We start from the raw sequence: 144,179 nt of genomic DNA on the forward strand, positions 1-144,179 counted from the left end.
CCAAAAATACCAAAAGCTAAGACAAAGATCAGGAACAGATTCTCCCCTATAACTTCATAGAGAACACAGTCCTCTTGATACCTTGATTTTTTTTTTTTACTTGTATCTCTCATATCTGTAAGAGGGAAGATTTTTGTTTCAAGTTAACCAATTTGTGATATTCTGTTATGATAGTCATAGTAAACCAATACATTTCACCCTTAGCACCAAATAATTTCTCAAAATCCTAATTGGCTTCTCTCTTGTCATTCTATTCTTACAGACCTTTCATAGATATTAAAAAATTACTTGCCAGCTACTGGTAACATTTGTGATGATTTTCTTTTACTTTCTGTTACCTTCCTTTTCTGGGCTGTCTTCAATGTTAACATACTTCATCCATTATTTTTTTTCAATAAAGATGTATTTCTTCTTTTGTGCATGATAGGAACTATTATCTTTACTATGGTTCAAAGTACATTTATGTTTCTTTCTAAAATGATAGAGGAAAACTTTTGATTTTTCATAGAGAAATATTTGATAAACTGACATATAGTTTTTAGGAAAAGACTCTTTCACAATCGTATTTATATTTTCAACAAATAGAAAATGGTGAATTTGGTAGCTAATAGCAACTGGACATTTGAGATGTAATTGAGTACATTTTCATTTTTATTCTTTTTGAAAAAAATTTGACTGCTGACAGTAAGAGATATGTTTTTAGATCATGACCAAATTCACATAGACATATGTATGCAGGTATAATTTTTTAAGTTTCACATAAATACATTTAGCTTACTAAGACAACAGTCTTCTGTTATTTTCAATTCTATTCTGTGCTTTTATAGTTCACAAGATGGTATTCATGTCTAATTAAAAATGAATTCACAATAAGAAGTGATGACACAGAGTTTAAAGATCACATTCCAGCTGACTCGTTTTATGCAGGAAGGTACTTTGTGATAGTCATCATATGGGATTCCATGTTTTTTGAGTAATAGAAAGATCAGGAAGTGTCTACCACTCTCATTAAATCTTTCTTCTGACCCCCCTCAGATATCTCTCTGAACTCTATTTGTTTGGTTCAGATTTTAGATACACAGGAAGTCATCTTTCAAGGGTTTATTGAAGGGATTTTCAAATTATATTCTACCAGGGGAATGTATTATTTCAATATCTACTTTTTTTTTAATAAATTAAGTCTTTTCCCATTTGCTCTCCCTTTGTTGAGGTAGAACTAAATTCCATGAAGGGATACATTTTATTTCAACAAGGTGCTCTTTTTTTTCTTCTCTGTTTGATAAAAAGCCATTTGCAAACATACATCTGGTTTAAGCATTGAATCAAATATATGGGCAATTCTCATTCAAATATAAGCTATATTCTCACAGAACCGCTGGACATCAAGCGTGAAACCCAACAATTGCACGTTCTGCTAAGAGGGCAGGGTGCTTGCTGCACTGTTGTGTCCCTGAATGGCAGGTATCTGGAGGTCTGTTCACGTTGTGCTTCCTTCCACCATCAGGGGCATGGTAGGGGAAGATCAGAGAAATATTGTTGGAAAGAGTTAATGACAGGTGCTACACATGCTTATTGCATCCTGCAGCCTTCAGCAGTTGATGTGTTTGTCATTAAATATTTTCATGTGTAGTTTCTATTTGCCTTGAATTACTGAAATAGACTAAGCATATCTCTCAAAGGACCCAGAGCCACGGTGCAATAGACTCCAGCTAATAGCTTAAAACTGTACAGCAATCTAACTTTAAAATACAACACAAATCTTTATCTAAAAGCACTAACACCTCACTCTTGTGTTCTCAGCGTATGTTTTCACATTTCCTCTTGCAGTGCATAGGAAGGGGGGAAAGCTACAAGAGAAATGATGCATTCCGGGCAAGGAGCCAATTTAAAAAGTCTGTTCTTTCCAGTTTGCTGTCACTTGTCGTGGTTAAACAAAACACGGAGGAGAAAAAGAGAAATTGGCTTCAGTGTAAATGTCAACATTCTGATTAAAGCAAACACAAAGCATTCAGAACTCTTGACAAAAAAAAATTAAATTGAATTATGAAGGGTATGCAAATGGAGCCCTTCCTCTGTATGATTACCAGGACTTATGCATTTTGTATTTTCTGTCTGTGCTGGAGAAATCTGTGCTACAGGACAAGGTGTTCAGGAACAGGAAAGGGAAGGTGAACAACACATTGCCCTGCTGATGACAGTCGGAACCTACCAAAATATTGGTTCAGAAATTGCCCAACACTTTACAAACACTAGGAAAGATTAGAAATCTGACAGTAAAACCTGGTGCTTTTAGTCTATTGTCTCTCTAACTAAACAGGACCCTCCTCTAGGACACTAACCCCAAAGTATTTATGTAATGGATTCAAACAATGTGATTTGTTAGAGGGGGGGCCTTCAGAAAACTCACATTAAAATGCAGATCTGCAAATGATACAGTGTCAGTTCCTCCCTATTTCCTTTAACACAGACCTTAGAAATTGAATTGTTTGAAATGCAGTTTCAAAGGGCTCTCAGCATGCGTACATGATATGCAATTTTAAAGGTAGCGTAATACATTCCATATCTGTAATTAAAATTAATGGGAAAATGAAAACTAAATGGTGTGCATTGGTTCTCTTTCCCCGGGGGAGTCTATATTTGTCTTCTTGGGTGAATATGTACAATGTGGTGTTAAGAGACTGTTGAGTGTGGGGTGTGTGTGAGTGTAAGTGTGTGTGTGTGTGGGGGGTTATATATCAAATGTGTGTGTGCGGTTATATATCAAATGTGTGTGTGAGGTTGTATTTCAAATGTGTGAGTGTGTGTGTGTGTGCACGCACGCGGTTATATATCAAACGTGAGAAAAACTTTCATCCATATTCACTCTTTACTCTCCATCATCTCTAGTACTATCTTGTTTCTGAACGTTACCTTTGCCCTTAATTTTACAACTGCTTTCTGATGTATTCCTGCTACTCAATCTCCCCTCTCTGGCTATTGGGAAACTGCTTCCGAAGAAGTTATCCTGTGCCCTCAACATGTCATTTCTGACTCAAAAATCTGAAATGGAGGGAGGAGGGAGTAGGATCAAAACAAGGGGGGGGGTGGAAACCAAGATGAAAATGCATATATTGTGCAAAAATGAAAAATGATGTTAAAAATGTATAAAATTAAAAAAACTAATAATAAAAAATAAAAAAAAAATCTGAAATGGTTACCCAGGGCCTGCCAGAAAAGTCCCAACCCTGGCTTGACATTCAAGGCTTTCTCAAGTGGCTTGAAACTAACTTTGTATTCATTTCATAAATATTTACTGGGTTTCTCCTGAATGTCAGTCCTTTTACTTTTTATTCACCTTGTTGCCCATACATTTCCTACTTTTGGCTTATTTATTCCTCTCCCATCATACTCTGTGCTTTTCCATTACTGCAACTTTACTCTGGCTTTGCCTTTTCCTCTAAAGGACCTTTCTATGTCTCTGTCTTCCAGACCCACATAGCTTTCAAAGTTAAATTGAAAGTTGCCTTTTTTCTTAAAGGCTCGTATTACTACCCTTGAAAATGATCTCTTCTTCCCTAGAACTTTCATGACATTCTATGTGTGACCCTCGGCACCTATTAATATTACTTTGTATTAATTATAGGTATATCTGGCCTCAAATAATATTAAAAATCAAAGCCTTTGTTTTTTACATCATCATGTCTTGGCCCAAAACTAACATATTATAGGGGGTGAGATGTACTTTCAGATAACACTGGAAAAGTCATGCAACAACCAATACTTCAGTTCCCTGGTCCATAAAATGAGGATGCTAATATTCCTCTCCTCTGGGGCATTATGAAATAAGAGGAGATAATGGTTTAAATTATGTGGAGCTCTAAGACTTACCTATCATGAAATTTACTTTAATTTTTTAATATTGTGAATATATCCAGAAAAATAAATATATAAATCAAGATAGTAGCACATGTAAGTAAACACGAAAGCAAGGGCGTCAATTATTTGCCAGGCACTTTTCATCAATTATTTAATAGAAATCTGACTATAACCTTCTAAGGTCAATATTAGTCTATTGACTGTTTAGATGAGACAATGCAGGCTACATACAAGTAACTGGTCTGATGTCTAAGCCTGCAATTTTCCTCATGCAGTCAGGAATTTATTCCCTGGAGTGTTCTAAATAGCAAGAGAACCTTGTATACCAGATATAGACATAATACACCCAGAATGCCAAGGCCCACCCACTCATCTCTTTAGTGAATGTAAGTAAATGGACCATAACTCAAAGGACCAGAAACATGTATTTTTTAAACGATTTTATTTATTTATGCATACAAGAGCTGGGGTACATGCCGGAGATGTAGGGAATAAGAGAATTCACCAGAGACAGAGCAGGGAAAAGAACAGGCAGACTGACTGAAATACACTGCTAAGGGGAGCAGTGGGCGAGACAGGAGAGGTCCGCCATGCCATGTGTGTAGCTCTCTGGCCGGGAATCGAACTCTTGCCGCAGTGGCCGCAGATAGCTTCGTAGGTTGTGTCCCATCCTCTTGCGCCACCAGGGAGGCCCCAGAAACATGAATTTTTAACCCAATACCTCCCTTCTTATGTAGCCATTCTTCCCTCAGATCCAGTATGATCTAGGATGTTCCTGAATTTCTGTCCCAACACAATAATTATCTTTTTTCCTTAATAGCCTCTACATTGCCTTCTATAATGCAGATCCCTGTCCTCACTGTAACATTTGCTGCAGGATGAAAGCTGCCCTCAGATCACACTTTGAGAAACAATGCTACAGACCCTCCAATGCACTGTCTTGAGGGTATGCTCCACTCCAGTCATATGGGATCACAGATACACAGAGTAAGACTCATAACATCCTAAAGCATGAGGAAACCAGAGTTCATCAAATACCACTCCCCATTTTATTCAGGGAAATGAGACCTGGATAGAGTGTTATTTCAATTAACATAAAAAATTAGGGCCAGTACCAATCTTTGGGGTGGTTTTTAGTGAAATTCTCCTTTATTCATTCAACACTAACTTCTTGAACTCCCATACCATAATGTCAATCAACAGAATTCATAATTGCTTAGCCTACTTTCTCCAGAAACTTACAATTAGCATGTGGACTACATTATGTCATAAACAAAAGCTATAAAACATGAACAGGATAGCATTATTTTGAATAGATGTATCAAAATCACAGACAAAAACGTTTTGAGCTTATATATGTTCAACAAGGGAAATGGAGTGAGACAAGGCCAGCGTTTGCAGAGAAAGTGAGGGATTGTCTGCTTCCCCACAGGCACAATCCTCCTGTGGGTCCTGGAACATGGTCCAGGCCTTTCCTGCCTCGTTCTCGCATTTCCTCATTGCGGCTCTCAGATATGGGAATGATGGCTTTTTTTGTTGTTGTTTTCCTGTGGAGAAAAATACATGCTCTTTCCTTCAAAGTAAACATTCTGGAAGCTGTTGTGATTGTTCAGATTTCTTTAAAGACCTTGACGCCACTTACCATTGCTTTTTAGACTGCGGGGAACATAATGAAACTGAAGTCTCTCATAGAGCTTTTATTCCTCTTCTTTCAGACTTAATAGAAAGCAGTAGGGGACACTTGGGCCACCAATGTCAGTGCCATTTCAGGGTCTGTCTTGGGTTTTATCCTCAAGAAAAATGGCATTGGATTATTTTTTTTTTTTCGTAAACAGATGTTTTACTTAGAAGCAGTGCTGACATTTGCCATTCATCTCCTGCCCCCACCTTCCACCACACTCACCCTTCCATTTTCTCCTCGACTTTTCTTTCCTGCCTTTTTTTCCTCTGAGCAGGACAAAGGCCTGGATTGAAAAGGGTCTTCCTCTGGTAACACTTTTGGCAATGACTTTAGAACTTTGTTTGGTCTTGAGCCATAGTATGAAATATATTATACATCAAGACCCAGAATGTAAACACACACACATACACTCATCTTTTGACAAAAGTTTGTATGCTTACTGGACAATTTTGACACTTTTTCCTTTAGACTTCTCCCACTTATAAAAAACTGACTTCTAAATGATCTCCTGATATTTGACCCTTAGCCGTCAAACCTAATTTTTGGCATGGGGTCACACTGCACATATATTTCATTAGATAAGGATTCCCTTTTCCTGATTCTTCAACTCCTTATATTAAGTGCAGACCACACCATTTTCACCTTGCGTTCTCAAACACTTTTAACATCTGCCACCTCAACTACAGTAACAATAAACAAAACCAAAACCAAGCACACCTTGGCCTTATGATTGTCAACACTTTTGATGAAATTCTAGATTAAGTTCCATCATTAATGGCTCATTACAGGCAAACTGAACACCCTGGTCCTTGGTAAGGAAGTAGAGGTTGCTCCTAGCTGCATATAGTAAGTTCCAAGGATTCAAATGTTGATTTCAGGCTCCACTGAAAATCATGCATGCTGTTGGTTTCTCAGGTCAGCCAAAAGAGTAGCTCTGAACTTTCTAGAAGGAATGACTTCTTTCGTCTTCAGATAGTTTTGAAGTTCTCTGGAAACTCAGCATTTTACCTAAACTTGAATCGCTCAGGACTACATGATGACTTTCTGAGACCCTAGGTGTTTTCCCTTCACAGGCACCTCCCTCAATAAAAAGTAGTAATAATGGGGCCTCACTCATGGCACAAGGGGTTAAGCAATGTCCTATGAAGCAATCTGCAGCCTCTGCAGCACAAGTTAGATCCCTGGACAGCCAGGAAGATACCCACATGGTGAAGCAGTCCTCTGCTGTCTTGCCCACTGCTCCCCTCAGCAGTGTATTTCAGTCAGTCTGCCTGTTCTGTTCCCCACTCTGTCTCTGGTGAGTCCTCTCACCCCTAACATCTCTGGCCTGTACCCCAGCTCTTGTATGCATAAATAAATAAATCTTTAAAAATAGTAATAACGATAATAATCACTATAAAATTTTACTTTATTACCATGCTGTCTAAAGGCAAATATTATCCAGGCTGGAATTTAATGGAAAATATTCATTATTATTACATTTGTTTTTCTTCTGATTTTAAAGGAAATTAATATTGAACTATTTTCATAAGCTGCTAAATATATAATATGTATAGGGTGTGGGCACTATGCATATTATTTGAATGGATACTTGATCTAGAATCTCTTAATTATACTGCAAAGTATACTTTGTGATTCAAAAATGAAATAACTGAATCCTTTCTCTTAGAAGTAGAAACAGTGTTCTAACTAATTTCTAGAATAATGAAGATGAATTATTTGGCTACATCCACTTCTTTTAGCGATAGCACACATTTTGTGGTAGGTTATCTTTAGAGATACCATAGTGACTGGACTAGCAAAACTGTTAGGGACTTGGGATGGAGACAGTTATATGCTGATGGTCAAAGTCTGAGACCTTATGAAGAATTAGCAAAGGAGGGGAGTAGTAGTTTAGAGAAGGGATTCAAAAAATTTGTTCAAAAAAAGTTCTTTGTGGGTCTCCCCTGGTGGCACAGGTGGTTTAGCGCCATGCTATGAAGCTGTCCGTAGCCCCTGCAGCGCCGGTTTGATCCTGGCAGGCCGGCTGGCGAGGGTCCCACAGGCGCTACAGACCTCTCCTGTCACGCCCGCTACTCCCCTCAGCAGTGTATTTCGTCAGTCTGCCTATTCTTTTCCCCCACTCTGTCTCTGGTGAATCCCCTCACCCTCCCGTGCATCTGGCCTGTACCCTGGTTATTGAATAAATAAATAAATAAATAAATCTTTATTAAAAAAAAGTTCTTTGTTTTCAATATTTTGTCCAGAACTATTTTTCTAAAGGAAAAAAAAAATATATATATATATATATATATATATATTTACACAAAAATATATCTTACACAGGTAATTTATGTTTTTAAAATATTGCTAGGTAAATAATGTAGATAAATTAAAAAGTAAGACCAACCATAATTCCAATAATTTCACATCTATATAGTTATATAGTTAATATTAACTCTAATCTTTAAGAAATATGTTTATGGGCCTCCCTGGTGGTGCAAGGGGTTAAGTACCGCACTATGAAGCAATCCACAGCTACTGCAGCACAAGTTCGATCCCCGGCCAGCCAGGGAGTAACCCACATGGCGCAGCGGGATTGTCCTGACTTGCCCACTGCTCCCCTCAGCAGTGTACTTCAGTCAGTCTGCCTGTTCTGTTCCCCACTCTGTCTCTGGTGAATCCTCTCACCCCCCACATCTCTGGCCTGTATCCCAGCTCTTATATGCATAAAAATAAATAAATCTTAAAAAATGTATATATATATATATATGAATATATAAAAGTTTAAAAACTATTCTGTTATACATTATTTTTACTCAAAAATATACAATAGACAACTTCCATATTATAATGTTTCATCTAAAATAAACTCTGAATCCTATAGGCTGACCCGTCATTACCTATAGACATTCAAATTTTCCTCAGTTGTTTGTTAACACAAATCATGCTGCCCTGTTACCACATAGATTATGGACACAACTTTATGCATCTGGAGTCCCTTAGGAAAAAAGTCATAGAAGTGGAAATTCTGATGTAAATTCTTACACACTTCAGATTGTTGATATTTTCATATCTTATTTAATGAATTTACCAATTTTTGTCCATGTCTCATTCTTTATTTCTTCTTCTTTTTATTAGAAATCAGGCTTAATATCATAGGGTTAATGCTAATGCTATGGTTGTTGTACATATTAAAATATGTGCACTAGCTTATGTCTATGGATATTTTAAATGTTTTATTTGGTAATATCAATATTTCCTATTTGATTTCCTTCATTGGTGTTAATAACCACAAAAAAACATTGCCCTGCCTCAAAAGTATATGACTATTCACTAGAGTTTATTCTAATAGTTTGAAATTTAAAAATGTATGTTTAATTATCTTTAATTAATACCAGTAGAATATGTGAACTATAACCACCTATTTTGTACTTATTTTTTCATATGCATTTATTTAAAAAATATAATTAGTCCTGCATTTTTGAGATGGATTCTATATACTGAATTCTAATATAAAGTGAGACTGATTTCCAGACTTTCTCTTATTTTCATTGAACTATTTGCCTATTTCTGTACCAACATCCCACAGTTTTAATTTTTGAAGCTACAAAAAACAGTAAGACAAGGAACTCTTGATTTTTTTTTTCAAAAAATGAATTTCTCTTAAGTTTATTTTTCTTACAAGAAATTTAGTATTTTTTTCCAAAGAAATATTTGGAAATAAATGAAACTGCACTGCGATTAAAATTTAATTTGCAAGAAGAAATATTTTCAAAGTACTATATCTTTTCATCTAGAATCTTTGAACATTGCTCAATGTACTCACTGATACACACACGTGCCCACACACATATATGTAGATGTGTGATCATATAGCTAGGTAAAATTTTATAGACTTCTTTGACTAACAGATTTTTCTTCTTGGATTTTTTATTTTGGTTACTATAGCAAATACAACCTTCTTTTGTTTTTTATATGTTTTAAGTGCTTATTGCTACTCTATAAGAAAGCTTTAGAGTTCTCTATTTATTTCATAACTAGAAACCTTACTATATTTCATTGCTAGTTCAAAGTAATTTTTTCTTTGATTCACTGAGTTTTTGGAGTAGGCAATCTTGTAATGTGTAAGTAATGGTATTGTGTCACTATCTTTACAATATTTATATGTCTATGTTTTTATTATCCTGTGTTATCAGTTAGAAATTCAGAAACTTGTTGAATAATAGCAGTGTTGGCAGGCATCTCAGTTTTGTTTCAGAATTTATTGGGAATGCCTCTGGAGTAGCAGAGTCAAATAAGGCATGCAGCGTCGGTTTGGAAACCAAGCTTTTATCCATATCCATAGATCATTCCAAAGTTTCTTTCACTTATATCTGTTTTTTTTTTTATTAACACAAATCATTTTGAACTTAATGAAATATACTTTGGCAGCTAATGAAAAGTATTTTTTTTCTCCTTTGACCTATTGATGGGATGTTATATTTAGTGCTTTCCTAATGTTAAAGTCTCCTTGCACACCTGAAATAAAGTTTATTTGGACATGGTATATCATTCTTAGATGATATATATGTATATATATATGCATATATATAATGTGTTAGTAATTTGTGTAGAATTTTTAATTATACTGATAGTTGTGATTAGTTTGTAACATGTATACATGTATATGGTGTGAATTTGTGCATGCTCTTTACCCAGTGTGGCATAAGTTTTATGCCATCTACATATAAATGAATTGAAAATCTGTCTTTTTCTATTATTTGGAACAATTTAGATTATACAGAAATGTATTTTTTCTTCAAGATTTGTTGGGTCAACTCGAAGTCCTCACACCAAGACTGCTTTGTATTTCCAATTAGTTTCTCTAACATAAAAACAGTTCTCTCCCAGTAATCCACTAAGTGCATATCAAGTTAGATACAGAGGGAGACACAGACAATGGTCACAGTAGGTCCACATTAAAAAAAAAAAAAAAAGATCAGCAATAAAAAGCAATTAATTTGAAGCCCCAATGGTGGGGAAGGACACATTTTTCATTGAAATAAAAATATTGAGCAAATAGTCTTGATCTCCTTGTCTTAGAAAGTTTCTTGTTGCTGCTTGTTTTGCTTCTCTCTGAATGAGGAGGGATTTGAGATGAGTCTCAGGATCACCTTGCTAAGATGTGCTAAGAGTACCTTAGCTGTAAGGAGGACCTACTGTTTGGAATATTGACTTGTGTGCAAGAGGCTCTAATGGCATTCTGGCAGAACTGAGAAGGCACATTAGCGATACAATGTTACAGGGGAAGATTAGAGTCAGATGCCCTGGGAAACTGCTATGTACAACCCTTCCATTCACAGCTTAAATATTTCCATTCATAGGCGCTTTAATGAAAACCTCCACTACATTGACATCTAATGCCAAAGTTTCTAATAGACAAGCCATAGATCCCTTCTAGTTTGGGGGCTCTATGAACTTTTGAATTTCTAAAACCCTGTAGTGTCTATTGGCCTATGGAATTGGACTTGATTTGACCCAGGGTCTGGGTAAAGAAATAATTTTTAATTTAGTCTATCTAGTCCATTTCTTCCCATAATCATAAATTTCCAATTCTTTGTGAACCAACAGCAGTAACAATAGTGGTTTGTATAAGTCACATAAGAAAAAAGCACATCTGTATCTTATGAGTCTATTTACAGAGGGAATTATATAGAAGATGTCTGCTTACTAGAAAAAAAATCACCTAACTTTAGACAGTGAAAGTGCCATTTAGTCATTTTTCCATCCCTCAGAACCTGGCAGGGAATTGTTCCCCACGGTGCATTTTCCTGCTTCTCTTGCAGCCAGGTTTTAAACATCTTAAGCTATAGTACTACCCTCCACTCCCCTGAGCAGTGACGATACTGCCTCATAAATCTCTTTGGTCAGAGTTCTTTCCAGCATAACTCCAGGTCCCTTGTGATGGATTCTTTCTGCCCCTGGGAGGTCCCATAGTTTTGTCATGTGCTAAAGGGAAGAAAGCAGGAGTTGGATTTGTGTAAACATCAGAAAGTGAGTCTTTGCTATCCTATGTTTATTTTCTTATGTATAAATTGGAAACATTTGATCTTACAGATGCAACACTGTAATTATCTGTCAGGAAATCTCGTATGTCGATTAGTTGGGCATTTTTGTTAACTTCCATGAGAATGTGAAACTTGCACATTTTATACAACCCTGGACACCCAGAATTTAAAAGTGTCTAGCGAATAGCAGGTACCTGATAAACACGTAATAAACGTCTAGACAAATGAATGTATGGCCACCTGTCAGGCAGTGATATACCTAAGGGAGATAATGAGGAAAGAGACATATGATCCATGCCCCACAGAAAACTATGACTGATGGGGATGGGGGTATATTTATACTAGAAATTAAGTAGTCTGTAGGTGATCAGGGATTAAGAATTATACCACAAACTCCAAGACTATGGAGATGAGGTGTGATGTTAATGGAGATGTTACTAAGAAGACCAGGAGTTGATGGGCAGGTTGTAAATCACCAGAAGAGGAGAGGAGCACTCCATGGAAAAGACCACTTCTCTGAACCTCCCTCCATTGTGTGTTTATATTTCTCAATTATAATTCTACAATTCCTGAGAACCTGGACTTACAACTTGATGGTATCACTTATATGTGGAATATAGAGAAACAAGGTAAAAGTATTACATACAACCAAACCAGTAACACAATGTAGAAATATGACCAGAGATATGAGACAACTAGAGAAGGAAGATGAGGAGGGAGAATAAAGTAGGGAGGGAGCACATAGGAGCACATGATTTATTGTGCTCCCTCCCCACTGTGGTAAAGGACTACAGATGTCTTGGAGGTGGGTGGGGAGTGGTAACAACACCTGAAGGGAGTGATCCTATACCTCTAAATCATATACAGTGTTGTAAACCAATGTTACTGCAATAAAAAAAAGACAGAATACAATTTAAGAGAGTTGTCCTAATCACCAATAGGTAAATTCAAGTTCTACAATAATCCAAAGAAATTCAATCTCCTGCTTTGCACCAATAAGTTATACTCAATGTACTTTTCATTGCTTCCATTTAGAACCACTCAGTCAGATGTATAACTTAACTTGAGACCTGCTTTCTTCCACACTTGTTTTGCTTAACTTCACTTGGAGAATAAAGTCTAATCTTCTCAGCAACCCATTGCTTTAGCGTGGCGGTCTGAATGTAACAATTATGACTGGGACTTCATAGCTCAACCCAGTTCCACTGCATATAATATTTTACCATAATAGAATTTCTTGAAATTCTCCAAACATACAATAGATCTTCATGTCTCTGGGTTTCATTTTGTTCCAGCTGTTTCTGCTGCCTGAAATGCCTGCCCTCACCCAGAGCATGTCATTCATTCTCAGCATCCAACCCATATTCCATCCCCATTCATTCTTCACTTCTTTATCAGGAAAATAAACAAACTTCTCTTCCTTACGACCATTACACTGCACATAGCTTTTTGTCTTTTATTTTATTCAATGAAGTGATGACATTTTTATGGAGACTCCACCCTCTTCATCAGCTCTGCAATCCCCTCTCTCAAAGAGATCTGTGCTGGATTTCTTTTCTAACTACCACATGATGTTTTCTATCCTTGTAAAAGAAAGTCTAACCCAGTCTTTTTTCACCTATGTATATTGGATATAAATGTTAAGATAGTTTTAACAATGCCTAAATGTGTTCTATCATAACATTTAGAAATATTTAAAAGACTGTTAAATTTGAGATGTAAAGATCTCCTGTTGACAATGTGGAAAAAAGATAAACTCTCAGATAATTTCAAGAGAAACAATAAAGCAAATCATTAAAGAGAATTTTCATTAAGTAAAAACAAACTTTTAAAAAAATTTTCATGGGGAGCTGCACTACCTTACATTTTCAGAAATGAGATTTATACTGTGACTCTTCAATTTAAAGTTTCTAAAATCTTAATAATAGGAAATTTGTGCTTAAGGAAACTTTGTACAAAATACCAACTTATACAATTGAGAAGAGCATGTGTGAGCAAGAGACAGAATTCAAGGATGTAAAATATGTATATACACACATTCATATGCATATAAACATATACATCTACATATATTTTTTTTTCCTCTGAAACCCCTGAGGAAAGCAGTCTGTGGAAAACACTCTTTCACATAAAGATCAACATTTGCCTAGTCTTGTAGAGCAAGGGTTTCCAAAGACAGGCCTTAAAGAGTAAGAATCTAGGAACTATAGTGACTGAAAGAAAACATACAATGAAAATTACTCTTCACAGACTCTTAGGAGTTCTTCATAAAAGAAATTCATTTGACTTTGTTTAACCAGCATTTCACAAACTTATTTAAGCATGGAAAATTTTTATTTTTCTGCAATATATCCTATAAAACTGAGTTTAGCAAATTCTGCCCGCCATGGCTCTCCTGATGCTTGACCAGATTGCGTACATGTATGTGTGTGTGTTTGTGTGTGTGTGTGTTGGTATGTACAACAGGATAGGTGCCTGCATTGTGGAAGATTTCTGAATGCCTTAAGAATTTCCTTCCTGGGGAAGTTTGATAAAGAATAAGGAGTTTGAGATCTTCTTACTCAAACCCCACTCTTTCCAGTTGAGTGAGACTAGCTTCACTTTCCATTAACTCTTAACTGTGCCAAAAATTGAAGGCAAGGAAAAAAGATAAAGAAAATTCAACAACAGAGAAAAGAGAGAAAGAAGAATGGAGTATAAAGATGAAGAAATGTCCTAAAAACTGAATTCTAACAGCAAAGCATGAAAAAAAATCCCTGCCAGATGTAGCCAGCTAAAGTCTAACTGAAGTTGCAGCAGCAGGCATTTCATCTGTCATATCAAAACATTTTCAATACCATCTACCAATACAGCACTAAATTCTGGACTGCCATTAATGTCAACCCATTTATAATTTTGGCCCGCAGCACTACAAAAAGGCAGATGACAGCCTACTATTTCACACCTGCTGTTGAAATGAATAAAAATGACTGAAAACCTTAAAAGCAGGGGAAAAAAAGAGGAAGGGGAAAAATAAAGCCAACAACACTGCACAATAAGGCTGGAGAGAATTCCCTGCCTGCCTTATGTTTTGAATATCAGGCTTTGGCTGATGTGTCCTTTATAGATCTAATAGCAGTAAATGCAGTGAGACCCAGATATGGAAGTTGATCTGCTTGAGGTAATTTCCTCTCTTTGATTGGTGCTATTTTATCCACCTACTAGACTTTCATGACTTATACCTGTCTGCACTCTCTCTTCTTTGCCAAAGTGAGTATAATACACATATTCTGTAACAGTCCTTTGTGAGATTTATCACATATGCTGTTGGAAATGTTTGGATGGATGTAAGCCCTCCAAAAGTTTGGAACTATTTCTTGTACACCTTTTGGGCTCTCTTTACTATTCTCTTCCTAAGAGCATGAAGTACAACACTCAGACTAGGTTGTTAGACATTGTTGTGACATCTGGTCTTACTTTCTTTAATCGACCCTATCATAAGTGGAATGTTACCTTAAAAGAATTAGAATATCTACCTGTAAATCTTAGTATTTGCCTGAACTGACTGAATGCATATATGTAACATCAACCTACAGTAGTCCTCAAAGTGTGGCTGGAAGATACCTACTTTTACTTTAATATTATGATATAATTTGTCCTTTTTATGTGTTGCATTGCATGGCATTACAAAAGCATTGTTGATTAAAACTGCTGGTGCCTAAGATGGTAATGGCTTTATCTTGATATCATCTAATAATTTCAGTTTAAATTTAAAATTATTTATGAATCTGTGATGTGTCCATTTCAAGAACAAAGATAAATTTTTCAGTACATTCATGTTCTCTTGTTACAGCACAAATACAGAATATGTAGGGTGATATTGAATGGAATCTTCAACTTACATTAGATCAAGAACTAAATTCACAGCTCAAAACAAGTCCCTTGCACACACCCTTCTGAAGTAAGCCTCATTCAGTGCCTGTTATAGAATCCAGCTACTTTTTCAGACTGTTAGTCTATCTAAAGATGGGATGAAGAGGTCAAGAAAATTGACTTAGTTGTGAGATGCCAATCCTGGAAGAGAATGTTACTTTTTCTTTTCTTTTTCAGTTGGAAGGGATTGCCTCAATATCCAATTCTTTGTAGAGGTGCTGATGTTTACCAGAAAACTGCACCTCATTCTCTGGCTAAAGTCTGCTGAGGCATCATTTCAGCTGATTTTACCTTAAATCTATTTGATCAGAAGAATGGAATTAAAGAGAATCTGTGGACAAAGAGAAGGTGGTGTTCATGCAATCATTTCATTGAAGTACCAGTGTCATATAAAGTGAGTTTCCCATGGGCTGACTGTATGTAACAAGCACAGGCAGCCTTGAAATGACATGTGTATATCCCAACCTTCAAGAGATGCCTCTGATACTGAAGGATCAGTATAGTGATATAATGTCTCATATATTATCAAGTTGTATAATTATCTAGTGGTATAATGACTTATATATTATCAAGAATTGGAATGGGGGGCCTCCCTGGTGGTGCAAGGGGTTAAGTCACAGCATTATGAAGCTATCCACAGCCACTGAAGCACAAGTTCAATCCCCAGCCAGGGAGCTGACCCACATGACACAGCAGACCTCTCCTGTCTTGCCCACTGCTCAGCAGTGCATTTCAGTAGATCTGCCTATTCTGCTCCCCACTCTATCTCTGGTGGATCCTCTCATCCCCCACTTCTCTGGCCTGCACTCTAGCTCTTGTGTGCATAAATAAATAAATAAAAAGAATTAGAATGGGAGGATATACAATGTTCCCCTTTAAGCCACAACTTGGATGCCTACCACATAGAGATTCTCTATAGGTTTGCAGGTTCACAATTAAGCAAGAAATTTTTGATCTTTTCACATAAGATTTCCAGGAATTGACACACCAGAGGAGAAAGGGAGGAGGAAGAAGAATAGGACAACTGAAGAGCAGGTCCTACTCAGCATCATAGAGATCGCTAATGGAGAGTACTGAGTTTTTTCTACCAAATTCTGCTAATTATAAGAGCTTTCTCTATGTCTTTAAGAGATGGGAAGAGAAATTTGTCAGAGCACAGCTGGAGGTAATGATCAGAGAAAAGTAACAAAACTATTTCATATTTGTCACCCCAGTGAGTTCAGACTCCTATCTATCTTTAGAAAGATGGATTGAGCTCTTAATATAACAATAGTTAAAATGTGTCTTGAAATTCAAATTCACAAATTTTTGTCAACTATTTTTATACCAAACTTTCAAAGCATTCTAAGTAAATGAAAATGTCTCCTTGTATATCATGCTAAGTGAGAAATGCCCATAAGGCAGCATTTTGATATTTATTGTTTTCACAAAGTTAATTGTATCTTCCTCTGAATCTCACTAATTCCACTAGTATTGAGTTGTTGTTTTTTATGTCAATGAGGTTACAATGAATGTTTATACCTGCAAATAACCAATATGCTGTATTTGACTATGTGCTGTCAGAATCCTCTAATTAAAAAGAATTGGTTTTTGAAACACTCATCCTTGGCACAAATAGGAAAATCTGTCAACAAAGCATATGATTTGTTGACTAAAGTGGGGGGAAACAGTAACTGTATCATCATCCTTCATTGAAGAACAACTAGAGGCTGTCTGGAAACATTTGTTCCAAGAGTGAACAGTGACTTTCCTGAATCATCCACCTACTGTAGGAGAGTCTTTCTATAAAATAAGTTGTCTTGCCAATTTCTCTTAGGGAGCAGTGAAGTCTGGTGAGAACTATGGAATTGTAAGGCATTGTAGAGGAATCTTCAAAGCTATTGAGTGTAACCATCCAAGTTTATCAGTAAATAAATCCTAGCACAGACTAGTTATTTTTCTCAAGCCAGAAAGGAACTTAAGTCTCATTTCTCTAAATGACTTGCCCAACGTACAGGGGATGGATTCAGATATTCCAGCTGCAGTGTAATATTTCCCTTCTAATATTTCTATTTCTAAAAGTCTGTTAACTTGCCTCAGAAATATTTCTTAGTCCGAGTTTAAGGAACTTAGGTGATAATGAGGGGAGAAGAGTGATTGGCACCAAAGGCAGGATACTTGGGGAGGGCTAGGAAGATTTTCTTTTATTGCACAGAAGAACAAAGGCTTTAAGCATATTGGTAGTCTTTCTTTCTGGGAAGAATCTGGAAGATTGTAGAGTACAAAATATAAATTTAATCAAATAAATGAGCATCTAGTACACTATTAAAATGTCATTCTACTATTTTCTTATTTCCACATAATGGTGCTTTTTGGGAACAATGGAACCATGGTCTCTTCCCAAAGAGAACTTAAGGATTCTGGCCCACAGGTATGGAATTTAATTTCAATATGAGAGAGTAAAGGTGACCAGTAGCAACAGATTATTCTTTCCTCTGGGAATTCTTAGCATCAAAACACAGGATAATTACAGATTCATTTATAATACCTTATATACCTTTTTATTGTGTCACAGTTGTTAAAGGAAAGGGGACCACTAGGGGCTGATGATCAAAGGGCTATTGGAAAGTGAATTGGTTGTTATTGTCAAAAGGACTTGCCTGGCAACCTTAAAAAAAAAAAAATGAGTGTTGCTGAAAGAGTAAACACAGCAGTGAATTGTGAGTGAAAATTGGGACATACCAGTCACAAATGATACTCAGGTAAATAAAGAAGTGGAACTAAAATGAATAAATGTACAAAGGCAGCCATATTGTTGGGTAACGGTGGGTTTATCAAATATTGACAAACATGAAATGATTGTAATCAGTCACTGTCAAAGGAGAACAGGTCCCCTCCTCTCTTTTACAAATGATCCAATTAAAGGAAACATGTTGGCTATAAAAGTCAAAATCAACAATGCACTCTACACTGACAACCCATCCAACATATAAAATCAATAGTGCACTCTGCTGCCATCCAGCACAAAGCGACAGTAGCAACTTCCCCACCTCTTTAGTCAAATATGACACTGTATCAATCGATCAAAACTCAGTACTCATTGAGCAAGGTTTCTGAAGAATGCAAACTGCATTGTACTTCTATCCCCTCTCCCCACCCCCGCTCATTTTATTTTGATAAATTTTAACTTAAAGGCATAATACCGAAGAATGCTCTGTTGGCACATGGAGTGTTTTTTTTGTTTGTTTGTTTTGTGTGCTTTTTTTTAATAATCACCACACAACTTGACATTGACTATATTTACAACAAGATTATCAAAACACTGTAGGGCTATAAATGCAAATGCGATTGAATTGGGAACTGTAATTTTAGCTCTTTCTCGATACCATAGCTTCATCCAATTCCTCCAATCAGTGTGACAAAAAAGACATAGATGGCTCCAATTAGTCATCAGGCTTGCACTAGAAAGAAAACTAATCTGAAAGGGAACTGAACAAGGACTGGAGGTGGAACAAATTGTGAGTTTGACAGAAGAAAAAAAAAGCAATTCACAACTTAATATTTGGTGTAGTGTGAAAAAGGCAATGGAGTAGAATCAGTCTCTGACTCTGTGTCCTGAAAACTTGAGTAAATCATTTTTCTTCTCCACAATATTAACAACGAAATATCGACACATTCATTCCTATCAAATTAAGGAGTCGGTTCAATGGACTAAAGCACTAAGCAAAAACTAAAGTTTTAGTAGTATAACATAATGTGTTTTGTACCTTTCTCCCAGGATCCAGTCAAAAATACATTTTTTATCATGACACAATATATAGTATAACTGAAAAAAATATTTAAGCAAACTTTGCCAGTATTAAATGCAATATTTTCTAATATGTTCTACTCCATTCATTTCCAATTTTTTTTATAAATGTCATTCACGATTGTTGATCACAACCAGTAGCTTGAAAAACACTGTTGCTTTTTTCTCTTGTCCCATTTTCCTCTCTTCCTCTCCTTTGTCTCTCTCCTCCTTCCTTTGCTCCATTCCTTCAAGCATTTCTACTCTAAATCCCTATGTCTAATTCTTTGTATTTAACTGAATTTGCATTTTCTCCAAATAGTCTATATATCTCCAACCCATAAGGCTAGTACAATGAAGGGACCCTCACCAGGTGCTCAATAAGTCCTTATTTAGTGAAACTCACAACACCTTAACCTCTCTAAGAACAAGAATCATGTGAAAAGGGACATCTATTTCTTGGATTTTTGAAAGTTTGGGATAATATGAGGACAATTGCAGTTTTTTAATGTTCTTTATAATTTTTACAAAATCAGAATATGGTCATATTAGGATTTAAATAAAATTAAGTTTATACCATTTTATAGAGTGTATAAATTAAACTAATGAAACTATAAAAAAGACTAGAAAGAAATGTGTTAGTATAAAGCAGCATCCTACTTCTCAATAGGAAATTTCTACATAATTTTTAGTCTCATGTTTATATTGTATTTTGCTCTCCTTATCATGTACTACTTTAATAATTAGGAAAACATTTTTTAAACTCCTGAGGACAAAAGGCAAAATATGCAAGAATATATTATAAATTGACTTAAAGTAGTGTGTCAAATGTACATAGTAAAACACAGTGATAGGTTTTACTGAAGATGTTTATGATGATTTATCATTAAAAGGAGCTATTGTGGAGGGAGCAAAGAAGAGTTATCTTCCCTCCCAACTTCCACAGAATATGTCCCTCAGCAAACTCCTTGTGAGATAATGTCCTGTATGGGGAAGCCCATTATTAAAGATTCTCAGCTTACTTTATCATTGGGGTCATCAATGGAACCTACAAAAATTGGGAGACCTTCAGAAATAAGCCATGCATCCAGCTATTTCATTTTGAGTATAGGAAACTGAAGTCTAACAGTTTAGAATATAGTATACAAGGAAATCATCATTAAAAAAATTCTAAGAAAATCTATTAATGATGTCAGCAGTGCTTTTAAACTGCATCCCTCAAAGTCTTCTGGTTACCGTGAATAATCACTTTGATCTGCCTCTCACAATTATAGAAAGACTAGTGGGTCAGGTTTTAGATACCTCTCCTATCAACATGTGCAGAAATAGATTTGTTCTAAACATGGAGGTCCTAGATTAGAATCCCTAGGAAAAAAGAACAAAGACTTCTAATTAAAACCATTGATCCCAGAGTAAGTAATTAAAAATAATAATAATAATAACACAAAGAGATGGGACAGACGCCATATGTTATTCCTCCTTTCTATTTTTCTCCTTTCTGCTGGGGACTTGCTACAATTCAGAGATCCCACAATTTAGTTATAAAATATCTGTTGGAATGTGTAGAGTTAATGAGACACTGAGGATTAATGATTAAAATCTATGCCACAAGTACATGAACTTCAAAATGGTCCTTTCATTGTTCAAATAGTCAACTTAGAGGACGTACAAATATTTCTGTGATCTGAGTCATTTCTGAAACTGTCTTTTGAAATGACTTAAAATCCATAGTGTATAGCTTAAACAATTCTACATCATCTCAAAAGTATATCTTTTTATTTAAGATTTATTTATTTATACAAGAACCGGGGTACAGGCCAGATGCACAGGAGGGTGAGAGTATTCACCACAGAGTGGGGGGAACAGAACAGGCAGACTGATGAAATACACTGCTGAGGGGAGCAGCGGGCGTGACAGGGGAGGTCTGTTGCACCATGTGGGACCCTTGCCTGCTGGCTGGATCAAACTGATGCTGCAGAGGCTGCGGACAGCTTCACAGCACAGTGCTCAACCGCCTGCACCACCAGGGGGGGCCCAAAAGTATATCTTTTTAACATGGTTTTGGTTTTTCAAAATTAAAATGATAATTATAATCAAATCTGGTAAGTGTGAAATAAATAGAAAAACATTTGGGCGCTTGGACTTTAAAGAGGATGTGGTTAAAAAGGAGTGAGAATGGTTTCTTTATGTGCTTCTTTCAGCAAACTCTTAAGAGGAATACCAAGAAAGATTCAGATTTTGGCTACACAACTCACTAGGTGTTGTCTCTGAATTCTGTCAAATAGAAAGTACAATGCCAATTTGTATACAAATTGTTTTGCAGGGAACTCCAATTAGAATGTGAGAAACCTCCAATTGGGATTCCATTTCTACCATTTCAAACTTGTGGACCTGGAAATTTAACCTAGCCGGGACTCAGTTCCCAAACCCTAATCAAGTTCTTAAGGTATAAAATAAATACTTGGCAGGCAGCACTAGTTCATTTTGGTGATGATATGCATTCAAAAATGATATATAATATTCTTAATATTAAGGTGCCTTTGCTAAAGTATAGTTTGTAGTCACCTTATGGTCTCTATGGAAAAAATTTATTTTAGGCAAACTCTGTATGTTAATGGCCTGATCTTAGCAAAAATTTCAGGTCAATTTTGTAAGACGCCTCTACCTTTCTCTATTGTGTCCTTTACAGCTTTGCATGGCATGCATTGTTTTTATTATATACCTATAATTCTTTTGGAACAAACCCTTTCATTTTTCAGCTAGGTGACTGAGGCAGAAAGAGCCTCCCTGATCTTGCCAAGGTCACAGTCAAGTTAGTTGCTACATGTAACATTGAGGGCTTCTGACACCATGTCAAATGATCCTGCTACCCTACCATCTGCTTATTATCTTATCTGGACACTAGAAGGAAGGGATTTGCGCACAACTACACTCTTACAAACTTAATTAAACTTGTTTCATCTTCACACTCACAGACTTAATGTTAAGTATTAAAATAGTCTCACTTAATACACAAGAATATTTAAGTTTAAAAAGAGTAAGCAACTCGTTTAAACATGTGTGTAAGCAGCAAAATTGGGTTTCAACCCAGATCCTCCTGAAAGAAAATATGAATTGCAAGCTCATTCACCCAAGTGATAACAAAGCACAGGTGTTAAAACGCGCAGGATTTAAAATGCTCTAGCAATTCCACCTGGTGGAAATGCTCTGAACCTTATAAATTATATGAATCAAAATATGATGGTGGAATACCAGCTGGTCACACTCAACCCACTTCCTCTGCTCACTTCTCTGTTCCAGCATGCAGGAGATAGGTGTGCAATCGTGTTTCATCATAGTCTTGTCCTTCAAAACACTTCTTCCTGATCATCTCTGCTCTCTAGTCATGATCTGAAGATTCAGTGTGCTTTATAGGGACTTATTTTAATTTGCTCTACAGCTATGTCAATGTGTAAGTGAATAGTATATTTCATTTCATTTTTTCTTTCAGACTTGGCCATGGTTGTTCTACTCTGGATTTCCTGAGCTCTCTACCTGAATGCTCTCCGAGGAAACTTGTAAGACTCTCTCCTCCTTTGTATTCACGATACTTAACTCACAAACACATTGGACATAAATGTACGCTCTTGGTCAAGTTCACTGCTAAGTGGTAAGTCTGAATAGCTCAGAGCAGTACTTCCCTGATGTTCAAAAGTGAATTTCTATGTGAAGACTGGGAGATTGTCTTGCATTGCATTTGTAAAGATCATTGAATTGGGTAAAAAGGTGAATCCATCCCAACACATTAAATATTTTCTGTAAGTCATGCTCCGAGTATAGTATTATCCTCTCAGTTGCCAATTTGATACCACCCACACTCACTGGACTTCTGCCCATGATTTTTTGTTTTTCTTCTGCAACAAAAGTTATAGGCATGGAAGAGACAGGAAGAAGGTAAACCAAGGAAAGCATGGTAGGTTTTTAATGCAGAGCCTTGTAAAAGTAAGCAAGACTTAAATTTGCCCAACAACTGTGTTCAGCTGATCTCACACTCTCAAACCTATACTGGCATCCTATGGCCAGTAAGGATTTGAGGGTTTAGGGATCTGACCTACATCTTTCACCTCAGCAGAGATCACACTATTTAACATGTGTTGAAATGTCTTTAAAAAATAACATACGGCAGAGACACTTTTCCAAAATAAGCAATCCATAAGTGTCTCTTCATTTGACCAGTAGGCTTATAGAGTCAGGATTACAAGGCATCCACCGAAGTGCTGGAACGTCAAAACAGTTTTTCTGTCCAAGTACAATGTGAGATGCTCTGAAATGCAACAGAAACCTAGAAACAGTCCCAGCAACCAAGAGCTTACGATTAGCCAAAGGCAATGGTATTTGCTTTACTTTTCTACTGAAAAAAAAAAAAAAAAAGTCCAACTTCAACCATTAAATAAAAAGAGAGAATTCATTTCAGTTTCATTTTCTCTCAGCCTGTATATTAATATCTTGATTTGCCTGATAGTATCTAGGCATAAAAGTTATGTTTCCAATTTTTCATTTAGATGAAAGATATTCCACATTGCCTGCTACATCACTAAAGGCTAACTAAATGCTCGTCAGCTTTCCTTAAAAAAAATAATAACCCAGACTTATTTGGATGATTTTCTCTACTGTGGCTCGGGAGAAAACAGCACTGGGGCTGAGGCAACATTGTTAACCACACGAATGACCTTCTAATTGCAAAGACCTCCTGGCTCAACTGGGATATCACTTCTAAAATCACATCCTGGTAATTTATTCTCCTTTCCCTGAAGAGCTGGCTTGAGGTCAACGTTGTTGTGTGAAAGACAGCTTCTCTCTTGCTAAAGGGACAGTAAACTGTCATTTTGTTTCATTCTTTCATTGTTCCTCCTCCCTTACTAATCTGTTCTAAAATAAATTTCACATCAGATATGGACAAATGCTGATGATTTCACCTCCTCCAAATGGCCTCCCTGTAGATGACCAAAGCACTATAAGATGTGTTCCCACAAGGTGACAGAAGTGACCTCTTGGTTTTAACCTCTCCAAACCCAGACCATGGATCACCAGCAGTACAGGAGCAAGAAATAGCAAAAGAGAAATGATGGCAAATTAGCTTACCTTCCCCCTCTCTGTACTCTCGTCTTATCAACATTAAGATAATGGTTTGGACTAGATGTCACAAGTCCCACAGATTCTAGTCAGGAAGGAATAAGCCACCATGGATAGGCTGCCTAGGCAGCAGACAACCCAGAAACCCAGAGCAACAGTTGGAATTTTCCACCCGACTGTCTGGTTGGACATTCGGAAACTTAGGTAAGTTTCCTAGTTTCTAAGCATCGGTCTCCTCATATGAAAATAATGTGTGTGTGTGTGTGTGTGTGTATACACATTATAAGCAAGTTCCATAAAAAGCAATGCTTGGCTCATAGTAAATACTCAATGTGTGAACTAATACTCCTTAAAAAGAAGTGATAAGGGGGGTCAGGGATTGTCTCTTCTCTATGGCCTGAATAGTGTATTCCTTTTATTCAGTTTAGCAGCGTGTTCCCTCCTTCCTGACTTACTGTTCTCCAGAGCCATCCACAGTGCATGTATGTGATTCTGAGAGAGGCAGAAGAAACATACAACTTACTGCAAAAGACTTTCTAGCTCACAACTCTCACCACCCTGCAAGTCATCAGAGTGCCTGATAGCTCCAATTCCCTCTTTCCATTTCAGATTAACTCCCTTAAACACAACTTTGCTCATGTCGTTCATATGCCCTAAATCTTTCAACAGCTTTATACTTCTTGCCTGCATGTTGGATACTTATTCGCCTGACTCAGGGCTCTCTGTTTTCTGGCTTCAGCTTCTCTATCCATTTTCTAACTCTCTTACCATTAAAAACTTGCTCCTTTCTATCCAAAATTCACCCCTTCCTTATTTTTTCACTCCCTACTTATATTCACATTGCGTCTTTCTTTAGATATACTCTCGCTTCGTTTTACCTCTTCAAATGCTGCCAATCTTTAAATATCTATCTCAATTTTCACTTTTCTCTAAGGTTTTTTCAAACCTTTGCAGAAGTTATTCTCAAAATCAGAGATGGCAAACTTTTTCTGTAAAAAGTCAGTAACTATTTTACACATTAGGGGACATGTCACATCTGTGACAACTACTCTGCTTTGATAGAAGAGCCAAAGTAAACAGAAACCACATAAAAATGAAAAGGTATGACCGTGTTCTAAAAGCATATTTAAAAAAAGCAGATTCTAAGATATTTAACAACAATGATGTCATGTGATATTTATTACCAGTATCATGACACTCTGTTATATATCATACTAAATGGAGTATCAGTGACTCTCAAACTAAACTTTTAAGTTTTAAAAGGTGAGAGGCTATATGATAAATCTGTAATATCCCTTCTATTAATCTCCACAGCACAAAGTATCTAGATTATAGCTAATGAAGATTCCATTGGAAGAAGAGTTGGTTTATATTTTACTCACTTGCTTCAATAATCATTACAGTTTCTTCTAATTCTAGATTTAATAGAACCAAATTAGAAAGCCATAAGTTATTTTTAATGACTATTTTAATAATTTTCCTTCATTTAAAAATATTGTAGCCAAATATATGTAACATAACATTAGCGACCTTAACAATTTTTAAGTGTCTAAAACAGTGGTATTAAGGATGCTTTGTGAAACCCTCACCATCAGCATCTCTAGGATGCTGACTATTTTGTAAAGCTGAAACTCAATACCCATTACTCATTTCATGGTTTCTTTTTCCATTTTTCATTTAAAAATTATTTGTATCTTTGAATCTAAAATATTTCATATAGGCAACATAAAACTGAAACTTTTTAAAATATCTCTTCTGCCAATCTCTTACTTCTTTTAATCAAATGCTTTAATCTATTTGCACTTAAAATAATTACCGATGAGGGCCTCCCTGGTGGTGCAAGGGGTAGAGCACTGCACTATGAAGCAATCTGCAGCCTCTGCAGCATGAGTTCGATCCCAGGCCAGCCAGGGAGCAGCTCACATGGCCCCGTAGACCTCTTGTGACTGGCCTGCTGCTCCCCTCAGCAGCATACTTCCGTCAATCTGCCTGTTCCGTTTCCCACTCTGTCTCTGGTGAATCCTCTCATCCCCTGCGTCTCAGGCCTGTACCCCAGTTCTTGTATGGATAAATACATAAAATCTTTTAAAAAATTAAAAAAATAATTACTGATGAGTAAGTAATGTCTGTTCATTTACTATATGTTTTCCACATGCATTACATATAGTTCTTTTTTTGTCTCTCACTTTCCTCGTTACTATCTTCTTTTGTGTTTGGTTGATTTTCTTGGCATCATTTTTTAATCCCCTTCTTATTTTCTTTGCATGTATTCTATAACTAGTTTTTTCATGGTTAACATAAGGATTTCATCCTATCATCTTATAGACACAATACTCAAATTTTAATTTATAACAGTCTAGCTTTAATAGCATGCAAAGACTGTTTCTTTACAACTTCATCTCCAAATATTTCAGTTATTGACATCACAAAATCACATCTTTATGCATTGTATGTGCAAAAAAGATAAATGAACAATTGTTTTGGGCCTCCCTGGTGACGCAGGCGGTTGAGCACCGCACTGTGAAGCTGTCCGCAGCCTCTACAGTGCAGGTTCCATCCCGGCTGGCCTGCAAGAATCCCGCATGGCGCAGCAGACCTCTCCTGTTTTGCCCGCTGCTCCCCTCAGCAGTGTAATTCGTCAGGCTGCCTGTTCTGTTCCCCACTCTGTCTCTGGTGAATCCTCTCACCCTTCCACACATCTGGCCTGTCCCCCAGTTCTTGCATAAAAATAAATATATCTTAAAAAATACATATGAACAATTGTTTTTAATGTATTAGTTCTCTTAATTGTGTAGAAAAATCAGAATATGCAATTACAGACACATTACATTAATACTAGCTTTTATACTAATGTTTTTGTCAAGAACATATCAGCCTTGGGCCTCCCCGGTGGCGCAGCAGGTTGAGTACAGCGCTGTGAGGCTGTCTGCAGCCTCTGCAGCAGGGGTTGGATTCCTGGCTGGCCAGGGAGATTCCCATCTGGCGCAACAGACATCTCCTGTAGCACCCACTGCTCCTCTCAACAGAGTATTTCAGTCTGTCTGCCTGTTCTGCTCCCTGCTCTGTCTCTCATGAGTCCTTTCACCCTCCTGTGCCTTTGGCCTGTACCCCAGCTATTGTATAAATAAAAACTAAATCTTAAAAAAAAGAATATATCAGCCTTTTAGATCATATAAAAAAGTAGATTTACAAAGCATTGTTATACTATTATTAGTTTTTATAACTGCCCATCTATTTATCTTTTCTCAGTTTTTTATTTTTTTTATAGACTTCAAGTTACTTTCAAAGATCCTTTGATTTCAACCTGCAGGAATTTCTTTCACAAAAGGCAGATCTAGTTGGTAACAACTCCCTTAGCTTGTTGGTATCTGGGAATGTCTTGATTTCTCCCTTACTTGTCAAGGACAGCTTTGGCAAATATAGTATATTGTCAGTTTATTTATTTCAGCACTTCAAATATCAGAGCCCCCCAAAGTTTTTGATGAGAAATCTGTTGATAATCTTTCTAAGAATCCTCTGCATCTGATGAGTTATTTCTCTCTTGCTGCTTTAAAGATTTTCTCCTTGTTTTGGCTTTCTACTATTTGAATATATATCTCAGTGTGGATCTCTCTGTGTTCATCCTACTTGGAGTGTATTGAATTTTTTGGATGTTTATATTTAAGTCATCCATATAAATTAAAAAGTTTTCAGTATTATTTCTTCAAAGAATCTCTCTAACCCTTCCTCTCTCTATTTTTATACTGTAACTACCACAATGAGTATGTTGGTCCACTTGTTGGTGTCTCAAGGGTTACTTTGTTTCTGTTTACTTTTTCTTTACTCCTTATGCTTTCCATTCCTCAGACTCAAAAACTGCAAATGTTTTATCTTCAAATTTACTGATTCCTTCTCCTGAAAATTTTGAATCCCTTTCATGATTTTTTTCCATTTAAGTTACTATACTTTTTAGCATTAGATTGTTATTTAGTTTCTTTTCAGATTTTTATTAATATTTCTATATTTTCCACACTTTATTTTCTTTACTTTCTCACATCTTCCTTTAGTTATTTGAGCATCTTTAAAACAAAGTTTTAAAAGTCTTTGTTTGGTCTACCATTTAGTCTTTCTCAGGGACACTTAGCTTTTGGGAGAGAGAGAGAGAGAGATTGCATAGAGACATCATACATACATATATTGCATCATACAATATATATATATATATATTGCAATGAATGGCACATAATTTTCCTTCATTGTATGCCTTCAGTAAAAATTCAACATTTGATCCAATAACATGTTAACTCATACTCAGATTATCACCCTACTTTTAATTTCCTTGTTTTTAATCATTGTCAGCTATCACCATGCAGAGAATTGGTCTTAGATGTAAACCTAAGATTTTCTCCGGTCTTCTGTGAACCTGCACATTCCTCTGGCTATGTGTGTTGACTTCCTGATTTTTCTCATAGTTGGTTGTTTTTGAATGTACTACTATTTTCCCAAAAGGGGAAAAAAGAGAAAAACTAAGGAGAAAAAAAGTTGCCATCCTTTTAAATGTCTTTGAAATTGCTTTGACCTAAGGAGGGACTTGCAATAATAAGAGTGGAGTCCAAACCCAAGTCTGCGGCTTCTGTCTGTTCATCGTGTTCAGAAACAGTAACAAATAATCAGAATACAAACTGGTGATATTTAAAGGACAGTAGTTTTATTGCCTGCTCTGGCTACTGTTAGCTGTGCACAAGCTGCTCTAGGAACATATACACAGCTGCCTGCCATGGTGCTGAGATTGGGGAATCAGTAATTTCTTCTGAGATAAGAACTAAAATAACCACAAAATAACCACAATTTAGCACTGGAGGCTTCCTTCTTTTTTTTTAAGATTTATTTATTTATGCATACAAGAGCTGGGGTACAGACCAGAGATGCGGGAGGATGAGAGGATTCACCAGAGACAGAACAGGGAACAGAATAGGCAGACTGATGAAATACACTGCTGAGGGGAGCAGCGGGCTCCCCTCAACCAGATACTGCCACAGCTACTGGCTAACTGGTAAAAGAGAGTCTTACTGCTTAATACTGTGCTACATTCCCGAGGTCTTCATAAAGTCTTGAGTTTTTTCAAAGGAAATGTTAGACTTTAGACATTGGCATGAGTTAAATCAATTGAATATCTCATGAACTTCTGTCTTTGCTGGAAACCACAGCAAACTAAACACGATTGTCTTCCCATCCATAAACAATCAATACTGAGCTTAAGAAAATTATATAATTCAATTGGGGATGTAACCTCAAGAAATTCTAAGAGAATTCAGCGGAAACATTACAGCTTTATTATTTTATCAATAGTTTATCATTGTATTTCATAGATGGAGAATATTTGGTTTACATTCACATGAGCCATGAACTCATCCTTTTTTGAAATGAAAAATGTGATGACATATCTTTTTGGGTCTAACAGAAAAAAGAATGGAAATCTCTACGAGAAATTATTTTTTTTTTACATAATTCTAAACACATGACATTGAAACAGGCAAGTCAGTCAGTGTTTGTTGACACGATGGGCAGAGAAGGGGTTTTGAGAGAGGGACTTGATGGAGAGAGACAATGTCACTGAAAGAGGTGGTTGGAAAGCAGAGAAAATTAACTATGGTCTTTTTTAAAGTTAACAAAAAATGGGACTTAATACATATTGTACCCAATATCTAAAAGACAAAGATTCTCACCAGTAATCTTCCCCAGCATTCCGATTTCTCTGAGAACGCAACAGTATTTAGAATTACTCCAGTTGCAGAAATAACAAAAAAGTTTAGCAATCTGAAAAATATGTATATTTTCTAGATAAATGACAATGACCTCTTTAAAGTGCCCTGCTTCTTTTGAGAGAAGAGGAGAGAAAGACTACCTCCTCTATTGACTCTAAAAAATTACGCAAACATCACAGTTTAACTGTTGGTGATGTGTACTTAATCTTACAAGTGTGAGTTTCTATATAATAACAAAATGCTCTCAGGCTATATGACACAGCAAGGGGTTCCCTGTCTCCATATACTCCATGAGATGAGCAGTTATATTTTAGCATAGTTTGCTTCTGTAAAGGGCTCCTTTACAAGTATCAGACTGTTCATTATTACTTCAAATCTCTCTTTTTTTCCTTCTTGCTAATAGTTTAAACCACCCTGTATCTCCCCAGTCTTCTGGATATGCACAGACTTCTAAAGGGCTTTGATAAACAGATGGGATACCCAACTTTTTACCTTGTTTGTCTAATAAAATTAAATAAGTATAAATGAAAGTTTGATTTTTGTTATGCAAATTTTATGAATATTGGTTTTCTTTATAAATATCTCATGTTTTTATGGTAAAACTTTACAATAAGTTATAGATAACTGAAGTGTTTTTTATAAAAGAAAGAGAGTATGAAAGAGACAAGATTGTGATTGACAACATTTCCACTGTTAATGCTCTATTGTCCCCTTGTTAGCCCTTTTCTGCCCGAGTTCCTTCATACCATGTATTATCCTTCACAAGCTGTCTGAGTCTTTCATGTTATTCAGTAAACACAAAAATGGATATTTGAACTGTATACATAATGATTTGTGGAACAAAATGAAGTACCTAATAAAGTAGTTAAAGGGGAATGACCAATGGGTAGACCTTGAATCTTGTATCTGATTAAAATAGCTTTGAGACTTCAAACACAAGACTTACTTCTCTGAGATTTCTTTTGTCTGTACCTAGAATGAGAGACTGAATCATTTCTAAGGTCCTTACCAGCACTTGCATTCTACTCTTGAGATATAATCTCTGCTTTTATGTGAAATCCTCCAAAACCATCAAAGAATAATTAAGATCATGAATGATGCACATTCCAGCTTCATCAATACAACCTGATAATTTTTGAGGTTCATCCTCCAGATCCTGCCAGCCTAGAGAGCTTTATGGATTATAAACAGTGTCAGAATGGGTTTGGCAAATTTCTTTTGCTGCACTAAAGCATTGTGCTTACTGAGAAACTGAGTCTTGTCAAAGCAAATATGGGTTACCAAACTGCAGATGCACATCCACAGAGAAGGTGAGCTGGTACAGATCAGATGAGCACCAGAGTGAAAACTTACCCAAGCCACAGACCTATAGAAATGCAAAAGTAATTCTACTGACCTCTTTTTCTTCCCTCTGTAACAATGTTGGCTTACTCCATTGTGATCTGTGTGTAACCTGGGGTCAGGAGAAAAAAATATAGAAGGAAAGTTCTTCTCTCTCCACAAGTCCAAGTCGATTAAAACTGAATCATATATATCCAGGGCTGTCCCTTCGACAGTCAAGCCCCCAGGGATCGCCCTATAGACAAGTGAGTATCAACAGGGCTGCAGTGGATGATTTTCTGCAGCTCCGAGTGTTTGCAGTCCAAGGTAAACTGAGAAGTGGAGTTTTATCCAAGGCACAGTGTAGAGAAAACCAAAGCCAAGGCTTCAAAATGCCTGGATTTCATGTTCTATATCCACAGAAACTGAGGCAGTCTTGAAGATTTGGAGACAGACAAAATGGGTTGAATTTAATTCTTGTGTTTGCAAACTGTTCTACTACAAATTATTGAATTAGGTGTGTCTTTTTCCTCATATGTAAAATACTGACTTTTTTTTTTTATTGCCATTGGAAGATAGGGCAGCTCAAGATAATGTCTGCAAAACTCTTGAAGATAGTGTTCAGGACATGGTTGTTCTGGATGCCAATGAATACAGACATTAATTTGTTGTGCCTCTATTTTCTAAAATCGAGATAATAATAGATAACACCTTATAAATTTTTGAGGAAGACAAGTAAGTTAACCCTTATATAGAGCTTGGAGCAATGCACATTACACAATTTCTACAATGTCAGCCATCATGATCAGTATTGATATCATTGTAATAATGGCAGAGCAGAGGAAGGATAAGGGGCTCTAATAGTCATAATTACTTTATCTTACTTTATCTTCTCCTCCATACAGAGAACTTTTTGATTGCTCATTCCTCAGGAAGACACCTATGTTCAAATTATTTCTGTTAGATTACTATCCATAGATCAGTGATTTTTGGGTTTTTTTCCCCCTCTTTTCAAACTACCTATTAAAATGAAAAATGAGAAAGACAAAACCATGGAAGTATCTATCACCTCCCCTTATGGAAAGTCTAAATTCCCAATGTTCCCCATTTTGTCCAGTACCATTACCATTATTACCACCACAGCCTAAAGTTACTTTCAAAAACATTGACAAATATCTTGTTATCTTGAACTTATAACAAAGAGAACTGTAAAAATTTAGTTATCCAAACAAAGACAGTGCTACTTTCATGGAAGAACTAAAGGAATAATGGTAATGTGAGTCTTAGAGTGTCATGATATATTGAACCAGCAATTTATTCTGAAAAGTCCTCTTTAGTTCAGATGGCTTATAAAAAAGTTCCCTTTCTTGTCTGAATTGTCATTAATGGACTCTGAAAAGAAACTGCTGTTGTAAAGCTTATTACAGTCCCATAATGAGTTGGAGGCACATTTTATGAAGAGTAGTATCCCACTACTGCATTCCCTAGTGGTTCAATCATCAGCAACAAAGAGGATGATTATAAGCGTAACTGTAGCTTCTCTACGAGGAAAATAATACTATCTATTTAATCATCCTGTTGGAGAGTTTGAAAAAAAAATGACAAGTATATAGAATACTAAAGAAATAAAAAGGAAAAAATGGCACCAGAAAAAAACAATTGTACACAAAGCAAAATAGATAGAATACTGGTTTGCTACTTGGTTCAACACTATTTAATAATGATAATGAATTAAGTAATAAAAAATAGACATATTTGTTTATATAACTCTATTGAAAAGGATAGGGGCTGAATAGGGACATTAAGTAAGAGGGCAAAGTACCTGATTTCTGTGGAGAAAATATAAATATATGATATGCAAAACTGGTAAATCTAAAAGCCACAAGGTGAGTGCTAAAAATTATTGAGATAATTACCCGGAGAAGTCATTGAAAATTGCATATAGATGTCCTCTGGGAGTGGAACTGGGTAGATATGGGAGAAGAAATGTTAGATTTAATTATGCTTTATAGTCCAATTTAAGTTTTATAAATCTTTGTTTGACTAGAAATAAAAATTAAATTTTTAAAAATAGAAGTAGGCCTGGGATTGATTTCTGGAATATTCCTGCCATTAGAGGTCAGACAATAAACCAGGAACCAACAAATGGGAGCTAACAGTGTTTGCCAGTGTATGTCCAGGGTCTATGACATCACCAAGTCAAGGAGAAAAAAAAAAGTTCCAATAATAAAATAGTGGGAGCCATATATAAGCCTGCTGAAATTGTAAATATGGCCAGAAATTTGCTCCTTGAACTTGTCATGATGGAATATGTTACTAATATTGACTAGTCAACTTTGGTTGCAACTGAGTTCAAAAGAAGTAGTTTATGCATGGTATTGGAACAAGAACAGACATACAGACCAATGGAATCGAATAGAAAATCCAGAAATAAACCCACAGATTTATGGTCAACTAATCTTTGACAAAGGAGCAAAGACTATGCATTGGAGCAAAGAAAGTTTGTTCAATAAATGGTGCTGGGAAAACTGGGTCGCTACATGCAAAAGAATGAAGCTTGACCACTACCTCACACCATACACAAAAATCAACTCAAAATGGATTAAAGAACTAGACATAAGACCTGAAACCATAAAATACATAGAAGGAAATATAGGCGAAACACTACGGGATTTGCACATCAAAGACATCTTTACAGACACATCACCCAAAGCAGTGATAGTGAAGACAAAGATAAACAGCTGGGACTACATCAAATTAAAGAGCTTCTGCACAGCAAAAGAGACAATAACAGGGCCTCCCCGGTGGCGCAGCGGTTGAGCGCTGGGTTGCGAAGCTGCGCGCGGCCTCTGTGGCGCCGGTTCGATCCCCAGCTGCTCCCCGGACACCGGAGGAGGGTCCCGCATGGCGCGCAGACCTCTCCTGCCGCCCGCTGCTCCCCTCAGCAGTGTACTTCGGTCCTTCTGCCTGCTCTGCTCCCCGCTCTGGCTCTGGTGAATTCTCTCACCCTCCCGCGCTTCTGACTGTACCCAGTGCATGTATAAACAAAACAAACAAACAAACCAGCAAACAAATAAATAAAAAGCATGCCTCTATTAAAAAAAAAAAAAAAGAGACAATAACAAAAACAAAGAGAAACCCCACCAACTGGGAGAACATTTTTGCACCCAACACTAATGATAAAGGACTGATCACAAAAATCTGCAAAGAGCTGATGAGACTCAGCAACAACAAAGAAAATAATCCAGTCAAAAAATGGGCAGAAGAGCTAAAAAGAAACTTCTCTGAAGAGGAAATGCAAATGGCCAACAGGCATATGAAAAAATGTTCAACATCACTTGTAATCAGGGAAATGCAAATCAAAACTACCATGAGATACCATCTCACACCAGTGAGAATGGCACATATTAAAAAAACTAGCAACAACAAATGTTGGCGAGGGTGTGGAGAAAAAGGAACTCTTCTGCACTGTTGGTGGGAGTGCAAACTGGTCCAACCACTATGGAGAGCTGTGTGGAGATTTCTGGACCTACTAAACATAGAGCTTCCATATGATCCAGCAATTCCACTCCTAGGTATTTACCCAAAGGACACAGAAACATCCATTCCAAAGAACACCTGCACCCCTATGTTTATAGCAGCACTGTTTACAATAGCTAAGCTTTGGAAACAACCCAAATGCCCAAAAATAGATGACTGGATCAAGAAGATGTGGTACATATATACCATGGAATATTACTCAGCATTCAAAAAAGATAAACACATGCAATTTGCAGCAGCATGGATGGAGCTGGAAGGGATCATGCTCAGTGAAATAAGCCAAAAAGAAAAAGAAAAATACCGGATGGTCTCACTCATAGCAGGAATCTAGAAAACTTAAATAAGGGACCAGGAAAATGAATATAAGAAAGTGAAAATCAAAATCAACAAAAAACTATGAACCAGAGACACTTTTTGGGGGGTGGGGGGTGGGAGGGGAAGGATTGGGGTCAGAATGGGGCATTTGCAATTGTATGGGGGAATATAAAAATAAAATTTATTATTAAAAAAAAATGAAGAAGTTTAAAGATAGATTGAGGAAATGGGTGTAATGATAGATTGAGGAAATGGGTGTAATGTAATGACCTTGAGCAGTCTGCCTCACCTTGCACAGGACATATGAATCTTGTGGTTGTAGGTATAAAAATGCTGCTATAACCAAGTACATAGCATAGTGTGGGTCCCTCACAACTTTCCTTAACACCAACCCCCTCTTTCCATAGCAGTTTAGGGTGTTATCTTAGTCAAGGTTGGGGTACCAAGAGAAGACCTCCAAGGATAAAACAGGAAGCTAAAATTGTGGACGTAAATTCTGATATCCCAGCATTCTGACTTTCTGTGATAAAGTAACCTCAGTTAACGATTCACAGTTACCCTAGAACTGTTTTTATAGGAAAAAGGCAACATGCTGCCTGTACATATTTTAGAAAATTGTAGATAAAATAATGGATTGACTCAGAGATGACAAACTAACATTCCTGAATAATTTCATATGGACACTCCGAAGAAGATGTTTAAATAGCAATTCAAATACTTATATGACCAGAATTGCTTTCCCAAAAGTTGAATTTTGCAAAATAATAATAATAATAATAACAACAACAACCTGTTGGGCTTGTTTGTAATTAGGTTTTTGAACTACACTTTTCTAGACTATATGCATATAGACATAATGAAGGTTTTCCAACACAGGATTATGACAGGGGCAATAGCCAGACTTTTCCATCTCCACAGAAAATAAATAATGGAGATGGTCCACCAAATAAGAGTCATTTTGTTTAAATGGAAATCTAGAGTGGGGTGTTGCTAGCTCTGGAGTGATGTAAGAATGGGGTAAGTATCCTAGCATGTCTTGCTTGGCTACAGAATGCTGAGACACCTGTAGAGATAGAGTGCTCTTGGTTAACAGAAATAAATTAGAGATGCTTTAGTAATGCTCAGGGAAGATTGGAAGAATGATGAAAAAGAAAAAAATAAACAGGGAAAAATGATCGATTGAATTAAGTGAAAATTTAAGTGACAAAGAGGAGTGGATGGAAGGAGAAGAAAGACATAAATACCTATTTTTGTCATCTGCTCATTTTCAGATGCTTCTTAATAATTGCCCAGCCTAAAATGTCCTCTTTGGGTTTTGCTGATAGTGTTCCTCTATTTTTAAATGTAAAAGTTCCCAATCATTTGAGGTTAATAGTCGGGGCATTAAATAGCATTAAATAAACACAAAGCTACATAGAAATTTCTGGTGAATGCTAAGGAACCTAAAATGTTATCAAAGAGGCTATATCTATTTATGAAATATCTCAAAAATAAAACTTTTTCATTGAATCAATGGTCTCACTGAAGATGTCAATATGAATACGCCAATACAATGCTAACAAACAGCTTAAAAGACTAGGTCACAATAAACTGATGAATCTAGAAGCTAGGAGCCAGGGCTGTGAGCTGAGACTGTGATTCCATCACTGATTGCTCTGGGCCTCCGGGTGGGTCATTTAACCTTGCCTGTCTTCAGATTTCCTATCACCAAAAAGGAAATTAAAACTGGAATTCATTCTCCTGGGTGGCGGCTTAAGAGCCAGAGAGCATCTTATCATCCTATTTATAATTGTAGACTCACAGAATTTTAGAGTTGGATGGGTCTTTAGCCACCACCAAATTAATCCCCTCATTTTACAGATGTTGGCACTGGGACTCAGCAAGGTGAAGCACATTGCTCAAGGTCAAGCCAGTGGGCACCTAACTCTTAGCCTTAGACCTACATCCCTGAATGCATCCTTTTCTCTTTTCTTCTTTATGCCCATCCAAATATCTGTGTTTATTTAAAATAATGTTTGAGAGCACAGGATCTTCTTGAGATATGTACCAATTACGTACTAATGATCATTTCACAAATACTATAGCTATTAGTGTCAGGTTTGATATTTGCCTAAAGATAGAAGATCCAAAGTTATAACCACGTTCTTAATATCTTGGTTTGAGGAGGAACAGGAACTGCCTTTTCATAGCAAATTATGTTTTAGGTTGTTTGCAACATGAAGATACATTGGTTTCTGATTGAGCACCCTCAGATTATTCTGCCTCTTCTGAAGACTGTCCCACTTAAGATGGTCAGAGAGGTTATGGGAGCCCAAGCTGAAAATGAAATAAAACAAATATATCCTGTGTCCTTTTCACAAGTGCACAGCATCACAATGCAAAAAAAAAAAAAAAAAAAAAAATTGAGGAAATTCTCGATGGCTTCCTTGCTCACACCCTGACTTCTGTTCAGGCCTTCCTTGATATCTTTTAAGGGCTTGAATGGGTGCAAATGTATGTTTCTACTGTTGGGATTTTATAGATTTTGAATAGCCAGCACCAGTCATTTCATCCCAAAGATCCCCCCCTTCCCATTTCTTGTAGAAGAAAGACATTACCAACTCCATTTCAGCGGCGCTTTGAGGAGATGGAATCAGACTTCCCTGCGAGCTCCCGGCTTTGTGCATGGCTTGCAAAGGTGCTTTCTGTAATGTATGGAGGGAACTGTTTCAAGTTTTTTTTTTTCCTTGCTGCTATAATTTTTATATCTCATTTTACCTCTGTAATTAAGACAGGTCTGGTAGGTATTTAAATTAGCCCAGCTTTCATCTCTATCACACATTCATTTCAAAACTTTTATGAATATTTAATAGAGGTTTTATAATTCATGGTGATATGATGAACAGCCTTTTGGCCGTTAAGTCAATTGACAGAAAAAAAAAAATCTCTCTCTTCAGGCAGAAATAATAACGATTCTATTTCTGTTCCTAGATTGGTGATTACACAGTCACCTGTTTTCACATTAAACTTTGATGATAAATTACTCAGCAACCATGATAATATCAGAAGTTTTACTGGCCAGAACAAATTGCCAGTAATTGCTTGCACGATAAAGAGAAAGCACTGCCTCTCTTTACCCCTGTGCTTCCCCCAGGGGGTTGTGGCTGCGACCCCATATCCAACCAGTGCCAATTTCCTTTATTTGTTCTTTACTTTTTTGTTTCCTTTCAAACCTCAATCTGTCTCCTCCTGGTAAGAATATATTAATATCCCCTTAGCATGGTGGCAGATTTGCCGGACTCACACATGCATACACACACACATGCGCACACACACACAGACAAAACATAGGCTGCATAAATACAGCTAACTTTCAGGTAAATTGCAGTTCAAACAGGTTCCTTTTCTATCCAACTCCTCACAGGACATATAGGCACCTTTTAAGAAATATTTGGGGAAATGCCTGCACATTAAAGTATGCATCAAATGATGCTGTTTCCAAAGCAACGGAGAGGTTCTGTTTCATTTAAATACATCAAAGGTTTAGGAAAAAAGTGTCTGATGATAATACCAAAATACATATCAGAGTACTATGAAATCTAAACTTAGTGCCAGCTGCAGGTAGCTGGGACATTCTGCCTTCAGTATTCATCTCAGCACCAACTTGCTACCATAAATGGTAAGAAATGGAGGAGTCACACTCCATCCTCCATCCCCCCTAAGTCTCCAAGGGGCTGGGAGGAGGCCCTCCCTATAGCATATTGGGGAACTGGACCGTCCCGCTAGGCTTTTATGTCCCTTGTAATGGGGTCACAGACTCCACTGTCTCCCTGGGGAGGTAATTCTGCTGCCTAATAGCTTCTACTCCAACAAACTTTTTCCCTGATATGCAGACAACTCCTCTCTGCTTATTTCCTTCTCAGTAATGCCCCTTTTACTAGCTTGCAAATTCCTCTTTGGGGGTTTACAGCCTGAAGACAGAGGCTGTGATACCATAGCTCTTAGCAGAAGCTTCACAGAGCTATACGCATTGCATTCTTTTTAATTTCACCTTCTGTCTTAGGGACCTTTATCTCTTCAGTCATTTTTCTGGCTCTTCTATGTACTATGTCCAATTTGTACAAATCTATTACTTGTTTGAATAATAAATTTGACTCTATAAGCTGAAATGCATCAATAACTATGATAATAAATACTCAGACACTCAGTCTGTCCACAGTGTGTACACACACAGTGTACTTACATTGGACTTTAAAATATTTACTACCCAAGGTTATGAACTATAAAAACATTCAAGTATCCTTGGTTTTGAGACAGGAGAGTCCTAGGACAAGTACAGGACAGGACTCAAGGGAAAATTTTTGTTGTTCCCATGGGCTGGTATATAAGAGGTTAAAAAAATCCTGATGACTCTGTGCCAAGATACCTGCTGCTTTAAATTTCCTTGGCCTATTGCTTTATTACTAAATTTTTCCAGCCTGGGCATTCTAGAATGATCACACTACAACTTCTAAAGTTGGCTGCTATGGCAAAAGGGGGAGGTACAGACCCAGAAAAGAAGATTCACAAACCTTGAGACCAGACCAGTCACATAGCTTGCATGAGGTGTTCATTGTGGAGATGGTGCTGAGCCCATGTGGTCTCAGAGCTGTAACTCATGGGTGCCCACAATAACTGGACTTTGGCCAAGTTCATTCCCCTTGCCTTATCAATGAATGAAGTTGAATCCCTTTGTTCTTAAGCCTCAGTCCTAAAACCTGTATAGGCTCCTAGCCCTAGAACTTCAGAGACTCTCATATCCAGAGAGGTCTCCCCAGAGATCACTTTCCTGGTTCTTTTACTCATCAATAAATATTCACTCCTGTCTGTCCTTTTCACTCTTCACCAAAGGGTCTCAAAAGTCCTTTCCCCCAGCTTGTGAACAGAGACCATTGGTCCAGCCTTCCAATTACCGGTAGGTGGAGCAGTGTACAGTGCTGGCTAGTGCTCGGCTTATGCACCTGTGTCATTGGAGGGTAGGATTGGATTGAGGGACCCGTAGATCCTCTCGCTTGTCCGGTGACAGTTTCATGTATGGAGAAAGCTGGATTGGCCATTCCCTGCTCCCACTCCTTCCAAACTTTCTTTGTGAGCTAGATTTTGGAAATCTGTCCCCCGGTGAGGGAGAGTTAACAACTACCTAACAGATCCAGATTCTGGTTATTGTCATGCAAATCTGCTTCTGTGAAAAGGCATTAAACATGAACACGTTCAGGTTGAATATTATTCAAAGTCCTATGTGGAAAAAAAAAGCAGGGGATTGTGAATACTTCCCTAGCTCTGGACAGAGGCCTCCCAGAGGGGCAGGAAGAGTCAAATGTTATCTAAATTTCAGATGAGGCCATTTTGGAAATGATGCCCTTTAGCTCTGCTGGGAGGGTGGCATTCACTATCAACATTTCCACACATTCCTTTCCCTCTCCTGTCAAAGGAAACCTCAGAGCTGAGCTACCAAAGTGGCATCATTCAAACAGGAACCCATAAACATCAACTGCCTCTGTTGCATAGCTTTTGATGTGTGAACAGTGTGTCATTGTGATGCTGGAAGGAGCCCAGCTCCCTCCTTCTTTATTGTGGGCTGCAGGGCCTAATAGGCATAAAATAACTGCCAACTGGGCCCATGTGCATTTTAGTGCTTTTAGATGCTGAATAATTTAAATAATTCTATTCCATTGAGGCGGGGTGGGCTTAAAAAAGCAAATGTTTACAGGGTGGTAGCTGTGAATAGGTAGCCAGTCCAGCACATGCTTGCACATGCACATAAAAATACACACATGCACTCACACACACACACACACACAGTCTTGCAGACAGAACAAAAGAAGTGAGAGAGCAGGACTTTCTATTATCATGTCTTCGCCTTAAATACACAGGCACTTTGCATTTGGTAATTCAGCTATTCCTTTTCCGTTGTGAACAACAAATACCCCAACACACACGCATGCATAACTGAAATGAACGTCTCATGATAGCTGTTATCTTTTTACTTAATTTTCAAGTTATGGAAAGGAAGTTAGTGTTGATAAAATTTTATCCTAAGCAGTTTTAAAGAATCTTCTGGCCTAAAATCATAGTCATCAGCTATTGCTTAGCATCATGATAACTGGTGGATCTTGTTCCTGAGGAAATGCATATATGATACTTCCAGTTTTGCTTTTGGGCCAAATTTTCTGGGAAGGGCTGTGTGTGTGTGTGTGTGTAGGTAGGTAGACACACAGAGATGTGATAAATCACAGTTCATCTCTCTACCAGAGATTGGTCAGAGCCTGCTAGATTGCTCAGAGTACTTGCTGCTCCAACTGGAACCAGAGACCCAGACCTTAGGGACCCCCAGCAGCCGCTGAAGCTTTGTAGAGACACAGATCCGAATACACTAGGAAACATTTCTGTAGGGTGTTCATAAATGCAGGTATCTAAATAAGTGTCCTTCAGGCAGCAGCCCAGGGATTATTACAATTGTATAAATTACAAATAACTAGAAAGGCTGTGGCATTCTGAATTCATCATAAATTGCAGCAACCCATAATAACTTAGGACCCTCCATTTTGAGTGCTCTGCCAGACATGGAACTTCACAGAGCGGCTCATTCAAAACTTACAGCAATCTATGGGGTAGGACTGAGCACCCACATTGCTGTGGAGGGTACCTAAGCTTGCAGGATTGCACCAAAGTCCCCAGCAATCAGCTGGCCAATATCCAGGTTCTGAGTCCAGACCTGACCGCACAGTCTCAGACACTGCATTCACATTATCTACCATGAAGGATGTAGCCTCAGAGTTTGCATTGGATTCTAAATTCAGACTCTGTGGGTCGCCAACATTAACAGCTGGAGGGAAGAACTGAGTCATTATTCAGATGTACAGTTGCTTTATATAGAGGCAGAATAGACTGGTTCTATGGCAGCATTTAAAGGTCTCTAGGGAGGACCCCTACTATTTCCCCAATGAGCTACGCCGCCTGCTTGTTAGTGCTGCATTCTTTCACAAGGACCAGCACCTTCCATCTCACAAGCACAGAGAAGGCTTAAAATAAAATCTCCCAGAGAGTTGTAGTACACCATCTGAAATACATACCTAAATTAGACGAGCTCCCTTCCTGGGACTAAGTTTGATCAGAGAATAGAAAAATATAGGGAAATGTGGGCTGATTGAAAGTCTCCCCTGAATTCTGGGACTCTAGAAATAAAAATATGAATTTACAATACTTTTTAGGCCAGACAAGCACTTGTAACTTGATGAATTAAATATGGGCTGTAAGTGCTGTATGGTGTGGGTAGGGCTAGGCCTTCCTTTTGCCCCAGGTTCCCACTGAGAGCACGGGAAACAATATCTCCATGTACCAAGGATATTTACCAGCTTCACTGGAAATGCCTTATGCTTACTTGGGGAACGTTTTATGGAACAAACTTTTGTATTTATTTCTCTGAGAGAAAATTCAAAATTAGAAGGAAACACAAAACCAGAAAGTTAATAAAGTTGTATCCCCGGCCTATATATAGCAACGACTGGCTGGGGCATATTTAAAAAAACATAGGCACATTTTAAGAAAATATGCTAGCTTGTTCTTCAAACAGAACTATGAAAACAAAGGAAAATAACCATAGCCCCACCACAGAAAGGACACCTGCGATCACACTGATATGATACACTCTGCAGAGGGAATGACTAATATTTGATAGACCAAAAAGAAATCTGAACAGATCTAGTTAAAAAAAAAAAAGCCTTAAATAAATTGGAGGGATCGTGGTAAGACATAAGAAAGAACTTATCGACTAATAAAGATCAAATATTGATTGAGCGAGGTGAGTAATCCATTGCCTAGAGATATTTTGAAACATAAATATGTCTGTTCAATTTCCTAATTGCACAACAGAATGATTCTTTTCTTCCTCAGAGACTTATAAAAAGGAAAGTCTTCAATTCATTAACCATTCTAACTATTTAACATCTACTTAGTGCTATTTTCCTAACATAGAATTAGTCATTTTAAAGCAATATTACTAGTATTTTCCATACACCAGTGGTCAAATCATGGAAAGTAGCTATTGTCAGGCACCTGGCTAATAAATGGAATTGCAGAAGATTCATGAATTTCAAAGTTCAGCTACTTCGACAACACTAAATCGCTTAACAATATCAAGGCTTAAATTGCCAACCTGTACTTTCTCAAACGGAGTATTTAGTTCTGGAGGATAAAGGCTACATGCTTCTGGCACGTGAACACCTTGCCTGTCTAATCAGCCACCCAATGATATTGATTCTTCCCCCTCAGTCACATGCTGAATCCAACACCTTCCTCCTCTCGGCATTACTTCCTCCTCTCGGCATTACTCTTTGGCCACATTGGCATCACTTTTCATGCAGAACACTAACAAAATGAATTGATTTTGTCTTTGTTCCTTTGGTTTTATCCTTTCCCAAGACAAAAGGTTTTCACTGATGCCAGATAGCATCCAAAGACAGACCAGACCAGACTCCCTCAAGCCCTCCAGCGGTATGAATCGTCCCAGAATGCCAACAAGCCTCAGCTGGTCTCGAGGAGAGGCCACCTCTCTGCCTTTCCTGCTGCCTATGTGGCTCTTCACATCATGTCATCTCCCCAGGTAGCTCCCACTGACACCTGGCAGTCCTTACAGGCTTATGTGCTATAGGTGGATCTGGTTTCAATGACTCCTTGGGAAGCTCTTCCATTCTCTCCCAATCCTCCACCTGTGGGGATACGCTTATCTTTTCTAGAGCACTCTAAACATGGTATCACAGGGTAACTGTTCTTCCTTTGCCTGAAAAGACTATGAACTTTTCAGATACAATGGCTTTGGGTTATTTCATAAATAAATCTTCACTGATTCCTCAAGGTCTCAATAAATGTGTGTGGAATAATGAATCCATGGTCAGGAATTGGGCTTAAATTGGAGCTTAATAAATTCTTACTAGTTAAATTTGTGTATTTATTACACTTTCCAGGATCTAATTCATATTAGGACTGCTTAGACAATAAGAGTTTCTTCCTTTTGAGGTACTCAATTTCATGTCAAACATCAAAACTGAAGCACTCGTTCAGTGAAGAGAATGAAAGCTGCTATTTTCTGTACAGGAGAAAGAATGTTCAGTGTCCACCAGTTAATTCTCCTCTGTTGTTTTTCTCAAGGGTGTATACATAAAGCTGCTTTACTTGTAACAATACAGATTTTTGGCCAAGAACCATTAACAAATGCGTTAAGTCCTTGTGACAACTGATTAATTTTAGTTTAAGGTTATGAATACAAAACGACGAGTGTTGGTATGTAGCATGCATTTTAATGATGTCACAGCAAAAGTAAAGGATGAGAAAGATAATTCAATTTGCTTTCTTGAAAAGGTCAGTTCTCCTGAGATAAAAATTGTCCCTTAGGGTACCAATGCCTTTCCCGGCATATTTCCCCTTCTGCTGCTTCTCTGGCTCCTCCTGTTCCTCAGGGATGTGAGCATTTAGATTTAAAGGCAATCAGACTGTGTTGTTTGGAATGAAAGTGGGTTGATAGAGGAGAACAGAGGACGTCCCAGACTCTTAAAATGAGAAAAGTGTTTTTGCCCTTGATTTCCTTATTATTCTAGTATACTTTAAGTTTCTTTAAAGTGTGCTTTTAAGAAGAGAAAAGAAAGATAAATGGCTATGGCCATTTAAATGCTACATTTACCTGTCTTCCTAACTACAAAGACTTCATGTGGGCATGGAAGTTTCTGGGAGAAACATTGTGTAACACTGGTCAAAGTTTACCCCAAGTAATTATAAGCGGGAACTTATCTATTGGAGGTATTGAATCTTTCATAACAGCAGGGTCCAGCACAGGGTCCTCACAAACTTGGACCTCAGTATGCACTTGTGGATTCAGCGTATTAATATCTGACTCCAGACAAGTAGAGAGCATCTAGTGTGGGACACCACGATCCATCCAGGGGGAATCAGTAGGTGTTACAAACAAAAATATATTCAGGATACAGTTGTTTATAGATTTGAGCACAAATTTCTTTAAAAATAAATATATAGGGCCTCCCCGGTGGCGCAGCAGTTGAGCATTGGGTTGCGAAGCTGCCAGCAGCCTCCGCAGTGCCGGTTCAATCCCCAGCCGCCGGGTGAGGGTCCCACATGGTGCGCAGACCTCTCCTGCTCTGCCCACTGCTCCCCTCAGCAGTGTACTTCGTCAGTCTGCTTGCTCTGTTCTCTGCTCTGACTCTGGTGAATTCTCTCACCCTCCTGAGCTTCTGACTGTACCCAGTGCTTGTATAAACAAACAAACAAACAAACAAATAAATAAGTAAAAATATACAGCTTAAGTTTCACAGAAAAACATAAATGGACTTTTCGTGAGTTATAATCAATCTAGTTATTAAACACTTGGTATAAGATATACTTGTGTATAGAGAGAGGAAAACATATAATCATTGGCAGAGGAGTGCACAAATCTGTGCATTAAATAAATAGCAAACAATGAATAACTAAAAGACAAATGGAAGTTCAAAGAAGGGGCAGGATACAATAAATTGAATTTCATTAGAGACAATTTCTCAGAGGAGGAGAGATTTTCATTAATGAGGTAAATGAGTGAGCAGACGCTAAGACTTCAGAAGATATATTTATAAGAGGAGAAAATATTTAAAGAAAGAAAGGATGTTCTAAAGAGAAAACTATCTTTGAAGAAGTTGGATAAGAACTAAGTATAGGAGAAAAACAGGAAGTGTGTGGAGAACTAGTATACATAGATCCATTGTGTGGAGACAAAAAGGCATAATCACTATGCAAAGGTGCCTAAGATTAAGGAGAAAGCACCTGGAAGCTGGTGTGATATGGTGGGAAGAACAGTGGTGTCTGTAGCCTTGATTTGGGTCCCTATGCATTGCAGAGGAACAGGTCCTTAAACTTCTGGAGACTTTTATTTTTCTCATTTGAATAGTGAGGAAGATAATAAACTAAGGGGGGCTCCCCGGTGGCACAGCAGTTGAGCGCTGGGTTGAGAAGATGCCCGCAGCCTCTGCAGCCCGGGTTCAATCTCCGGCAGCCAGACAAGGGTCCCACATGGCGCGCAGACCTCTCCTGCCACCCACTGCTCTCCTCAGGAGTTTTCGTTAGTCTGTCTGTTCTGTTCCCCTCTCTGGCTCTGATGAATTCTCTCACCTTCCAGCACTTCTGACTGTACCCGGTGCTTGTGTAAATAAATAAATCAATCTTTAAAAAAAAAGATAATAAACTAAGGTAACATGAGCATTTACTCTCCTAATGAGGACTTGTTGTCCCAATATCAACTATCTCCTCCTCTTTGAAAAATTATTTGGAAGGTTTGATCAGGGAAGGCTTATTAGTAGAGTTGAGATGTAAAACAGATCAAAACATTATGGTCCCAGCTTCATGTTGATAGACCTTTAAAATTTCATTATTCTGTCACTGTATAAACAAATGCTTTCAGAAAATCCTATTTATTGGGGAAAAAGTTTGAAAACATAGAAAAGCAAGTTGGTAACTTATGCCCTAAAAATTCAATCCAGATCTTAGCAAATAGCAGATATACTGATAACATAAATGGAGAAGGAAAAGATACTCACTTTCAAAAAGCAGAAAGCTGAACTCTAAATTACATACAGAAGAATTCCACTCATTTGGCCCATAGTCCTATCAAACTCACCTGTTTCAAATGCAGACATTAAGCAAGATGTCTGTGCTAATACATCTATCCTTGTTTGCTCATCCCCAGAGTGGCCACAGTGACATGATTTCTGAGTGGGTTGATCAGGAAAGGAGAAGAATCCCTGAAATTTATATAGAGGGAAATAACTGACATAGCTCTGTCTCACTGGTCCCCACTGGGGAATGCCAGCAGCCCCAGTGATGAGGAGGTTTCATAGGTCCCTGCATTAATATCTTCAATTAAGGCTGGTCAAACCTACACACCCAGTCTTAGACCAAGGATGTAGCTAAATAAAGTTAGATAGGGGGTTGAGGGGGTGGAGTGAGAAGGGAAGAGACATCAAGCAGAAAATTGAAAGTTTCTAGACAGAATTATTAATTCAGTAAAAATTATTTGTAAATTAAATGCCGTAAATCCTACCATATTGTCTCCCAGTTTCAAGTTGCTGATTCTATATCTTGTCTTATGTTTATTTGACCATCTCATCTATCAAGTTGTTAGTCACAGAAAAATGTACAAATCTGTTCAAAATGACATCTAATGGAAAGCAACATTTTTATAAACTGTTATTACCAATAATCAATCAAAGTTTCAAAAGATGAATTCAAGCTAGTTCTTTTCAGATCTGACATAATAAAGCTTGCAGTGAAGAAACTCAAGAACACTCTTTAAAATCCATGCCCTCTAGTAATTCCAGTTCTCAGTAGCCCACAGAGCAAGAAAATTGACCCTTACTGTTTTCCTAGAGTCTGCTCATTGTCCTACATGAACACCAAGGGGTTTCTCAAGTGATCTGAACTAAGGAATAGAGGAAATTGGAAAATAGGGAAGAAAATATTAACTCTAAATTCAAGCAAATGAACAAATAGAAGTCCTTAACAATGATTAAATTATACAAAACACACATACACATACACACTCATGCTAAATAAAATACTTGGTACTAAGCTTATTTATTAAAATATGTAATCAAGGCTTCATGAAGATATTAGTTTATTATATATCACAAATCCAACCCACTTTTTTTTTTTTTGCACACTGTGTGAGGAATGTAAATCTCTGGAAAAACAAAGACCACCAATATTGTTACCTTCCAATCTAGCTTAAAGAATGAGAGGACTGGGCCTCCCCGGTGGTGCAGCGGTTTAGCAATGGGTTGTGAAGCTGCCCGCAGCCTCTGCAGCGCCGGTTCGATCCCCGGCTGCTCCCCGGCCACTGGAGGAGGGTCCCACATGGCACGCAGACCTCTCCTGCCGCCTGCTGCTCCCCTCAGCAGTGTACTTCGGTCCTTCTGCCTGCTCTGCTCCCCGCTCTGGCTCTGGTGAATTCTCTCACTCTCCCGTGCTTCTGACTGTACCCAGTGCTTGCGTAAATAAATAAATAAATAAATAAATAAATAAATAAATAAATAAATATAAATAAATCTTTAAAAGAAAATGAGATAACAAAAGCTGTTTCCTACATTGAACAACAAAGACTCAGAGAAGTGAGACATAGGTTACAAGGTAGAAATCATTTGATGGTGTTCATCCACCCACTTCCCAACTGTGGAGGGTAGAGGTAAGGCAGAGGATGGAGGAAACCTTCATTCACAGAACTTTCTTATACAGGCACAGTCACGAATATCTACTGGCAGACAGAGACAAGAGGAAAGAGGCACTTTCATAGGTTTTCATTTGGGGAACAAACTAGGAATCCTTTATATGCCAAATGTTCATCATCAGCCTTCAATTTGGCATGATAAAAATATCAATGTTATTTTTAATGAGTCAGGGCATTAATGAAAACTGGAATAATATCATTCTCTTGAAATCATCTTTTCAGGAAGGAAATTTTTAGAAATAGTCTTTTTATAGCCCAGAGTAATTCTATGGGAAGGAGAATTAGGTGTTCAGGTAGTATGTAAATCACTCCCTCAAAGTATTCCCCTCACTTGTTTGCCACATACTTGAACTTCTATATATCAGAATCACTTTCTCCAATCCCATGTCAGAGAGACAGGTATAAAGACAAAGTGATTCCATGGGAGGATGAAAGTAGCTCTTCTCCAAACCAAAAAAAAAAAAAAAAAAAAAAATTTATCTCCTCCAAAGCAAAGAGATTTGTATCTATAAGCTACTCTTCACATGTAGTTGATGTAGGAAAAAAAATGGTGGAACCTAAAAGAAAGTAATTTTAATATAACTTGGGTTAGGTATAGGCCAAAAAATACTTCTAAACAAATATAGAATTTCAAAGAATGATGGTCTTTGCAATATACAGCTCTAGGAGATGCTATCTTTTGGGAATGTTGAGTAGAATTGTATACTGTACACCCTGTGCAACTGTACTTGGCAGTCTACACAGATCTCTCTGGATGCGAATGAGACTGACCCACAAACTTTAGCAGATTTGAGAGAGAATTCTTATTACAACTGCAGGTAGTTAGTTGAGTAAACTTGTTAAATAGCTAGGAAATATAGACATCTCATGAGGCTCTCTGCAACTTCAGCATTTTCACTTTATTTTTAACAAGTTTGGAAGTATTCAAAACATCCTTTTAAGAACAGAGTGGGCCCTGTAAGGGTGAGGTATGCTTCTTATCACTGACTCACCACCTTTACAATACTCTTGTTAAATATTTTTTCTTCAACTCTATTGACCTGCAAAGCAATGAATGGTAATTTCTTAAGCACGAAAGTCTCATTTGTACATATTTGTAAATTTTCAAATCAATTTAACACCTATTATTTCAGTTTCTTCTCCCCATAATATTGAGTGTTGCTTACAAGACAGATGTTGGGACTGAGAAACCAAAGGTTTTAGAAACCTGCCTGTATCATGAGGAGTACTACCATGCCTGTGATGAAAGCTCTCATTTTCTCTGCCCTAATCTACGATGTTTTCCCTGCATCTACACCATCTCTTGGCTTTGCCAAGATTGTGTGCATTTTTAATCATCTCATTGCAAACAGGTATAAACCATTTGTTGTTTTGCTTATTCTTTCTTTTCTTTTTCGATTTGGTAAAATATTAAACCAAATGCCAAACATACTCATTTCACCAGGAAGAAAGGCAAACAAGACCTTCTACATTTCACCTTTATTTTAATCTTGGTCACATTTCATGAAAGTTGGACAGGATCTGCATCACAAAAATGAGCATCTTTCTATTGTACCCTCATCAGTCCAAATCTAGTAAACTAGGTTCTAGCTGCAGCATCCAGCACATGATTCTGTGATTATTCTCCTCCTTCCCATGCTCTTGTGACATTCTGTCCCACACACAAATCTTCTGCAATTTTTTAAGAAGGCATCTCCTTCCAGCCAGTTAATCAGCACCTTGACCTCGGCTGCAACCCAGCTAGACTAAGTAGACAGTGTTACTCTTCAGCTGCTGAGAATCAGATGCTATGGCATGTACTCAGTTTCAGAAGAGTGGTTATAAGAGGGACAGCAACCTCATGCCTGGGGGCACTGTGGTGACTGGCCCCGTGGACAAACAACCTGGAATCTCATTAGCCTCTCTCCTGACCAGAGCATTACATGTTAAGCAGCTGTCTCCTCTGACTTCACTTCTTAACTTGGGGTCTTCAGGAAGCATGACTCTTATCCGAGGACCTTGTCATCACTCTAGTTTTCAACATAGCTATGAGGGATGCCTTTTCAAGCCCTTTTTGTCCATCCTGAGTATCACCATACATGTCAGTTCCACAAATTATTTAGATCAAGAACAATATTAATAGAAAATAATCCATTCTTCACCTAAATACAAGTTTTTATCATTGTCCTATAAAACTTCCTTTCTGTTTGTGTTCTCTTAACAGATTACTGAGAGTTGTACACTTTTTTGTTGTTGTTGAGACCTGCTGAAGATCTTTTTCTGATTTACTGCCACAGAACTTAGCCAGTCTGTTTCCTGTGCCAGAGATATTGCTTAAACTGAGGTTCCAGACTATAACTGCCTTTGTTTCTCATTGAATGGGTTCTCTTAAGGTCAGGTTTTCCAAATCATGTTGGTTAACTAAACAAGCTGAGTGTCCTGTACATATCAAAATTCTATACTGAGTCAGTTGGTATACGTATATGTATTCTCGGGCTTCAATAGTAGCTAGTAAATAGTTCTTAGAAGAATCTCATAATGATGTACATCATCTGTCTATATCTATTATAATTTATAACCCTCCCCAACCAATAAAAACTTTAAAACAAAGAGGTACAAAGAGGTAGCACCATCCCTGTTGCTCTCTAATAATTTTAATTTTGTAGATCTTTCTGCTGATCCATACAGGTTTTTGAAGGTTATTTTCACTGTAATGCATATCTCCTTTCCTCAATATTCAACCCATTCCATTTATACATGAAAGCACTTATGATATTTGACAAACTGGCTGGTGATTTAAGTGAATAATGCCCAGGACCCAGCATGGAAGAACACTCTCAATGATGAAGTAAAGACTCCACTTGGCCTGATTCTTTATATGTCTTTGCTTAGGTGAGAGACATAAAATAAGTTGATCAAAAAATAAAATTGATCAGCCCTATAATTTAAAGCTGCTATGGACCAAGAGTGGGGTTTGTGAGCACAAAAATTTCAGAATTACTAAAGAGTCTTCAGTCTGTAGGAATTTTGATAATAGTTGAGATAGCATGAAATGATCTCTAATACCAGTATCTGCTTGGTAGGTGATGAATAATCAGTGTGCCAAGCACAGTGGCTCACCCACAATGCTTAATTAATTTAAACTACATATGTCAGGGCCTCCCCGGTGGTGCAGCGGTTGAGCGCTGGGCTGCGAAGCTGCCAGCAGCCTCTGCAGCGCCGGTTCAATCCCCGGCCGCCGGGCGAGGGTCCCACGTGGTGTGCAGACCTCTCCTGCCGCCAGCAGTGTACTTCATCACTCTGCCTGTTCTACTCTCTGCTCTGGCTCTGGTGAATTCTCTCACCCTCCTGCACTTCTGACTGTACCCAGTGCTTGTATAAATAAATAAATAAATCTTTAAAAAATAAAATAAAATAAAATACATATGTCAATTCTATGAATTACTTAGATCAAGAACAATGCAAACAGAAAAAAAAATCCACTCTGTAATTGCTGATATACCTTAGTGGATAGGTTGCATCTCTCATTTTGTTTAAACAAACAAACAGAATGGTAATGGAGGCATCTTCTTTAGTATCAACACACCAAGCAACATATACTAGTAGGCATTCACCATTCATGATTTCTGATCATAGTAGCTGAATGAAGCAGTTATTTTTACCACCCTTTTACCAAGGCTGATTGAGATGCAGAGAAGTTGAGTTATGTATCTCTTATAAAAACATAGTTCGAATTCAAACCCTAACTTCGATGATTCAAGTGGCAGGCTCTATATGTTCAGTACAATGAACCTATTTAGGCTAGACTCTTGCCCTGGCCTCTGATCCAAAGTAATAGGAAAATGAACTCTGAGCCCAGAGAACAATGCTCCCCTGCCATGTCCCTTAAAAGTTGCTTTTAGGAACCTATAGCTCAGCTATTCTCTGTGTGCTCATGCACACAGCTCACACTGTCAGTGTAATGCGTGTCACTGTCACCTTGTGCACCTGGTCCATGATAGCCTTATTCACATGCCTCATTCATATCACTGTTCTCAGTTCTTGACATTATGTGTGGCACTCTGGAGGGACTCAGTGATATTTATGAGTTATATTGCATTGTATTGGCATGCACTGAGGGAGGGGGTTATGTATGGTGGATAGTTCATAGACTTGCAGTCATGTTCCAGATCAGGGTAGCAGCTATTTTTTTTTTTAAGATTTATTTATTTATTTATTTATACAAGCACTGGGTATAATCAGACCAGATTGGCAGGAGGTTGAGAGAATTCACCAGAGCCAGAGCGGGGAACAAAATAGGCTGACTGACGAAATTCACTGCTGAGGGGAGCAGCAGGCGCGGCAGAAGAGATCTGTCACACCATGTGGGACCCTTGCTGGTGGCCGGGAATCGAACCAGCACTGCAGAGGCTGCAGGAAGCTTCGCAGCCCAGCGCTCAACCGCTGCGCCACCAAGGGAGGCCCATGGTAGCAGCTATTTATTGTGTGTTTGGAGCTGCTCACTTTCTTTGAGCCTCAATTTCCTTTCCCTTACTATCTACTTCATGCTGTTGTGAAGATCAACTGAAGCAAGATGAATGCATCACACTGAAGAGGAAAAAAAAATCTGGGTTCCTCTTTTGCCTCCCTCCCCCTTTGATGATAATGTTGAACGACTGCAGGTGATGAGGATTCTTTAAAACCCAGGCATTCTAGTAATCCAGAGCTTCCTTTGTTTCAACTATTTTTTGTTGTATGTTAAGTGGCCTGAAGCCATTAGTGATTCACTCATTGGTCTTAACAAGCTAACATGCCCCTAAAGGTGATTTCCTAGCACAAGCGAAGGGAAGCAAATGGTTGAACCATTTATTCTGTGAATTTGATTGATGTCGACAGGCAATCTGGACAGCTGAGGTCCAAATGCACACTTTTTCCCCCTTTCCTTCATGGCAGAATTGATTTTGGCCTGAATCATCTGAATAATTGCTTTAGCTCCCCTAAGACATGTCTTTCACTTTGTGGGTGTAGACAGCTATAGAAAACACGTATTATTTTAACCTCCTCAAAACATGGAAACTCTCAAACACAGAGAGGTTAATTGGTTTGACAAATGTCACACAGCTCCTCAGTTGTGAAGCTGAGAGACAGCCTCCAGGTCTCCAAGCTACCCCTCCTCTCGACACATTAAAGAAAACCATTACAGCTGTTTAAACACATCTACACTTTAAATAGAAATAATAACCTTTACAATCACACATTTCTTCCCTTTTGGGTATGGAAAATCATAGTCTGAAGCTGGGATAATAATGAGGTAGTCCCAAGTAAAGAATTTTTTTATGTCCATTGCCTAAATGCCACATCTTGTCTTGTTTTAAATGTATACTTTATGGGCCTCCCTGGTGGTGCAAGGGGTTGAGCACCACACTGTGAAGCGGTCCACAGCCTCTGCAGCATGAGTTCTTTCCCCGGTCAGTCAGGGAGAAACCCATATGGCAGGGCAGACCTCTCCTATCTCGCCCGCTGCTCCCCTCAGCAGTGTCTTTCAGTCTGCCTGTTCTGTTCACCACTCTGTCTCTGGTGGATCCTCTCACCCCCCACATCTCTGGCCTGTACCCCAGATCTTACATGTATAAATAAATAAATCTTAAAAAAAAAATGTATGCTTTACATTTAGGTAAAATGGACAACAGTTGGTCGGAAAACAAACAAAAGTGGTTAGAGTCCTTATTTTTCTTTATTAGACATTCATGAAAAGTGGTGCTATTGGGAATCATGAATTCATTTATTTAACCAAGTGTTTTAATATTTCTCTATGAGCATGGCGCTGTGCTGTCTAGAGAAAAAGTGCTGTCTTCGGCTCCCATTGGAGTGTTCTTCCCATACAAGGAGTGAGACACAGTGGGGGATAGAGCAATTCTTACAGTACCAAGGACTAGGGTCCTGTCCTGGCTCTGTGCCAACAGACTTGACAAATTACAACTGCCCTTGAGGAAAGAAATCTGTAGACTCCCATTGGACTAACACTAATGAGCTTTATTTAGAAATTAGTAAAATCATGCAAAAGAAATGACCTTGAAAATACTGAAGGACTATGTGAATGAATTGGTATAATCTTTTTATTAAAGGAGGGATACAAGACTGTGATTAATACAAGGCTATGAATTAGCACCAGCTCCATGGAATGAATGAAATTTCTATGAATCTAGAAAAGGATGGAAAATAACCCTTGTTAGGGTTGACACTTAGGTTGGAACTTTTATTGACATGATAGTTTTAATTTTGTAACCTTGATGACATACATTCTAATTATGATCCCTTATTGCATCAGGTAACATCATTTCCCCTTTGGTGATTTGAAGTTCATATAGTAAGTTCTCCATCATGATCAAAATCACATAGCAAGTTATTCTATAAGGATAGGATCTGTAACTGTGGACAGAAGTACTCAATTGTCCTGACACGTATGTAAGATCAGAGAGAAGGAATGTGTCATGCTCACACACTTGTCTCCATTTGTGGAGGGGGATGCTGTACTAAATGGTAATCTTTGAATTTCCTGCAGATTTCCATCACAGTCATATGTCTCCCACTTCCTCACAAGTCATTGAGAGTGCTTACACACCACATTTTGTTCTACCTGGAGTACTGATTGTACTTTTTGATGGGTTATTTCATAATACTGAAGTCCTGTGGGATTTGGAAGGAATTAGGCACAAGATAAGACCCAGGAGACTTTGAATCTACTTTTAGATTGGGGACTAAATTGCTCTGTGTCGCTAAGCAAATCACCGAATTTCCTTTAACTCTCTTGTTCTTAAAATTAGAATAATTCCCCTTAACCTATTTACCTTACAAAGAAATTACCCTGAAACTACAACAGTTAAAATTCTATACAAATTCAAGCTATCTTCTTTATTAATTTCTCTGATGGCTAATATAGAAAATAATGGCATATATAATAATCAATCAAAATGTCAAAAATACTGAATGGAAGAAAGAGCCAGGGCAAAAAGACATTGAAGGGTCAGGAAGATATAAGAGAATGCATTAAATTGAGTTGATAGATAACTACAAAGGCACATGCACACTCAATGGAAGCACAGCTTGCTGAAGACTGAATAGAGGGTTCACATCTCAGAACACACAAGATTTCAGAAGAAAGAAATTTAAGTGTAACAGAGTCAGGACTCTCTCTTGGTCTAAAAAAATTGGTAGAACAGGGAGAGCAAGAAGAAGGAGTGATTCCTGCAGAGTAGAATATAACTTCCATGAGGACAGAGCTTTGGTCTGCCTTGTCCCTTAATGTACCCCAGAGAAACAGGTATCTTGTAGAAACATAAATACACATAAGTACACATAAATATGTGCACTTATGATCAATGCAGGTATAAGTTAACAAGTGTGCCAAAGCAAACCTGGCTAGCTTCCTGACAGGCATTTAAAAAATGTGTTTGAAAAAGTAAATTGCAACCATAACTGAGAACAAGCTAATGGAAGAACCAAAATTGCCTAGTATTTGGAGCCATGAACAGTCCTAGCAATGTCAAATATCTTAATCTGGGTTTCACAGACTCCAAGGAAAGGGAAAGCTTATAGTTGTGGTCTGGGAATTCCATAACTCTTTCCCCTAACATGGATTGAACTGTTTGTATGTGAGTGTGTGTCTCATGGTGGACTTTCTGTCATGTTCCTAAGGTTGTCAGTGCAATAAAACAAACAATTCTGACTAGGTACTGAAAGGCCAAATGTGGGCCTCCCCGGTGGCGCAGCGGTTGAGCGCTGGGTTGCGAAGCTGCCCACGGCCTCTGCAGCGCCAGTTCGATCCCCGGGCTGCTCCCTGGCCACTGGAGGAGAGTCCCACATGGCGCGCAGACCTCTCCTGCCGCCCACTGCTCCCCTCAGCAGTGTATTTCATCAGAACAGCTGCCTGTTCTGTTCCCCGCTCTGGCTCTGGTGAATTCTCTCACCCTCCTGCGCTTCTGACTGTACCCAGTGCATGTATAAACAAAACAAACAAACAAATATTGTAAGAATGTCAACCACACCTTTGCCTTTCTCATGTATGTGACTCAGTCCTACCCAGACTGCATGTATTCAACAGTGACAATGCAAATAAAAATATATATAAATCCATCATATACTATTGTATATTCAGTTGAAATAGCTTTTTTCCTAAAAGTTGTGAAAACACAATGCTTATTATTTTGTAGAGATGTTCTCTTCTGCTACATGGTTGAGTAGATTGTAACTTCCATGAGGACAGGGATTTGGTATTCAAACACATTCTTAAGTGTCTCTGAGATGTTGGATGTGCCAAATTCAGTTTCAATAAGCTATTCTGAAGGACTTCCCAAAATTGTCAATCCTACCGAAATGGCATCCCTAATAGATTATCTCATACTTTCCTTTTATGGAGGAACGTAAGGATAAGGATTCTACCATGAGCATCCCTTCCCTGAAATCGGCAGTTATAAAAATAAAATGTGCAATATGAATTTTTTGGGTAAGAAGGCATGTATTTCCATTGAAATTAAAGACAGCAGTGGGAATATGAAAGTGTGATTGCTTTGAGGTGGTGGTCCTGCAGTGAGGGAGGAATAAAAGTCCATGAAGCATGGTGAAACCATGGTCACAGGCTCCGGTGTCTATAAAAATTAGCCCAGAAATAAAGACTAGAAACTGGTTCTGAAATTCAATCAGTTTTAATTCTAGCAATTATTAAAAATGGCTTTATATAAATGCCCTCAGCAAGAAGCAATATTAGAGATTTCTAATGAACTTTTAACTCTTCTGAGAGATGAGATATGTCTTGTCACCAGCAATTTACCAGCAGAATTTCCAACCAGGTATCCCAGTAAGTGGAAATGCACACAAGCCTTCTCTCATTCCAGAACCTGACTTCTTCCTAATATCTTTAATGTGGTCACTGTTTTACTGTAGGAATGAAAATCTCTTCCACAATGAAAATGTTTTCATGATCAAAAGCATTATGTCAAATATACACAAAAGAAAACATGATCTCTAATATTTTAAACTTATCGATTAAGACAATAGCGGATGGGGATTCCAGTGAACTAGGTTCAGGATCTAACATCTTTGTGCATTACCTGGTAATAGTGAGTAATAAAAGAATGGACGTGGTAGAGCAAATAGCCAGTAGAGTGGCTGTGAATTCTGGTGGGGCCAGGAGTGTATATTTGGGCTTCAGTTTTGAATGGGTGGACAGGGCATTTTGATCTCAAACTTTTAAAAAGCTTAAATTAAGCCAGGTGGGATTTAGAGTTGTGAAATTGGCTTTTATTGCTTTTGACATGGTGGGCTATGAGGTATTTTGACCTTGACAGGAGACTAGAATTTATGGCACCATTGACTAAGGTTGAGTGATTGTTGCTATAGTGACACCTTAAGGAAATCTGCTCTGGGTGGTCTGCACTTAAGCATAGCAGGCCCACAACAGTGGCTCAAAGACTCCTCCAGAATCAGCCACAGCTGAGGCAAGACAAGAGAGAGTTTATGAGTTGAAACCTTTTTAGCTATCTCATTGTTTTCTGGATGTACCTTCACTAAGGATAGCTTTACCAGGAATAGTGGATCAAGTCAATTTTTGGCTGATTATCCAAGTATTAAATGTTTGCAAATTATTGTACTGGTTAGAGATGGGACGGGTAAGAGTTCTATGGGAATATTTATCTCTAGGATTTATTTTATTTTTATCTTCGACCAAGCTGTGTCCCTTCCTGAGTATGATGCCAAACAGTCTCATTGCCTTCACTCAAGGGAAACATCCACACATGGTAGGCAATGAAAGGCAAATCCATTTCAGAGACAATGGCAAAAATGGCTAGAAAAGTCGGTGTTATATCCACCCCCTTTATGGAAAACAGCAGTATGTGCTGAGAATGGTGAATAGGGACATGAAACTGAATAATGTGAAGAGGGCCAAGATCTTAAATGGAAGAATGACTCTAGTTAAATTCCAGATTTGGGGGATAAAAATATCTTTTATCCTCTTACAAACCTTAAATTTTACTTCTGTGTATGATCAGAACATTAATCTTAGCATAAAAATACATAAAGAAAATACAGTAATTATGACAAATATCTGTTCAGCTTCACCCAGGTATAATACTTTGTAATACTGAGAGCACTATAAGTCTTTGAAGTAGAAAAGACTGGAATCAAATTATTCCTGCTTTAGGATTGCACTCACCTCAATACCTCGAGCTTCTGTGATTGTTGAACACAAACCCCTCCTCCTGGTCACCTCTTTCCTAGTCTTCTGACTGTGCCTCTAAAAATTGACCTCATACTCACCTGTCTTAGAATAGCTAGGTTAATCTGTCACTAATTTTTACATCCTAAATTTTCTATAATATATCTGGTACATTCTAACCCCTCATTTCTCTCAGCTGAGCTATTAAAGCATTCTTCCAATTAAATGTTTTATCTCCATCTTTAATCTACTATCAACATCTTGGGAATAAGTGTCATGATACACATCAAGGGGGTTAGTTGAGGAGAGTTTAAAAAATGGCCATTCTCAGAGGTGAGAGATGGACTAAAGAAGCCAAAAATATGTGGACCCAAACATCAAAGAACAGAAAGTCCCTAAAGAAGTTTGGTGATAGTGAGCCCCACAGAAGTGGGGCTGCCTGACAGATGCCAGAGCTGTGGAGAAATATAACCAGCATTAAATGTGTGGGAGGGGGAGAGAGACCAGGGAAATACATACAACAAACCAACCCTCCCTCTGGCTGATCTCAATCTTTTCTCAATGTCTTCCACTGACAACCCCTATGGAAGAGGAGAGTGTGATGGACTAGTGCAGTGCAGGTCACAGTGGTCACCTGCAGGACCAAGAAGCTCGGAGATCAGATGTGGGGCAAGAAAATGGAGAAGGTTAACCAACTCCCCAAATTATCTTCCAAAGAAGAGTTGGAAATTAGATCCAACATGTTACACTTTGCCTAATCTCTTCCAGACATGATAACACTCTCTTTTTCCCCATAACCTGCAGAATGAAGGTCAAACCAGACACACATAGACCTTCTCATTCTCTGCCCATTGACCTTGCTGGTATCACCCCAGGCACATTTACCTTCCTAAAAGATTGTGCCTGGTTTCTTCAGTTCCCTCACATACCAGTAACTTCTTTAAGTTCTTGTATTTGGAATTTTCTTGAGAATATCCTTCCCTCTCTCTCTCCAAGACACACACATCATCTCCTTTAGGAAACTTTGGTCCAAAGCTATGTAATTCTATTCATATTTCCGTTTTAGAATTTATCCCAAAATTAGATTGGCCATGTGAAATGTCTGCTATCTCGCTGATTTTGACCCCCAAAATAGAATTTCTTATATAGATTCTTTTCTCTCCTGCCCACATGGAAGTCCTCGGAAGGTGGGACCATCTCCTATGTGGTTTTACTCCTTGTCAGATAGCTCAATAGCTATGAATAGTGGGTGATTTGTATCTGCTAATGGAACTGCATTGAACAAAGATTCATATTTTATTTTTTCTAAATCATGAGGAATATGGATGATATCAATCTTGGTTTCTCAGCAATATTTGTTAGGAACATAAAGTTCTCATCAACAAGGAGATGGGTGAGTATTATCTTTTCTGTGCTTGTTATGGACATGAAGTATCTAAGATAGAGTTTGCAAACTCATAAACTTCCACCCACACAGTTTTAAGATATTTTGAAAGTCAACTTAATGAAATGAACTAGTCAATATAATTGATCATATGTCCTGGAGAGCAAAATACCAGGGGTAAGAGAGTAAGTTTTCTAGAAAACATATTAATATACAAAAATAAAAAGGTAGAGACTGAGGCTCCTTGTAGTTTTCTAAAAATCCCTTCTGAGAGCAAACTGCAGCTGATTATGTTTGATATCATTCAAAGCACAAGGGCCTCGGAAGCCAAGGTCTAAATGGGGCCGACAACCAGACGTGGTATTTGAGCCTTCTAGATTTATAGCCTATTTCCAAGTCACTTTGCCTGCTTTATTCACAAAAAAGAAAAGAGAAATGTCACCTGACCAAAAATGACCAATGAGTGTTCATAAATCTCTCTCAAGTCCTATCAAAACTAAGGTTTCCGTGGTAATTCTCCTATAAAAAGAAATGTATAATTTATTCCAAAATGGGGGCTGGAGAGGGGAGGTGCCTGGCAGCATTAGGAAAGCCAGGGCTTCTGAGCAAAATTAGCTCATGCTTCTTCCAGCGGGAGTTACATTTTGGCCTCTCATGAGAATACCATGTGTTGTGAAATAGGAGGATGCAGTATGTGTGTGCATGTGTGGTGTGTGTGTGTATGTGTGTGTATTAAATCTTTCATCCTACACCCCCAACTGCTCAATGACGTGGGTCCCCATCCTTTCATGCCTTGTTAGGGCCAGGCTGGGCCAGCTGGCTCAGCTGCCCCTGTCCACGGGCCTGGGCACCATTGTCCCAGGGCTTGCTCGGCCTGCATCCCTTTGAAGCTGCTCCAAAGAAACTTTATCCCTCTGTTCCAGCTGGCATTTCATTAAGCCCTGGCTTCACAGGATTTTCCACTCCCATTGACACATCAGAGCAAAGATGTAGCCATTAAAATAATGAAGAAAAAGGGAGCGAGCAGAGGGAAAAACGGTTCTGAGGGGAAATTGAAAAGGAGTACAAGGTTATTTAAAAAATAAAGGCCGACTGCAGAACAATAAAATCTACCCACTTTCTCATATCTCTCTTTCTTTTTTTTTCCTTCCCTATGTGTGTGTCCGAAACTGTTCAAATTTTTCACAAAGCCTCATAAGGAGAGACTTCAGAGAAGCCTGGCTCTGGGAAAGGGCTGACCGTCACAGGTCTAAATTAGGAGCTGCTGCTGCTAAGAATCCCAAAGATGTTCTGAATGGACGTGAGCACAAGGGCCGCTGCACCAAAGATCCACTGATTCTTAAATTTGACGTTCCTCCTGCTCAGAAATAAATCACTGTATCTCCTACTTGTTAGACATCAAGTCCACCTAAGTTATTAACCCCCCTGTGTGAGACCTCCTTACTCTTATTTCCATGGCATTTTCTAGTGGGAACATCTGTCCTGTACATTTTTTTTTTATTTCTTCAAAGGAACATCGCCTTCATACTTAACTGGCCATAGAATCTTTTTGATGCTGACCTACTCCATGTCAATGTATCTGTGATGGGTGGGTTTAATTTAATAATCAGAATAATTTTGTGTTCTTTGTTTGCTATCACCAAAGAGCTGTAGAAGATTGCATTTAATTTATATTTACCGTAGTATCTGTCCAAGGCATCAGACTTCAGACACAGACAAGGAAGAAGTCACAAAAGGCCTTTAAGTCCCTAAAACAGCTGTGACAAAGCTGAGGCACTAAACCTATATATTTTATTCCCCTGTGTCTCATTCAGGCGTTGTGATTTCATTAACAAGCTTGCTTTTCTAGCGTCTCTTCCCACAGGAATTAGAAGCAGTGACCTAGAAGCGGGCTTTTAGATATATGTCTGATGACAGAGGAGCATGTGACAACTGACATGTAATTGAAAGAACAAAAAGATTAATAAAATAACCTCCAAACAATGAACAAACGTATTGCCTACAGTACAGAAATTGGTATGTATAAAAATGTATCTTAACATGTATGCTAATAGCTGCTGCTAAAATGTAAACGACACCTATTCTTGAAAAGTATACAACAAAATGTTTAAAATGTGTTTGATCAAGCAAAAAAGTCAGATATTTAGAGTATCTGTTTATATGCTACCCTTCATTTCAAGTAGTTCAAATAGAACTGTGTCATTCACATGAATGTTCCCTTTACATTATTCTCTCATCAGTTTACATTTATGAATTTATGTTAAAGATCATTGAAAGACCCATTCATTTTTTTAATTAAAGAATGTGAAGAGATTAAGAAATGTTTGCAAGGTTCAAGAAAAACCTAGTAGATATCTAGTGGAAATCCATACTGAGAGCTGACAATACCACACAGTGACTCTGGGCACAAGAGGGCAAACTTGTCGTCACATCTTAACCCCTGTCTGCTCTGGCATTGTGTGGTTCTCATCAAGTTCTCCAATGTCTCTAAATCATAGTAGGCAACATCTCTGAGCGCTGAGATTACTTATGTCCTCAGATCTACAGCAGGTTCACACATGGAAAACCTGTGGTCCACTACTGGGTTGTTCTACAATACTAGGTAAACATCTGTGATGGGGTTGAGTTGAATCAGAAGGAAAAACATAATCAATGGATCAACCTAGGGGAATTAAGTTCTTATCTCTGACAGATACAAAAGAAGAGCAGAAAATTTTCCTTCAAAAGTAGAAAAGTCTTTAGGAAGATAAAACACACACGAACCAACACTTTCAGAATAATCCAAGAGTTGATTGAGTCTGGACCTGGAACTGGATTTGCTATTTTAACAGAGCAAGTCCCTGAGTCTGGACATGTCATGCTAGGTTTGTGACAATCATGGGACTGGATAATTTGGGAAAGAGAACAAGGTCATTGCAGGTAGGAGGAATGAAGGAATGCATGAGTGTGGGGAGAACAGAGTCAGGAGGGGCTGAGCTGACAATCCGAAGCAATCAGAAGCCTTCAATTTAGTTCCCATCTGGCACCAATACCCAGTTCCAGAGTGTCCATGTCACAGAATTACAGAGGTTTGGAATCTTGGTTCTGCTACTAACAAGCTGTGGGACATTGGGCAACTGATATAACAATGCAATGCTTCCGTTTCCTCAGCTATAAAATGAAGTTAATACATACCCAGGCAAGTGGGGTAGATGATTAAATGTGAAAAATGCATGACGAACCCTGGCATGGTGCCAAGACAAAGGAGCCCATATAACAGCCATTTCTTGTGGCTCCGTTATTAATGTTGTGGATCCATCTCTCCTCTAGTCTCTCTCTGCAGGCATGCTCCAACCTCTCATATATTCCTGCACTACTTTGCTTCTATTTTTTATCTAATTGCATTATTGAAATTATTCTCTAGCCTTAAGTATCCTCTTCTGTATCCAAAGTTATGTCAGCTGGCTCTCTTCCATCTTGTTCTTCAAGGTCTACACATCTTCTATTAAAACTATTCTAAGATTCCTATGACCATTTTTATTGTGAATCTTAACCTCTGTTTTAGTCTTGCTCTAAACTGCATTGTCTTACAGTTTTTCGTGCAGGCAACAATTTCTCATGACCTGTGAGTTCTTCTGAAACAGGAATACTTTTTGTTAAATTTAATTTTCTTCAGGGTCACTCTACATAAGCTTAAAGAGGTGGGCCCAAATGTCCTATTTTTTTTGTTTTCTTCCAGAGCACGGAGGTCAAATTACTATTTCTGTTTTTAGGATTCAGTTATATTTTTCATTGCATGAGGTGCTTTAAGGGAAATAAATGACTTAGGAATCAGAACAAATAATCTAACAATTAGGCAATCATTACCACATAGAGCACCTTGAACAATGAAGAAAATTTTTTTGATGTCCTAACCCCCACTTGCAGAGGGTCCTGATCATACTAATTTATAATTTTTGAATTGTGGTGCGAGTGTGTGGGTGTATGTGTCCAAATGTCATGAGACTCTGTATTGTCTGGCTTCATGCGTGTTTTCCAAGGTTTCAAAATCCATTAACCAGAGCTTATTTAGCTTCGCCTGATATGATAGCTTTTATTGTAAGAGTATGTGGGGATTTTTTTTATTTTTTTAACAGAAGCCAAGTGTGCCCTTTGGATGAATTGATTTCCTCAATCTCATGGTGAAATATTGCATTTCAGTTGTCAGTTTTGATTTATTGTTTCTTTAAACATTAAATCTTCCTTTGCATTTTTATTGGTTTCATTAAAAACGTTCTGCTCATCTTTTTCATGGCTACCTCCATAAAGGCAAGGGAGGCCTCAGTAAGGGAACCTTGGGGGACCCAGAGAGTCCCCTCCTTTCCTTGATGTCCTCCTGTCTCATGTCCTTCCATTGGCTGTGTGTTCCAAAGGATCCACAAACATACCAACAAAAACCCTGCCTGCTTTTGTTATGGAGTTTATAAAAACATGTATTAAATCTAATAACTTTGCTGTGTAATGAGGCACAGAGCATATGTCAGAAGTATGGTGTCCAAACAGCAGTGGGCTTGAATGGTTTATCTTTCTGGCAAATGTGTTACATGAGATTTGACCCTTAAATTGAGCACTGGGAGAGATAAATAGGGTAATCAAAAGGAGTCCTGTACAGTCACAGGAACCTGGAGCCATCTGGTCAAGACAAAAATAAATCAGTAATGCAACTGGAAATGGTCTCCAGAGACCTTTGAGGATTGGTTTAGCATCACTGTCTCTCAAATTACGAAGCAGAGAAAACTGACAGCAAAGATCAGGAAACCAACTCTAATTAACACACACAGCAAAGGGCTCAGAAGTCCTTTCAGACTGAAATGCTCACACCTGAGGGACTAAAATCGAGACAATAATTTAAAAGTCCCCTAGCTTAGTAAAGACAAAAATAAAAGTGTATATTGATTGTAGGATAAGCTTGTGAAGGCCTAATACAGAAAAACAAACAAAACAAAGCAAAAACAAAAACCCTGTTTAATCACAATCTAGGAAGCTAGAGCTCTCCAGTGAGCAGCATTGCTTTGCTGCCTTGCATTAAGGAGATCAGTATCTGGTCCATGTCTTTAAGAAATTCATCTTTCCTCAACTTCTTACATATATGACAAAGTGAGAAATTAACAAAATTAGATGAACTGTTGAACCAGAGCTGTTTTATCTTCAGTATATTCTTTGTCTTTTAACAAGTAGGTAAAACCATATTTGTTCATATTATGAACATGCATGTTCATAATAGGTATACATGTGAGTTGCATATGTTCAAATCTCCCAGAGGAAAATTATTAGCAGTACAGATGAACATGAAAAGATATCTATAAATACCTATAAAATATAGTTTTGATGGAATGTTTTGGAAATATTTTAGAATTGTCCCAAATATGGTTTCATCTATATCCCATAAAATAGTATAATGAGTATTTGCATTTTGAACAGTGTTTTAGGATCATTTGATAGTGAACGGTATATGGAGCCACATCTGCCCCAGTGGCTCATGACTGTTTCTGCCCCTGGTTGCCCAGAAGCTCTCTCATCCATGACAGCTTTCTCTTGTGTTCAGCTCTAACATAGCACTAAGTGCTCACTGTCTGCAAAATACTCTTCTTAGAAATGTGTACATTAAAGAGGTGTGTGGACAAAGTGTCCATCCTCAGAGAATAGATTCTGGAAGGAGGTCAGACACAGATAAATAGGAGCATTTAGGACAGTATCATTAATGATGATCAAGACACATGATCCAGGTGAGCTAGGAGGTATGTGCAATGTCCTGTTTGTCTCTGTCACATTGAACTTCACTGTGTCTCAATTTTCTCATCTGTAAAATGGAAATTCTAATAGATCCAATTTGCAGTTTATTTTTTGAAGTTTAGATAAGTTAAGTCATACAAAGCACTGGGAACACTGACCAGTCCCTTTGTAGCCCACAGGAAGCAACCCATTATTTTATTCACATTAATATTCCAAGTATTTTCTTTGCAATGATTATTATCTGGTTCCCTCATACACTGACTCTAGTCTAGATTTTTCCTTATGTTAGTGATTTAAAGGTTTGTTCAGTACCTGACATTCTTACTGAGACATTGGCCTACAGCAATAGGGGCTTAGAGAAATAGTGCTTTTTCCAAGGAGTTTCTGAATTAGGTAGAAAAACAAAAACTACACACACACACTCACAAGCATACACACTAGCAATGTGCAATGACAGAACACAGTACACACAGTGATTGATTGAATGTTTTCAATCTTACCTGGCATATGACAGAAACCCAATAGCTACCCGTGTGCCACCAGTTTGTTACCTTGATAAGGGAAAAATGTAACTTCGCTCACAGGTGAGCCATATAGTGAACTATGATTACAATATAATTCTTGTCCAACTTTTCCTTTTCTCTACAGGTAATATTTTTCTAATTCACCCCTAAATCTTCTGATATCACAGATATTCTCTAAATAAAGCTACAAGTGTCATATAATAAATATTACTCAAACTTTTTTTCTTCCTTAGGAAACATCTATCCTGAAACCCACAATCCCCTTGCTTCAATCTAGGTTGGATACAGCCTAGTTATGTATATATCGTGCCATGCCTATGTTTCCCTTTAGGGTCATCTGGAAATTTCCATTTACCTCCTCCTCTGTTGAAGCCTCCTATCCTGAAGCATTACTGTTTATAAAATCAAATCTTTTATAGTAGCTTTCTGAGAAAGGATGAATGAGCTACATTTGTGAGACTCAATATGTTAGAACATGTCTTTATTTTCCTTCATATTGATTGTTTAGTTGAATATTAAATTCTAAAATGAAGATCATCTGCTTTATGAATGTGAAAGCTTTTCTCCATTCTTTCTTAGCTTCAAATATCTTCCTATTAGACACTGAATATGATTCTGTTTTGAAAATCTCCTCCTTTTATTAACCTTTGGAAACTTACAATCCTTTTTAACCCCAATTTTTTTAATTTGACAATGATAACGTTTACTGAGGGTCTTCTCACTCATTTTGCATGAAATTTGGTGGATTCAAATTCTTAAAACTGTAAATACTTCCGTTATATCTTGGATGTTTCTGTGCATTATTTCTTTGATGATAACATCAATGCTGGTTTTGTCTGTCCTCATTTTCTGTAACTTCTATTACTCTTGTGCTATAACAATGGACAGATGTTTTAATTTCTTTATCCTTTATTTTCTATTTTTCTTCTCATTTTGCTTTCTGGAATGTTTAACTCCTGCTCCTCAGGTTAAACTTTTAAATTTCTGTTCTATATTTCACATTTCCAGTATCATTTTCTTTACCTCCGAATATTCCTTTTTGTGAAGCAACCCATTTTCATTTCATAGATGTAATGTCTTTGCTCTTCTGTCCAGAAAGAGCCATTTAGCAGTTTTCTTTTGCTCCTTAACTTTGTCTCTATTTTTTGTGTTCTCTTTTTATTTGCTTTGCTTTTATCTTTCATTGTTATTTTTCAGGTCTTCCAAAAAGAGTTGGCGATTACTTATGATCCATTCATAATTAAAAATAAGTCACTTAAAGCTGATCAGGATTTCTACACTCAGGAGCAGGGTGTCATTCTAGGTTTATCAGGGCATGACAGCCTTCTTATCTAGGCCTGAGAGCTCCCTGAGCCACTCAGATACTGACATGAGAGATAAAGCTTGATGGCCAGCTTTCTGGAAGATGACAAAGAAGAGTGGAGCAGAATCTGATTAGTTTGCTGTGTAAACTGTCTTTAATAATCTATGTTGGATACACCATTTTCACCTCCACCTTCAGTTAAAGGTATTGTTCCAGAAAACAAACCTTTAGTCTTTTTTGGTCTTCGTGGCAAGGAGCTGAGTCTCCTGGCTGCACAAAATAAGGATTGGCTTCTGGGTTTTAATTGCTCCTATAAACACTTTCAACACATGCCCCAACTATAAACCCTAACTGACACTCTCATCATCCAAGGTTCCAGTGTCTCTGAATCTTAGACATTTTGAGGCCTGTGCTATGAAACATCTTCCCAATATTTAACTATCTCTTTGCAGATACTCGGGCTTCAGGTTTCCAGAGAGTGCTCTGTCAGTAGCCCCCTGTTTGTCTTATTCCAATTCCTCAACTTTTCTTGGCATCTTTTATCAGTTCCTGTCTCTCCTTATCATTATTGGTTTTTGTCTCTGCTGATGTCCCAGTGGAAAGAAGTTTCAAGAAGGAATAAAAGATAAACACATGTGTTTAATTCACTATGTCAAGCAGGAAGTCAGGATTGGAACTTAATGGTTGAATTCTAGGCCCTAAGGCAATGTATTGTGGGAAATATTTAAAAGTAGATCATTAAATGTGTGATTTCTCAAATCATAGTATACATGAGATTGAGCCCAGGGTTCTAGGATTACTGCCATAGATACAATTAAATATTGATTTGCCTGGGGATTGTAAAACCCAATATTTATTAGCATATTTTCAAGAGTCATTGCAAAGACCATAGTAGCCATGATATTTTCTTTCTAGTCTCTGGAGTAGAATCTTCATAGTTAGGAGATTCATTTACTAGAATCCTCTGATACTTCATTTTTCTGAATAAGATTATAACCTTAGGACTAATTATACCAAGAACAACTGGAAATCCTAATGAAAAATATGATCACTGGAGACATCATGAAAATATTTACTCAGACAGATCCAGTTCACCTAAATACCTGCCTTGCTGACATTAACATGGTTTGAAAGCCTCAGTGTGGAGATGCGTGTGTGTCTTGGAACATTAATGATCAGAGAAGGCAAGGATTTCATGAGGCTGCAGAGCAGGTAAAGTGTGCAAGGGCTTATTATCAGCAATTGTCCTTCACAGAGACAGTAAAAGCAAAACTGTGGAATTACAAGGAAGTCTGAGAAAAAAACGGTGCTTGTACTCAGAGAGGATTTTTTTTTTTTAAGAGGATCTCTTTTCTGATGTGTTCAGGATGTCACCAATATATATAGAACAATAGAACATTCACACATTTAGGATGTAAATCATCCTCTGTTGAACAGCTGAAATAATTAGGGAGACCTTGGATTTAATCTAAAACATCTTATAAATTACCTTTTGATTTCTTTTTCCCCTTATTTCTTTTCCCCTTTCTCTGTCCTTATACTAACATTTAAAAAGTCATTGAACTAGTCATAAAGAAATAAGCATCATGAAAATCCATGATGATGTCTTTGATGATTTTGAAGATTTAAAGGCTCTCAAGAAAGGCCTGTGAGGGTCCTCCCTGGTGGTGCAGTGGTTTGAGTACAGCGCTGCGAAGCTGTCTGCAGCCTTTGCAGCGCCGGTTCGATTTCCGGCCGGCCAGGGAGATTCCCACATGGTGTGGCAGACCTCTTCTGTTGCACACGCTGCTCCCCTCAGCAGCATATTTTGGTCTGTCTGCCTGTTCTGGTCCCTGTTTTATCACTGGTGAATTTTCTCACCCTCCCACACCTCTGGCCTGTACCCCAGCTCTTGTATAAAAATAAATAAATCTTAAAAAAAAAAAAAAAAGAAAGACCTATGAAGTTGGCATCTAATTATAGGGTATTTATTTCTTTGAGTTTTCCTTCAGCATTCACTCAATGCAGTGGAAACCACAAAGTTTATGTGTGCATGTTTATATGGGAATATGTGCACATATGTGTGAATGAATGTGTGTGAGTGTGGAATGCATTGCAATCATTTTGTTACAGGAAAAATTAGAGGAAACCAAGGTATAAGTAGGACCTACAGGCAAAACTATTAGCAAAATATATGCAAAAGCAGTTCTAACATTGAATCTGGATTATTACTTCCCTTGTAACTGACTTAGAGCAGGACCCAAGCATCAGTATCTATTTAAATATTTACTGACCCCACTCAAATTCTCATGCTCCTAAAATCCTCCCAGCCTCTCAGAATGGTGACCTCATCTGTGGCTTCATATTAAAATGCTGAGCATTCAATTAATCATTACCCCAGAGGATTTCACACTTAGGACAACAGTCTTACAAAAATCATTTTCCACCTAAAGGACCATTTTTTTTTTCCTTTTTCAAATTTTTTTTTATACTTTTTATTTTTTTTTACATCATTGTTCATTTTTAAACAATATTAGTTTCCCCCAATGCCCCAGTGCACCATCACCTCAGTCCCCTGTGCTCCTCTCTCCCTCCCTCTGACATCTCTCCCTCCTCCTCCCCTGCAGGATGTCTCTGATTTATAATTGTCCGTTTTTGCTTTGTTGTGTTTTGTACTGTTATTATTTTTTTACACTGATGTCTTATTGGGTTCCCCTATATTCCTGCTATGAGTGAAACCATCCGGTATTTTTCTTTTTCCTCCTGGCTTATTTCATTGAGCATAATTCCTTCTAGCTCCATCCATGTTGCTGCGAATGGCATGAGTTTATTTTTTTTTGATTGCTGAATAATATTCTATTGTGTACATATATCATATCTTCTTTTTTTAAAGATTTATTTATTTTTACAAGAACCTAGGTACAGGTCACAAGCGCGGGAGGGTGAGAGGATTCACCAGAGACAAAGCGGACAGCAGAACAGGCAGACGGACTGAAGGCACTGCTGAGGGGAGCAGGGGGTGAGGCAGGAGAGGTCTGCCACGCCATGTGGGTTTCTCCCTGGCCACCCAGGAATCGAACGCGTGCTGCAGAGGCTGTGGACATCTTCACAGTGTGATGCTCAACCTGCCGTGCCATCTGGGAGGCCCATACCACATCTTCTTGATCCAGTCATCTATTTTTGGGCATTTGGGTTGTTTCCAGGTTTTACCTATTGTAAATAGTGCTGCAATAAACACAGGTGTACTTTTGAATCACTGTTTTTGTGTCCTTTGGGTAGATCCCTAGGAGTGGAATTGCCAGATTATACGGTAGCTCCATTTTTATTAGACCGAGGAACCTCCAGACAGCTTTCCATAGAGGCTGGACTAGTTTGCACTCCTACCAGCAATGTAGAAGAGTTCCTTTTTCTCCACATCCTCGCCAATATTTGTTGTTGCTTGTTTTTTTGATATGTGCCATTCTTACTGGTCTAAGGTGGTATCTCAATGTGGTTTTAATTTTCATTTCCCTACTTGCCCAAGGAATTTGACAATTATTCAGACTCTAGTGTAATGTAAGCAGACATAAGGAGAGAACACACTGAATGTAATAGAACCTATACAAGCCTACTTTAGGTGACTACCTTAAAGGAAACTCTACAGGGAATATGCCTTAGGGGGTGAGGGAAAGCAAATATTGTTAATAAATGAACAATGATGTAAAAAATTAAAAGAATGATAAATAATTTACATTTCTCTGATGATAAGGGATGTTGAACATTTTTTCATATGCCTATTGGCCATTGCATTTCCTCTTTGGAGAAATGTCTTTTTTGTTTTGCTTTGTTTTGTTTTTATTTTTTTATTTAAATTTTATTTTTATATTCCCCATGAGATTACAACCCCCTTATTTTGACCCCAATCACTCCTTTCCCCCACCCCCCATAGAGAGTTTCTGGTTCATAGTTGTTTGTTGATGTTGATATTTTCTTTCTTACAGTTATTCATTTTCCTGGTCCCTTATTTAAGATTTCTAGATTCCTGCTATGAGTGAGACCATCTGGTATTTTTCTTTTTCTTTCTGGCTTATTTAGCTGAGCATGATCCCTTCCAGCTCCATCCATGTTGCTGCAGTTCGCATGTGTTTATCTTTTTTGAATGCTGAGTAATATGCCATGGTGTATATGTACCACATCTTCTTGATCCAGTCATCTATTTTTGGGCATTTGGGTTGTTTCCAAAGCTTAGCTATTGTAAATAGTACTGCTATAAACATAGGCATGCAGGTGCTCTTTGGAATTGATGTTCCTGTGTCCTTTGGGTAAATACCTAGGAGTGGAATTGCTGGATCATATGGAAGCTCTATGTTTAGTAGGTCCAGAAATCTCCACACAGCTCACTATAGTGTTTGGACCAGTTTGCACTCCCACCAACAGTGCAGAAGAGTTCCTTTTTCTCCACATCCTCGCCAACATTTGTTGTTGCTAGTTTTTTTAATATGTGCCATTCTCACTGGTATAAGATGGTATCTCATGGTAGTTTTGATTTGCATTTCCCTGATTACAAGTGATGTTGAACATTTTTTCATATGCCTGTTGGCCATTTGCATTTCCTCTTCAGAAAAGTTTCTGTTTAACTCTTCTGCCCAATTTTTGACTGGATTATTTTCTTTGTTTTCGTTGAGTCTCATCAACTCTTTGCAGATTTTTGTGATCAGTCCTTTATCATTAGTGTTGTGTGCAAAAATGTTCTCCCAGAGATGGGGTTTCTCTTTGTTTTTGTTATTGTCTCTTTTGCTGTGCAGAAGCTCTTTAATCTCATGTAGTCCCAGCTGTTTATCTTTGCCTTCACTATCACTGCTTTGGGTGATGTGTCTGTTAAGATCTCTTCTGCCCATTTCTTGACTGGATTATTTATTTTGTTTTTGTTGAGACCTGTGAGTTCTTTGTATATCTTTGTGATCAGTCCCTTATCAGTTGACTGTAATGCAAAGATTTTTTTCCCAATCAGGGGTGTCTCTCTGTTTTGGTTAATGTCTCTTTTGCTGTGCAGAAGCTGTTCAGTTTGATGTAATCCCAGGTATTCATCTTTTCCTTGACTTTCTTTGCTTTGGGTGATGAGTCTTTAAAGATGTTATTGTGATGTATGTCTTGTAGTGTTTTACCTATTTTTTTTTCTTTTTCTTTTATTGTTTCAGGTCTTATGTCCAGTTCTTTTATCCATTTTGAGTTGATATTTGTTCACAGTGAAAGGTAGTGGTCTATTTTCTTTTTTTTTTTTTTTTTTGCATGTGGTGGTCCAGTTTTCCCAGCACCATTTATTGAACACATTGTGTTCCATTGCATGTTTTTTGCTCCTTTGTCAAAGATCAGTTGTCCATATAAGTGTGGTTTTATTTCTGGGCTCACTATTTGGTTCCATTTGTCTGTGTATCTGTATTTGTTCCAATACCAAACTGTTTTAATTATTATGGCTTTGTAGTATAGCTTGAAGTTTGGAAGTGTGATACCTACTTTCTCCTTTGTTTTCATCAGCAGGGCTTTGGCTATTCATGTTTTTTTGTGGTTCCATATTAATTTCATCAGTATTTGTTCTATTACTTTGAAGAATATAAAGGACCATTCTTAATGGAATTTCACACATAAAGTTTTCATGTACTTCTTGAAAACACCTGTTTTTACCCTTCAAATGACATCCATAGCCTTAGGCTTCATGCGTTCCCTGAATATCATGAAACTGAGCCTATATAGAAAGTTACTTGAACTTCTTTGCTTTTTGTCAAGCAGGGATAATGAAGTTTCCCCTTCTCCTTAAAGGTTTGGCCTTAGTACAAGAGGACTTAAGCAGTGCCAAAGTGTTAGAACTGGGGATAATTCTAGTCTCCATTGTTGGTCCAAATAGGTTGCCAATGGCTTCCATTAACCCCACTCTCTCTTTTGCCAGTGATTCTCTCTGCACACACACACCATATAGGCAACATCCACACCACACTTTTGGGTTATGCAGTTTTATTTGTCTTCTATGTCACAAGAAGAATGACTATGGCTGTTCCTCTCCAGATATATGTTACTCTGGCAAAGTCTGAGAAGTGAGGCGTGGATAGTTTTTTCTCTCATTTCTCACAAATTCATCTGGCAATTTTCTAACTCTATTTCCCCCAGGGACTATGCCATGTTCTCTCCCTGCAACCACAAGTTCTCTCTACTAGACTCACCATTTCTTTTTCTATTTCTTGAAGGTCAAAATCCTTGTTCAATTTAGTGGTATTTGCCCATCCACCACTAAATTCTGTCTATGCTCACTGTCATATATTTTCTCTTTAAGACACAGATATTTTAAATACAAACAGTAGTAGCCCTCAACAACCAAGAAAATACTGCTTTAAGGAGTGAATTTGGTAAGACTCAAAGGCAATACTAAGATATTTTCAAATAAAAATTACCTAATATTCAAAAATATTCCTCAGCTCACATCTTATAGACATATGTAAACTCTGGAGTCAAATATTTCCACCTGTTTGCATTCTTACAGTATTTTATTTGTCCTCATAATATTTTTAATATAAAATTTTCAAGCCTCTTTATGACTCATTTATTCACTCACTCATTCTCCACACAACTTTTAAACTTCAATATTCTAAAAAAAATGAAGGAAAAAAATTGTCTTACCTATCGGCACTCAAACTGTACTTCTATTTACAAATTCACATAAAGTTTGGAACAACCCCCAAAATCATATATTGACTATAGCCAGAGGTGGGTAATATAATAAGAAGGAGACATGATTGCATTATGTTTATATGTTTTTTTTTTTTTTTTTTTTTTTTTTTTTTTTTTTACCATTAGGTACTTTTCTATCAGGGTACCACAGATGATGAAGAGAAAAGTGAGGCCAGGAATGAATACAGGAGCTGTTGAGTAGGAAGCATCCTCCAAAGAAGGGGTCAAAGGATGGTCTCCTCATCTAAATTTAATAACTTCATAATTGCAGATCATTAGGCACAGCATTCAGAACAATTGAATAAACAAACTAAAGAACAGGTTAGGGAGGGGGACCACCTGTCCTTGAACTTGAGTGACTAGCATGTGATACAGGTGAAATTAGTTCTTCCCATGCATTTGTGTCAGCTAAAAATGGTGCTGTTAGCAATCAATAGTGGAGTAATAGTAATAGCTTTAAAGATTGTTTTATTTTTCTCATGCACGTAAAAGAAGCAAAGAGATGGAGAGACCAGGGCCAGTACAGCAGCTACATGATATTTTCAGATCTTTCTCAATCTTTCTATTTTCTACAACATGGCCAACAAACTTAAGCTTGCAGGAATTTGGATGAAATGGGTGGAGCAAAGGGAGGTGTGCAATGTAATGAGCTTGGAAATTTCACTGCTGAGCAGTGAAGAGCCACAGGATGGATGAGGTGAGGGCAAGTGACATGAAGCCATCCATTAACCCATAGGTGTTGGGAACTCTTTCAGTCTCTTGACAGCAGAAAGACAAGGTAGTGCTGCAACTAGTACTTTAGTTCTGACATTGATATGAAGAATGATTTAAAAAAAGATGAAACAGCAGTGAAAAGGATATAAGGAGCATTGAAACAGCCATAAGGGAACAGCATTATTTGGAATAGAAAAGGAGGACTATAAGCATAGAAGCATCTTTGGATTTTATTTCGTCTTCTATATAGTCATGACTTGTAATCTAGATGAAGTTGGGAAACTAACAAGTAAACATACTGACTTAATTATTCTTCCTTATGTTAATCAATGAGTGTGTCTCTCCTCTGCCTACATTTTGTACTACTCTCATGTGCCATGTGATGCATGAAAGGGGATTCAAGATCAGTCTGCCTCATCAGAAAACAAGCATCTGATGTCCTAATCTCTCTGATGCCTGCAATTCTAACTATTAATGCCTTTTGTTTTCCATCTCAGAGAACTTTTCTGATTTTCAATTGTCTAATATTAAATGCAAATACCCCTGTGAGGAAAAATAGCTGAAGCAATCATTTTCCCATCTATTCTGATAATTTTCAGATAATTTCAAGGTGTGGCAAGTTTCTGGGACCCATACCAAGAGTATGGGTTTCAAAGAAGGGGGCATTGGAAAGGGAATGCAAAGGAAGGGCAAACATGCCAATTTCAAGCTAAGACATTGGAGGGCTGTAAGTGTTTATCTACTCATTATGGACCAATTGTGTCTGTTTCTGTCAGGGCTGGCTCAAAAATAGAATCAGAATGCAGTTGAGATTCTGTCTGATACTCGTGTGTACCTCTCAGGAAATCCCTGAACTCCCTGTGCCAGGCTTTCTCTTATAAAGATCAAAAGTCATGGGTTAAATGGGCTATGGAAGAATAAAGAGAGTGTGATTAAAGCAGCTTGAGACATCTGTGAGATTTAGGGTGTTAACTATTGACAGAATGACTTCCGAATTGGGGATCAGGAATAATCTTGAATCCTATAAAAGATGGGCGCTCCATATTCCTCAGCACCCCATGGGATATTTCTCTCAGTCTAGATTCTGTTTCTGTGGAATAAGACTTTAGGGGTCACTGGGAGGCTGTTCTCTGCTATAAATGATACAGAAGAACAGCACGTGTGTGAGCAAGCAGCTCATTCCTCTGCAGGGTACTTGGGAATACACAGCACTGGTAGGGCTTTGCTCCCTCTGAGGGAAAACTACCCCGTTTCTCACAGTAGCTTGCCACTCATTTGGAGACAGAGCACTGTTGCCACCAAATGCTGAGTTTGGGGGAAATGTTAGCCTAACTGTTGATGTGCTCTGTCATCTCATCTGCTTAAGCCTAAAACTAGAATCCATGGAGCATGGGGAGAACTTCAGTGGGGAGGGGATCTGGGTAAGGAAGTGATAAGAGGGTGAGTTGCACCTTTTGAATAGGAAGGATATTCTGGGGAGCAATATTTCTTCCAGTCTAATTGCTCCATGTTTTATAGAACCTGATCATTAGGGGATCCTGGGCATGATTCCACAGAGATGTTCTTGTGAAATAAAGCAAGAGGCTATTAAACAGAAAGTTTAAATATAGCTACGGGGAGACATACTTCCTGACAACTTGACAGATGTCTTGGAGTGACGACTCCTTCCTTCATCACTAATTACAAAATCATTTGTCTTAAGGAAAGGACAAAAGAGAAGTAATTATGAAAAACATGATTCTTAAGGGATAAAAAGATAACATCAGTTTAAAACACGGAAGCAATCATAACCACTTAGAATCATTATTAGTTTGGTGGAACCAATGACAGGTTGCTTTTTAGAAACCAGAGGGAATGGAGCTCCTGAGCAGAGGGAAGAAAACATTCAGTTTCTTGTTATGCTAAACTTATCCCCAGACTCCCGAGACTTCTTTGATGAACAGTTCATTAAAATTTCCGACTGCAGATGAATTTGAGCTAAAATACACAAATGTTTTAATTATACATTCCTTTTTAATTACACTAATGACTTGTAATGTGTTTATGTTGGTTTAGAGTTTAATTTCTTCCCTTAGATTAGGTGGTTGACTTAAGGACTGTGCTTTTCAGTAAAATAGCATGATTCATCAATGTTTGATTATGAATTAATGCCCAAATGTAGATTTGCTGCTGCCCTTGGGGGGATAGCCCTGTCCATGAGCAATTGTGTTTCTATGGGGTACTGGGAGACAGCAGATTTTGCCATCTTGCCAGCAGAAGGGACGGCCATTATGAAGATAGTGCTGTGAATAGTCTCCATGATCAGAAGGTGCTAAGGAAGGGAGAGGGGAGTGGCTCCATGATAAAGGAAAGACCACGTTTATGAGAGATACCTATTTACAGAGGGTTCATTACATGTTGGCTGGAGAAGAGTCAGATCTGATCTATAACAGGTGGTGATTGGCTTGGCACACTCTTCATTTTTTTTTTCCTTCTCTTTATACACTTTTCTTGGAACCTCTCATTTTGAGATCCTCTAACTTTCTCCCTGCAAAATAATCTACTGTTTTAGACAATCCCAACAAAACGATTAAGATTATTATAAATGCTTCCACACTGATCCATGGCCTGACATGGATATTTATCCCCACCTAAGCTTAAATATATATATTCTTAAGATGTATTTATGAATGGCCACTGCTTAACTCATGGTATCCTTCTCAAAAGGGTTGGAAACTAGGCAAACATGCCCATTTATCTGTCTGTCCCATGCAATAGTTAACAGGGCTTGCATTCTTATTTCAGCACCCCTTTGCCACACTCCCTTTTTTTCCTTCAAAGATATCAGTCCTTATGATAATGAAGATAAAACCATCATCTCTTCCCCATTGGAATTGAAATTTTGTGACTCAGACTAGCTAATCAGACTATACAACCTTCCCAGATACAGAAATTGGTTAGAGTAAGTACATCATGAAGTCAGACCACTGTATATCCTCCCTCTGGCTTTATTTTTGGCAAACTGTTGTGGTAGCAATAGTAATAACTTCCAAGCATGTCTACATGCTAAATCCTGGAGCCTGTGAATAATGTTACCTTACAAAGCAAAAGGAACTTTGCAGAGGTAATGATTTCAAAGATGTCCAGATGTGAAGATTATCCTGAATTATATGTGTGAGGTTAATGTAATCATAAGCCTCCTTATATATGACAGAGGGAGTCAGAAGAGTTAGAGATGATGTAACAATGAAAGTCTAGCGAGTATGGCATGATTACTAGCTTTGAAGATGGTGGAAGTTATCATAAACCAATGAAATAAGGAAACTTCTAGAATCAGGGGGGATAAAAGAACAGAATTCTACCTCAGAGTCTGCAGGACACAGCAATTTGAGTTCAATCTCTTGAAATCCATTTCAGACTCAGACCTCCAGAACTCTAAGATGATAAACTCATGTGGCTGTAAGTCAGCAAGCTCATGGTAACTTGTTTTAGCAACAAAAGGACACTAAGACACCTGCCCAGGTAGATGCTATTTCTCAGCTGGAATCTTGATGTTCTGAAAACCATCTTGACCATTACATGGAAAGAAGCTATCAAAGAATTTGAGAAAGCGACATGGATCCCCAGTGATGCTATTTGAGCTTCTTGGTCCACAGGGCCTAAGACAACTCCCTAGGGGACTTCCCAGTTAGCTAGTTTATGCTAGATTTAGTTGGAATGCTAGATTGCCACTGGAAATAAAAATTTGGTGCAATTCCCCTAATTTTTTTTTTTAAAGATTTATTTATTTTTATTTATACAAGCACTGGGTATACTCAGAAGCGCGGGAGGGTGAGAGAATTCACCAGAGCCAGAGCGGGGAGCAGAGCAGGCAGAAGGACCGAAATACACTGCTGAGGGGAGCAGCGGGCGGCAGGAGAGGTCTGCGCGACATGCAGGACCCTCCTCCGGTGGCCGGGGAGCAGCCGGGGATCGAACCAGCGCTGCAGAGGCTGTGGGCAGCTTCTCAACCCAGCACTCAACCGCTGTGCCACCAGGGAGGCCCTCCCCTAATATTTTTGCACAAATGAAATAGGAAAGATAAGTGATGTTTCCATAAATTATTTTAGAATGTTGTGGTAAAACAGTGCCTTCTTATTCAGATTAATATGCTTGGTCTAAATCAGTAAACGGTATTTGTATTTATTATAATTTTCATATTCTCACTATCTTCTTTCCAAAACTGTTCTGTGTATTTCAGATGGCAGGAATGAGACTGCATGCCATGCTTATGTAGGAGTGATGATGGCAAACTTAATATCAGTGGAGAAGCTGTATGCACGTGTAGATACTTCAGATACCGAAAATTATACCGTTGTGGCACCTTCCTACTCTTCGTAGATGTGTAACCACCTCAACCAGTAATATTCCCCTTGTGTACGCTGCCTGTAGTATGCATGTAATCAAAGACGCCAGGTTAGAAAATATGAACAAGGATGCATCACATCTCCTAAGTGCTGAATGAAGGGAACTAACAAATTACATTCCAATAAAACAGAGTGAAGGTGTTCAATTATGAGAGGATTTTCTTGTGAAAGGGCAAGTAAGGTCTTTTGCAGAGAGGGAGGCCCGATCATCTGAGCACTGGCTTTAGGGCATGTGACAACCTTAGGGAGATGGTAGCAAGGATTTTCTTCACACTCTGAAAAAACTGGGATTTAACAGCATTTGACTCAAATGTTCTCTATAGGCCCCTTCTGTTAAGTCAGTATGAGACAAAGTATATTCAGCTAAAGAGAGCTGTATTTAAAAAGACTTAGACCTTGAATCTAGGCCCTCAGATAAGATTCAAGGCACCCCGTTTGCAAGAAAACCAGGAACTTGTCAATCAAATTAGTTTTTCTACAATAGCTGCAGAGACAATTGTTGCCCTTCCAAATGTTTCTCCTCTTCTATGTGGACTGCCATTAAAATTGGGCTGAGTGGGCAATGGACTATTCCATATTCATTTCTTATAAGGAAAATTCCTTTTAACATATGGATAATCATTTATTTGTTAGCATGCATTTGGTTACAGATTTTCCTCTAGAGCAGAGGCTTTGATGGAGTTTGAAGAGATCATTCATTCAAGCAAAATTTACTGAGTGGTTGTTATAAGCCAGGCTCTCTGCTATGTGCTGGGAATACAAACAGGAATCAAAGCAAATATGCTTCTTTCCCTAAGGATTTTATGATCTAATATGAGGGAGGCAGGGAGCTGTGATATGCAATATTAGGTTGAAAAGGTTAAAGACAAATATTTTCTAATTTTCCAATTTTACCAAATACAACCTCACTGTGTCTTGACTGCTTATGAAAATTCCAGTCAATCTTTCTTTCCATTTTCTAAACTGTGTTCCTCACTTTGTGTATAACATCAGCACTTCAGAATCCACACATATACTTAGAAATATAAAGGATAAATGATTATTTTGTTGATTGTCTTTTGATTTATTGATTTTACAGAAAGATGAGACAGAGGTAGTTGTATCAGGAACTTGATTCTGTGAGGTCCCTAATTTTCAGTTCAAAACCATTTTGCTGTACCGTGACTATATAAACCAAACACGCATTCATAGGGCAAAAAACATTGACTGTTCTTTAAAGTCTGATGAAGGCAGCTCAAACAAAATGACATAGAATTCCAGGCTTTCCAGGAGAGACTTAACTCATTCTCCCAGTTTATTCCATCACTCAATTACTAAAATTAAAAGTAATTCCATAATTTCCAGAATAAACTCCTTGCTTTTCTACCTCCATACTCTATTCATGTTTCTTTCCACCACAATCTCTGCCAGTTTCTTCTTCATATAGTGACTTCCTACTAAACCTGCACATTTTTACAAGTCCTTTCTAATATTGCCCATCAGAAATATTCTGCAGCTAATTTATTGAACTTTGTTTGCACTAATCAAATCACTCTTGTCACATTCTACCTACTAACAGAGGTATGTTGTCATTGTCTTATCTTTTTTAATAGAAGACTGAGATTCTAACACATATCTGGGGATCTTGCAGCTTCCGGCATATTCAATTCTGGGCATCATAAATATCTGACCAATAACTGAATGCATTAAATTAAATTCAGGTCATTGGGAGAAAAAGAAGACCAAATAAAAGCAATGTAATTACAAAAGTTAGCATATCTAGGGTAGGCTGACTAAAGCAGTGAATGGAGAGTCTGAAGGGATCTGTGGGGGAACCAGTTAAGAGACTTGCCAAGTTATTCTGGTGTAAGGAGATAAAAGTATACTCTGTCTGGTAGAATAGGGATAGGAAGGAAATTAGTAAGTTATAAAGGCATTTCTACCCAAGACATGGTGCATATAAGAGATAAAGAATAAGGTTTCTACTTGGAAGACTGAATATGGCTATCCCATAAACATGATGTGCAGACAGTAATTGTCAAACTTTTAGAGGTTTTTATGTTGATAGAAGGCCTGGACATTTTTTGACAATTGCACATTTTTCATTTGCTAAATGTTCCTGAAATTTTCTAGGTTACAAACACCCAGATATCTAAGTTGTGTCCCCAATTGCTCTCATGGTCTGTGCTGTTGTCTTAAAGATATCTGAAATCAAGAAGAGAAAGCAGAGTAGGAAGTTCCTAGAAACACCAATCTGGGGTGTTCCACTTAGATGGATATTGATTATTGCAGCTAACATAAGATCTTGAATAGGAGTTTTCTACAATTTATAGCATCTTAAAGCCCTTACTCCAGAGCTGGCAGAAGCAAATAATGATCCATGAGTTAAGTATCACTTTTACCTCTTTAAGGCATGCCTCCAAAAATTAAAAATAGAATTACCATATAATCCACCAATTTTATTTCTAGATATTTATCCAAAGAATATGGAAACACTAGTTTGAAAACATATATGTGCCCCTATTTTTATTGTAGCATTATTCACAATGGCCAGGACACAGATGAAACCTAATTGCCCAATGACAGATGAGTGGATAAAGAATTTCTGGTGTGGGCCTCCCCGGTGGCACCGGTTCGATCCCCGGTTGCTCCCCGGCCACCTGAGGAGGGTCCCACATGGCGTGCAGACCTCTCCTGCCGCCCGCTACTCCCCTCAGCAGTGTACTTTGGTCTTTCTGCCTGCTCTGCTCCTCACTCTGTCTCTGGTGAATTTTCTCACCCTCCCGCACTTCTGACTGTACCCAGTGCTTGTATAAATAAATAAAAATAAATCTTTAAAAAAAAAAGAATTTGTGGTGTATATACACAGTAGCATACTTCTCAGCTATAAAAAAATTCTTGTCATTTGCAACAACATGGATGGATATTGAGGTGATTATGCTAAGTGAATTAAGTCAGAAGGAGAAAGACAAATATTGGATGATCCCAGTCATAGGTGGAATATAAACAAAGAAAACAATTTAACAAAACAAAACAAAAAAAGTTCAGACTTTGAGAACAAATGTCATTATCAGAAAGGAAGGTGAAGGGAGGTGGGTGAAATGGGTCAGGGGGATTAATGTGACCTAGTGAACAGTACCAGAACTTTGGAAGTGGGTGTGGTACACTATTTACATTATAGAGATGTGAAGTTATACTTTTAAATTGTCTTTAGTATTGTAAACCAATGGTGGGTCAATTGATAAAAAAAAAATAGTTTAAAGAAAAATAAAAAAAAAGAAATATATGCAACTAATTTCATACCTGACCTCCAAAACCTTAAACAACTAGGTACTATAGAAAATAAGCTTTACCAGTATTTTTTTTTAATATTCCCAGTAACCTGGCCAAAGTTTGTTATTGTTACTGCTATTTGATGTCATTTTTCTTCCATCCCACCCAGGCTGGCATGAGGCTTTCATTAGTAATCTCTTAGAACTATATTCTCTAACTAAAACCTTGAACCTTGTATTTATAGTGGTGACCAGCTCCTCCCCTCTCACAATGCTTATAAACCATTTCAGTATTATAGCCAGGGCACTAGAAAATATTTTTGCAATAAACAACTAATTTTTCAAGATAGTTATGGTTATACATATTGGGCAGAGGATATCTTAAAATTCTAAATAAAGTACCTTATTTTAGTTATATGGCATGACTTTCCAATCACAGCAGTCACCTTTTCATAGAGGTACATCAAGATAAATAGAGCAATATCCATATTTTACAGTCTATAAAATTCAAATCTTTGCTAAAAAAAAGAGAGTTTACATGCAATGCATACACCAGCTAGCAAGTTTATTTATCAACATATATTCATGCAATATGTGCATTGTAAAGTTAGGGCATCAGTTTTAGGATCTAGGAAAATATTTACAGCCTAGCTCCAAATAGTGGTGAGCGCCTATCAAAACATTTTGTGACAGGCAGTTGTAGCTCTTGGAGGAAAGTGCTACACACAGCCAGCTCTTCAACATTGGGGGGATGCAAGTTTCATCTTCAGGGACCAAGCCTTCATTTCCTGCTCAGAGGCACTTTTCCCCCTCTAGCTGGAGCCTAGAGTTTGGGATCCTCATTATTTTACCCTACCTCTACTCTTCTACCATATTATTTTAATTGATGTGGAATTTTTATTCATATGGAGGTAAATGATAATATGTCAGATTTACTTTTTCTAGAGGTATTTTTTTTTTTTTAAGAGCAATAGAAAGCTGGGCCTCCCCTGGTGGCACAGCGGTTGAGCACTGGTTGAGCCTCTGCAGCGCCGGTTTGTTGCCCAGCCGCCGGGAAGGGTCCCACAAAAAAGAAAAAAAAAAGCAATAGGAAGCTTCAGATAAAACCATGGGAATAGAAAGCAGACTTTGAAGAATGTGCTAGGTAGATATTTTGATACTTTGAGATGGAGTTAAATGGTTACCTTGAAACTATCCAAGCAGGGCCTCCCCGGTGGCGCAGCGGTTGAGCGCTGGGTTGCGAAGCTGCCCGCAGCCTCTGCGGCGCCGGTTCGATCCCGGCTGCTCCCCGGCCACCGGAGGAGGGTCCCACATGGCGCGCAGACCTCTCCTGCCGCCCGCTGCTCCCCTCAGCAGTGTACTTAAGTCCTTCTGCCTGCTCTGCTCCCTGCTCTGGCTCTGGTGAATTCTCTCACCCTCCCGCGCTTCTGACTGTACCCAGTGCATGTATAAACAAACAAACAAACAAATAAATAAATAAATAAAACATGCCTCTATTAAAAAAAAAAAAAAAAAACTATCCAAGCACTCTTACTTCAGAGGTTGTCCAGGCTGAGGCTGTGAGATAGTTGGCAGGATACAGGAAATGGCCAGTAAACTTCATCTCTGACCAAAGGGCAAGAGCAATCCACATAACAGCAGCCAGATGTGACCACCTGTTATTGATAATACTATAATGAACACTGGAAATTTGCTAAGAGACTAGATTTCATGGGTTCTCAACACACACACACAAGCAAACACACAAATGGCAACTATGAGAGAAGTTGACTATATTAAAAACTTAACTGTAGTAATTATTTCACCATGTATGTATACATATCAATTCATATCACAAACTTATATTTAGATAATTTTACTTAAAAATATAAATTATCAATAGCAACAACAACAAAAAGAAATGCTACTGAGACTGAGTATGTAACCTTTACCTAAATGACCCCAACTAAAATAAATAAATAAATAAATAAACACAGGGAAGGTAGTGATTCTGAACGAACACTTTTCCTGGTGGGGTTTATGGAAGGCTCAGCAGGATTAGCAGGGATACAGGCTATCCATCAAACTTAAATAGATGGTTTTGGGAGTGATAACTATGTGTCCAAAGTATAGACAACTGCAATCTATAGGGCATATTGTCTTGGATTAGCCAGTCTGGTGATAGAGCCATTCTGAGCAGTTCTATGAATTTGGGAGGGACATACTGTTAACTGAGAAATAATCAGGGTATCATATAATCAAAAAAGCATTTATTCTAGAATAGGAGTGATAACCAAAGGTCAGTTCCAAGGTTTGTACCAAGGTCAGGAAACTGGGGGAGTGGGGGGTAAGGGAGGAAGGGGTGTGCTTAAAGGCTCAATCAGGAAGTGATCATAGCTTAAGGCATTTGTTTTGAAACTTTTGGATTTGTTCTTAAATTCATCTGTCTGTCCATGACTAATGGGCAAAAATCTCCCCATAGAAGGCTGCAACAGCCCCATGAGGGTCTGTTGTCACAATCAGCAAAGGGTCTCTTATTTTTTTCATGGTTACCAAATTGCTGAGTCAGGTTGTTACATTTTCACCTAAAAATTTTAAGACTGAAGTTAGAGACAACATAGAGTCTGATCAAAACAGGTTCCATAGTACAAATTCTATAAAACTCCAAGATCTCTGTTGAACCTGCAGAAATCTATTTCCAAAGAGGTCTCCTTTTCAATTATCAACCATCAAAGAGCTAGAGCCTTACTACTTAGCAATCCCTGCCAGAATCTGAGGACTAGTTTGGTGACTATTTCCTTCCAGGCCAGGCTGGTAGGCCTGCTGATTTTGCAGTGAACCCTGGGCTGAGCCAGAGCAGGAGGCTCAGGGAGTAGCAAAGGCCAGGGCACTGGGTTTAGAGTATTCTAGGCACTTGAGTGTAAAGCAGTTGAACCCATAGAGGATGCCTTTATTAATTCATACTATTATTTTCGATCAATGTACATTTCATTATATCCACTGATTTTTATTCACTTAATATTTATAATCACCTATAAGTTAAAAATTATTAATATAATTTTAAATGGAGAAATTAAATTGATGCTCAGTGTTATTAAATATTTTGCCATTGATTTCACAATCAATCAATAAAAAGCAACTGTCTTTGAGGGAATGATACAGGGCCGCAAAGGACACTAAAACTGGCCAAGGATATTGCCCAAATAGTTTACTGGTCACTGTCTGAGTTCTTCACCCACGCACACAAATGCAAGACTACTCAGGCTCAGAGAACAACAAAGGGATTTATTTAACAAACCAGGGAAAAACAAATAGTTACTGAGGTCAAAAATGGCCGTTTAAGGCCTCCCTGGTGGTGCAAGGTGTTAAGAATCACACAGTGAAACCATCTGCAGTCTCTGCAGCATGATCCCCGGCCAGGGAGCTACCCACATGGCACAGCAGACCTCTCCTGACTCTCCCACTGCTCCCCTCAACAGTGTATTTCAATCAGTCTGCCTGTTCTGTTCCCCACTGTCTCTGGTGAATCCTCTCACCCCCTGTATCTCTGGCCTGTACCCCAGCTCTTGCATGCATAAATAAATAATTTTTTTTAGAATGGCCATTTAGCTCACCCAAAACCATTTCCAGTGTTTTTCAGTCCTAAACAAAAACAGTTAAAATGGCATCTTCCCACCGCTGAGGACATAGAGCTTCTCTTCTGAACAATAGGCCACGTGTCCAAGATGGCATCCTCCTGCCACTGCAGACACAGGGCAGCCAAACTATAGGCCTGGTTCCAACTCATGAAGACAGCAAAAGACACAACAGGAGATGCTCCAGGAGCTGCCGAGATGTCTCATTACAGCACCGGACAAGTGGCACTCAAAACAGCAGCTACAGCGACCGGATAATGGCCACACTCACCCACCTCCGTAAGACGCCTGACTCCAGGTCTCCACCTTCTCTGCCAGGCCGCAACAGCAACAAAATCAGGAACAGTTTCCGTCACTTGGCTACTAGCAAAGCCGCCAAACCTTTTCTTCCAAAGCAGCAGCTACAGAGACAGATGACCCGACAAAGGCTACACTCAAGTGTCTCAGTAAGAAGCTTGACTCTGCGTCTCCCTCTTCTCTGCCAGGCAGCAACAGCAGCAAAACCGGAAACCGTTTTAGTCTCTCGGCTACATGTAAAGCCACCAGACTTTTCCTCTCTGAGGTTGGCTGCTAAAAGCCTTCACATTCAGAGGTCTACAAAAGCATTGTGAAAGATCGGCGCAGTGGGGGCCAAAATCTGCTGACCCCTCATGGTAAATCTCGAGCCCTGAATGACCCCACACCCCCTTCTACAGTCACTTATGTTTTTTTATCAGTTTTTTTTATCACTCCACCCTGATTTTTAGCATTTTCCCTGGGGCTATTTACCCTCCCCAGCAATTCCCTCCAGGGGCACCACCTGTTACAGTCTTTTGGCTTCAGCCACTGGTTACAGGGACACATATCAATACCTCTACATTAATAGTGGTCCAAAATGCAGATGAAATATTTGGTCTCCATTGTCATGAAAATAAAACGACATAAGTCACAGTCACTGCACACTTATCATTTGATAGGTATGTGCTCTGACTTTCACTTGATGTGGAAACTCTCTGATTATCTCATCCACCATGAAGTATTAGACATTGAATATAGCTTAATGAAGTCTTTCTCTCAGTCTGCTTTCCACTTTAAAAGAGATATGAGGAGAGAAATGTGTAACCTAAAAGAATAAATGACTAATTGTGCGATTTTAGGCCTTATAATAGGTAGTGCAAGAAAGCTTAAGTCAAAGGTGCTCTTACAAATCATTCTTTCCTTTCCACTTTCTACCAAGCATGCCAAAGTTGGTTTTCAGACCTCAATTTTAGTTACAGTGACCCTAAAACGAAGAGAGATCTGAAAAGAGGTTTCATAAGTATAACTTCTTGAAAAGGTTTTGTAGCAGAGTCAAATAGTCCCAATCCAATTATCACAAAGTCTAAAATTCCATTATTAGAAGTTAATTTCTTGGACTCTCCAATTAATTTTATCTCAAAATCTAAATATTCTGAAAGGTCACATACTTTTTAGATACTATCAAGTACAGTGTGATATGAATGAACTTATTGTTTATTGATTCTGAAAGTTACTTTGTGAAAAGCTGTCTCCAATAAGAATTAAAAAAAAAATCAAAAAAGAGTAATTGTTTGAGATCTTTAAAACAGAGCCCTAAGGGGAAGGCTTTAGGGATTGCTGCTGTCTGCCTGATGAATTCTGGAAGGGTGGCACACTCAGGAATGAGCGATGTAAATGAAGATGATTCTACAGGGACAGAGCTAAGCTAAGGACAGGGTTGATGGTAGACAAAGCACAGAGCCCAATGCCCTGAAACCTAGGTAGAAGTTCTAACTCTGCTGCATCTTCTTGTCTGAGCTACTTCCTAAATCTTTAAATCTTCAACTCTAAAGTGAAAAAATGGTGATGATCTCAGAATACTATGTGGATGAAATCAGAAACTATGTATGGAAGTCATGTGAGGAATATAAAGTATCATGCAAATGTTGGTAGAAATGCTTGAATGATGAGGATCAAAGTGGGTCCAGATGGTAGTGAGATTGAGAGACTTCAGTGATCTTTATTTGGTGCCACTAGCAGCAGTTTCTTAAACTGGTATCAAAAATTTTGTGCTGGACATTTTATAAGTTAACTTTCCCATGCCAGTGTGAACTCACACAAAGCCAACATCAATAGCCTGAAAATCATCAGTGCAGCCCTCTGGAAGCCTGACATGCAACATCTGGAGGCACTACAGCACCATGGCCTACGTGCTAGGTATTTATACAAGAGAACTTTAATATTTCAGGGAACTGCACTAAACTGCAGGTTAAAGTGATTGATGTTTGGAATGAATGACTTGGGAACAATAATCAGAGAAACTTAAGTAACAGAGAAGATGCCTCTTCAACCAATATAAATGTGGCTAGATTGGGTGAGGAGGCAAGAAACCAAGTAGAGTTATTCCAGAAGCTGATTCTTAGTTCAGGCTGGGAGCTATGGTAGACGCCACATCCACAGAAGAAAGGGATCACCTGAAAATGAACTTGCCAAATTTGCAGCATCATGTCCATTCCATGGACTCACAACTAACCTCAGGTGATTAAAGGATGGCCCATTTTAATTCCTGTTTTTTAAACTCTTTTTCATAATCAAAGCCAACATAACCTTGCTGCTCCTTTTTATCATAGATCCTCCTCAATTTCTGGTGACAGAGTGGCAGGTAAACTTGATGGTCAGCAGGTGAGCTGACCCCTTGACTGTCATCCCTGACTCACAGACATCAGTGCGAAGGATGTGTCATTCATGCTGGGTTGATCTGTGCCCTCAGTTGCCTTCCAATAAACACTCAGGACTCACAACTCTCAGATTTGCATCCTCTGTCCAAATTCTAATGCTATTTACTGCAAGTGCAGCCTCAGAAGGTGGGGGATTCTAGGTTTAAGTATGCCCAGATGAATACAGTAAGTGGAGCTTTCCATAAAGAATGATATTCAAGTGCCTAATAATGCTCAAAAATACAGTTTAAATTAAATTGCATTCCGTCCCCCCCACCCCCATCCCACCTTTCCTACACTCACACTCACATCTGCAGGCCAGAAAGCAGTCACACTTGAAATAGCAGCAAACGCAATTCAAGAAATAATCAAAGTTTCAGGTGTTAAGAAAGTTAGGCATACAGGGCTAATGGACTAGAAATTGTTCTATTCTGCTTAAGAGGTGGATGCCAGGGACATTTCCATAACCCTGTCTGCATCAAAGCCTCAGGTCCCCAGCATGGGATACCTGAAATACACTTTTGAAAAGGAACAAAGTTTCATTTTTTATTTATTTTGTGCTTTCATTCCACAACAAAAGATTGTATCTATTCTAAGAAAACAGGAAGGCAGCAGTGGCGAGAAGCATCACTTCCTGGAACCAAACAAAACTGAGTTCAAATCCTATCTTGGCCCCCAGAATCTCATTAAATATGAATAAATTGTAGAGTATCTAAATATCTATTTTCCCACCCATGCAAATGGGATGAAGCACATTCACCATGGTATTGATCAGGATACTGAGTCAGATAGGAAAGCACTTTGTATCTGGAGCACACCTACATTACCTACTTCACAGACAGGCACTAGAACACTAGCACTTGTGAAGACTCTGTTACCTGGGAGGTAAAGTGGGCTGCTCTAAACCAAATCCCCTGAACAAATAGGGCTTTTGTAGGAGAGGCAGTTACACCAGATAAAATCCTACAGAACAAAAAGGGAGTGATATTCCTCTACCCTAAAGTGGAAATGGTCCATTCTGGCTGAGATTGTTCACTTTTTCAGGCTTTCTGATTTACACAAAGCTAGCATCTCTTCATGACGGTGCCCACTCCAGATAAGGGGTAATGGCTGCATTGGGGCCAATGTCACCCTCTGCCCTATGGGTCTAGGTGATGGTTCTTGGGATGAAAATTAGGCCATGGGGAAATGATAGAGACCAAGGAGAACTTTTGGTTTTCCCTATTTATTCTCCAATTAGAGATGCCTTCTTCTCTTTAAGCAGACTTCCTTCCCCTGCTCTATGCCCACTGCCCAGAGTTATGCTTGCTCATAATCTCAGCTCTGTAACTTTATCTCTGGGCAGACTCTGGCAAGTTGCTTGATCTTTCTTTGCTTTTGTTTCCTTATATATAAAATAGAAAACAATTGCACTTACTTCAAGTTCTGTTGTAGTGTGAACTGAGTTGTGCTGGCCCAGCCTCAAGGTTGTATGATTAATGTTCAGTTAGACTCAGCTTTTATGATTCATACAGAATGGAGCACAATGTTGGCATGAGATAGACTACAACCTTGGGTTCTTCACCAAAGGGACCATGAACAAATTATTAACCTCACCAGTCTTTAGTTTCCTCATCTGTGAAAAAGCAATAAGAATGATATCTACCTCCTGCACAGAGAAGTTACAGTGATTAAATGAGATAATTGCATTGCTTAGCACAGAATGTAAGCATATGAAGAGTGACTACTGATTATTAGTGAACAATCTGATATTCCATGGTGAACCCAATATTTGTCTTTAGGGCAATCAGCATTTTCAAATTATGTGATCATTCTCATAAAGGCCCATAACAACAAAACATTTCAATGTCTCACTCAAATCCATCCTTTTCTGTAACCTGCTTGATCAAACAATCCTGGCATCCCAGTATCCGAACTGTGGTTGTTCCACAGTGATATATGTATGGTTCACTTGTTTGCATATAGTTTATCTCTCCTGGAAGGAAGAGATCATCAGAAATACTTCCTTTGTTTTTTTTTTCCCTTTTTTTAATCCCACAATTTGGCAGAATATTCTGCAACAAAATAGATAGCTACTTGTCCTTTAAATTCTCCCTTAGATGCCATCAATTTTCTTCTTCTATAGCTGTTTATTCTGCTACTGTTTCAGGGGCATGCTCTAAACATGATTAACAGTCCTTTTCTTTTAGTTACATGCACTGTAGTTTCTTGGTGGTACATGGAAAAGGCACATGGGAAAAGCAGACTCCTTCAGATACAAGTGTTTTTTAATCAAATAGTTGGAGCCAGAAGTTCCAAAGTTGGCTTTAGTCCCAGAACAAAGTCTAGTTCTAGTCCCCAGGGTGTGTACTTGAGCCAGAGAAGCTCAGTATGGATCTGATCGGTCTGAGTTGGTCTCTTCTTTCTGTCCCAGAATGATTGATTTCTCCACAAAATGAATGTCTGTAGAAATTAGGACACAACATCTAATATTCAGTTCAAATATAGTTGTCTCCTCTTATCTGTGGTTTCGCTTTGTAGGGTCTCACTCACAGACTACTGCAGTCCAAGAATATTATGTACTGTAAAACCTTCTGAGAGCAAAAGATGGAGGCCGTATTTAATAATATCACAGTGTTGTGTCCAGTTTCTAAATTAAGCTTTATCATAGATATATATGCCTGAGGAAAAAAACATAGTATATCTAGGATGCCATACTATCCATGATTCCAGGCATCTACTGAGGTCTTGGAATATCCCTGAAGATAAGGGGAGACTAAGGTATGATAACTACGGTACTTCACTTCTTCAAGTGAGTAGAATCATTTATGTGTGATTCTTACCTGAAACATTAGTTCCAGTAACACATGTCCTCCCATCCTCAAATTTGGAATTCTACCATCACTGTAGTCTGAAATTCTTTGTAATTTACCCTAACTGTTGCTGTCAACAACAATGATGGTTTTTGTTGGATTAACTCAAAGTTGTTGACAACATAAATACAATAGACCTGGACACTCTTAGTAAAAATATACTGTGGGTGCTAATCTAGAAGATGACTCTGCCTGAGGTCTAGTTGGAGATGGCAAGTCTTTGCAAGTCTCATACAGATGTCTTAAAACCCTAATATAACCTGGGGTCCCATGCAGCTCAGTTTTAGCGAGTGTTGAATTCAGTGAAAGACATTTCAGTAACAATGAATGTGATTCCTGTGTTTCATTAGATTTCTCAAAGACCATAAAAGAGTTTGCCACAAAAATTTGCAATAACCTGTTATAAAATCCCTTTTCTTTCACTTTTGGTACAAACTAGTCAGACATAAATAGATGTAAGTGTTAGAGGGATAAGAAAATAGAAAACTTGTGAAGATGGAGATGAGATTGCCCCATGCATGTGTAGACACAGAAGAGGGATAGACAAAAGTCTGATAACATTGGTTATATCCCCCCAATTAACATAGTTTTACCATTGTCTTGCGTTTTGTATAATATTCTCTCAACATGTACACAACACACACTTACACAGAAGGAAATCTACAAACTAGTCAGTCCTTTCTGACTGGTTGTTCTAGAAAGAGGAAAGCATCCGGCCCTCTTTTTTTGTCTTACTTAATGAATGTGATTATACAGATTCATGATCAATAATCTTGGAGAGGAATTGGGCACTTTCTTATTCATCCATTTATACATATTCAATCATTTTGAAATTCTTTTGGACACTTAACAGAATCCAGACTGCTGCACCTCCTCCTGCAGTGACCTCTAGGAATCCCTAGGTCCGGCTGGGCAACCAGCGCGCAGGAGGAGAACAGCAAAAAACCGCCTGAAGACATAGATAAGACGGAAGCCTGTTGAAAGATAACGACCACCAGAAGCCACTACAGGAATGCTGTCCGCTGGGAAACTTATCTCACCTTCTCTAGACCCACAAACTTTATTCTAATACAACTGTCTCTCTAAAATCTTTTCTCTTTCTCTGTTTAAAAGGTCATTGGTTTGCCGATTAAAAAAGAACATACAAAATCTAATAACTAGGCTGATTCAAATGAAACGTTACTAAACTCTGTGTATTAATAGAACTGCTAGCTTAATAATTTCTCTGTTGTATACTTAGCCTTGTTAGTATTAATCTAAATGATAAAAATATTACATTGTGAAAAGTAAAATTCACCTGTGTTAATTAATAGTAATAATGAGTAGTTAAAACAAAAAGTAATCACATAAAACAAAAAGAAAAATTAATAGCCTAACTACTTAGGAATGCGCCTGGGTCCAGATGTAAATCACTGCCCTGTCAATGATAAGCTAAACCTATAAGCAAGCTGATTTCTTCACTGATGTTCGCCATTCCTATGCTTTTAGAAAACATATATATACTGGTCACCAACTCAAATAAAATTACACTCAGATTTTCACTCTTGAAGTGTGTCTGTTTGTCATTTCTTTAACCGAATCCCTGACCACCCTGCGCAGTCTCTCAACCCTGAGACGGCCTCATCGTCTACTGCTGTGCTGGTCCGCGGCACCAGACACTTGCCTGGGCACCAAGGATATAGTGTTGAACAAAACAGCAGAACCCCTGCTTCCCATAAAACCTACATTTTGGGGGAGGTGGTGTGACGTTTAACAAATATAATGTAGTAACATGTTGTGAAGAGCAGGGATGGACAGAGAGGGAGTGGGGTACTGTTTTACATGGGGTGTCAGGGACATCTTCCCTAAAGAGGTAACTTCTGAGCAAAAACCAGAATAAAGAGCATAATGAGATCAGTAGCAAGATAAACAGACTGTGGGAGGAACCAACAAGTCAACATTGTTTTTCAATACCTTCATTCCATTTATGAATGGAATGCTTTTTTGCTCTTTTTCTTTCCTTCTTTTATTATTTTTTTCTTAAGAAATCCTGTGCTTCTTGAAATGTGAAATAGGTGAAGGAAAATACAGTTCGGGACCATTAATTGTGCTTTCTTATTGAGTATATAAATTTGATGTCAAACGGGCCTGCCTGAATGGTATATATTTATTTCAAAAATATCATTTCTGTGAGGCATTGCCGCATCATCCTATTGATTTAGGGATTGGTGTGATTGTGCCTGATGCTTTTATGAAAGGCAGGCTATTAACAAACTAAATTGAAAAACTAGTGAGTCTGGCTTTCCGGACCCAATCCAGCATGCTGGCCATGTGAGGCTTAAATGGGAAAATACTGTAAAGAGACTTATTTTAATGCGACAGACTCCTCATTGCAATCCATAAACCTTATTTGCTGTGAAGAAAAAAAAAAATTCTACAAGATAGAATTCTCATGCTTGGGCAGCAATCTCCCTCTGGTTTCTCTCCCATCCATGGCAACATTAATCTTTCATTTCAGAAACTGACTCTCTTTGACCTTGTTGGACATTAGGATTAAAATCTTGTGTAAGACAAGGGAGCTTTGAGAGACTCAGAGAAACCATGGGTGCTAATACATAAAGACCTGGAAGTGTCCAGGGACTGAAGTTTCTGCTGAATTCCTGGTCTAGGGCTGGAGGTTAAGCCAGGGGTGAGAATGCCTGCATTTTACTAGAACTAGATTTCACCTGTTTCGCAGGTAGAAACTGGGCGCAGGCAAGGGGTTCTGCTTGTTGACTATCATGCAGAGAGACCAGAGGCTGAGCTTACATGCCAGGGCTGTTTCCAAGACCCCTCACTAACTCCTTCATATGTGAGCTTCCAGTGCCCATGCCTCAAGGAAGATGATCCAGGAGAATGCTCTAAGAGATTCTGGAATCTTAAATACAGCAAAATGATTATTACAGGAAATGCACTTGAATTTTTCATCAGGAGAGAAGGGGACTTGGTGACTCCTTTCATCTGCAACCTGTGGACCCAGCCTTCACCACTGTGCCTCTGACTCCAAGTGGTTTTGATGCTCATTGACACAGAGGGACTATCACCAAGAAGGCGTGCAATGCCACTGAACACTTCTCAGTCATTAGAAAGATTATGCATAGGACAATTCTCTTTATGATGGAGTTAAAATATAGATATTGCATGGAGCTGTATTTTTGAAAAAAATCTTTATTAGAGCTATGAAAATACTGTAAAATTTTCTGAAGAATGCTCTGGTCTACTAAGCAAGAGAGCAAAGCCCTCTGCATAGCTAAAAGAGTCATGCAAAATCCAGTGCCTGCAGGCAAAATCAGCTTTTGCACCCCCACTGATGATTAAGGAGTCAGATAAACAAAGATTTAACATTGGGTACTCAGCTTTTGCATTTCTGCACTGCATACTTTAGAAAGGAATAGATTAAACCCTGCATTTTCTTATCTAGCATCAGCACATCTTTGAGACAGGACAACTTAGAACTAGAAGCCCCCCTATCAAGAATAATTACAATCTTAATGCCAGTGATTCACAGTTCCTAAACTAAACTTGATTCAAACTTGTGTTTATTGGAATGACTCTCACAAGGTAAAATCTGTCAAACTGCTTCCCAGGTTGGAATCCTTCCTTTGATTATCTAATAAACTTTGTCTAACTATCATTGATACTTTATTTCCAGTTGACAGAGGAAATGATTTTTCCACAGATGTGTATTAGAAACCTGATGTGTTTTCAAGTCTTTATCATGCTGTTCTTGAGATTACAAAAGAAAGAGGTCATATACCCTCATCTTCCTGCATTAGGGCTTATGCTCAGCTATATGGGAGATGAAAGACACAACTCTTGGGGAACAAATGAGTCTACTGTGTGCCTCTTGGTTTGGGAGCTGGAGAAGACCAGAAAGAAGGAGATGAACAGAATCACCCTGGGGACGGGGTTATGTGACTCCATCCATAGGCTTTTACTAAAGGATGACCCGGGGATAAGGTAGAGTCTAAGTAAAAATGCCAGGTATGCTGTTGTGGGAACAGGGTGTCCTGAATGAACTCCACCCACTGATGTTTCATGGACTCCACTCCCACCTCCATGCCAAAGAGTTCTCAGGTACCAGGGATTACCATGGATCTGTCATGATTCTTCTTGAAGGGGGAACTGCTGGGAACTAAGGGTGGAGTTAAGCAGACATGCTTGATATAAAATCAAACCCAGGGGGGCCTGGAGGAGGCTTGGTTTTGCCTGCCTCCAGCCTGCACCTGGGGTCCCAGCTCAGAAATCATTATGGGTTAATCTCTGTCTCTCTCTTTTTCTCTCTCTTTTCTCCCCCCACCATGTCCTTCTAAACAAACCCTTTATTAACCTTTCTATGTGTCCCTGCAGTTGGTCTTGTTCAGAGTTTTTAAGCATGCAGGTGAGGACTCACACCTAGGCCATCCCATTTCCCTTTGGGGTGCCCTGTAACACTACAGCTGGCAGCACAGCTAGCGAATTTAAGCAATCAGTTAGGCAGACCTTGCTCCCATCTCTTGCTTCCTCCCTTCTTCCCTTCAACTCTTCTTTCTTCCTCCCTTCCCCACCTATGCCTCCCTTCCTCCATCTTTTCTTTCTTTTCTTATTGTCCTTTTTTCTTTCCATACACTTGATAATAACATCTTCAATGCCACTCCTAGAAATAGATGTATCTAAGAGCGAAGTTATTCCAAAGGCAGCACAAAAACGAGACCTTTCTCATTTCATTTGAATTATGTTGTTTCTGCAAAGGGAAGAAGCACAGTAAGTGGCGACTCTTCCTTAGGGAAAGATACATTCTGGATATGAGCCTTCCTTCCTCAGAAGCTGGGGTGCCTAGGTCTTCCTGCTGTGTGCACCCCTGACCCCTTGGAAGTTTTGCTGATCTGCAGTGAAAATTTATGCTGGATGGTGTCTTGTGTTTAGTTTCAATTATACTTCATCAAAATTTCTCTCCCTTTCCCTCATGGAACCCTTATTTTCCCACTCCCATTCATTTTGCCTTTCTTATTTGTATCCTCCTTATTCCCCTCCATCCTGTAACACACATACTTATTTCTACTTGCTGGAATTTCAAACAACTTCCAACTAGACAAAAAGAAATCCTGTTTCTATGCAAAGACAGCCTTCAGACTGATGGCCCCATTACATTAGCATACAATAAAAGCCAGCAGGGGGTGCATTGCTGCTGTTATCCTGAGTCTCTATGCCTCAGGGGGCTGGGAAAATTCCAGGGTGCAGCTCCTTCCTCTTATAATGAGTCAATTGCATACGTTGGTGATAGCTGCTCAGACTCAGTGGAAGACGCAGTCTCCGTGAAAGGAGAAGGGAGAGGTCACCCGGCTTCCATCCTATGACCTGAGATGACTGTCTGGTTTCACTCAGTTGCCTCTTCAGTCACTGGCTTGAGAACTGTGTGAAATTCCTAACTTTTCACAGTTCAGGGTCATGAATGGCCTGGCCTGCGCCTGTCTTGGCAGCTCAGGGCACAAGGCGGCACTCATCCTGGACAGGGTGCTCTCCCATGGCAGGGCACACTCAAACACACTCACTGAAAGAGGGTCAATGTAGACACACCAATTAAACTACATGCTAATCTTTGGGCTGTGGGAGGAAACTGAAATATCTGGAGAAAACACAGATGGACATGGGAGAACATGCCAACTCCACACAGACAATGTCTCAGGCCGGGAATCAATTATTTTTTTCTCAACAACATTATAACAAAACATCATTGAATGAAATGACATTATTCAAAGAGCTGGTGTAGTTCCTTGCTTGTGAAGCACAGGGAAACATTCTCCTACCTCTCTGGGATTCCATGACACTGAATGAATAAACACATTAAGGAGAGACAGATTCATAGGAGGAAAAAGACCCAAGTTAATAACATACATATGAAGAATTTACATGGCTATAATTTCTGTAGTAAGCAGGGTAAGCTGGGGTTTATATCCTGTTCTAAGAATCCTAGAGTGTCAAGGAGAGAGGAAGGAGATTTGCATGATAAGAAGGGGATGATTTCATGTGACAAAACCTTGGCTCTAGATGTGTGCCTGTCCTTAAGTTAGATTTCTTTGATAAAAGGTTGTTTCTGAAAAATATTCTTAAATCTAAGTAAAATTCATTCTTTAAGTATAGGGTCCGGATAGACCTTAGTTCCACATACCTCAATGATGTACATTGGAAAATGACTACTCTGGGCATCTTGCAAAAAATCTATCTGAACCTTTGGAGGAGAATGATCCCTCAGTTTAAACCTTGGGATCAAGGTGTTTGAAGGGGATAAACTAAACCCAGTACATACACATACTCCGGGGTGTCAGCTCTGGCTGCATCTACATTGCAGGAACCCATAGAAAACAGATGAGAAATGTAGGCAAATTCCTACTACATGATGTCAGAGATAAGCTGGTCAATCATTCTATAAAGAGAATGAACCAGCAAAGAGAATAAGGATAATTGATAAGTAGGCTTCCTCAGGATAAAATATTATATAGCTATATACTAATCCAAATTCCTAGCCAAAAATCTACCTTTCCTTCAATAGAAAAGTCAGAACTATAGCCATCCTTCCCAGACACATGCAGATTCCTGAATGTCATATAGTCTTGCAGCCTCTTCTCCATGAGATGTTGACTGCTGGATTATACACTATTACTTAGTACAATAGCAAATGTCCCCATCCAACAGCCTCTACCTAGAAGAAAAAGATTTTTTTTTTTTTTATAGAGGCATGCTTTTATTTATTTATTTGTTTGTTTGTTTGTTTTTTGTTTATACATGCACTGGGTACAGTCAGAAGCACGGGAGGGTGGGAGAATTCACCAGAGCCAGAGCGGGATGCAGAGCAGGCAGAAGGACCGAAGTACAGTGCTGAGGGGAGCAGCGGGCGGCAGGAGAGGTCTGCGCGCCATGTGGGACCCTCCTCCGGTGGCCAGGGAGCAGCCGGGGATCGAACTGGTGCCGCAGAGGCCGCGGGCAGCTTCGCAACCCAGCGCTCAACCGCTGTGCCACCGGGGAGGCCCAAGAAAAGAATTTTTAAATAAAAGCAAGAAAAGTTATGGTTGGGTGAGGGGAGATATCTTTCACCAAAAGGGAAGAGCAGATCCTCAGGAGGGCAGCTGATGAAGGGGTTTGGGCTCTCTATCTCAGATATCCTCAAAGGGAAAACAGATCCTCATATATTTAGGCTGGTTTGTTCCCTTAAAAGACCCAAGTCAGGCACCTTGAGGTCCTGTGATTTATGACCTCCTTCATAATTCCGTGCATCTGTCATTCTGAGATGATGATTATGATACAATATCCTCTCTAATCTCTTTAAATTATTTTTTTTTTTTAAATATTAAATTTATTTTTATATTCCCCCATACAATTGCAAACGCCCCATTCTGACCCCAATCCTTCCCCTCCCCCCCCCCACCCCAAAAAGTGTCTCTGGTTCATAGTTTTTTGTTGATTTTGATTTTCACTTTCTTATATTCATTTTCCTGGTCCCTTATTTAAGTTTTCTAGATTCCTGCTATGAGTGAGACCATTCGGTATTTTTCTTTTTCTTTTTGGCTTATTTCGCTGAGCATGATCCCTTCCAGTGCCATCCATGTTGCTGCAAATTGCATGTGTTTATCTTTTTTGAATGCTGAGTAATATTCCATGGTATATATGTACCACATCTTCTTGATCCAGTCATCTATTTTTGGGCATTTGGGTTGTTTCCAAAGCTTAGCTATTGTAAACAGTGCTGCTATAAACATAGGAGTGCAGGTGCTCTTTGGAATTGATGTTTCTGTGTCCTTTGGGTAAATACCTAGGAGTGGAATTGCTGGATCATATGGAAGCCCTATGTTTAGTAGGTCCAGAAATCTCCACACAGCTCTCCATAGTGGTTGGACCAGTTTGCACTCCCACCAACAGTGCACAGAGTTCCTTTTCTCCACATCCTCGCCAACATTTGTTGTTGCTAGTTTTTTTAATATGTGCCATTCTCACTGGTGTGAGATGGTATCTCATGGTAGTTTTGATTTGCATTTCCCTGATTACAAGTGATGTTGAACATTTTTTCATATGTCTGTTGGCCATTTGCATTTCCTCTTCAGAGAAGTTTCTTTTTAGCTCTTCTGCCCATTTTTTGACTGGATTATTTTCTTTGTTGTTGCTGAGTCTCATCAGCTCTTTGCAGATTTTGTGATCAGTCCTTTATCATTAGTGTTGGGTGCAAAAATGTTCTCCAGTTGGTGGGGTTTCTCTTTGTTTTTGTTATTGTCTCTTTGCTGTGCAGAAGCTCTTTAATTTGATGTAGTCCCAGCTGTTTATCTTTCTCTTCACTATCACTGCTTTGGGTGATGTGTCTTTAAAGATGTCTTTGATGTGCAAATCCCGTAGTGTTTCGCCTATATTTCCTTCTATGTATTTTATGGTTTCAGGTCTTATGTCTAGTTCTTTAATCCATTTTGAGTTGATTTTTGTGTATGGTGTGAGGTAGTGGTCAAGCTTCATTCTTTTGCATGTAGCGACCCAGTTTTCCCAGCACCATTTATTGAACAAACTTTCTTTGCTCCAATGCATAGTCTTTGCTCCTTGTCAAAGATTAGTTGACCATAAATCTGTGGGTTTATTTCTGGATTTTCTATTCGATTCCATTGGTCTGTATGTCTGTTCTTGTTCCAATACCATGCAGTTTTGATGATTATGGCTTTGTAGTAGAGTTTGAAGTCTGGGAGTGTGATGCCTCCATTTCCTTCTTTTTTTTTCAGTAGAGCTTTGGCTATTCGGGGTTTTTGGTGATTCCATATGAATTTCATCAATAATTGTTCTATTTCTTTGAAGAATGCCATTGAGATTTTGATTGGAATAGCATTGAATCTATATATTGCTTTTGGTAGGATGGCCATTTTAATAATGTTTATTCTTCCAATCCATGAGCAGGGGATGTCTTTCCATTTCTTTGTGTCTTCTTCTATTTCTTTTAACAGTGTTTATAGTTTTCTTTGTATAGGTCCTTTACCTCTTTTGTTAGATTTATTCCCAAATATTTGATTTTTTTTGTTTCGATAATAAAAGGGGTGGTTTTTTTGATTTCTTCTTCTTCAGATTTATTGTTTGTGTATAGGAAGGCTACTGACTTTTGCGTGTTGATTTTGTATCCTGCCACTTTACTGAATTGATTGATGAGTTGAATTAGTTTTTCTGTGGAGATTTTGGGGTTCTCTATGTATATTATCATATCGTCTGCAAATAGTGATAGTTTGACTTCTTCTTTTCCTATTTGGATTCCTTGGATGTCTTTCTCTTGTCTTATTGCTCTGGCTAGGACTTCCAGTATTATATTGAAAAGCAGTGGTGAGAGTGGACATCCTTGTCTTGTTCCAGATCTTAATGGAATTGCTTTCAGCTTTTCACCATTGAGAATGATACTGGCTGTTGGCTTGTCATAGATGGCCTTTATGATGTTGAGGTATGTTCCTTGTATCCCAGAATTTCAAGGGCTTTTATCATGAATGGGTGTTGCACTTTGTCGAAAGCTTTCTCAGCATCTATTGATATTATCATATGGTTTTTATATTTCTTTTTGTTGATGTGTTGGATAACGTTGATTGATTTTCGGATGTTAAACCATCCTTGTGCCCCTGGAATGAATCCAACTTGGTCGTGGTGAATTATCTTATGGATACATTGTTGGATTCTGATAGCTAAAATTTTATTGAGGATTTTTGCATCAGTGTTCATTAGGGAGATTGGCCTATAGTTTTCCTTTTTTGTGTTGTCCTTATTCGGTTTTGGTATTAGTGTAATATTGGCTTCATAGAACGTGTTTGGTATTGTCCCTTCCTTCTCAATTTTTTGGAAGAGTTTGTGAAGGATAGGCACTAATTCGTCTCTGAATGTTTGGTAGAATTCATTTGTAAATCCATCAGGTCCTGGGCTTTTGTTTTTGGGGAGGTTTTTAATTACCATTTCAATTTCGCTGCTTGTAATTGGTCTGTTTAGGTGTTCTATTTCTTCTTTATCTAGCTTTGGGTGATTGTAGAGTTGTAGGAATTTGTCCATCTCCTCTAGATTGTTGAACTTGTTTCCATATAACTGTTCATAGTAGTTACTGATTATTCTTTTGATTTCTGCTGTGTCCGTTGTGATTTCTCCTCTTTCATTTATGATCCTGTGTATTTGTGCTTTCTCCCTTTTTTCCTTTGTGAGCCTGGCTAGGGGTTTGTCTATTTTATTTATTTTTTCAAAGAACCAGCTCTTGGTTTCATTGATCTTTTGGATTGTTTTTTTTAGTTTCAATTTCATTTATTTCTGCTTTGGTTTTTATTATTTCTTTTCTTCTACTGGTTCTGGGGTTTTTTTGTTGTTCTTTTTCTAGATCTTTGAGCTTCGAGATTAGGTTGTTTCTTTGAGTTCTTTCTTGTTTTTTGATGTGAGCTTCTATTGCTATATATTTTCCTCTTATTACTGCTTTTGCTGCATCCCATACATTTAGGATATTGGTGTCCTCCTTGTCATTCAATTCAAAGAATTTTTTAATTTCTTCTTTGATCTCCTCGTTAGTCCAGTGGTCTTCCAGTAGTGTGGCTTTTAGTCTCCATGAGGTAGGATAGTTCCTTGCCTTCTTTTTATGATTTATTTCTAGTTTGATGCCTTCGTGGTCAGAAAAGATGGTTGGTATGATTTCAATCTTGGTGTATCTGTTGATGTTTGTCTTGTGCCCCAGTATGTGATCGATCCTGGAGAATGATCCGTGTGCGCTTGAGAAAAATGTGTACTCCGTTTTTTTTGGGTTTAGTGTTCTATAGATGTCTGTTAAGCCCAAATGCTCTAGGTCCTTATTTAGAGCTTTAGTTTCTTTACTTATTTTTTGTCTTGTTGATCTATCCATTGTTGATAGTGGTGTGTTGAAGTCTCCCACTACATATGTGTTTTCTCTGATGTCTGTTTTCAGAGAGGACAACAGTTGTCTGATATATTTTGGTGCTCTTTCGTTTGGTGAGTATATGTTAATGAGTGTTATTTCTTCTTGAAGTATTGTCCCCTTAATCATAATGTAGTGACCATTGGGGTCTCTTTTTATTTTTTTGAGTTTGAAGTCTGTTTTATCTGATATAAGTATAGCTGTTCCTGCTTTCTTTTTTGGCCCATTTGCTTGTAGGATTGTTTTCCATCCTTTGACTTTGAGCCTATTTTTATCTTTTGTAGCTAAATGTGTTTCCTGGAGACAGCAAAAGGTTGGGTTTTGTTTCTTAATCCAGCCTGCAACTCTGTGTCTTTTTATTGAAGAGTTTAGTCCATTTACATTTAGAGTTAATATTGATATGTTAGCATCTGTATTTGCCATTATGTTTGTCTTTCCTTTGATTTTATTTATTTATTCTTTTAATAACTTTTTTTTTTTTTTTTGGTCTTCTTTCGTTGTTATTCGTCCCTCTGAGGTTCTGGCTTTAGGATTCCTTGTAGTATTTTTTGGAGTGGGGGTTTAGTCGCAATGAAATTCCGGAGTTTCTCTTTGTCTGGGAAGGTCCATATTCTTTCTTCATGGAGGAAAGAGAGCTTTGCGGGATAGAGTATTCTTGGTTGGCATCTGTTTTCTTGGAGTCTGTTGACTATGTCCCTCCACTCTCTCCTTGCCCGTAGTGTTTCTTCAGAGAAGTCTGATGTCAGCCTGATTGGTTTTCCTTTGAATGTTATCTGTTTCTTCCCTCTTGTCAGCTTCATTATTTTTTCCTTGTCCTGGATTCTTGGGAGCTTTACTATTATGTGTCTTGCTGTGTTTTTCCTTTCGTCGTGGAAGTTTGGTGTTCTTCTTGCTTCTTGTATATCAATTTTCAGCTCCTTCTTCTCATTTGGGAAGTTCTCTTCAATTATATCCATGAATATTTTCTCTGTTCCTACATCTCTCTCCTCTCCTTCTGGAATTCCTATAACTCTTATATTTCCTTTCCTCATGGAGTCAGATAGTTCCCGAAGTCTTTCTTCATTCTTTTTCCTTCGTACTTCTCTTTCCTTTTCTGTTTTGGTTCTTTTTATTTCTGTGTCTTCAAGATTACTTATTCGTTCTTCCATTTCATCTATTCTGCTTTCATTGCTTTTCCCAGAGTTCTTTAGTTCCTCCATTAATTCTTTGATCTCCTGCATTTCTCTTACTTCCCTCTTTAGGGACTCAATTTCCTTCTTCTGATCTATCACTTTTTTAATCATGGCAATTTTAAATTCTCTTTCTGGAAGGCTCAGAAGTTCTTCCAAGTTGCTGTCGTTGCAATCTGGGGAGTGGTTTTCTTTTTGTGGTGTGCTTCTTTCCTGAGGAGTTTTTAGGTTGCGTGTGGTTCTTCTACTCCCTACTGTCTGTTTTCTAATTTGTCGTATGCGTTGGGACACTGTGTTGCTCGGACTGACTGACATCTTGGGTGAACTTCTCCGCTCCCCTCTGGCTCTTCCAGGAGCCATCTCTGTCTTCTGGGGGAGCTTTCTGCTGGTTTTAGGCAGTTTTTACTGAAGAAATGTCCCTGTTCTCAAATGGCGAAGCGGGATGCAGTCCCTGCGCCTCCGGTTTCAGGCACACTCTTCTGCGCACCCGGTCTGCCCCGGACGTGGGTGCCTGCTCCCTCTGTGGGCTCAGACTGCTGGTCGGAAGGGGCCTGGCGTGGAATAACTTCCCGGCTGGCCACTGGGTCCTCCAGAAGCCTTCTGCCCTTTTCAAGCAGTCTTAAGAAATGTCCGGCAGCCCGGGCTGTGTGCGCGTCTCCCGGGGTCTTTGTTCTTCTCTAATGGCGCCCGGAGCCGTTCGCTCACCGCCGCGGCGGATCCTGCAGGGTTCGCCTCAGCTCCCGTTCACGGGGTGTGGTGGCTGCAATAGTTCCTTTCCGCTCACAGTCCCGCTTGCTGCGTCGTTTGTTCTTGTGGGCAGTTTTTTAAATTATTTTTATATCCATACCTTTTCACCAAGGGTATGTGAAGGTTTGACCAGTTCCAGCCCATGCCTGGAACTCCTCAATGGGCTGTCCACCCTCGCAATAGCCCACGCTACTCCGATCAATGTTCCTTCCAGAGCATTCTGGAGACTTCCTGTCTTAAAACATGCCCATGATTCCAGTGTATATTGAATGGAGTCCAAGTTCCTGAGTTAGGTATTCAAGGTCATGCCCTACCTACATAGCCTCAAATTCGACCTCAGCATTACTTCCTCTATTGTCCCGATAAGGCACCACTAGCATGTTTGCACCTGGATTTCCTCCTACTTAAGTGCAATATTGCATAGTAAGAAGTTCTGACATAGGTTAATGAGCACTGGCTAGGTGTTGGACAGATGTGTTTGATATTATTTCTGCTACTTCCTTGCTTCCTTTCCTTTATTTAGTTAATAATTTTCTGGGTCTGTTTCCTCAACCTTAAGCTAGAGGTAATTATTTTTTTTTAAAGATTTATTTTATTTATGCATAGATTAAATGGGGCATAAGCCAGAGGATGAGAGTACAAGGAAATGAGAGGATTCACCAGAGACAGAGTGGGGAGCAGAACAGGCAGATCTACTGAAATACACTGTTAAGGGGAGAAGCAGCAGGTGAGAAATGAGAGGTCTGCTGCATCATGTGGGTTAGCTCCCTGGTCAGGGATCAAATTCAGGCCTCAGCAGTGATAGTGCTGAGACTGAAACCCTGTGCCACCAGGAAGACCCCAATTAGGTTGTGTGTGGGCTCAAAAACTAATGTACATAAAGTAACTGGAATATAGTAGGCTCTCATTACCCCTATTCACACTGTTCCACTCCCTCTAAGATAGGCACTCCATGCTTGATGGTCCTCAGTACTTATTTCACAGACCTTTCCTGAGAGTGCTAGTTTTGGTTGACACCTATTTCTTTTGAAATATTTAAGAAATATTTTGGTCTATTTTTAAAAAGCATTCACTGAGCACTTACTGTTGTGTTGTAATTACCTTTTCTCATTACATACAGTCCGTATAGCTAATGGGACTGAGGGTCTCTGCATTGCCCTGCTTTGATTCTAAGCCAGATCCCAGTGATTCAGGCAATGCTTCAGTTGCTCTGATTCTCCATACAGTATTCACCTTCCCTGTTCTTATGACCCAGAATATCACCCTACTGTGTTCAGGAAATCCTCCTGCACTTGAACCTCACCTGGTGCAACCAAAGGACAAACCAAATGCTCCTCAATTCCTTCCTTCTCTCTCATTGGAGCTTGTTTTCAATTTGTTTGAATTTGATATTCCATATTCCCCAATTTTCACAAACAGGTTTCCATTAAAGCTGATTTGAATGAATCTTGGTTCAGGACACCCACCTGCTAATCCAGGCATTGTGGAAGAATGAGATCCAGCCCAGGAACCCCAGCTCAACAGCCTCGACTGTGCCACAAAGGAAGATGCTATCCCAGGGATGGTCCCAACATGCAAAGATCAAAAGCTGTTTAAAGCCAATTGTGCATCCTTAACACCTGTGGGCACACTGCCTGCGCCAGCCAAACCCTCTCGATGGTTACTTCCGCTGCATAGAGAGGCTGGAGTTTCGTTTGAGCACTGAGTCTCAAGCTGCACTTAATGCTGTTTGCTAAGCAGATCTAGTTGCAGGTGCCTCTACCCACCTGCTTCTCTTTGCTGGGATGAGTGAGCTGTATCCATTCATCACCAAATCCAGGATATAAAGTGGCACATTCTCTAGGATGGTCTATGGCCCCTTCAAGATCTTTCCACATCCAGTTATGGATGGGGCTTAATGAATCTAAACCAAAAGGGTGTGACTACTGAACTAGTTGGGGAAAACAATTCACAGGAAAGACCCCAGCAAACAATTACAAACTCGAGGATATTTAAGCCTGGGTTCCTTCTGATTCAGGCAGCTCTGTGGCAGGTAGGCAGGTGGACAGCCTTCAGCTTTGATGCGAATGAGGATCTCAAGGCTGTCACCTGCCCCTGACATTCACTGTGCTGTGACCTTGGGAAAGTCACTTATCCTTGCGAGGATTAATGAGTTAATCTCAGGGGAAGTACTTTGAGATCATTGGCTGACAGGTGCTGTATAAGTACAAAGTATTATTATGAAAATGTCACTGCACTGGCTGCGCTTGCTCTTGAGGGCACAGAGGCAGGAATGACAGCCCTGGGTGAGTGGATAAAGATGACATAAGACAAGGAAGGAGAGCGTTCTGCTGCAGAGCCACATCCACCCCCACTTGGCATTTTTCTGACTCTGAAGAGGCAAGCTTTATTTTCCTAAAATTAACTGTGCAAACTAGTATTCGCCAGAGGCCCATTAGCCATAGATCTCTCTGGTCCTTAGCCTTGCCTTCAAAGTAGAGGCCAGGAAAACTGATTTTTTAACATTTCAACACCTATTCTTTCCCCAACAAACCCAGAAACCTCCCTTTGGCGCAGAAATGAAATTAGAGATGGTCAGCCTGGGGTCTAACAATAGTGGTACACATTCAAACTCCTCTATTAGAAAGTCTTCCAGATTTGCATGTTTCATTTTTAGTTTATATTATTTTTGTGCCTGAATTAAAACAGGAGTTTGAATGAACAAAATTCCCTAAAATGTAAGAGATTTGCAATTTAAAAAATTGATGAATGAGTTGTTCATATTCATTCAACTTGGGTATCAAAATTCTAAGACATATTAAAATACAAAAAATAATTTAAAAATAATGTTGAGTACAAGTACTTTGAAACAAACCCAAGACTTGAAGGAACTACTTGCTTCCCTCAAAGAACATCTTGTATTTTGGGGAAGACCTACTTCAAGAAGTCACTGGAACATACTGAATCTTGAGGCATGGGTCTACCTTTGCCTGGGGGAAAGACATGCTTTTTTAAGGGAGGGTTTGATTCTGGAAAGATGTAACAGGCAAAGAGAAAGGACAGGTTGCTTGGCTCTGGAGAGCAAAGAGGCTGGCCTCTGAGATTTTACATGCAGAACTGGGATGTTTCAGTGCAAGCACCAGGTAGGAAAGAAAAATAGTTCTCTGTTAAGAGCTGTGTGTGGTCAATTGCTCTCATCTTATTTTTTTTTTAATTATTACCTTAGCAGCATTGTTATTTTCTATGTAACCTTCCTTGGGAGTATTTTTGAGGGTTTTTCACAGGGAGAGATAACCACACAAATGGATAGAAAGACACACCTCCTCATCTCTTTTTTTGCACACCCTCAGCATTCTCCTTCTACTCTATCAACCAGGTGAACTCTCACTGTTGACCTGGCTCCTCCAGAGCATGTGTCACCTTCAAGCCACACTCCTTTCCAAAAAGTACCACTTTCCCATTATCTGTCTGAGCTTCATATCCTCACCACTGCACTACATGATTAACTCACTTGATCAACAGATCTTTCCTAGGGTATTATCAACCATTGTCACCTCACCATCTTCATAGCAACTTCATTTTCAAAACCACATCAATGTGTTTCTCTAAAGGAGAATTTAATAACAGAAGGTGGGGATCTTAGAAGCCTGGAGGGTAGGTACAGCAGGTTTTTAGGGGTAGAGACAGTACAACCACTAATTCCAGCTTCTCATAAACACTATTAATAAGAGATAATGCCCCAAACTTTCTAACTAACTCGCCTAACTGATAGAAATATATCTGATGCCAGATTAAATGACAGTTGGAGGCAACACAGCTGATTGGTACAGTCAGAACTCAAGCCCAGGTCCCGAATCTCAAGTGAAAGTCATATCCCCAGCACTTTCTGCTGTAAATCCCATTCTGTACTTGCTTTGCTGTGAGACCTTGTGCAAAAAAACACTCCATCTCCAGATTTCTGCTTCATATCCTGTAAAATAGGAGTTGGATTAATGGGTCTTTGAGAGGAAGGATTGTTTCAGTCTTTTGGTTATTCTGATTCCGTGTATGTTGAATGACACATATGCATTTTATATTCATCTACATATATAGAGCCTCAGGAATTTGGCTTTATCATTTCTTCAAGTTTCCCTATGCCATGATGCTTCACTCCTGGTGTAATGGTCTTTAGTATGTCAATGATTCAAATACAAGGACATTTTCTTGGGCCTTCATTGTTTCAGAGTGAAATTGAAAGAGGGAATCCAGCTGTTTATATGCAATATGCAGCAATTATGAAGTTCATTTCCAGAAGCCACTGTAACCATGGCAACCTGTAATTCTGGAAGAATAGAGACAGGCTGTAGACTGACTTCCAATGGGGCCAACTTTTAACCAGAGATGGCGCAGGAAATGCTGATGAGGAACCTGAACTGTTTACTTTAAGTTAGAAGCAGTTTTTGAAAGTCAGACTCTCTTAATCCATAACTTCAGTCTTTCTTTAAAGTTCAGTAATCGGCGAAACTCAAATTTCTGCATTTGCCCGAGTCTGCCCTAGAGGGCTAAATAGTTCAAATGAAACAAGAGCCAGCATTGTATTGATGTTTATTTCATAGCGCCTTAAACGCCAAAGTCAAAGTCATAACATCAAACTGACTGAACTTTAAGCCTGTGTTGTAGGAACCTCAGAAAGTTCAAATGAGAACTAGAGAACCCAGTCTCTTGATATACTCTTGTTTCTGAGTGCACACTGACTTCTTTGATTTTCAAGAAGAAATGGATAACTTCATGTTAGAATGGATGATCTTACACTACTTTGACCCCATCAGGCCAGAATGGAAGCAGGGATTGCTACAGGGGTGGAGGGGCAATGTGACGTGGGCAGCACAAGGTCATTTTTAATCATGAATTATTTAAAACAGTTTGGTCAGGTTGCTAAATCCATTATTTCCTTATTATTCCATGTGTCCCCCCTGACAAATAGTGTGAATGTCTGGGTACTCCCAAAGGAAACAGGACAATGGGTAGCCAAGGGTCAAAACTCAAATACATGTAACTCCTATGTGCACCCTGGGAAATTCATGGAGATGAAATGCTAAATGACTGCAAGCTGCAAAGGCATTGGAATTGGATTTTTGCTATTTCTGCCTCTTTTGACTCTGTCTTTGATCCCTGCTGGCAGCATGCTGGGCATGTGTGAATACCACAGCTCATAGCTACTGTCCCCACAGGGAAAGTGAAAGGAAGTTTGGGTCTCTCAGTCACAGGCTTTCCTCCCTAACACTCCCAGGGTGTACTCCAAATATGTTGAGATGTACCTCTTCTTGGAGACAATCTCTTTTTGCTCATTTACCTGCATGATGAGTGGACAGTTTTGCTACACCTGAAATACCAAATAGAAATACCAATACCATGATACCTTTTTCCAGATAGACATGAATAAATAGACCTTAGGACCAATTTGCTCTCACCCTGGGGGAAGCAATCAGACTTGGGAGATCGCTGGAAGGGGGAACATTCAGAAAGGGATTTGATTATGTCAAGATTATGCGTAAAGGAAGGTTTTGGAAAGGAAGTAAGTGCAAATATCTGCAAGTCAGTCTTGAGCAGATTGCAGAGGATATCACCTATAGTGCAAAAGAAAGACTCCCCACAATGATTCCTAGGCTTCTGGCTCCCCTGTTTCCCCTTGTATGGACTTGTGCCAGGTATGACTGCATTTGCCAAGAGTCCAGTCTGTTCTGCTGCTTGATGTGCCTCTTACTTCCAAGCTAGGCTCTTTTGGTATCCTGTGCTCGATTCTGATCTGAGCTGAAGCTAGACCTGCCTCACAGAGGGTCTTGAAAGAGACCACAAATTTTGGAAACTGAGAGTCCTGACTTTGCCATTAACCTGTCAGGCCCAGAACAATTTGCCTAACCTTTCTACATCATTTAAGGGGCTCATCATGAAACACTGCTTGCAGGTTTCTTGCACATAAATGCTGAGAAATTACTTGGTGGGAGGCAGGTCTTCACTATAATATTGGTCTTAAGAGACAGGGCAGAAAATGACATTCTTGTGGATACAAAGAAGAAAATATGGCTTAGTGAAAAGAATATAACATTTAGACTGGACTTAAATGAGTTGAAAGAATAGGACTGATGATTCTGCACACCCCTTGCCGGCGTGTCCTGGGGATAGTTAGGGGGGCATCCATTTTGCTCAGTGGTAAATGAAATGCACTCTGCCCAGGTGAATGGATAAGATGGCCAAGCAGATATTGAAGGAATGGTCACTGTGAAAACTGGAGTATTACCATTACAGAAAGGATGCAGAAAAGAAGACCATGGTGGTCAAAGGGCTCTGAAATGAAATTACAATCAAAAAAAGATAAACTCGGGCCTCCCCGGTGGCGCAGCGGTTGAGCGCTGGGTTACGAAGCTGCCCTCAGCCTCTGCAGCGCTGGTTCGATCCCCGGCTGCTCCCGGCCACCGGAGGAGGGTCCTACATGGTGCGCAGACCTCTCCTGCCACCCGCTGCTCCCCTCAGCAGTGTACTTCGGTCCTTCTGCCTGCTCTGCTCCCCGCTCTGGCTCTGGTGAATTCTCTCACCCTCCCGCGCTTCTGACTGTACCCAGTGCATGTATAAACAAACAAACAAACAAATAAATAAAACATGCCTCTATTTAAAAAAAAAAAGATAAACTCATGTAATTTGCAGCAACATGGATGGAGCTGGAAGGGATCATGCTCAACAAAATAAGCCAGAAAGAAAAAAGAAAAATACTGGATGGTCTCATTCATAGCAGGAATTTAGAAAACCTAAATAAAGGACCAGGAATAAGACTAATTATAATAAAAAAAAATCAAAATCAACAAGCAACTATAAACCAGACACACACTATGGGGTGGAGGGAGGGGGTGAGGAGGGATTAGGGTCAAAATAAGGGGGGTGGGAATTGTATGGGGAATATAATGAAGATTAAAATGCATACATTGTACAAAAATGAAAAATGATGTAAGAATTATATAAAATAAAATATAAATATATAAATAAAAAATAAAAGAAAGGAAGAAAATTACAAATTCATGCAAAAATGCCTAGCACTTTGGTACATACAATAAAGGTTTGTTGAATGAGAAATTTTTAAGTAAAAATAAATAAATAAATAAAATATTTCCTAAAGGAACAGTTGGAAAGAAGAGTGGAAAATTATTTGGGCAAGTGTAGGAGATCAGTTCAGGGCAAGGGCAAGAGAGAGAAGAGCAGAAAGATCAGTGTGGTTGGGATGGAAAGTTCTTGTAAGAAACAGTAATGCATAAGGCCAGGAAGATTGACTGAGGAGAGCTAGTGGAGCCTATATATTTATTATTATTTTACAGACAATGGGAGACCATTAAATGCATGGCAGGTGATATTACTTACTTATCTGTTTCCACCTCTGCCAATTCAAAACACACCCCATTACTTTCCACCCAAGTTAACTCATGTTAACAACTACATGAGATGTACTTTTCTATGTTTTTCATGGTCTTATGAACATGTCAATGAGAATGTGTGTGTATATAGACATGTATATATGAACAAACACAAGTACATAAGTGGATCAAACCACTTTTTTAAAACTAGCACTATATATGCACATTTCTGCAATTTTTCGCACTCATGGACATTTAATTAACTGTTGTGTTCTTAAACCACTTTTATTCTTTGAATGGTTGCATAATATTCTATCCAGTAGATATTCCATAAATTATTCAATCATACTTTATCTTTTAGTATTCATTTTTCCCTTAAGGATTTTTGTTTATTTCTTGCATGATTTTTCTATTTCAAGACCTTATGCAGCAAATATTCTTGTGCATATGTCTTTAAGTATTGGTGGATTTCTTTCAGTGAAATAGATTCCTATGAATGATCTTGCTGGGTCAAAAACATGGATTTTAAATTTTGATGATTTATGCTTGGCTGTTTTCAAAGCAAACCATTCAAATTCCCACATGCCGAATATGAGATGACACTTTTTCCCTACATTCTTCTCAGCATTGGCTATTATTATTCTTTTCGTTTATTTTTTTCTAGTCATAAGTGGTGTCTCATTATTAGTTTAATTTGCATTTTCCTGAACCATTAGTGAATCTGAGCACCATTTCCTATGTTTCTCAGTCCTTCATAATTTCTCTACTGCCAATTCATTTGTGCATAAACATTGTTCATTTTCTGCTGGGCTATTTGTCTTCCTCTTGTCAGGAAATCTTGTGTATTAGGCACATTAACCTGGGCATGCTATTGGCAGAAATGCCTGGAGGAAGGAGAAATTGAACTATCAGGAAAGAATCACATTGGTGTGAAAATGTGGTGATGTGAGCTTCCTCTAGACTTGGTCCTTGGCAACATACAGGAGTGGCTGGGGGAAATGTTTAAAACCAGAAAGATCTGGACTGAGGGCATGGTGGAATGTGACTGTAGTAAGGAGGAGAGGAACAGATCACACTTATTGTGTGCTTTGGCAAATCTGATAGCTGGGAAATTGGTTTGCATTTTAAAAATATAAAATTTATAAAATTTAGAGGAGGGATAGGAGTTGTGGAGTTTACCAGTAAAATGAGTTTGAATTGATGGTAAGCCATCTAGATGACAAAATTCAGAGGAAGGTCAAAGGAGTTCAAGAAAATGGAAGCGCTGTGTGAAGAAAAGTGAGGCAGGAGATGCAAGTGGCAGAGATTTGTTTTTTCCCAGTCCTGGGGAGCAGAAGAAAACATGAAATCTCAGAAAACTAGCTGCTAGTGTGTTCGTGCACAGCACACGAAGAGGCCACACAAAAATGGAGAGTAAAAAATAAAGTTAGATTTTAGAGTGGGGTTGCCAGATTTCATAAATAAAAATGCAGGATACTCAGCTAAATTCAAATTTAGATAAACAGGTAACATTTTAAGATAAATTTAACCCATTCAGTATATGGGACACAATGTATTAAAAACATTCAATATTTAGGACACAATTATCTCAAAAATAGTCAATATTTGATAAATACCTGTCCTAAAAATATTCATTACTTTCCTGAAATTCAAATTTAATTGGGCTTCCATCCTTATCTGACAACCTCCTATGCAGCTTAACGTATCAGGGCTTATATCCTTGACCTGCCGTGTCTTAGCTTTGCAGTGTCAGGCAATCATTTCGCCATCTCTAAAGAAAGAATATTCTTTGGGATCGAAAAGCTTTTCATGGTAATATTCTAGGCAGTAAAATATCTGACATTCTCTCTACTAGCACTTTACCCATCTACAATAATGCAATGATTATTGATGTCCATTCATATCTAGCCACTCTACCAACAAATACTTATTGAGCATATGTCTTGTGTAAAATGTGCTTGGTGAAATGTTCACCATAATGACCCTGAAGTAACTTGGACATCATAGTGACTGCAAAACTATCAAAGGTCTAAATAATGCTCAGGAGATTTAATTGTTTAAACTTCTTTTATTATGTGTCATTTAAAAGAATGGCTCTCCCATGCATTTATAGAGAATCACTATTAAGCAGAATGTTAATTCCAATCTCAGTAAATAGTAATTGAGATGTTCCCTTGTAGGAAATTTTCTATCTAATAAATAATGCATTGTCCATTATCCCTCTACCAGGTTGTCTTCCTTGGGTATCATGTAAGTCTACTCTCTACTGCTAGCACTGGGCAAGGTGTATCTTTCTTCTTATGGAAATATTTAATCACTAGTAATTCTGGACTACCAACATGAAGTGGATATTTTGTTTACCTTCTCAAAACACTGATGAATGAGGGACTGTGATCATACCACTTTACAAACAAAGAAATGAATACAAAGAGACCTTGAGTCACTCACCAAATTCCAAAAGGAGGAAATAGCTACATAGGATTCAATCTAACTTGTCATAGCTCCAGGGCAGATGATCATAACTATAGTATTTGACTGCTCAGCCTATTTGGAAGCTGTGCTGTACAGAACAAGGTGACAGTCTAGAAACTCCAGCCCTCAGCTAGGATTTAGAGGAAGACTAATATAAATGAATTTCTGAGACATTCCGGAGAAACCAATAGAACTCTACTAGAACCTAGTTCTGAAAAACATCTTGCCTCCAAAACGCCTTAGCATAGTCTGTTAAGTAGCAATTGGGGTGGGAGTTAAATAAAATGGAGGAATCCAGAGGTGACCTGAAGTCCTAGACATGACTGTCTGTGAGGGCTCTCAGGAGATAGACTCCATAGAGGAACACAGCAGGCTGTACCCCATCCTGCAGCTGGGGAGCCTGTCTGACTTTTCTGAGTACAGGTCGTAGGCTGCCTCTGTCCTTCCTGTGTGGCTAGCTGGGTGCATCCCAGCAACATTACTGAGGCAGAGAGACAGAAGCAAATGCCAGAGGGGCTGGTACCTAAGCAGGGGAAAAAAAAAAAAAGTCATATGCTGTAGAGGCAGTTTTTTACAAAGTAAATAAATTTGTAAGTAGAAGATTCATAAGTAGAAACTTAGGGTGAAAACGTACAGTTAAATTATCCATAAATATATTTAAGAGAAAGATTCTGTTAAAGAAACAATACAAATAATTGAAACACAAAGCTTCAAATCAGGATCACTTTTATAAAAAGGAAAAGCCTATATTTACTACTATCCCATATTCTTCTCCTGATGGTATCTGGGCACTATGATGAGGTTCAGACTCTTAAATATTGAGAATCTAATTGTTCTCCCAATACTTTATACATCATCCTTATGCTATTCTAAAGAGTCTACATTCCAAAAATCCTCATTCTCTCCAAATTCTTCTTACACCTTGCCAAAGTCAATTGCATTTTTCCTTCTCCATGTCAATTCAATGGTTATAATAGTCACCTATCCATCACCCTGTTTCCACACATCACTAATCCATATTAAAAGACACCTTAGCTAAGTAGACATCTGGTGATGGAAGAAATCCCTGCTAAATTGCATTTACAAAGAGAAAATCACTCAGAAAAGGGGAGAAATTTACAGAGAGTAAGCAAATGAACAGGAGACCACAGAGTACACATAATTGAAGGTGTGAGGGAAACTCCAACCTGACTGAGCAAGGGGATTGGTGTCAAGAATAACTGATCTGTGGACAACTTACTTCTCTCTTCTGTTTTTTTTCTCTAAACTAGAATGAATTATATCCTTAATTCAGCAATATTTGTAGAACTCTTTTTATGTGCCAGGCACTGTTTCAAGGATGGCGGACACAACAGTCAACAGGAGAGATAATAATTCAATCTCTCCCTTTATGGAATATTTATTATAATGCATATGGAGATAAATTCATAACAACACCTAACAATTTTCTCTAGAAACAATGGGATGTTTAAAAATCACTTCTATATAAATGCTTTCTCTTAAAAACTGAGATTGACAGGTAGTTATTGCTATCATATTGGGGTTGTCATGCAGATACTGTACACAGAGTATTTAGCTCCTGCTGCAAAAAGATTTAAATCTGCAGTTGCCAAGTTGTGAGTGCCCAGAATGGTCACTTGCTGAAGAGAATCTTTTTTTTTAATGTCATTTCCATAAGTAGAAACAAAAGAATGAAGAAAATAATCACACAAAAAAGTATACATACATCTTGGCTCTCATCATGTATGCTTTAAAAAAATATGTCACTTATTACAAAATATCTGTAAAGTTAAGTCAGATGAAGAGTATTCTTGATCTTTCTTCCTTCTCTGTCTTAACAGAGAAGAAATAATGGTGTTGGGGTGGCAGGTGCAGAGTGACAGTGAATATGTGGAGGAGGCATAAATAAATGGGAAGGTGTGAACTAGGGCTCATGGGCAACCTGAACTCTCATCCAACTCTCTTACCTTACAGATAAGGAAACTGAGGCTGAGAATATTTGCTATAACTGATCTAAGAGCCTCAAAGCTAATTTGTAGCAGGTTTGGGAGCAAATTGACCTCCTTTGACCCTCAGTCCCGGGTCCTCTCAATTACACTACCTCTCTTTCCTATTAAAGTGAGATCACCTATAAATCATGCTCACGTTAGTAGGAATGTGTATCAGAGCCAAGGCAAGAAGCCAAGGCAGGGGCAGGGAAAACTGCTAGCTGCAGAACATGATTAAGGAGCCAGCCATGGGGCCATTCGCCACAAGTGCCTATCTGTAAGGCCTTAAATCACCACTATAAATGTAACCAATGGACAAAATTCTATTTACCAGGGAGAAGACTGAATGTAATTCCAAAAGATATTTTGATAAGCAGCCTAAGAGTGTATAGACAAAAGGGAGGCCGTTGTGGGGCATGTGTCCTTTCTGGGGGTTAGGCTGCCTTCCAAGGGGGGCGGGTCTGACTCAGTGCAGGAGTTTGCCTGCTGGTGGAGCCCAAGGTGAAGAAGTGTCTGCCAGTAGTCAGCCCAGATCTGCTGTGCCTCGTGTCCCACTCTACTTCTGCTCCAAAGAAACATGATCTCTTAAAAGAAGATGATGAAAAGAAAAGAGATTAAAGACTGTCTCTTGAAAGAAGACCAATATATTGGCTTGCCTGGCTGAGTACATGGGACTGATTGTCCTTTCTGAGAATCTTCCTAGCAAGGGTAAAATAGGGGTGCCACAGGGAAAATTGCTAGTGCTAAATATCCTTGCCCTCAGGCTGACCTTGCAATTGTCTCTTGGTGGTCAGAATCCTTTGGCCTCCACCATTTTTTTCTCATTCTTCAATGCCTGCCAGTAGGTTTTAGCTTCCAAAGCAAGATAATCAGACCTGTTTTGACATACTTAAAAGACGTTTGATGTCAACTCAAGGAAGAGAGAATGATTACACTTTCTTAAATTCATATTTTAAAGGAGCAGATGAATTAAAGACTCAGAAGGCCATGTGTTTCGTTCTGATCTGCACAGGCCTGGAGTCTGAACCTACCTGCCTCTCCTTTTGCCTTCTGTGCCAGTTCTACATTCTCTGCAGTGACTGTCCAATTTTTTTTTTTAACTGAAAAAAAGCTCTATTCACTTAGGATCATTTACACATATACATACTCTGTGATGTCTGGTTCTGAAAGATAGGGCCTGAGAATTCACACTTTAGTAAATTACACGATGACTTTCTTGCTTCCCTATTGAGTTTTCATTTTGAATAGAAAAAAATAAAAATAAGAAACGATTATGTATCAAAATATTTTATGGTCAAGCATACTACGTAAAACTTTATGTGTGTAAAAAAAAAAAATTGTTTCCACCAGCAGAAATTCCAAACTTTTATTAGGTAGGTTCTCATCTGATCTTTTTTTCATTTGTCCATTGCTCCTCCTACATCCACATCTTCCATCTCCTTCCAAAGGGGAATTTCTCTGTGGTCCCATATCACTTGTGAATAGATCTCATCCCCTCACTAGGAGTATTGGCCCTAATTAGCTTAAGCCATATTTGTGCCCCTCACAACCGTGGTTCTGGATAAGCCCATAACCTAAGAAAATCTAATTGGAGAGAAGTTCAAGGCAGGTAAGGAAAAAACTGAATCTTCCCACAAATGTGAACAAGAAACAAAATGGCTAAGGTAGTTAAAAGTTTTGATACCTGCACAAGGAGCAACTGCCCTGAGCTGAAACCAACACTTGGATCTACAGCAGAGAGACTAAAAAAACAAAAACTCATTTCTTGGGAATATTATCAATTAGCTCTTAGATCAATTTTTTCTCAAACACTGCACTTCTCAAAAATATCAGTCAACAAATTGCTTTCTTTTCTTTTTATATCAGCTTGAAGAATTGATGTCCTTATCCCTAGCAAGAAAAAGAACCTGACTGTTCATCCAAGTTCTATTAAATAAATAGATGCTGGTTCATCCATTTATTTCTATTTATTATCTATTTATTATCCATCTATTTATTATCCAAAGTATGCATGTTATTCAACATGTAGAATAGTAGCCAACACATGTAATTCTATATTATAGACATACTAAATCTATATTATAGACATACTACATCCTGGATCAGAATCCTCACAGAGAAGGTGATTATACCTACTACTCTCCTGGAATAGTCCTAAATGTGTGTTTTTCCTTCTCCCCTCTTTTTTTATATACTAAAAATTTCATTTGTAATGTTTAGGTCCCAAATGTTAATAACATACATTGGCCCGTGACAAAATGTTCCTCTTTCTCCAGACTAGGTAGTGAGCCCTGTCTGTAATAACCTCAATCTTATCTACATCAAGTTGCTAAGCTCTTGACTCTTTCTGTTTTCCTTCTGCAGTTGCATTCATAGTAGGCCCTGCTCCCATGACATGATGATGAGTTTGGGATCATTCACGGTGTTTAAACCTTTCAGGAACATTTTCCACTTGAAGAATCCTCTTAAAGTGAATATACATCATTGAGCATGATTATCCAGGCTTAGAGGAGCAATACACAGAACAATATGGCCTCGGTGGAATTTGCTGGCAATCTTGCCCATGACTCTAAGTTCACATTTTCAATTCAATTTTAAATTTGTTGTTGATTGAATACCTTGTCCTTCCCTCCCGTGTTTTAGAATCAAAACCTGAGTTGGAAGGGGCTTTAAAGATCATCTATAGCAGTGATACTCAATCCAGTTTGGATTCACATTTTGGAATCCATTGAGCTAAACCAAGAGAATCAAGGGGATTGGGTGGGAAGCTTATTATACACACATGTTCAGACTCCACTCATTGATTTACCATAGAATTATTAGACATAAGTTTGAAAGTTTAGTTAATTAAGTGCCTTTGGTTAAGTAGTAATTAAGGACCTCACTTTGCTGGTTATACACATTTTAAAGCCTATAAAATAGTTATGACTAAAAAAGTCATTATTTGCCTACAGAAAACAACAATTAATTTAGCACAGAATTGAAGCTGTATTTGTCTCATCACTCTAGGAATATAAATACTTTTTAACAATAGCATTTTTTTGCAGTTTCAATATCCACTTACATCAAACTACATTTGATAATTCTTTTCCACCAGTTTTATTATTTCTAATTGACATATAACATTGTATTAGTTCAATGATTTAATATATGTTGCAAAGAATTGGTACAATAAGTTTAGTTAACGCTTATCACCTCACATAGTTGCTTTTTCCCTCTAGTTATGACAGCTTTCAAGATCTCTTAACAATCTTTAAATATACAACACAGTGTGGCTAATTGTAAGTGCCATGCTGTACATCACATCCCCAGATATTATTCATCTTGTACTTTTTGAATATCTTCATACATTTCCCCTACCTATCTCCCTCCTTTGTTTTTCTTTTTCTTTTTTTTTACATAGAAGAAGTGGGGTGTAGGCCAGAGGTGTGGGAGTGAGAGGATTCATGAGATACAGAGTGGGGAGCAGAACAGGCTGATCTCCTGAAATACGCTGCTAAGGGGAACAGCAGATGAGACAGGAGAGGTCTGCTGTGCCATGTGTGTTAGCTCCCTGGCTGGGGATGGAACTCAGGCCACAGTGCTAATAGAGCTGAAACTTAACCCATCAACCACCAGGAAGTCCCACCAACTCGCTCTTTTGGCAACAATAAATTTCTGTTGTTTCTATAAGTTTAGTTTGCTCATATACGTGAGATCACATAGAATGTGTCATCCTCTGACTTATTTCACTCAGAATATCCTTTGTGTATAACATTGTGTTTGGGTTGATAACTCCTTAACTTTAAACACATTTTCAGACTTTATATTGTTTTACTTAATGTATCCTCTTTTACTATATTTAATGACTAAGGGTAGATTGAAATCTCTCTGCTTATGAAATTTATGGAAAATGGAACAAATATATACTGCAAAGTATTTCAGGATCAAAATAGAGTAAAAGGCTGAAAAAGTATATCTGCATCATTTTATCAGAACCTAATACCTCCAGAGATGCCCTCTTGGCTGGCACATGTGTGCGTGTGTGTGTGTGTGGAGTGAGGTTCACCCAGTTATGTGAGGTGTGTGGGCTTTGACACAGCCACACACAGAGTGGCTTTTCTCTTATTTATCACATGTTGGTCTTGCATGTTATTACTTCGAACAAAAAGGCTCATTTACCAAACAAATATGTATGAAAAATTAAAGCCTGTAACATTTGGCCTAAGGCAAACTTAAATTTAATATAACTATAAAGACCTAGATTCAGCCATTTATTTAAAAAACACATGATGTTTACTATGTGTCAGGCATTGTTCTAAGCACCTTACAAATATTAATTTATTCAATCTACATAGCAATCTTGCCATGTAGGTACTGTAATTACTCTCATTTTCCTGATGAGGGAATTGACACAGAGAGGTCAAGTAATTTGCCTATGGTCACACGGCTGATATGAAGGATTGAGCTGTCTGGCTGTGGTTAACTTGTGGTTAACCAGTTCTCTACAATCTTTGCTGACACTTAAGTGTATGTTAGGAGCACAGGAAAGAGAAGAGCTGACTTTATAGTACCTGCAGAGAAGATCTGTGGTGATGTGGATACCCCTTCCATTCTGGAGCACTATCAAGTTTGGGAAGCTAAAATTTATCAGGCATGATCAAAGCTCTTTCAAATGAGAGCATCCAGAATAGTATCTGGTAGATCAATGCTGTATCCGGGGTTCTTGAGGATAATTGGAATATTGTGTATGAATCAAAATAGACATGAAAAGGCAAATAATAAACATATGCAAATATAAAAAGGGCTGAAGTGTAATAGTACTTACACACATCCTGTGCTATCAGAGAACAGAAGCTAATCTGATGTGCAAAATTTTAAGGAGTAATGCAACCTGGAAAGCTTTCCCACAACTACTGCAAGGCAGTTAATTCTCAACCACATATTTTGTGTTAGTAAAAATTGGTGATTCACTGATGGATTTGTAGTTGGAAAATTTTTTGCATTGTATACAATGCTGGATTAAATAATCTGTAGATTTCCTTCCAAATATTAGATTCTGTATTTATATGTTTATTTTTCTGCAGGCATGCTGAGAAATTGACATGGCAATCAATGAGAGTTTTTGCTTGAATAAATATTTCAAAGTCAAGCCCATGTTTCTCAGGAATTCTATTGTATGTATCTCCTTTCTTCACCACTTTCCAAATGCTTATTTCAAAATTGAAAGAAATCCACAAGAGCGATTTCTTTCTAATTGCATAATTGCTGCATTTTGGTGTAACACTAGTAGAAAAAAATAACTTGACATCCTGAGATTTCAGTAAAGAATTACTTAATAAAGAATCCAGACTCAAATAATTGTTTACTTAAAACTGGAATTTACTGAAAAAACTCAAACACTTTTTCCCCCTTACTACTGCCACATAATTAAATAATTTCACAATTAATTACTTTCAGGAGAGATAATTTGTTTTCATTAAAATATGTAAATATGCATCCCTTGCTGTGCCTTTTTCCCCTTAATGTTGTTTTTTCACCCACTGTTATGTGATGCTCCATGATAAAGTGCTCCCCCATAGGCTTCCAATCACAGCCCAGGTCCCTATGTATCACATAACCCAATCAGTGTTTTCCCTTACAATAATGTCTCCTCTGCCCCAGCTAACCACAGTACAAATTTCAGAGGAAATCCAAAGGTGAATGTTTTGCTCTCTCTTGCTGCCATTACAACTTGTCTTCAGTTTCGAGGCTCTGCTTTGTCTTATGACATCATTGGTAAAAAATGTTGGATCCAAGAAAATCTAAAGATGCAATCAGCATGATGGGAAAAAACCCAAAATATTGCATTTTAGATGGTTTAGACACAATTGGGATAAATTGGTCTCTATGTGCACTGTGTGTATCCTTGGCTGTAAGGATATACAAAACACAAAACTGGAAAAATTCACTCTTAGAAATATGCATTTCTTGCACTTGAGAGAGAATGTTCATATAGGTCAAGGCAATAGAATGAAGCTGTGTCTTGTATCACCTTAAAGCAGCCTTACTATCATCACAGCAATTATGAAAGACAAGTGAAAAAGAAAATTTTCCTTGGATCCTCTTTGCTTAATGAGATGTATACTACCTGCCGCCAAATCCCACAAGAGAAACAAACACACAGCCACCTGTGGCAGAAAAGCATATTCAAAGCTAAGACTTCAGAACTGAGCACAGAGATATTAACCCAATGGCTGTAAGTCATGCCCATCATACATACTGCCTGAGATGATATCTGAAAAGTCAAAATCACTTACCAGACCATGTTTTCAGCTTGTTAGTTGATCTAGATCTCAGTTGATTAAAGAAAGGAAGAATTCCAAGGTGTATGTGGTATCACCACTAAGGTCATGTGTATGTAGTAGCAACAGGCTAGTTACCTATGCTTAATAGCCTTTACTTCGAAAGAAACATATGACTTTTTGTTGGGGTGCTACTTTATTTTTAACATATATTCATGTATACTTCTGAAAAAAAAAATTTCTCCAGGAAACAAAGTAATTAAAATAATTTCTGTCTTAAGGAGACTTTCTTTTTTCATGATTGATTAAAATCCATGGAGAAAGTTGCTTAGCTATTGGCTATTCTACTCTGGAATCAAGGCTCTCTTGGTCTCTTAGATTTTGTACCCGCTAATTATCTAAAATTGAAAGGAAAGAGAAAACTGAAATGCAGGGGTAATAAAATGTTATTTGATCAAAAAGATTATTAAAATCTTCAAAAGGAATTAAATATTCATACAAAAAGGTTTTTCATTATCAGATGTTGAAATGACTGTGCACGATTTATTTAAAGATTTTATTTTTAAGAAGAAATAACTATATTAGACAGAGGGAGCACAATAAAAGAAAGGATGCTATGCTTCTAAGTGCAAACCTCATAAATGAAGACCTTATCTTTTCTTGCATTTTTTAGTTCACATGGAACTATTGTCAAGGAGCCTATACTTTAGTGGCTTCTAATTTGTTTTCCAAGGCCCCTTTCCTGGGTTAAGCCCTCTATCCCCAGGTCTTTAAAATGAAATGCTAACAGACCATTAACTGCAGTGGCTCTTTGAGGCCTCTCCATTAGAGCCTCTGCTTTGTTAATTAAAGACACGCCATCAAGGCTGCAAGGGTCTGAATCATGACCTACCTTTTGAGATCAGTTTGCAAATGTCTCCTGCCTACTTTATGTACAACTTAACTGTCAAATAAAATCCAAGACAGAAACCCTCCTCTTTCATCAACATCTGCAAGAATACATAGCGTATCTAAAAATGAGAGTATCCTCCTTTACCTCATGTCATTAGAGAAGAAAATGATATGAGATAAATGGTTCTAGTAAAAGCAAATAGTCTTTCTTACTTAATTTATTTGAATGGCAATATCTTATACTAGAGCATGCTGTATGTTCCCCATAGTTTTACATTTATTTCTGTGATATAGTACAGATACATGATTAAAATACAAATGTACAGTTCAATAAAATAAAAAACATATTCTTCTCCAATAAGTCCCTTTTTTCTGTCACTCAGAACACAGAACAATGCCAGCAAAGCTCCTGAAAAAAAATCACTATCTTGAATTTTATGTAATTACTTCCTTTCTGTTACTGTTTTAACAATTTTGCTATGCATTAAAAAAATGGTATAGTTTACCAAGCTGTTTAATAATTTATAAAGGTATTCAAAGATAAATATTTTGTGTATAATTTCTTCCAGTCAACATTAAAACTTTATCATTTATTCTCATTATTGTGTATAAATGTACTTCATTCCTTTTAATTGCTGTATAGTGTTCCATTATATATTATACATATTGCTATATATATTGCAATTTACTTATACACAGTGTCACTAATGGGCATTTTGACTGTTTTCAAGTTCTGTCCATAACAAACATTATTGTCAATGAACATTTTCATGTACCCTAGTATGTACACAAAGATACAATTTTAGCATGTAGATATATATATATATATATGCATGGGTGAGTTGCTATATATGGAAATATGGCTTTCAAAACAAAGTATAGTAATTTCACTCTTACAGAGTACTACATATTCTAGTTAACTTTTAATATTTTCACAGTTCTTCATTTTAGCAAATCCTGATGATAGATCATGGTATCTCATTAAGATTTAAATTGTATTCTCCTTATTATAAAGTTGGAACAGCTTATTATGTACTAGTCCTTTAGATATTTTCTTTTGTTTAGTATCCATTCAAGCCATTTCCTGATTTTTCTATTGGTTTATTTATTTTAATGATCTATAGATCACTAAGAATTATTCTTTTATTTTGGGTGATCCCCTTTACATTTTATGTATTACAAATATTATTTTACTCTGTGTGGCTTGATATTTCTAAAAATATCTCTTGATAAGTTATAATTTTTAACTCAATCAGATTTATTAATAATTTTCTATACATTTAGTGCTCTTGATATCTTGTGCAGGCACTGTTTTTATACTAAAGTAAAAAAAAAAGTCTTGCATGTTTATTTTTTAAAATTTTCTTATTTATGATTATTTCTAAAACTTTTATTGTTTTCTCTTTAATGGTTAGGCCCTCAATTCACAAAGAAGTATATTTTTATTGGCATGAAATAGTCTTCTGAGGTTTGTTTACGTGTAAATTTCCATTTTTTCTAGCAACCTTTGTCAAAAATACTATTATTCCTCTTGGTCTACCATGTCACTTTGTCAAAAGCCAAAAATCTCTATGTGTATAGGTCTTTCCTGGGGATACCATGGTATCTGTTTCTACGCCAATAACACACGCATTAATTACTATACATCAAGTCTTAAACAAGGATGTTAAAAGATTAAATAAAAACCAAGTTTTTCTACATATTCTCCCAGTATGGTTTGAACATTTTTCACATATGAATTTTAAAGTTAACCATTCTTGAAAATAGTAAGTCAAACTGGAATTTTGATTATAGATTGCATTCAATCTGAAAAATTATATATTTTATGAATAGTATTAGTTTTCCAACTCATGATCATATAATATTTATTCATTTATTTAGGTTTTCGCTAACGTCTCATATTTTTAGATATTCTTATTATTGGTCTTGTGCATATTTTGTTACTTATTCTTAGGTAACTGAATTTTTGATCTATAAAATGATATATATGTATGGGGAGTTATTAATTTTATTTTTCTAAATATTTTATTTGATATTCAGAAATAAAATTAATTTTTGTTCATGTTCAACATTCATGCCATATAATTGTATTAATTCCAATGTTTTATTTGTAGATTATTTTGGGTTTTCTATAAATAACATTACATCATCTGTGTATATCATTTGTAAATAATGAAAATTTTTATGTCCCAACAAATCCAATTTCTATAGCATGTCTAGCTAGGTATGTAGGTGGTCATCTACCTATGTAACACCATAAATATAGCTAGGGCCACCCTAGATGTGTATTGAATAAAAATGACAGAAACAGGGCTTCCCCGGGTGGCGCAGTGGTTGAGCACTGGGCTGCAAAGCTGCTCGTGGCCTCTGCAGCGCTGGGTCAATCCCTGGCCACTGGGCGAGGGTCCTGCGAGGCGCAACAGACCTCTCCTGCCGCACCTGCTGCTCCCCTCAGCAGTGTATTTTGTCAGTCTGTTCTGTTCCTCTCTCTGGCTCTGGTGAATTCTCTCACCCTCCCGCGCTTCTGACTGTACCCAGTGCTTGATTAAATTAATTAATTAATTAAAAAAAAAGACAGAAACAGACATACTTTCTTAACCTCAATCTTAAGGAGAAATTTTTCCACATTTTATCAGAAACTATGGTGTCGACTTTTATCTTTTCAGATGACCTATATCAGATTATGGTAGTTACCATTCTCCCCTTTTATTTTTAGTTTTCTATTTAAAGAATAACTAAATGTCGGATTGCATTTAAAACATTTTCTTCTGCTGTTAAGAAAGCTTTCTTACTTTTCTACTATGACCTATTAATTATAGATAACTTTGATATTCATTTAATGTTAAAGCATGCTTACCTCCAAGGTTAAACCTATCTGGGTGGTGACATGTATCAGTTTTTGTTAAGCTGCACTCAGCTTGCTAAGTGCACCTCATGTTTTTACGTCTGTTTCAAGTAACTTTCCTATTTTCCTCTTGTATACTGTTTCTGCCAAATCTTGGTATCAAGGTTATGTCATACTCACACAATTGTTTAGAAATTGTCCTCTTCATCTTAGATTCTGAAGTTATGTGTAAGATTGAAACTGTATATTAGAAAATTTCAAACACAGTTTTGTTTGAGAGAATGATTTTAATCACTAAGTCCATTGTTTTAATAGTCATAGGACTAGTCAGAGAACTAGTATTTATTTAGTTGTGCATTTATTTGTCCAGGAATTTGTCCATTTTAACTGAATTTCTAAAAATGTTTGCATAAATATTTTATAACATCTCATAATTAGGTGTTTAATCGTGAGATTTGTGAATTTCATTTTTCAGTACTGAGTCCCATTTTTATGCCTTCCTGTTTTTCTCCTGGATTTGTACCAATGATTTCTTTGCAAAGGACCAACTTTTATTTTGTTAATTCAGTCTTTGTATTATTTCTATTTTATAATTCTGCTCTTAGTTTTAATTTATTTTACTTGAATCATTTGTTGCTTTGCCATTGACTTTCTAATTTCTTGAGATGGATACTGAGTTCATTAACTTACAACATACTTTGCTTTTCTTATGAACAGATTGCAGGCTCTATTCATAACAACCAAAAACTAGAAACAATTCAAATGCTTATAAAGAGAAGATTCAATAAGCATATCCTGGTATATTCACACAATGGACTATTACTCATAATAAAAAATAATAAACTACTGATGCCTGTGACAACATGCATGAATCTCAAATAATCATGTTGAATGAAAGAAGCTACACAAAACAGAATAGATATGTATGATTTCATTCCTACGAAGTTCAAGAACAAGTGAAACCAATCAGTGGTGATAGGAATCAAGGCAAGGATTGCTGGTGATGGAAATGTTCTATTATTTTGATTATGATAGTGGTTGCCTGCATTTATACATTTATCAAAAGTCATTGAATTCTTTTCACACTTAAAGCCAGTGCCTGACACTGTATGAAAAATTTTACCTCAATAAAAAAGAACATGAATTACATATCATATTGTAGTAAAGTGATGCCCATAGGATTTACTCACTTATAACTTTTTACTGATACTAAGAAACTGCCCTGTATTTAATTTGTTTTCTTGATCTGCAATGGAGTAGAAAAATAGGAAACTAAACATGACTTTGGTATAATTTAGAGAATTATATTTCTTAATTGATAATAGACAGATACTTTATTATGATCCAGAAAAGTATGATTTCCTAATAAGTCAGCTAGGGGAATCACTACATGTCTGCCATTCCACACATATAAAGCATGCATTTTGTTTAAAACTGCATAGGTAAGCCTGAGTGTTATTTTTTAAAAGATTTATTTATCCATGCATACAAGAGCTGGGGTACAGGCCAGAGATGCAGGGGTTGAGAGGATTCACCAGAGACAGAGCGGGGAGCAGAACAGGAAGATGGACTGAAGTACACTACTGAGGGGAGCAGCGGTCAAATCAGGAGAGGTCTGCTGCGCCATGTGGGCTGCTCCCTGGAAGGCCAGGGATCGAACTCGTGCTAAAGAGGCTGTGGACTGCCCCATAGTGCAGTGCTTAATCCCTTGCACCACCAGGGAGGCCCCAAGCCCGAGTATTATTATCTAAGATAGTTTGAGAACATTACCAGATTGAAAAATTCGGTTTTCTAATCTGCTTGCTAGTTTTAACACGTTTTTCCATCTCTTTCAGAATGTTTGTGTCTCAATTCCCAACAACCTTGAATTCAGTAAGGAAAGTTTAAGTTTAGTCATGAAATGCCCGTCAGATATGACTGAATGTTTACTCTTGCCTTCACCAAGGCATTTGTGGGCTTCAAAGTACTTCAGCAGTTCTATTTGCCACCTAGGAGGCTCTGCCTCTTAAGAGATGTTTGTGTTGGAATTTCTGAGGCTACAGAAAAGGCTGGGATAGCTATTTTGTTTTGTTTTTTATTTCCTCATCACTTCACAGAACCTAGGAGTCATTTCTATTCTGATTTCAAGACATAGTTTAATGTTCTATGCATTTCTTGATATGCTGGCTTATTTTTGACAGGTTCATTTATGTAAGGGGTTCTAGATGAAAGTTGCTTTAACATTCCTTTTCTCTAAGTCTGGAGTTCAATTCTTGCCTTCAGGAGTGCAATCCCCAAACTGCTCTGCATAATAAGTCAGCAAGTTCTTAGTTCCTCCTCTAAGGCAAGTGTCTGACCTTGCCAATCTTCCTTTCTGACACAAAATTTCCAAGTGAAATAAACAAGATAAATGCTACAGTAGCTTCTTGCATATCACGTAGCCTTTTCATAGCAACGGTTCTTGCTCGTGGAATGAGACCTTGGACATTCTTCTGTCCAGTCCTGGCTTAATGTTAAAGCTGGTTCAGAATACTAGAAATTACATTTATTTGTTGCAAAGACATTTCCGCGTGTCAGCATTTTCTACTACTCTGTCATTGACTTCTAAAGCATTCCCATAATGATTTGTTTTTTTTTTTTTTTTGAGCAAAAAAGAAAAATGAAAATGGGGGGGGGACTTGATATTCATTATTATGCAGTTTCTGCATTGTACAGCACAATTTATAGCCCAAAGTCTCCTTTTTTTGTATTATGTGCCTCTTCAGATGTCCAATGCTAAACAGAGAGCTCTATAAAAGTGTCTGTCCTCATTCGGAAAGATTCAAATGCTGGACAATAAAGTGAGAAACTATAATCCAGGCAACCTTGGTGCCACTTTCATGGAATATTTATTTGTCAATAATTCTATTCTTAGCCCAGTTTTGTGGTTATATTCGTTGCAATTGTGAATTATAAGACTGGTAACCACAGTTTCCTGCAAGGGATTACCTTTCATTAATACTTCTTAAGGGTCTACCTTACTTTCCATCTATCCTGCTTTCTCTCTTTCGTGTCTCTTCTTGTTTCTCCTGTATACTGTAAATGGTCATTTGTGATGGTTATATCAGATTCTTTGGAGGAAACCCTGGTATATTTTAAAAGTCTGGTTCATCAAATAACTTGATTAATTATGATTTGGGAAAAAGAAACAGTTGTCAAAAAAGACTTTTTTGGGGAGAATAGGAGAAACTGGAACAAGAGCAGAGTATTAGGCTATATGAAGATTGTATTAATTATGTTAAGTGATTGCAATGTAATGATTATTAGAAAAATGCTTTTAGATTTTGGGGGATTATGCTAAAATATTAATGTAGAGTCTTAGGATTTCCATAACATACTTGAACATTGTTTTATAAAGGAAAAAAAAACAACACAAATATGGCCAAGTGATAGTAAATACAAAATTGAAGTGGCCAACGTCTTTCCACTATCCTGCTCTTCTAATTATCTATAATAATTGAAAACAACTACTAAAAAAAGTGTGTGGGGGGGACTAGCTGAATCATGTATTCTTTTATGACTTCTAAAGAATTGTCTCTGGCTAAATGAAGGTAATCCTTTGGGTACTCTGAAAGGGGATTCTTTCCAAAAATAAAAATGGGAAAACAAGCTAGCTCTCCAAAAGCTATAAAAGAAAGTGGCTCATTACATCAATATCTCCAAATCTGCATCCAAAGCTAAAAAATGTACAGAGAAGACCTGTAGGAATTCAGGAGAATGATCTCCTAGATCTACTTAAACAGGGAAAGGCCTGAAGAATGTTTAAGCCATGTCTGGACTTTGAAGACTGAATAGGATTTGGGGAGAGCAGTCATTCAACAACGGCAAAGGGCCAAGAAAGTGGAATAAATAGTTCCTTGATGGCAGGTGATAAAATAATGCCATTATAATCAGAACTCAGAAGCCAATTGTGATCTGCACTGGGCCCACAAATATGGTTTCTTTGATCTGTTAGTGTGAATGAAAAAGTTACAATCAAATGCCATCATTTTAGTATTTACTTTATTTTTAGAAATCATTTTACTAATCCAAAATTCACACATTTGAATATATTGTTCAATAAGATTTGAGCATATGTATAAATCATGTGGTCATGTCCCCAATCATGTATCATCAGAAAAAACATAAATCAAAAGCACAATGAGATGCCATTGCACTCCTGTGAGAATGACCCATATAAAAAGGACCAGATATTATTTATCCCTGCCAACTTTGCTGGGATCACTGTTTGCATTGTGTATATTTTTTCATCCTTTCTCTTTTACATATGCATGCCTTATTTTTACTTCTTTGGGTCCTTATATATAAAGTGGGTTCTTTCTAGATAGTATATAATTGACTATCCCATATGACCATCTCTGCCTTTTCATGACAGTGTTTAGTACAGTTATATTTAATGCACTTACAATATGTTTGATTTTATGTCATTTTGTTGCTATTATTTATCTTTGGTTCATTTGCTGACTTCTTTTTGGCTAATTGATTTTTTGCTCATTCCTTATGGTTAATTAATTTTGTATCAGTATTCAATTTTTTTTCCTCTATTGAATTTCCAATTGGTTGCTGTATATAAGAGGTTGGCAAACTTTATCCTCAAAGGGCCAGGTAGTGAATATTCTAGCTTTCTCTATGCCCCATATGATGTCTATTGTGTTTTCCTGTTCTTTCTTTGCTTATTTATTTTCTGACAATCTAAAACATTTTAAATATCATCTTTAGCTCAAGGAACATAAAAAGCATGTACTGGGCCAGATTTGGACTATGGTCAGTACTTTGTTAGCCCAAATTCAAGTGGTAAAAATAGAACTTGTGAATTTATAAAGCCATTTACAGTTAATATTGAACCACTTTTTACTTGCCCCTGCCTCATCTTATTTCATAATTGTAATAATCTTACTATGATAAGTGAGACCACTGTGTAGGCCCCTGCATCACAGTCAGGATATTGCCACCAGGAAGAAAGCTGAAGGGACAATGGGGCTTAACTAGTGAGTTTCCCTCTATCAAGGATCACAGAGTTGTATTGTCTGTTGTGCAATTCCAGAAAACTGTTGCCTTATGCATTAGACCCAGTTTTATATTTGTTCATGGCAGGAGGACTAGGGTGATCCAGTTATTCCATCGTAGATAGAAGCAGATTTATTTCTCCAAAGAGTATCTGTGTTTTACTTCAAACACCTGAATTTGCTGAGGGGACGATAATGATAGCTGCTAGTTTTCTGAGATTCAAGTGAAAGAAGAAAACCAGGCAATTTCATCATTCAAAAAGTTGATTTTCACTTAATGCTTGTGGTTTTTTTTTAATTATTTATTTTTATAATAATAAGAACTGGGGTACAGGCCAGAGATGTAAGGGGTGAGAGGATTCACCAGAGACAGAGTGGGGAACAGAACAGGCAGACTGACTGAAATACACTGCTGAGGAGAGCAGCAGATGAAACAAGAGAGGTCTGCTGCACCATGTGGGTAGCTCCCTAGAGGCCAGGGAATCCCACTCATGCTGCAGAGGTTTCGGATAGCTTCATAGTCCTGTGCTTAACACCTTGCACCACCAGGGAGGCCCAATGCCTGTGTTTTTAGTTTCTTTACTCATTACAAACCAATCTCCATACTCCAACTAATTCATGTTGCTATTTCTGACCTGTTATCATCTCCTCTTGTGTATCTTTGTTTTATGGGTGTATATAATTTTTAATTCCTTTGCTGTTATTTTTATTATTAACAAAAACATATTTAAGCCACCGTTTCAATTAGAAAAAGTCGTTTTAAATTTGATTCAATTTTAACATTCTGATTAACTCTTACGATTTTGAATTTAAATGTTAATATTGAATCATATTTCACTTATGATTAAAATATGAACATTATAATCAAATGTTTAAATCAACTAAAATCTAATCAAATCAAAATTTCAATGTTGAACATGATTCAATTAAAAAATTTAGGCATTGGTGACAGTGTTAAAGATTCTTAATACTTGAATAAATAACAAGAGCTCTTCAAAGGTTTTGTTAATATTATAAAATATGTGTGTAACAGTTTGTTTAAATCAATTTATCCTTTGGTACATTAGGCAAATTCATTTCTTATTTATTGACTTTTCTGGGCTAGACTTTTAGATGAGGGTTTTCATTTTTGTAAATTATTTTGCATCTACATGATAAGCTAAAGAAGGGGAGTTTTGTTCCTCACTCCTCACTCAAAATCAAGGAGAAAAATATGGTGTAAGGGGCCTTGCCAGTACAGGACTTCCCAGACAGGTCAAAACTAGTAATAAGTCATAGGCCAAGGAAACAACCCTAACATCCTGAAGGCCTCTTGGTTCTGTGTGATATACAAGGGATCCTTTACCTGCAAATTTTATAAATATCATAGAAGGATGTTGATGAACAAGAATGGTGTGAAACAAAATGAATGGTAAATAGCCAGGGCCAAGACATCAATGAAGCTTAAGGCTGAGATTGCTTCACTGAGAGAAGATAAGATTAGGAGGCCCAGATTTAACTAAGAAAACAGACCTCAGATTTGGGCAACAAATTTTTTTTTTTTTAAATAATAAATTTTATTTTTATATTCCCCCATACAATTGCAAACGCCCCATTCTGACCCCAATCCTTCCCCTCCCGCCCCCCACCCCCAAAAAGTGTCTCTGGTTCATAGTTTTTTGTTGATTTTGATTTTCACTTTCTTATATTCATTTTCCTGGTCCCTTATTTAAGTTTTCTAGATTCCTGCTATGAGTGAGACCATCCAGTATTTTTCTTTTTCTTTTTGGCTTATTTCGCTGAGCATGATCCCTTCCGGCGCCATCCATGTTGCTGCAAATTGCATGTGTTTATCTTTTTTGAATGCTGAGTAATATTCCATGGTATATATGTACCACATCTTCTTGATCCAGTCATCTATTTTTGGCCATTTGGGTTGTTTCCAAAGCTCAGCTATTGTAAACAGTGCTGCTATAAACATAGGGGTGCAGGTGCTCTTTGGAATGGATGTTTCTGTGTCCTTTGGGTAAATACCTAGGAGTGGAATTGCTGGATCATATGGAAGCTCTATGTTTAGTAGGTCCAGAAATCTCCACACAGCTCTCCATAGTGGTTGGACCAGTTTGCACTCCCACCAACAGTGCAGAAGAGTTCCTTTTTCTCCACACCCTCGCCAACATTTGTTGTTGCTAGTTTTTTTTAATATGTGCGATTCTCACTGGTGTGAGATGGTATCTCATGGTAGTTTTGATTTGCATTTCCCTGATTACAAGTGATGTTGAACATTTTTTCATATGTCTGTTGGCCATTTGCATTTCCTCTTCAGAGAAGTTTCTTTTTAGCTCTTCTGCCCATTTTTTGACTGGGTTATTTTCTTTGTTGTTGCTGAGTCTCATCAGCTCTTTGCAGATTTTTGTGATCAGTCCTTTATCATTAGTGTTGGGTGCAAAAATGTTCTCTCAGTTGGTGGGGTTTCTCTTTGTTTTTGTTATTGTCTCTTTTGCTGTGCAGAAGCTCTTTAATTTGATGTAGTCCCAGCTGTTTATCTTTGCCTTCACTATCACTGCTTTGGGTGATGTGTCTGTAAAATTTTAACTTCCTAACACAGCTCAGTCCCTGGCCCATACACTTGAATGCCATGCAGGATACAAAAACAGAAATATTGAGCACAGTTCCAGAAGAAGCTGAGTTCCATGCATTCATTTATGGATTTGTTGAAGCATTCATTCATTCAACTCTTTACAAAGCATCTAGGATGGGCCAAGAGTTGTAGCACTAGGTATACAATAGTGAACAAATCCATATGTGTATCCCTTTTGCTAACCAATGTCACACACTCAATATTTGTAAAAAAAAAAAAAATAATAATAATGATCCTTATCCTGCTGGATTGTGACTTTTTGTGCAAGACCTGAGGTATGTGGGGATGTCCACCATCAATCAGTCAGTGATAACTTTCTGATAGAACTTCGATGGGGCTGCATCTAAGGTCTGCTGTGTCTCTTCTGATTCCTTGCTGATCTATTCCCATCCAAGGGTGTGCAGGCAAAGAATATTTTCAGCACTATACTATGCTGGCCATTCTATAATATCTACTGGATTATTGTGTTTAGTTTGGATATGTCAGCGTTATCTGACCATATGTGCCAGTGCCACTGTGTATACATGACTGCTATGTTTTATGAGGAATTATTAGTATTTAATTGTATAGATGTCATGAGAAAAATTGTGAATTACTTATGCTAGTTTAAATAGTGACCTTAAATAAATTAGAAGAACTATTCATATACAAAGCTTTATAAACTGAAATCTTAAGACTTGACCAGGTTTTTTTTTTTTTTAATTAATTAATTTATTTATTCAAGCACTGGGTACAGTCAGAAGCGCAGGAGTGCCGGGGATTGAACCGGCGCTGCAGAGGCTGCCAGCAGCTTTGCAGCCCAGCGATCAACCGCTGCACCACTGGGGGAGGCCCAGACTTGACCAGGTTTTAAAGTGTTAGTTATTGTGATTGTTGTGAACATTTTACTAATTGGTGAATCATTATTCACCTAAAAAAACTTTATTCAAACCTACTATATGTACAACATTGGAATTCTGTAAATGCATTAAAAGTATTTACTTTTTTCTTATCAATTAATCAAATTATTTGATAATAATTGCCTTCAAGTTTCTACTTTGCAAAATTTTTCTGGATCTCTCAATCTCTAGGATACTCAATTGTTCTTTTAATGTGGACATTCTTAGATTTAATAAAAAAGTTTCATGATTTTGTTCCTTTTTGTATCTTTCATGCTCTTTGGTCATTTCTGTTCTTAGGTTTCTTTCTTTTCAGACTAAAGTCTTCCCCTTTAGAGTCTATTTCACTTAATTAAATTCACTTTTAATGTATATTTTGCAGTGGTTACCTTATCATTTTTCATTCCTCTTTTTGTCTTCTCTTCCTTTTTACCTTCCTCTTCCTCCTCAAGTGTACTTCCACCTTGGGAGAATTCGTAGGCTCTGCCCATGCTGCGGTTTACATCTGTCACTAGTACTGCAGCCTCCAGCAACTTTTTATTAAAGCCAGTGATGTAGTGGGCACTTTGGCCAAAGCTGTCCACATGATGGATAGGAGCACGTCTCCAGGGGCCTTTCCCTTGCAATGAGATGAGATTGGCTGATGTTGGGAGATGAAGCCTTTCCCCTCTAGGTCAGTGCCTGCAATCCATTCCAAGTCAGAGGGGAGAGGAAGTTATTACCAGCCAGTGGCTGTTTCGTGGTCACTGGGAATTCTATGACTGGGAGAGCCTCATCCCTCTTTTCTCTCTACAGGACTACAGTTCCAATCAGCTAATACTAGGGAGCATGGTATCTGTCTCAGAGGAGATGCCCTGGGCAAAATGAACTGGAGTCAATTAACTAAATCTTGACCTGCAGTGGAAAGTAAGGCAGATAATTATATTCTTTGGTTTCCCTAGGTATAATATATAGTAGCACCATTGCCTTACAAGAAGATGTTCAGCCATCTAAACTATAAAAGCACAGCTTTGAACCCAGAAATAAGTAAGGATGGCTCCATAGTAGAAAGGAGGAGAGAATCACAAAGCCCAGAAAGGAGGAGAGAATCACAAAGCTTCATTCCACTTGCACAGATGGGGACACATTCTGAGCTAAGTCAGTTTTAGTTTGTTTTTTTGTTTTTGTTTTTGTTTTTAAGAAAATGAAAGAAACTCTAAAATAAACACTAGTCATTGAGTGATTACTACATTCCAAAGAGTTTGCAGTCATTATCTGACTTGGTGATGTTAATATCAATATCAACTAAGTTTTCATCATGTCACAAGCATATTCAAAATGTGTTATATTTCTCACTTTATCCTCAAAATTCTCCCCCACTAGGATTTTTTTTTTTTTGGTACTAAAATGACTCTAGTTGATGGATGAATAACCTAATTAGGAAAGAGGTTAAGAAAATGAGCAAAGTGAATTTCTGAGAATTTTAGCAAATTGTTCAAGGCCATCGTCTTAACACTTAACACTATTCAGTGCCAAAACCGCTACTCCACTAAAAATTTAGACTGTACTATATGCTACAGGCTGCAGGCAAGATGGACATATAGAGGTACAATAAAGAAAAAAATAGATTTAATGTTAAGGGAGAAGATGATTGAAGCAGAAAAACCATAATTTAGAGCTTTTGCTTGAAAAGCATGTTGTTTCCTGAAAGAATTACTCTGTTGGAATGCAGCATCATGGAGCACATGATATTAACCATGATGACCCCAAGACCCCCAGAAATGCTTAATTTTTTCAATATAATTGTTTCAAAATGTAGAAAAATTGCAAACAAAATTTGCATGAAGAAAAATCTTGCACTCTAAATTGCACTAAAAATTGAATTCACATACTGGGAAATGTTCCATGTAGGGAATAGTTCAATGTAACTGTAATTCCACAAAAATAAAATGTTTATAGAAAATCCAAGCATTTCCTGGGATGTATGATTGACTTAACAAAGCTTGCCGGGAAGCATAGATAGTTTTTGGAGTACAGACCCCATTATCTACAATGCTACAATGTAGAGTTCCTTTTCATTGATGTGCTCGTTATGACTTATGAATAGGAAGTGGATGTGTCAGAAATTAGAATAATTTCCACTATCCACATTAAAAAGTCAGCCGGCACAAAAGTATCTATCACTGTCCCAAACCTGTTGTTAACCCTAATTTCTGAGTCAACGTGACATTCCACTGTCACTATTATGAATATACGTTGTTATAATTCTTCAAAATAATAGACTCTCAGTGATGCTTATTGAATAAAGTTATGGATGTACAATCTATAAACATCCTCACATGTTGTCCTCGTTATTACTTAAAAGTTATCTTTGGATGAAAAGAAGACCAAAGTGTAGAGACCAGAGGAGATGACTGTAAAAGGCTTGAACTTGGTCTCACTAGAAATTGGATCTCATAATGAAGTGAGGTCCCTGAGGATCCATCACTGAGGGTGTGATGTCTGTACCCAGAAAAGCAGAGTACAAGTTGAGGATCTACACAATCCTGGGTCTCTGGAAACTCATAATTAAAGATAAAAGTATTACTATAAATGAAATTCAGCATTTGGCCAAATAGACATGGAGCTTACTAAAATTGTCATACAGGTAAAAAGATAAATACTCCCATATGGTATAGCAATAATTTCATGTTATGTTTATGAAGAGTCATATGGTTCTCATGATGGTTGAAGTTTTAATTACTACATTTCCAGTCTGTCAAGTAAAAGGGAGCCTTTGTGAGGGAAAGAGGTCAGAGTATATTCTTGATATGATATTTTCCACATAGACATTTAAAGAAGGGGTTTGAAATGTACTAAAGATATGATGAAGTGCTGTTGTACCCCAGCCAGTTTTGCAATGCACAGAAAAAGTTTGATTGTGTTCAACTCTTTAAATCTATGTTCAAATAACCTTGTTTAAATTTTTATTAAAATGCTTTATTCAGGATCATAAATAATTTTAAATATCAGTTATAAAAATGACCTTGTTGAGCCTCTATAGAAGTCATGAACGTTTCTAAGGAATCATAGGAAGCCCATAACAATGGAGATCTAACCAATATTAGGTCTGCTTAGCGCTCACCTACACTCAAAGTACAAACACATTTTTCAGAATACTGTGTTTTCAATCTCCTGTTTGGGGGGAAAATCTACTTCCTTATATTAACTGTCCTCTTAGTGATATAATTATTAACTATATATTATTTTTTATATTCAGGTAAAAAAGGAACACTGGTATGTATATTCAGAGCTATAATTTGTGTTGCTTCTGGGAACTCAATTTTCTGCTTTTTACTATAAAACTTTCAGATAATATAATTAATTCAAAGGCTAAAATGAACTTTAGTAAACAAAAAATACTGTTGCTTTCATGAAGCATGAAGAAGCATTCATAAAGACTTTCATGTAAAAGTCCCCTTTATTAAACTATCTTATGTAATCTATTTTGTGTTCTAGGTCTTAGAGTAATCAAACAATCCACATATTATAAGACATCAGAGCTAGTATACTATGAAACAAAGGAGATCAGCTATTCTTGATTTATCTCCCTTTCTTCAATCACCCAACATTTGGGCTACACTGGAGAACTACTTGCATTTCAAGTCCACTCAAGGGTGGCTCTGGAGATACAGTCTCTCTCTTCAAACAGCACATCTGATTGTGCACAATTTACGAAAGGAGAGATGGTAATAAGTATATATCTAATCTGTAGATAGTGGCTTATTAGTTGGTCAACTGGTCGAATAATTAGAATGAACAATATTGGAAGATTGTGATTAAAAATTTCAGAGGAGCCTTATGTGAACGTGTGCCACAATTAGAAAGGAGGAAGATATTTATATTTCATGTAAATGCCCTCCTGAGGGCATCTATTCCAGAAGGATTTCTCAATAATCATGAATATGGTGATCCATCCTGGGATGACAATCAGTTTTGTTTTGTTTTTTCCTCCCACAACCATCTTATTTGTGTAGCAGGTCAAAATACAAAGCAGTCATTTTCAGGCAAAATACCCGAGCTGAAATATGTTATTTGAAATAGTATGTAAACTAGGCATAATTATACTATAGTTGCCCAGTGGTCAGTGCACCAATCTCTTCATTTTTGTCATTTTGTGCAAAAAGACACAAGGTTTAAGAATCTGAAACCACTTTAACTTCTCCACTCCAATCAACATTCAGTGAGCTGAGAAAAGCAGCAAATCTTGAATGATACTAAGAATCCTTGTAATACTTCAACAATTTACTTCTTTGTGAAGACAAATTAGTGTCTTTGGTAACTGCTACACCTATACCATGTCATATTGTGAAATCATATCCTGGACACATTGTCCAATTGGAAAATTATGTCATCTCCCTTATTTAATTTTTTTGCCTCAGCTTAATTTTTGAGTGATATAATTTTGCCTGGCTATTGAATAAATAATTCCCTAATTTACTGTCTTACTGATTAATAAATCATTCTACCCTGATTAGGAAAGTGGTACCTATTTTCAAGGAAAAAAAAAATAGAGTTTTTCAGGCCTCCCAGGTGGCACAAGGGGCTAAGATGCAGCCTGTGAGGCTGTCCTCAGCCACTGCAGCACCAGTTTGATCCCCAGTCGGGAAGCAACACACATGGCACGGCAGACCTCTCCTGACTCACCAGCTGCTCCCCTCAGCAGTGCATTTCAGTCAATCCACCTGTGCTGTTTCCCATTCTGGTTTATCCTCTCACCCCCTGCACCCCTGTCCTGTGCTCCGGTTCTCGTATGCATAAATAAATCTTAAAAAAAAAAAAATAGAGGTTTTCATTGCCTTTCAAAATCCTTGGAAAAATACCATGGCTCCTCTCTCTGCTCGTTTCCCATTATGGTAGTTCACTTTATTTTCTCTAATAAGCTACAGAAACCAGTAGCATGTTAGGAAGTCATTAATACAATATAATCACAGCAGAAGATCAAGCTCATCTCTTTCTCTTTGCATTGCCAAGTGTTTCAGTATGTTATTTTATAATGTGATGACCAGAACAGATCATGGTAATCTGAGTGTGGATCTGACTAATGCATCGTATAATCAAAGATTTCCTTTTAGATTATGATTTGTTTACATTCCCCAGCTTGTCCCACATCACCATCAATCTCAATGGAATTGCCACAAATTGTATATTGTTCCAAAAGAAAATCAAGGTTGGAGCTACTATGGAAGAGTGACATAAGGAGGAGCAGGAACCCTAAAGCCCCAGCTCCATTACATAGTATAGAACTCCACTGCCCTGATCCTTTTTTCCCTTGTTGATGCCACTAACTCAAATGCCTAATAAGATTTGGACAGGGGATGGAAATGATCAGATGTCAGTGTGTAGGGCTTGGAAGTTCTGTAAACTAGCAAAGTGTCCTATCTAAGAGATAGTGGTTGCCCAGCTCTAGCTCACTGCTGTCAAACAGGAATGCAGGCTAGTTTCCCAGGACCAAAATTCAAATTTTGGGCTTCCCTGGTGACCTAGGGGTTAAGTCTCAGTGCTATCACCACTATGGCCTGAGTTTGATCCCCTGTTAGAGAGCTAACCCACACATGGTACAGTAAGCAGCCCTCTCCTGTCTCGTCTGTTGCTTCCCTTAGCAGTACATTTTAGCAAATCCATCTGTTCTGTTCCCTCTCTGTCTCTGATGAATCCTCTCACCCCTGGCACTTCTGGCTTGCACCCCAGTTCTTCACACACACAGACACACAGACACACACACACACACACACACACACAAGAGTTTTCAAAAAAAATCAAATTTCTCAATGGAGACAAGAAATATAGATTTTTTTTCATGTAAAAACTCATTTTTTAAATGTGGAAATGATTTCAAAATCTTGTAACGTGAGATGCTGCAGAAAAAACAAAGAAGTCTGTAGACAGAATGCCTTGTGTGAAGCATTTATTTGTGCCTACCTTATTAGAAGCTCTCCAAGGAATCCTTCTGGGTCTATCATTTGTGTTTAAAGATTGTGGGTCAGTATGTTTTTTAAGAGAATCAACCGAATTAATTGTTTAGGCTGAGATGATTCACAGAAGCAGCAGCAGCCTTATCCAAAGGTACTAATTAAGTGTCAAATCTGTGTTCAGGATACTTGAGCAGTTAAAAGACATCGCTTTCCTTTCAGGAGCATGCAAGGTATTCATTGGCTCAACAAATATTTACTGAGTAATGAAAGGTCAACAAGAGTGAAATAATTCAATTTATCTTCCATTTGTCTCCAAACTTATCTATATTTTTCCACATCCTTGGCACTCTCAGACCTCCCCAGGGTGAGCCCCACATTTTATATATTCTTAAATTGACATTGTCTGCCTCCTCTGGGACCTTTCTCCATTAATTACTCCCCTAGTCTCCTGGTGGTTAAATCTTTCAATCTCAGCTTACTTCTTATTCTCAATTAAAACTTTTTTATGGTTTAAAACATATGAAACAACACTACACCTTCCGCCACACCTGCTCCCCTGACTCCCCCATTTCCCCAATAAACTCCGCAGAAGCGTATTTCAGTCTGCTTCACCTTGGACTCACCTGGCCTGAGTCGTCTTCCCCTTTCCCCCCAAGCTGCAAGGTGTTAAGAGGACAGGGCCTTGCAGTCGTGAGTAGTGACCTTATTTAGCACCCACCCCTCCAAAGAGCTGGTGAGGGGCCTCCCTGCTTGTACAAGGGGAGGATAGCACTATGAAGCTATTGGCAGCCACTGCAGCACGAATTTGATCCTGGGCCCTACAGGGAGCTACCCACATGGAGCAGCAGACCTCTCCTGTCTAGCCCACTGCAACCCTCAGCAGTGTGTTTCAGTCAGTCTGCCTGCTCTGTTCCCCACTCTATCTCTGGTGAATCCTCTCACCCTCCTGCACGTCTGGCCTGTACCCCAGTTCTTGCATGCATAAATAAATAAATTATTACAAACAAAAACAAACAAACACACAAAGAAAAAAACAAAGAGCCAGTGAGAACAACTTGACAAAGCCTTCACTCTCCTTATGTGACCTTGTGCAAGTCATTTCACCTTCTGCACTTCAGTTCTCTGTCTGGGAAATGGTACTCATCGAATAAGACTGATAAGAAAACTGCATGTGTTAAAATTTGTAAATCCCTTGAAACAGGCACAACTCAGAGTAAACTTGATATCGATGTTCAAGGAAAAAATATTAGAAGTTCTTATTCTCAAATCAGAAAATCCAGGTATAGGAGTAAAGGAGCCTGCCAGAGCCCCCACAGTCATGAGCAGCAGAGCTGAGAGGTAAACCCAGGTTATCTGGCTGCAACGCCCGGGTCTTCCACCTCCAAGCCCCTCAGCTTAGTTGTGCAATGCAGACCCAAACAGCATGTAAACAACATTGCAATAAATAAAGGAGCTATCAGTGGCATTCCATACATCTGCAATGAGTAATAATGGGCATTGTATTATTAATTTCCACTCTCTATTCCTTGCTCAATAGAAACTTTTCATGATTTCCCTCCCCAGCAGTTTCAATAAGATGCTTGAAAATTTGTTTTGCTTTGTTGCAGATAATATGCTTACTAAGAGGCATTGTTTTCTTTATGGGGCCAGTTCTCCCTCTAAATGTTCAATGCCTTTCTGATTTTATGACTCAGAGTAGTTGATTGTTAACTCTTAACTCCTCCCTCCCACTCTTCAGGTCCTGCCTCCTTCCTTCTAAATTCCACTGTATTTATTCCCAGAGAGGCTAACTTGGATGCTTAAGATAAAAAATGCTTTAAGAATCCTGTTGTTAACTTACTTGTATATTTTTCTTCCACCCTCCCAACTATCCGTTGTTACAGTACTAGAATTAGTGTACAATAATAGAATTTTCTCCAGCACCTTCAAATGCCCCCAGGTAGGTAGATGATTGGGTTGTAGGCATGTTGGGGGGTTACACTCAGGATCTGGGGTGTTGGGCTAAGACCTCAAGGGCAGAGCTATTCAGCATGGTATAAAACCCGCAAGCACAGCTGTGGGAGTGCACTTCTGATGTGGTCCTTGTCCATCTTCCCTCTCACTTGCTCTGGGCATCCCAGCCTCAGGCTGTGGAACAAGGTTCTTTCACAAATTAGCTCTAGTTTTTCTTCAGGTTTTGCTTTTTTTTCTTGTGCCTGGTATTTTTCATTTGTTCTAATCATCCCTGTCAGGATGAGGAGGTCCTCTGTTACTTTATCATGTTGCTGGCTTTGAAACCACAAGTATCATCACTCTTCTTGATCTGACATATTTCCAAGATTCTGAGTCTCATTAATATTTCCCTAATATTCATAGGTCATGGCCCATAGAGGCACACTTAAAAGGAGATTCTAGGTGAACAGGTGTCAGAGGTGATGGACCCTGGAGACTGAGACAGAAAGAGTTATTAAGGCAATGTCCTCCATTGGATCCACCACATGGGTATTTCAAATGCTCACCATAAGAGAAGACCAGGTATAAAGGAAGACTAGAATCAGGTCCAAAGTCTTCACAGCATGTGGATCAATAACTGGGAGTTCTACAGAGGATACTGAAGATGTTGGTGTAGACAGGTATCCCCAAAGAGGAGGATGATTATTATTATTATTTTTATTATTGCTACTTCTACTACTACTACTGCTACTATTATTATTTTGCACAAGGATGAAATGATACAGCATGAGATTTGGCAACAAGACTGTAGGGTCAGGAATGGATACAGTGCAGGTTTTCTAAGATCCAGCAGAATGGGTAAAGGAGGAGTCAGAGTCCTCAGTGGTTTTTTGCAGGTCTTTTATTGGGGTTCACCAGGCATATGGCAGGCAGGGGTGCTGGAGGGCCGGGAGGCTGGCAGGCCTCCCAGCCCCCACAGGTCTTCACTCTGTGGGCTCTCCGGCCTTCTCTCGGCTTCTGCTTCTCTTGCTTCTCTTGCTTCTCTTGCTTCTCTTGCTTCTCTCTCTGTTTCTGTTTGTTCTTGGCTTCTACTGGCGTCCCTGTGATGCCACCCTTAAAAGCACAGTCTTAGCCGGGTGGATCTCATCTACATATGCCTACACCCTACTCCAGGTGCCCACCATCAGGCATGCATTCAGGATGGCAAGGATCTATCATCTATCCTGATGGCAGCAGGGCAGAAAAGCCTGACATTTTTCCTTACCCTACAAAGACACCTC

General features: G+C 38.2%; 1 long non-coding RNA gene across 1 annotated transcript; it reads right to left on the minus strand.

Annotated features, from left to right (window-relative positions):
- Window positions 1–31,502: 31,502 nt before the first annotated feature.
- LOC119243791 (uncharacterized) lies at window positions 31,503–86,985 on the minus strand. The gene is made up of 3 exons (XR_005124824.2): window positions 86,604–86,985; window positions 84,249–84,369; window positions 31,503–31,552 (listed from the first exon to the last, which is right to left on the minus strand). It is a non-coding gene; the product is annotated as an uncharacterized LOC119243791 (long non-coding RNA).
- Between the last annotated feature and the right edge of the window lie 57,194 nt (window positions 86,986–144,179).

The sequence above is a fragment of the Talpa occidentalis genome, unplaced genomic scaffold, assembly GCF_014898055.3.
Source record: "Talpa occidentalis isolate TD23 unplaced genomic scaffold, MPIMG_talOcc4v2.1 talOcc4.13, whole genome shotgun sequence".
Classification (NCBI taxonomy): domain Eukaryota; kingdom Metazoa; phylum Chordata; class Mammalia; order Eulipotyphla; family Talpidae; genus Talpa; species Talpa occidentalis.